At 40.1% G+C, this 144179-nt stretch overlaps 5 protein-coding genes across 7 annotated transcripts; 3 read left to right on the top strand and 2 right to left on the bottom strand.

Annotated features, from left to right (window-relative positions):
* Positions 1 to 41056: 41056 nt before the first annotated feature.
* Positions 41057 to 68012, top strand: jag1b (jagged canonical Notch ligand 1b). The gene is made up of 26 exons (XM_058651754.1): positions 41057 to 41475; positions 41674 to 41979; positions 47736 to 47787; positions 50669 to 50926; positions 51302 to 51362; positions 53715 to 53845; positions 53958 to 54077; positions 56164 to 56277; positions 56365 to 56478; positions 56565 to 56678; positions 57146 to 57192; positions 57679 to 57852; positions 58289 to 58439; positions 59364 to 59528; positions 59655 to 59768; positions 59906 to 60019; positions 60156 to 60269; positions 60722 to 60838; positions 61510 to 61537; positions 61962 to 62047; positions 62632 to 62745; positions 62839 to 62948; positions 64205 to 64438; positions 64991 to 65122; positions 65397 to 65538; positions 66084 to 68012. Exons 1-26 carry the CDS (start codon positions 41419 to 41421, stop codon positions 66557 to 66559), a joined length of 3645 nt encoding a protein of 1214 aa, XP_058507737.1. The 5' UTR covers positions 41057 to 41418; the 3' UTR covers positions 66560 to 68012.
* A 22787-nt stretch (positions 68013 to 90799) lies between these two features.
* slx4ip (SLX4 interacting protein) lies at positions 90800 to 123715 on the bottom strand. Of its 3 annotated transcripts, XM_058652440.1 has the most exons (9): positions 123414 to 123715; positions 122178 to 122234; positions 120036 to 120115; positions 115833 to 115922; positions 115427 to 115553; positions 102411 to 102488; positions 100930 to 101018; positions 92641 to 92747; positions 90800 to 92546 (listed from the first exon to the last, which is right to left on the bottom strand). In XM_058652440.1, the coding sequence occupies exons 3-9, from the start codon at positions 120072 to 120074 to the stop codon at positions 91751 to 91753; spliced, it is 1326 nt and encodes a 441-aa protein (XP_058508423.1). In that variant the 5' UTR covers positions 120075 to 120115; positions 122178 to 122234; positions 123414 to 123715; the 3' UTR covers positions 90800 to 91750. The 3 variants fall into 3 exon arrangements, with proteins under 3 accessions (XP_058508423.1, XP_058508424.1, XP_058508425.1); XM_058652441.1 differs by lacking the exon at positions 120036 to 120115 and having other exon boundaries at positions 90801 to 92546; positions 123414 to 123713; XM_058652442.1 differs by lacking the exons at positions 115833 to 115922; positions 120036 to 120115 and having other exon boundaries at positions 90801 to 92546; positions 123414 to 123714.
* A 209-nt stretch (positions 123716 to 123924) lies between these two features.
* On the top strand, positions 123925 to 128261 carry mkks (MKKS centrosomal shuttling protein). Its single transcript, XM_058651834.1, has 4 exons — positions 123925 to 125043; positions 125377 to 125558; positions 125716 to 125826; positions 125929 to 128261. Exons 1-4 carry the CDS (start codon positions 124059 to 124061, stop codon positions 126352 to 126354), a joined length of 1704 nt encoding a protein of 567 aa, XP_058507817.1. The 5' UTR covers positions 123925 to 124058; the 3' UTR covers positions 126355 to 128261.
* A 903-nt stretch (positions 128262 to 129164) lies between these two features.
* On the bottom strand, positions 129165 to 136568 carry memo1 (mediator of cell motility 1). Its single transcript, XM_058651771.1, has 9 exons — positions 136136 to 136568; positions 134538 to 134619; positions 134370 to 134438; positions 134085 to 134197; positions 133372 to 133483; positions 132900 to 133042; positions 132710 to 132786; positions 132254 to 132358; positions 129165 to 131611 (listed from the first exon to the last, which is right to left on the bottom strand). The coding sequence occupies exons 1-9, from the start codon at positions 136194 to 136196 to the stop codon at positions 131480 to 131482; spliced, it is 894 nt and encodes a 297-aa protein (XP_058507754.1). The 5' UTR covers positions 136197 to 136568; the 3' UTR covers positions 129165 to 131479.
* Positions 136569 to 137292: 724 nt separating this feature from the next.
* On the top strand, positions 137293 to 141710 carry spast (spastin). Its single transcript, XM_058651770.1, has 16 exons — positions 137293 to 137619; positions 137709 to 137792; positions 137881 to 137967; positions 138504 to 138661; positions 138966 to 139099; positions 139190 to 139283; positions 139360 to 139434; positions 139564 to 139635; positions 139733 to 139808; positions 139898 to 139989; positions 140074 to 140153; positions 140240 to 140282; positions 140376 to 140455; positions 140543 to 140613; positions 140727 to 140767; positions 140879 to 141710. Exons 1-16 carry the CDS (start codon positions 137514 to 137516, stop codon positions 141002 to 141004), a joined length of 1419 nt encoding a protein of 472 aa, XP_058507753.1. The 5' UTR covers positions 137293 to 137513; the 3' UTR covers positions 141005 to 141710.
* Positions 141711 to 144179: the final 2469 nt, after the last annotated feature.

The raw sequence follows: 144179 nt of genomic DNA, 5'->3' as shown, positions 1-144179 counted from the left end.
TCTGGGACTATGTTGCCCATGTTGCCATGACACTGTGTACTTTGTGTTTTGTAATGTGTTCCAGATGAATAGGTAAAGCCAAACATACTACATTACACCAGCGTCTGGTAGAATAATCCCCCACCACCTCTAAAATGCTTTCCTTGGACACAGAAAGGAAGTGATGATCACGATTTACAACAATCTGCTTTGATTTCTGGAAATCTAGACCACCACCTTCTCTTGGCTGGCTGTGACTTAGAAACTGGCAAGATGAGAGTCTATGGCTTAAAGCTAATAGGCTGAAGAACAGCCAAGCCCACCCACACCTGACAATTCAAAATAATACCCAAAAAGAAAGGCATTCAGTGAACAGCGTTTTGCGTTTTGATTTTTACATGCTGAAAAACCAGGATACCTATTCAACTTTCAACTTGCCACAGAATTGAAGGGATATTTTTGTTCAAACATCAGCTCGAACAACACTATTCAGCAGTCTGGCTCACAAAGGAAAGCAAAATGCTGATGGACAGATAGTTTCCAGGAGACTACATCCAACAAAGGCTTTGGGATGATTAATGTGGTTAAGTAAATAGAATAATCATCTTGCATACTTTTTCTGGGTTGGAACAAAACCTTGAATAAACTGTCTCCTAGACTGATTCTGTTTACCAGCGTTACAGTGGTGCACTTACTGTACACAAAGGGAACTGAAGCACAGGCTTTTTCTGCTTAGTTTTTCTCGTCTGACAAGGACTTTTTAGTAGATGCAGACAATTTGAAATGTATATTGTTGCGTAATGCACATGACATAGGCTTGAAGTTGTACTTCTCGTTTGTGTTTTATTTGTATTCGTACAGGGAGGACCAGACTTTGAAATTCAGCAACAGATGAGAGGTTTTTTTAAGGTATGGTGACTGACAATAAACTTAAATTTAAGACATTTTGTTGTTTTACCAAACTGTAGTGGGACTATAAAAAAGAGGAGTGAGTAAATCTCACGCTTCAAAATACATACATTCACCACTGTGTCTAATATGACTTTCATGTTTCTGATATGGATACTGCACTGTCTGCCTGAAATAGTGAATCACTCAGAAATTCTCCCCTGAAGAACATGGATCTTGGGTTAGTCAGCTGAATGTGAGGTCTTTCGGGTCTCTTGTTGCCTTTTCACGTTGGACCACACATGAGATAATTGAATGTGCAGACAGTGTCATGGGAGAACAATCATCCATTTTCATATACATGTTTTGGTCAAGACATATATGACAATGTTTCTATAAGCTCTGTGCTCCTTAAAATACAATCACTGTGTCACTGCCCGTTGCAACACAGCTTAAGGAATAACCACGAGAGGTGTATGACAGCCATTGATTAGAAGTGAGTTAAAGCTCTGCATCATGGTATGTGTCATCCACTGAGGACTTGGCATGGCAGTGTGTTGATGTAATATTTCTGCCATTATCTTCCACAGTGCCTGCCAAAGGAGGAATACCCCCTCACATGTCAAGTCAAGTCAGATCAGCTCTGTGGAAAACCACACTATGTACAGGAGCCAATTTGTCACATTGAGAGCATGTGGCACCACACACCACACCAGTAACTTTCATTATTGCCCCGATTGGATCTCCTTACAAGAGCAACACAATTGGCCTATTTCCTCTTCTCCTGCTGATCGCTCAGATATTGCTTTATTTTATTTTTATTGTCAAATTTGATTGTGGGCCAAAGGATTTATTCCAGTTTGGCCTCCACTGCAACGACTTCCACTTTCTGAACAGAGAAGTGAAAAATGGGCTTTAGTCAAACAGATTTGAGGATGTGTCATTTGTCATGGTAAGTTTACAGGATAAAAGTCCCTATGGTAGAGGTACATTGGCAGTTCATATAATAATGGAACATACCTTAAACAGGACCTTGTGTAATGTGTGCATAGATGCAGACTCACACGCCTCACTTCACAAATACTATGCACTGCTTTATAAACACAACATTTTCGTGGAATAAATCGCCTGCACTCAATTTGTTTTTAATTTGGAGGTTCCTTTGCGTGTACGGCCTCCTTCCATGTGTGTAACTGTCATAACCCCCTGCTAAGGAAAACATTCTGAACATTGTTTTCTCTCACATGAAGAAGGCATCCAGACACTGGATCAGAAAGAGAAAGGAAGGGAAAGACAAGAAAGAGAAGAATTAAATTCAATTTATTTTTTGCAAATTACACAAGAAGACGGCATCCCTTTATGTTTTTTTGGTTTTTTTTTATCACTTTGCAAACCGTAACTTCATATGAAATGCTATTTATTGCATAGGCATGTGTATTTTATTGTATCTGGTCTTCTATATCTGGAGGCAGGGATGGGATCACTCTTACAAGCATCCGGAACATACCTTTCTGTTGTGATTGGGCTGAGATTAAACTACTGAGGCTACAAACACAAATGTGGGCCACATATGAATTAATGCAAACTACAACCATATGAAGTTGATGGCAGACAAATGAAAGAAAGAAAACATAGACGATGACTGCAAGGTCTATTGTAATTAGAAGCAGTGGGCTTGCTGGAAATACCCCATTGAATTGATGAGATTGATTTTGTCTCCATCTGCAAACACACATCTATAAGTTCACAGATGTGCACGTGAGAATGTGCATGTGCACATTTATCTGTGCACATGCACACAATTTTAGAGGATTTACTTTTTACTGGCATGAATGCCACACTAATGCATTCATACACTGAAGTGAAAAAAAGAGCCTGTAGTCAGACTCTTTTGCCAATAGCTGTTGCAAAACTTCTCTCTTGCAGAGTGAACACTGGAGTGGGGAATACAAATCCACAGTGTTACAGATATACACCAAGGAGGTGAGCCAGAAACCTTTCTGCAAAACCGTCTCTACATTTTTCTTCCTACTTAACTCACAGAACAGCTTTAAGTGTTAATGCGTGTTTAGTGTAAATGTTTATGGAGCAGATATAACAGATAATGAACATTTCAAGAAGTGAGGAGACAATATTTTATTCAGTTGTGTCACCCCTGTGAATACCTTAAAAGCAAGCCATGTAAAGTTTTCTTAGACCAAACTTCCTGGAAAAACGTGTGTATGTGGGTGTTTTATAAAAGGTATGTGTTGAGGGAGAGCCCAACCTTGATTTACTCTCAGAAAATAATAAGCTATTTTTGCAAAGGACACACACTTGCACAGGTTTGTACATACAGCTAAGCTTTAAGAATTGTTCCACAGCAGCTGGCAAGCTACAACACACACCTGGGTAAACACACTATGCTCGAGCTCTTGTCCTGTTCGCTTTCTGTCTCTCAGTGCAGGGGCCTTTGTTGCCCTCGTTTGTCTTCATTGTTCATTCTGCTCACTGTCAGGCTCACATGGCTCAACTCCAACTGTAGATCAATCTCACTTCACCGGCTCTGTCCATCTAGACACTGGAGGGACGCCACAGTAAAAGGCCCACCCCAAATCCCTCCAAATCCTCCTGCTGCAGAGCAAGCAGGACTCACTGCACTGAGCATTACCTCAGGAGGCTGACATAGCTCAGCCCCTCCGGTCTGGATTCGTTTGCAACCAGAACTTTGATTGTATCAGCTCCGGTGATGTCAGCCTACTCTGGTGCTAATAGATTGCTGCCACTTTCTCCCAATTCTCCCGTCCTGGCAGCAGATTATTTCATGGCTTCCCAACACACACTCATCACTCTTCCAGCAACAGACCCCAACTCACACTGCCAAGAACGGAATATGCCCTATTAATGTCACACCTTACATTGTGTAAGCTGCCCCCACCCATTCCAATGTTACTTTTTGGTGCAGCGAATTATTAAAGGTATTAAAAAAGCCTGCTCCTGCGCTGACCTTACCTCTACTGCAGCATGAGCCTCCAGATGTTGGTGACTTAACCCCTTGCTTGTAAAACAAGAGTAGGAAAAACACCCTGGTTATGATGACTGTATTGGTGGCCCTGTCCTCTCAAGGGACAGAGGCTTGGCCGGGGCTCTGTGCAACTACAGAGGGCTGGTGGGTATTAGTGGTTACGGTAAAGTTTTTTTGACAGCCATTTAGTTTGGTATTTGACCAGCAATACCTTCACTTACCCTTTCCTCTCTGTTATTCTCCTTACACCCACCCCCCCCCCCATCATTACCCCTCAGAGCAAAAAACTCAACATTAGGGGTCCCTTACCGTTTTTTATTTATGATTTAAATGCCACAGCACCCTGGCAAGGACTTTAATGGAGGTGAGACACTCCCATGTCGCACTGCTCCCATCAGTAAAGTTTTACAGCGTCCCACCACACTCTCTATAGAGGCCAGGGGAAAGTGACGCCATGGCCTAGGAAAATACTCTGTACTCATGCCTGGGCTGACACACTGGTGCGGTAGAGTCAGGGGCCGTGTGGTATCTTGAAACACTCAAAGTATGTTTTTTCCCCATATTGCTTTCCTGTCAAACAACTCCAAATGTTGCTGTGGTCAAATATCACACCCCAAAAAGCAGAAGTAGGCTACGAGAATGCAGCCAAAGCAAAGGACTGTGCCCTATTGGAGAGCAATTATCATAATGTCCTGCATGTAATGGTGCCCTCTGGACTTGCGCTAATCAACCCACAAGCAGTTCTATCTGTCAGGCTTCACCACCACTGCAGCTAATGGATCCGTACTTTATCACATTGATTCTCCCTGTAACGCCAGCCCCCCTGTCAACCTACCCACCTTACTCCCTTCCCTCATATGGCCATGATGAGATCCAGACCCTGTGTGGAAGCATATTAAAGTGGCCCAACAGTGTCAGCAGGAGAGCTAAATGGGAGGTAGTGAAATCTTTTGAACCTCTGTTACATTATAACGGTTCTAAACACATCCAGCTGGGTCCAAAGTTCATGGAAGACATAAAAGCACAGTTGCATGTTACCTTGGAGGATGATAATAGCCGAGCTCCACTAAAACTACTAAGACAGTCCACAATCAAAGGGTGCAGAGGAAGGACTCCCTGCACTTCTTACTGGCTGCTAATGGCCTGTGTGTCAGAGACAACCTATCTGAGAGTCGTTACGTCTCCTATATTACACACTCCATGCATTGTAAAGAGAGGGAACTTTGTCAGTGTTAGTGATTAAACTCCATTAACTTTGGGTTAATTAAAATACAAAAGACTTAGAAGAGCAGTAATTACCATGTACCAGCCTGGTAGGTCAGCATTTAAGAGAGTTCCAGCACACTGATCTTGATGGGAGGCTGCTTGTATCAGGACTTAATAGCTGCATGACATCTCTCCCAATTAATTTTACAGGGGTAGGACTAATGACACTGGCAATATTGCCAATGGTGTCTATATTGTAGAAAGGAGAAGTTGGACAGACATTGCAGAACAAGGCTATACAGTGAGTGTGTGTGTTCCTCGAGCTATGTGTTGGCTATGGGCTCCTCTGTAGTGTTTCAACCACACACGATAAATATGATCTTGTGGTGAGGTCGTGGTGCCCCAGGAATGCTCACATGTGGTGGAGTGGCTCTCACCACCATTGACAAGAGAGTTAGATGGCTTTTGCTCATCAAGATTCCTGGTGGGGAAAGCTACATAGGAGGCCATTTGACTTCAAGACTCGAGGTTGTGGGTGCCGATGCCAGTTTCCTTTCTGGCTCAAGTCTCTTACTAAAGCGTGTTATTTGTTTACTTCAAACTCTGAAGAAGCAACCAATTACACCATTGTTTACTGGCTGACTGATCTTGGTTGGGGCAAAAATGCTCTAAATTATCAGTTACCAGCATCTGCAGCAAACAGAAGGACATGGCCGACAGCAGCATTTCCCAGATCAAGTAGGATTCAGTAAACATATTTCTGTATTTATTTATTCAACTCAGAAATTCTAAACTTTCTTTCCCTGAGGTGTGGGATTTTAGCTTAAATGAACACATAGGAATGTTTATTGATCAGAGTGTAGTCCCAAACAATATATGAGCCATGACAAGATCTATCTTAGCTTCCAATACCCTCATCTGTAAGACAGTTAAACCAAGAAGCAGCTAATTTAACCAGAAATCTGCACACAAACCTCTGAGGTTTGCTCTCTCCTGCAGGACATGACCCGTCCCTTCCAGGCCATAACAGATTTAAACATGTCCAAACTCATCTGCTCCACTGAATTGTCCAAGTCAGACAATACTAAAGAAATCTGTGATGTTAATTGATGCACACTGCAGAAACAGTTGCCTACAACCAAGAAAAAATATTGATTGATGTTACTGGGATTTCGTCATCTGTTGGGATAACATTATAAGGTATTAACCATATTTAGTCATTTTGGCCAAACTATTTGTGTGGATCCATTTTCATACTGTAAATGGTCCCTCTCAAAATGGTTCTTGTTCTTTAAATAGCTTTTTTGAATCAGAGCTGAGCTCGTTAAACACTGGCATAATAAATACACCAGCTGGATTGTGAAAATTGTTTCAGAAGCTACAAGGAAATAATAACCAAAGTGGCCTAATTGGGTCAGTTGTGCTGCAGTCAAGCTATTAAATCCACTTTAGGCACAAACATCAATAGTTTTGAGAGAAGAAAAGTCAATGTAAATCATGGGACTATGAAATGCCCTCTCCTTCCACACATCCGTCATCGGAGACCAATCTGTTGTCTCCCATAACTTCATGGCTGACAAGGGTCATTCGCCTGAGGCCCCAGCGGAGACTATATCCCCTCTCTGGACAGATGCTCTGGCATAAGGGGGGCCCGGATGCCCCCCTCTCCTAACGCTGACCTCTCCCTCTTCTCCAGACTCTGAGAACGGGTCCCAAGGTTGAGAAGGTCCTGGGGACTGGACACATTGCGGCATTAATTACACACTCAGTTACCATTGAGCCTAATGTTTGGCCTCCCCCCTGGGGTTAACTCCTTCCTGACAAGCAGAGAAAGTAATGGGGCCTCTGTGGCTCGTTTGCCAGCAGTCAGCCAAGACAGCTCCTCTATGTCCTCTTCTGCAGCGATGTTTTTGCTGACTGACAACAGTTAAATGCTTCAGTCCTTTGTCGCTGTGCATGGAGTTCACACGCAGGGAGAAGGACGCTGAAATAATGAGAGGTGTGAGGCGCTGGTAACAGGCAGGACACTTCTTCCCATCAAAGGCTTTTTGCAAGTCGCCTTGTGCAAACAAAGAGGCTTTTTTCGAGTATTATCTATCAGGCGCTTCTTCTACTTACATCCCCCATGCATCCATGGCTGTGATTGGCTAAGGAGACAGTGAAAGAAGAAAGAGAGTGTGTGCCGACAGGATATCCCCTGTGGTTCACAGCAAAGTAAACACACTAGAAAGAGAGAGAAAGGAAGTCTACCTCTATCACACAGAATCGAGGTGAGGTGCTTGCAGATGTCCTACGATGTATAAAAGATTAGTTCCTGAACTTCGGCAGATCTGGCCTTCTTCTCTAAAGCACTGCTGGCTACAGCTATAATCACAAGTGCCTCTGCCTATTGCTGAGGTAATCTGATTTCTCTCGACAGGCACTGTAGTAGGTAATCTGATAGGAGAGTACTTACAATATCAAGGCTAGTGTTTCGTTTGATTAATTCATAGCCTACAGGGTCTGTGAGATAGAGGGAGAGCACAGCATGAGATCATGACCCTGGAATTCTAAACAATAACCATCTGTGGTGAACCGTGTTGAGCTCGATCTGACTCTGGCTTTTCCTCCCTCACTTCCATTTTCTTGCTCTCCTTTCTCCTCCCCTTCTCTCTCTTTCAAGATAACACATTATGCACACCTGTTGCAGCAGTTTTCATGGAGAACCAAGCAGCCATGAGCTAAAAATATGTCACAAAATGCATGCACATATCACCTTAACATGTATGCAAAGACAGAGCCTCTGTGAAACACCTGTGCACAAAGTCCCAATTTTGAATTGTCTTACAAACCAAATCGAGGACAAAATTGGTACTGATTCTTTTTTTCTGTTATAGAATGTCATGTTTCTGAGACATAACTTGGACATCAATTTGTCTGACGAGCATTTCCCTAAGAGCTGTCAGTATTTACAGCAAAAGAGAATAAGAGAATTCGATTTCATGAGTTAGTCCTCAGCACTGTCCGGATGAAAATACTTGTTCTACATGCTTTGTGCATTTTAAAAGAGCTATGGTTTGCATTAAAGGTTTTTTTTAATGATTATCTTTTTCGTTGTTCCGCAAAAAGGAAACATCTCTTTAAATGTCAAAGCTCTTTCAGCATCTCCTTCGTTGTTGAGAAAAAGTGACATGGTTTGTTCTCTTTCAGCTGGCTGCCACAGGGCCAAGAATGATAGATGTAGTGTTACTTTGTGGACTATTTTTAGCTTTTCCAGACCAGTGTTCAGACGTCCCATCTGGACAGGGTTAGGGGCAAAGCAGCACAAGTTCTTTGCCATTAGTTACAGTAACAGACACCATGAGCTGTCCCCAGAGGTCAGAAAACAAACATTATACTTGTTTATGTGCCATGGAACAATGAGTATAGCTTAGTTAACAATAGTTCAAGAGGTGATGCGTGACAGTTCAATAACTTTGAACAAAGCTTTATTGAATTTATGGTTTAAAACAGCATTTAGTGTGCATTAAAAATGTAGCTGAGTTTCCACAACGCTGTCAGGTTTTACATTTCCAATAATATATGTTCACTATATAATGGAGCATGCCTTCAATATATTGTAAAGCCAGCAAATTACCCAAAATGGTTATCACCATGTTTATGCTACTGAAATATATAACTATATATGAACTATATGGGAATTTCAACAAGATATCATAATGCAAATTCAAAAAAACATACTTCAGAGGAAGGATTAGAGGCAAAGGCTCCATTTACACCAAGTATGTGCACAAAATACACATACTTGGTGCAGCAGATTTGCAAAATAGCTCTTTTTGACAATGTTAGTGACGGAATAGGGGACATTTCCTCACTGCATGAAACAGGGATTCACTCGTCATCTTTTTTATCTCAAGACTTCACTGCAGTGAACCCAGGAAAGACTTCATGTCAGCATGTAAACTGTCAACCTTGTGCGCTAAAAAATGTACATCTCCACATTTGTAAACTGCATTCTCAGTTACATTTCATGAGGGACATTTTCTGGGGGGAAAAAAATCTACTTTTATGTCTTCATGCATGTCAACATAATTGGTGTTTTAACTGCTTGTGGCACTTATGGTGTTTTCAGGAAATGAGGGTGATGATAACTATTTCCTAGTTGTAAATGTGTTTGGGTTTCGGCACAGTGTAGCCTGTGGTTAGATTAAGGCACAAAAACACCTGGTTATGGCTGAATATGTTATGTTTTATCCTCATAGAACATAGTGACAATTCTCTCTATGAAAAACACAGCATCATGTAAATGCAGTACAGGATGTCGTAATACCACCTTAACAGCCCACAACGAATGTTCCCACATTTAGGGCCTGTCCACACGGACACGAGTGTAGGTGTGTAGACAAGGAAAGCGATGATGTCTCGCATCTTTGTCGACATTGTCATCATCATACTGTGTGGCAGTGAAAAGTAACTAAAGTCAGCCTGAAAAGACAGTTAATATCACTGTAGAACACGTCCTGTCCTCAGCGAGTTCAGACACAGACACTGAAGAAAAAAGCAAGTGTTGAAGATTAACAGTGAAACGGAATCGTAAAATAAGGGGAAGAGAAAACAAGATTTATTTTCACAGACACTATTTTTACTTGAATGAACAACACATTTTTTTAGGGATAGTTTCGCACACGGGCAGCTGCACTGAACATCTGTAAAGTCGCAAAATAGAGCGACAAGTTGGCAGCACTGTTGTTTGGTTTGTTTAATGATAACTTTATTTTCTTTCTTTCCGTATTTGTGATTATATACATTGCGTTACACAGCGCCACTTATAGGCCTGGCATATATACTACAGTATTTTAAATCGTTTTTGGTGTTTGTGTGAATAGAGACATTTCCTGAAACTATGCCGTTTTTATGGGAAACATTTTAAAAACGATGTTTCCCATCCAACGCATACATTTTGTTTTCCGTGGATATGGCCTTAGTGTCAAACTGATCTCGAACTGTCCTTTGCTTTTTTCTGATGTCTTGCAACTTGTTGTTTTGTCACATAACTGTATGCAACTAAATGCACCACTTCCTGTGGATGTCACTAATAAGGTGGCTGGTGTGCATCATAGACTGAGGGAGACTATTCATTTTCGTGTTCATTCACAAACACATTATAAAAGTATTTAACTAAAAGGTATTAAATGCACTGTCGGGTGCATGTTTGTCTGCCTCATCAGATATTTCTAAAATGATATGCCCTACAACAGGCCTCCAAAGATTTTTGCTTCGACCTTTGACAAGATGAATGAACTGTGAAGGACGGCCTTTCCTGGATGGAGTGGAGAGCTATCAATCTGCAAGCTGTTAATGGTTACGCTGTAGGGGTGTGTCAGGATGAGGTTGTTGGCCTGAGATTCTTTGAAAGAAAGGCAGCTACACTCTGTCTCAGTGTACAGAACATTGATTCATTCATTCAATTTCTACCACTGTATCCTCCACATCAGGGTCGGGGGGGCTGGAGCCAATCCCAGCTGACATAGGGAGAAAGGCGAGGTACACCATTCACTTTCAAACTCACAGTCAATTTAGAGTGTCCAATTAGCCTTGTCTGCATGTTAGTGCACTGTGGGAGGAATTACCCTGTAAGGACTCACGGACACACAGGGTCCAACCTTGGTTGGAAACGGTGAGCTTCTTGCTGTGAGGCAACGATGCTAGCCATGGCAGCACTGTGTGGCCCATGCTGTAGAACAATGCAGCAATAATATCATGTCTACATTAAAATCTCCTCCTGTCTGCAGCTGGAGCACAAGTGGCCCCACAGAGCTCTTTAGTAGTCTATATTTCCATCTAGCTTTTTCCAACTAACCGCATGGGGCCACAAATGACTCTATACTGCACACAATGCATTTTTATCAGCAGAGAACTCTCACTTCATGACACTATTTTTGACTTCATAGTAAGAAAGGGTGTTCCCTTGATTGTGGTCGTATAGTGAAAACAATAACAGGAGTTAAGTTTCTCTCTGTGCCCTGTGAGTCTCAAATAGCACATCCGCCACCGAGAGAACCTCAGGTTTCACTGTTACTCTCAGAGAAGTCCCCGATCAACTCCCCCCCTCCCCGTCACAGGTGGTGGGATATACTGTATGTGGCGGGGCAAGACCTGGTGTTTAACTAAATATGCGTGGAAAACTCTCTCTGAGTCATATTTGTTTGGATTTTTTTTTTTTTCATGGCTACAGATGTGACTTGTGCTATACCAACATCACTCCAGACTAACACAGCCTCTGCTCTTCTAACCACTAATTACAGGAAAAGTGGGACTAATTAACACATGACATAACCAAAGAATGCAGTTGGCTGTCATTATACTGCACTTAACACATTTTCTTGTAAATATAGAACACAGTGATGCTAATTTTCATGATGTTTATAAGCGTTCCAAAAGTTAAAATACCTCTTATGTTGATTAGTCAGTGACTTCACCTGAACTGGAGCACGTTCGATGTCGGTCACCTTGCGATTTGTATTTTCTTGGGGTGGCTCCATTTGTCTTTAGGGGGTTGTCTTACGAGTGCACGCAGTTATATTACAAAGTCCCACCCACTTTTCTGTCTCCACACTCATCTGCATTACATGTGTTACTTGGGGGGGGGCAGTGAGCCACCAAAGTAGAACACAAACATCCCTCTCAAGGAACTTTGTCTTGGAGAATAACAGAGAAAAGGAGCAAGAGACACCGACAGCATATGAGAGAGAGAGAGAGCATTGTGTCTGAACTCCTAAACCAGAGAACCATGGTGTTCCACCAGAGGACTCTGAAGGGGAAGCCCACACAGCAGGAACAACAGTACAGTATGGTGTGATGGGAAAAATCCACAGATTGATTTTCATCAGTTATAACAGAGACCCAGGGAAAAAAAAGAAAAACACTGACATGCATATCACGGACAGCTTCCTTTGCAATATGTCATGTGTAAAGCTATATCCTGTGGTTCTGCCTGGTGGTCAGGCACGGTGTCTGCGGGGGCCCCCAAGTCCCTCATCGGGAGTTGGAGGCAAACTGCAAGCTTTATCTTAAACAAGCAAAGGTCGACGGACAGAGAGGCGATCATTCATTTTGACTTTGCACCTCAACTTTGAATAACTTATCAGCATACATCTGAAGAGATATAGATGTGCCATCTAGGATAATAGACTCAGCAATCGCCACATGTAAACAAGTCAAAACAAATATGAGTTTGTGAATTTTTTAATCTTGACTTCAGTATCTGTACATTTCTATGCACTTAGAGCTATTAATTTGACAACTGTCCTTGTCCCAGTTTACAAGCACTAACAGAGAATTGACGTTTTGGGGTTTAGCTGGTGGCTAATTATTAGCAGGTCGACCACCATTCCATGTCTTCCGTCCATCCATGAACTGAAATATTCAATTATTTTAGCTGGCAGAACACAAACTGTGTTTCTTAATTTTTGGATTGCCTACAGACAGTACGGAATCAGAGGAAATGGTCTCAGAAACTGACCTCTTAATAGGCTTCAGTGCCCTATGACCCCTTCCATCCTTCCTCACAGGAGCACATTTCTCGCTGCACACACAGGAACACTCTTCTTACTCTCATTAGCAATTAGGATTCATTTGAAATGGAAATTTAATTTCAAGGTTTTAGTTCGTCATCGGGTACCATTTCCTCTGTGTGCGAGCCAACCACATGGTCTAGTGTCCAGTGCCTGTTAAGAAGGAGTTTGGAATGAAAATGCTGTTACAGCCGACCTCCACACCCCTCAATCATTTGTCTTTACCTAACCCGCCCAGAAATGAAATGAATGAAATGCAAGGGGGATTTTCGATTGTCTTCTTTTCTTCCTTTCTTCCTTTCTCTCGTACACTCGGACACTTTTGCAAGTGGAAAAGCAGCACGCTTTGTGGAATTCAGTCACCCACGCACATTGTCAGGACACTTGATTCCAATTAGATATTTTTTCTTTGCTTTCTTGTTCTAGCCTGTCTGGGCCTCCTGCTTGTATCCCTCCCTCTGCCCTCCCTTCTCACTCCCTCACTGTTGAACTCTCCCCTCCTCTCTCCCACTTCCTCGCTCGTGTCCTCATTCTCTCAATCTCTATCACAGTATGTAGTTTTGTCGACCACAGTGCCCTGCTTTGCTTTCATGTATTCTCTCATATGCAGATTTCTCACAGTCCGACATCCTGTGACCGGTTTTAAACTTTTCACTGACACTGTGGTGTGCAACACATTGGGGCTGCGAGACACTGAGGCAAAACTATTACAACAAACAAAGCCGAACAGTTTCCATAATGATAAAGCGGGGAATTTTCAAGTGGCTTTGGAGGTTTGCAAGCCGCCCTTGTTTTGCTCTGAGGCAATGAATTTTTATTAACCTATGGATCCATTTGATTACAGTATGAGGTCAGCTCCGTGCTGTGAAGGTCCTCCCACACAGTCACTCATGATGGTCTCGCCATGGATCGCATACAATACATTTCACCCAGAGCACAGTAGCCACATGTAATTCTTCATCCAAATTACTGTAATTAAAACATTCCACGATCCTTTATGTGTTTTTTTTTCTCCTTCAAGTGTTGCTGTCTCTCGTCTCGGCTTTCTTTCAATTCAACATATCATAAAGAGGCCATTATTCCTATAGGAGGATGAAAATCGCTTGCTTTGGAAATACCGTGCAGCATCAAAAAAAATAATCCTGCTGACTCATGTAGACTACACACAGTGTTACTGATTACTGGAAAGAAAAATCTCACAGTTTTAACCCGAGAAAGAAAGTCAGATACATTACTCCAGAGACACGACAAGGAAGACGATCATTGCTAAGTCCATTTCTCATTTAAGAGTGCATCGCTTCATCTTAAATTGCTTCCAAGCAGGGGATACCTCTGCAGTGTCCGACATTTTCCAAGTGCCAAAGTATTGCATGTGTCAGCTACATTCATCATGGAGTTATACAACCCTGAAAAATTGGCTAACCAAACAATTATATAGAGTTTACCTTCTGGAGTTAGCTGTGTAGACAACGACAACAACAATATATAGCATATTTCATACATTACTTTCTAATTGTATCTTTAGAGATTGAAACATGTAAATTAATTTATTATTGAGCTGGTGAGGGTCTGTTTCATATTATACAATTGTCTGATGGTGGGCTAAATGAATTTTTAGTGGGAAAACTGACCTCCTGTGTCACATTTGCTCACCCACTTTCAATTAGTAGTGATTCTGGCTGGGATTATGTTACTGATTTGCCACCTGAGGTTGCAAGCTATATATAATTAGGCGTGATACTCAGGGGAGTGATTAGTGCTAAAATTGCATTAGGGCAGACCTGGATAAACATACTTTATACATCCTTCAGTTTCAGTTGAGCATACAGTCTGCGGAAGAGCTGGTGTTGAGCCATCACAGCTACATTGGACTTTATAGTAGGTCCTGTGCACTGCTTTCAGCAATGAAGAGTTTACTGCTCACTTGAGGCCGGACCACTCACCACATAGAAAAGAGAGATGTTTTGAAAACATACCTCCTGGTCAAGGAGAGAACACATTCAGTAAGTCAAAAAATCATCAGTTTGCTTTAAAACCAAAAACATATCCACCTCATCCGGAAGATAATATCTAATGTCGTGCATAGGCTGGATGTAGATAGCAGATGGACCTACAGATGGAACTCTATTATGTATTTTCCAGATGACGAGATTTACCCACAGATTCTCAAGTCTCAATTGCACTGTGAAGTAACCGATGTTGAGTAAAATTATATTTGAAAGATGACGGGCAAATTATATGAAACTAATTATTTTCACCTAAAAACACCAGGAGAATAATCTTCTAATTAGTTTTATGCTGAAAAATCTAACGTGCAGGACAAAGAAAAGAAAAAATCATAGTTTGAGTAATGCAATATTTTAAGCATTTTGCTTTCCTTTCAGCTTTCTGAAGGATAATTCAATTAATAACAAACTAAAGCTAGGAATAATTGAATAATTGTTCACCATCTAATATAAATGTCCTCATCCAGCCTTTTATGTTAATAAGTGCGGCTGAAAAAAAAAAGAAATGAAACGCTTTCCAAGGCCCTCTGAGATGTCTTTCAAGATTTCGGAAGTGCCACGAGGGGTTTTGACTATCACTGGATATCATCTGATCTAAATGAGGACCATGTTTCGTAGGCAACCATTAGATTGAAATTGTTTTAAGCTTTCCCCCCAAGAATCATGTTTAGATGCACTTGAAAGAACTTGAGGATTGAGGTTGCATTGACAGACATGTCATCGGGGGAAAGTTTGGACCACACAGAAAAAAATCCTTCATGGCTCTTCAAGGCCGGAACCATGCATGCATGAAAGATCTACAACTGCAAGAGAAGCTTAGCCTTGCACCCTGCCTTTTAAAAAGCACTCGCTCTCCTTGAGTGTCTCCTGAGTGGGACAGATGCAACAAGGCAAGGTGACCTCTTGAAAGGGTCAAGGAAAACCACGGGGATGCTTTAGGGGGTGGGGGAGTGTTGACCTTACTTGAGGTATCTATCATTCATTGAAGATGTTGGCACCTCGAGACAGAATATGCACAAAGAAGTAGCCCCCATACACACTTTTTCTGTCCTGTTTTCATGACAGGAGGTCTCTAACGAATGTGGCACTCAGAAGACCCTTGAGAGGAAGCAAGGCCACTCTCACTCCCACCACTTACTCTGCAGGGCACAGAGAGGCCCTTGCACGTCTGCATATCACTAGATAACCAGAATGAAAAGCTGACCCTAGACAAGCACGCTCTGTCAAGGGCTGCGGGCCGTTTTTATGTCTCCATGTCTCTGTCTGATGGACACATGGAAGGTCAGCTCTGAAGGAGCGCTTGTTCACTATTACAGTCACTAGTACAGTGATTGGGGCCCTTCGACTTGACAATACCCACATTATCCATCTTTCTCTGCCTCTTCTAATGTGCACCAGGCCCTTCCCTCTTGATATCCACACACACACTGTCGGCGTCTTATGGCCCCACTCAAGTAACTGTATAAATTGAGATTATGGAAGAATTATTCTGCCTGTCTGGCAATTAAAGACGCTCATGTGTGGCTTTCCAGGGCAGCTTGCCAGGCTCTCATCGGCACCAGTCCCAGGCTCATCTAACTCTACCTCCTTCTGTCTGTGGTAAAATATTTTTTATTTTATTTTAGGGGGAACGTGTCTCATTGGATTGAAATATCTCTCTCCACTCCTGCTTTCTAAAACCTCAACAGCGAATACATCAAGGACTTGCTTTGGTCTGTGTGGCTGTGTTGTCAAATGTGAACAAGATGACACTGCCTCACAGTCATCTTAACATAGTCAGTCAAGTATATCAGACTTTAATTGGTGTTCAATACTTACAGAGGCGTATCCCTCTCAGAGATAAAAGATTCAACACTCCATCTTGACTCCTCTGTTGTAGCAGACTGTCTGGGGAGTGTAATGCGTAGCTGGAGGAGGATAAAGGACAGTAGAAAATCTATTAAAGGGCCAAGTGGGTTATTTTCAGACATGGTGCAGGTTACCCGTGGACTGTGGGTGTGTAGAAGATATGTGTTTATTTTGGAGTTGAGTGACAGTGAACACGGCCCACAGGCTCAGACTTCAGAGACAGGAGACATCACGTCACAGCTCTGTTCACCACAGTGAGAGCCACTAAAGAAGGCTGGGCCTCACCTACATGCTTGTAATGCACACACTCTCACACCATCACGTTCAGAGAGGACCCACCACCCTGCAGCAGAGCCTGGCACCTCGCCAGCGGAGAGGGAAAAGTGGAGGTTTTAAGTGCAGCGCCTGGCCTGGCCTCATCCAAAACACAGAGACCACTTAAAACACATTCCTGCAGCTATTTAACACAGCGGCTTAACACAGCTCAACCGCTCTGAGAGCGGCTGAACTGTCGGGGTGCAGGGGGTTGATACAGTGTGGGGGGCTGTGGGATTAAGCTATTACCTTAACCGCAGGAAGTAGATGAAATATGAAACTTTGTAATCTTCTCCCAAACAACCTGTTCTGCTGTGTTTCTGCAAAGGAATCTTTTATCTGAATTTTTTTTTAGAAACCATTAGTTATCATTGTTAGACCACTGCAACTCCTTCAAAGAAACGTGGGGAAATAATTGTTGGGTAGGGCAGAAACTTTGATTACAAACAAAGAAAGCATACCTTTGACACGTTATGTCCTCGTGCTTAAAATTGCAGAGGTTAGCAAATGGAATTGTGACATAAACCTTGTGTGTCCAATACAAGTAGAAGCTTGTCACATTTGGCGCAATGTGTACTCAGCTTGCAGGTACAGTACTGACACACCTATAATAAAAACAGCAAACCTGTGCTTCACTCTTTAGTTCCATACATACAACAGGTAGGTTATGTAGAGCAATGTGGAGATTGTTCTTTATTTAAACAGTGAAGGGATAAAAAAAGTGATGCTACCATGGTAAAGGTAATATTTAGTTTTGCAGTTATTTGGTGAAATAACAACCTTGTGACAGTTTATTGGCAGAAATTGAATAGACTACCCAGTATGTTTGTACAAGGGTACATTTGCTTTAAAACATAAATCATTAGTTTATTTGTAGTCTTACAATAAGCATTTTTATATCTACTTGGTTCAAGGGCCTTTCTTTAGAGGCCACCATCTTACGCCACCATGTTTCTACAGCAGCCCAAACGGACAAACCTACAGAAGTGTACCACTGCCACAGGGGAGAAAAAAAATTGTCGTTTTTTTTAATGACTTGATTCACAGCATGCTTTTTGTCGCTCCTCAGTGTATCTGTACATTCCCCCTGCAGCTGGAATCCATGCAGAGCCTCTCCACTGGTGATGCTCAGGTTCCTCCTGCACTCTGGTGCGAGTGAGTTAATGACATCTGATGATTGTGGTCGCTCGCCGAACATGCTTGCAGTATAATTTCATTATGTTCATGGACTTCTCAGCAGTGATGACGTGCTGTAGCGCACAGCTGAAGGATAAGGTTCCGTTCTGACTACATCTGCCAGCGTTGAAAAACTCTTGATGCTTTAATAGGCTCTGTGCATCACCAGCGGTGACGCTTGTTATGCGTTTCAGCTGCAAAAGTGATTGACTGACAGAGTGAGGAGCGGCTAAGTTCCTGTTGCAGCTGTGTACCAGCATACAGAGCCTCTCCACCTTCAGACTCGTCCCTCCGTGATGTAAACATCCTACAACAATGAATCAGTAAAGCCGGTAGAAACCAATCTTAGCCCTTTTTGTTTTCTTTTTTTTTCCCTGTGGCAGTTCTGTGCTTCTGTTCAAACCACCCAGAGTCTTTGTTTCACATTTTGAAGCGGAAGCTTACTGCACAGATGAAGAACGATATTCTCTCTGGTGTGTGAAGGCCACTGTTGTTCCCTGATGCACTTGGGAAAGGGAGGGGTGAGTGGAGGAGTCCTCCGTCTGTTGCAGTCAGCAGTCTCATCATTAGAAGTCTCTAATTCTCATACACTGGTCTTTTACGGGATCACCAAGGTTATGACCATTCGTCTTGATGGGATTTAAGTCTGTCTTAAAAACACATCTTTTCTCTTTGGCATTTGTGCTGCTTAAGTCCGATGTTTTTGCCTCTCTTTTGATATGTGTTTGATTGGTTTGTATTTTATGTTTTTTTAAATGTTTGCTTTATTGATGTACAGCACTTTGGTCAACTATGTTGTTTTAAATAAGCTTTTTAAATAAACCAATGTCACTGGGATTTGTCATCTGAGGGACAATGTATGTCATGCCTATAGCTTGATCTCTAATGTTTGAAGGTGGGAGGATTTATTTTAGAGTGGTCACTTATGGAGGTAGTGATAATACACGTCTGGAGAGACAATATTACGATATAGAGCTATTACATACAATGATACAATGATCTGAACTGGTCTTACTGTTGCAAAACCTCCATCATTATTATAATTTTACTTCATAATAAAACATCTGCAGCTCATTTAGTGGTAGTGTCATGTCCGATTATTAAAGTTACACGACGACACGCCAAGAGGACAGTAGGGAACCATCTGATCTGAGATGTCCGTGGGGTATTAATATGCTCAATGAATGCTCAAATGATCTCAGTGCGTGAAAGACTCCTTTGGAGGAGAGCATAAGAAGCATCCAACCTTGATGTTAGGAAAAAGGAGTAACTAAGGTCACTGAGGGAAGAGAAAAAAAGAACCAGAGAAAGTCCCTCTGGTTAATCTGACAGAGGTGGTAGTTATTACGAGCCGGACAGATAACACATGAGACCATGTGGAAAGAATCACAATCACAGACTCAGACTCACGCAAGTGCAGGCTCACAAACTTCCTGTCACAAACACTTTGTCCTCACACACTTAAACACATGTAACATGAAGTTTAACCCATCCAGACAACCACACACGCACACACACACACACACATACAGCAGCCTTGGACACGGATGCTGCCAGCGGGGACACAAGGAAAAATAGATTTTAGCCACTTAGCAAAAACCTTATAAATCTCCACCCATTTAAGTCTATTATATCTCAAGAATATGTTCTTTCCTTTTCTGAATGGAAACTGAAGATTGAGTTGCTTCTTAAACTGTTCATTCTCCCTCAGCGAGAGAAAATCTATCATTTTAGCAGGAGCCGTTCATCCATGTCTGCCTCCATCACTTAAATCAAATACATTTTAATGTGTCAATATCTCATATCTCATTTTTACTCTCGATTAGAGTCCTTCATACGTAGTGCATGGTTGTTTGTGCTGAAACACACGCACAGATGTAGTGGCTAGTTTTTTTCCCCCACCGCACTGGAGCATGGACAGGCCAAAGCTCACTTTTCAAGAGGGGATGCTTTGAGTTCCAGAGGGGTGCACATGAAAGAGCAGCAGAATATAAAGGAGTGCCCAAGGATACACTGCAGCGCTCAATGTGAGGACAATTTAGCTCTGATGGAAAACCTGGATCAAAGGCCTGGCCTCCATAATTGCACATTCCCCAACAAACACTGTGCCATTTGAAGAGTGGGCCAGACCTCCGGACTCCTGAGACCTGTTCATGTGCACAGACACAGACAGCCCCATTGCTTTCACCTTGCTATGTTCTCTATCTCAATGTCTTGCTAAAAGATTAGTGAAATGCTTTCATTCCAAAAGTGCTCACGGTTTCTCTTTGAATGTCAAGATACTGACCAAGAGCGAGGCAAACCTGCCATCTGAGAATCCTTTCACTGTTGTTGATGGTCACTAAGTCATGGTTATTAACATCGTGGTCACAACTTGAGATGATAAAACTCACAGATTCTTCAGATTTGTAATATAAGGTATGGTTCCTTATAAGGTCAGCTCAGGTTGGAATGTGCCAGCATCCCCAGCATGGAGAAGGACATGTTCACAAATGAATGACTGCACTCTTTTCTGAGACTCCAAAATAAGCTCTTGCTTTCCTGACTAATTCCAATGACGTTGGTATGATCTGTTTTAATGTGGAGTTTATCTATATGAGAGAGTCCATTGTATGGAGAATTATTCTCTGGGCCCTTACATGTTGGAGGTGGTTGAGGAGGGTATTTGTTTTTAAACCAAAAGCTTTCCCCTCCCTTGAGCCCTTTCATCAGGTTTATTTTCCTTTATATGCAGGTTCAGCCACCAGCATGACGTATCAGAGCTTGTAAATCTAGCACTGATAGCGTCACAATGCTGCAGGTGAGAGACCTCAGGATATTATGGAATGTCTTGGCTCTGCTGTGAAGGAAACACCAGTTTATCAATCTCTTCCAGTTAGCACAACCCAGCTTGGGTAACCTTCAAATAATAGTTGAATGCCTCTGTGTTTGTAAGCTGAAGGATTGCCAGATTTAACATGTCCTTGTTTTGCTGTGTGCCAGTCACGGTGTAATTGTCAGCAGCATAACGTATTTCTGGCATAGCTGGTGCATTAGACAGTAAACCTTTTGTGTGCTTAAATTGTCTCCTAAATCTAAAGTGTGAAGTGGCTTCCTTCATACCTTTACAATCGATCCACTGATGTTTGCTCTAAATCTCTTTCTTAATCTCTCTATGGCTTTGATGTGTGGTTTGCATCTTCTGTGTGGGTTCTCTCCGGGTGTTCCGGCTTCCTCCCACAATCCAAAAACATGCAGATTGAGGATTCTGAGGTTGGTCATCAAGGTCTTCGTCAGGTGTTAAGGAACCACAGAAACCCGCTGAGAAGTGGGCTACTGGAACACACCACAGGTGGACAAAAGCAGATAATAAGAATCTGATGAAATGCTACCACGAGGGAGTGTGGCTTCTGCAGATTCCAGGAACATTTTAGATCTCTGTCCAGAAGAGTGCAGTCCTAGGAAGAGCTAAGATACTGCAGGACTCCCCATCTATCTGTACCTCCAATAAACAAATTTGTTTGCTTGTTTTGCTCTACCATTGTTCGCTCAGTAAAAGTAAATTCAAAATCTCTTCCTCATCAGTTATATCAATAACTTCATCAAAGATATGAATACAAATAAACAAGCTGAGAGTATTGACACTGTACAAAGCTGGTTGACAGCAGCACACAACCAGCGTGGTTGAACTGACACTGACTGCTGCGAGTGCTTACTCCAGAATGTCTGATGGTTTTATGTTGCGTCTAGACTTTAATAAGTGGTTGTGTTTTCCTGAAAGCACACTCCAAATCTCCCGTGAAAGACCTATGGCGATGCCTTAGTAATAAAATACTATATGCATGTGTTTTGGAGCTGGACTCGTATAAACATGCTCCTAATACAGAAAGATTGTGGTAAACCCACAGAAAGTGCCTTCTCATCAGAAAAATCACACACGCTGGTGTTGGGTGTTTTCTATCCTTTAAGTTACTTTGATGAGGTTTTTATTACATTTGCAAATAGTGTGATGCAAACATAATCAGATTTTTTTCAAAAATAAGTATGTTTTTGATGTCACTAAGGGAACCTGGTACTCCACTCATACAATATTTTTAGTATTAGGTATTAGTATAGGTATTGCAATTCACTTTTTCCTCTGCTCACTAAACTCACGGGTGCCTCTACAGCCACTTGGTCTGCTGTCACTGTTAGCTTTGTGTAGCTACTGTTGTGCTACAATTAATGTAGCATTATCCCCTTAGATACAGTAGTCACTGCTCTACAGCAAAAACTTCTCACTTATGAACCATTTCAGTGCAGCTTTGGAATAATTATACAGATTTTTATTGACTGGGGCAAAGCTTTTAGTAGTGTTTTTTTTGTTTTTTTTTTAAACTCACTCCTCCTGCACAAGTATGTCATAAAAATGATGGCAATCTTAAATGTGTGTGTGCACCGTGTGTAATAAAGCTACTTAGGTACAGGCCTCCTATAGTAGTGTAGTCATTAGGTCCATTAAGATCTTGACTGATACACCCAGTTTTTGTGGTTCACCTATAACTAATGGATCATTAGATAGCCTTTCTGTCAGAAATGACAGATTTTAATCCTTCATTTCCTGATTTATCATTAACCTGGGTGGATTTACTTCAGTTGTCAGTGAAAAGTGTTTGACTTAATTAAATTGGATTACTCTTTTTTCTGACACTCAAGTTCAAAGCAATCATGTGTAGGGTAGAAAGGTCCAAGAATAACATTTTTCAGTACAACCACAGCGGCGTTACAATGACTCATAATGATCCTTTTGGAGCCGCTGTAAGAGAAAAGGGGCAGAAAAGCACAGATGACTGAGTCTGTCTAAGTTTTATTCCTTCTTGGCTTTGGTTATCGGTTGAGGTGCGAATAACAAGATACAGACTGTCCACAGACTCAGTTTTGACAAGTCCGCAGTCTCCATTTCACACAGAGGGTAGATGACTACGCAGATGAAAGTGGATAGGAGAAAGGGGGAGGCCTTTGGTGTTAATCAGGTGCTGACTGGCAGCTTGGGAGCCTTAAAAATGTTTGTAAGCCTGTAGAGAAAAGGGTCGTTATCCCTGAACACCACTTAATTTCCTTCTTATTGTTATTGGTGAGTTTACTAAGGATCCATGTCCATTTCATGTATGCGACCAATATGCAACTTTGGGGAAACAATGATATCATAGTCCCACCTCTAACTGTAGACCTTGTTAGATGTCACCTAACAACAAGATTTATGGGCATGCTCCAAGTCTTCTTCCACATACATATATACTACAGTATTTTGTTGTTGTTTTTTTTATGTATGAAGACATTACTTGAAACAATGCCATGTTCATAAAAAACTAGGGAAAGTTCTGTTTCCATGTGGAGAGAGTATAAGGTCAAAGACGCATCTAAAGCATTAAAGCCTAAGTGAATATAATGGTGTAACTTGTATGGAGCTGAGGCTGAGTTGTCATTTTCGTGCCCGGTCCGGCTTTGTTGGTGCATTGCTATTTTGAGGCATTTGTTACGTCCAAAATACACCGATGAATAATTTAGACACTAAAATTTACAACCTCTTTGAACCATGCTCTTCACATTGTGCTGTATTTATGTGCCGGGTAACTAGCAAAATTGGTGTTGGACATGCCTGAACTTGCACCACATACTTTAGACCATGCACTCTAGATAATCCAAATAGGGCCCTGGGTGTGCAGGATAGTCTCATGATACACAAGGCATTGAAATAATGTGTACCAAAAGTGTAAGCAGTGTTAGCAATCTATGCTAATAAGATTCCACTTACCAAGACCGTGCTCACTAGTTGGCTTCCACTCATTAAGTGAAAGAACAAAACAGAGTTTGTAAAAGTTTAACACTATAAATGGACAAACTTTTTGAATTTCTAGCAGTTTATAGCTGACATTATGTGTGCTTGTTGGACATAGTGCTCTGTATCAGCATCATGGTAGTAAATGGTCTGTATTTGTACATTCACATTCATGCATCACATCTGCATTGCTTTTATACCATACATGATCACTGACATACATTCACAAACCAAAATCAAATTGGGGTTAAGCGTCTTGCCCAGGGACACATCAGCATGTTGCCTACAAGAGCCAGGAATTCAAACCCCCGACCCTTGGAAGAAGATCCACTCTACCCACTGACCCACAGCCAGTGATATATGAAGTAAAACGTGTCTCCTAACAAAACCAAACCCCAGACCTAACTCACCCAGAGGCATTGGGCTCACAAGCAAGCACAGTATGACCAAAAACTGTTTTGTACTGAAAAATTGGATGATACAATTGTATTTATGATTGCTTAAATTGTTTTACTCAAAAAGTAATGACAATTTAAGTGATGGTTAAACCTTTCAGTGCCTTTTTTGCTATATCTGCAACATATTTAAGGCAGCCTTTTTAACCAACCAAAACCCACAGACTTGAAATTGCTAAACCAAACCATCCAGCAAACGGCTGAAACAGGAATGAACAAGAACACATAAAGCCCCCGAATAAATATGCTCTCAAGATCTTTCATAAAATAGGACACAAGTTGGGGTTATTGAATGGGTGGCAGGGGTTAAACACTTCCCTCTGCATTTCAATCTTTCACTCCACACTGCTGCATGCTGGGACTAAAGCCTCGACCTAAATCTGGGAGTGAGTCTTTTCGAAGACACTAAACTGAAGACACCTCATGGAGACTGCCACTGCTGCCTCAAGAAGCATACAAGCCCCCTGTGCGCCACACACACCCAATCCATCACCTTGCCACAAAAAAAAAATAAAAACATGATTGCTTAATCAAAACACCTCTCAAAACTGGAACACCACAGACTGTTACCAACGCGTTGTCTCTATAATTATTGTTCCATTTTCATCTAAACTCGTGTCACTCATGAATCGGCTGCCAGCAGTCAATGCTCCTGTGTATCCTAATGGGGCCTCACAGTGATTGAAGTCTTGTTCATGTAGCTTAGGTTTGCCTGTTTAACCTGAGGCCCTCACAGGATATGGCATGAATTACATGCACACACCGCAGAGCTTAGATTGTAATCTTCTGATAACATACAGCCAATTTCCACCCAGTTACGTGCAGCTGAGTAGTTCATGCTACCTTTGTCAACCTACTCCACGAAAAATATGTGACAAGTCCCTGTAGTACAGCATAAACAATCAAATAAGGAGGCTTTTACCAAGACGATCTGCATAGTTTTCTCCTCCGCACTACTTCTTACAGACTAATCATTGTTTTCTTTTTAATTAGCAAACCCTGTTCTTTGTATAAACAATTGTGCCTCTTGTAAATTACAGCTTGATTAGTTTTCCATTGAGATTTTGCAAGCTAGCTATGGAAAGTGGGAGAGGGCTGTCACATATTTTGCCGTTGTCTTTCAACACTAATGAGGGGTGCTTTCTGTCTTTGGCAGTTGTTTTAACCACGTATATGATTGGATTGCTCATTAATTCTCATTCTGTCAAGTCCTAGCATTAATCATTTTTGAACTGTGCTTTTAAACTGCCACCCTTAACATCTGTCTAATGATTTAACGTTGACATTTTTACATAGCCAGTTGTTTTCCTGCCACTGATAAACTCTGATGCTTTGATGCGAAGAAGTGTTGTAATTCATTTGAGCCAAATTAGTGCTCCGTGTCATATTTTGATTTGATATGGTGACCCTCGAGCACATTCTGTGAGGAGTAGGTCTGTAAATCAGTTCACTAATATGCATAGGCATTTACTAGTTACATTAACTAGCGGTGGGTGGATTGTTTTTTTAATTACCAAACCATGTACAATACATTTGTATTGACATTACACTTAGTGATAAGCCACATTGCTTAGTAAGATAGAGGAATGTCCAATTGATCACTGTCAGTGAGATCGTTATCATTACCCCCAACCACAACCAACACAACCACCACTTTCCCACCTTTCCACCTCAACATCCCACTTATCTTGATTAGCTGTCAGCATCGAATCAGCATTCACCATGAAGCTGACCCCCCCCGCCCCCCTTTTGCTCTGCTTTCTTCATGTGTTATTTTGCTATGATTTCCACTACCCACAACAGCCACAGCCCATCTTTCTGCCGGTCACCACACCTATAGGAAATATAGCCACAGGACATGGTTTATACCTCAAAATACTGAAAGCATTATTCACATCTGTGTTGAGTAAATAAATATTTCACTGGCCAAAAGGCTGTTGCAACAAATATGCCAATGAGTGCTATTGACTTTCCTCTCTTACTCTCTCTCTTTAGTGAAATGCTTTAAAACTTTGGTTTTGTAACTTTTGTAACCATTTCCATCTACAACCCTTTTCTCGTGAGTAATGTACAAACTCACAAACCAAAATCTGGAATTATCTCCTTTTTGGTTTCGAAAATGTACTTTTCTATAGCATGCAGATTTTGTCCTCGCCAGATTTCCTAACACATCATTTATAATGCTCATAAAACAGGTGGAAACTTGTTCGTTTTAAAAAGCCATTTTGTGACCAACAAGGGGATTACAAATGTACACTCTGCATCACAGGGCACGAGCCAGTAATGTCAACCCTGTCCTTTTTTTTTTTTGTAAAGCTGCAATTGTTCCTTTGACCGGACAAACTCTTGGTGGTGCTGTTTATTTTATTTTACCTTTATTTTACCAGGATAATCCCATTGACGATGCAAAGCTCTTTCCCAACGCCGTCCTGGCCATGTTTCACCTGCATCAGAACAAAACAGAGCCAGTTCACATGAATTTGACGATGACTACACATTTGGCAAGCGTCACCAATGTATAGTAATGTAATGTATATAATTTTTTTTCATTTATAACTACACTTGAATGTTCCAGCTGTAACACAGTGGAAAGACATAGGCCAGCTGTGGTTCTGATCCAGACAGATCAGTGTGAGGGAGGGTTTGCTGCTGCAAGGCTGCTCCACCTAATCCCAGGCTGCATTACTCAGCCAGTCCAGTCAAACAGCACACAGACGAGGGGACTTCCCCCTCCCTTCAAAGACGTAGAGGAATACTGTATTGCCTCATATACCACTGAGGTAATGTCATTACTTCAGCCACATGCAAAAAACTAACCTGAATATTGTCTTATGTGTCCAAACCACAGCATGAGAGAGTTTATGCTAAGACCAATTTGTCCTAAGAAACCTTAAAGCAATAACAATGCCATAATTCTTGTATTATTGTTGCTTGTAAATACATCTCACGGCGCTATATAATAGAGTTCTCTCTGGTTGTAATATTAGTCTGCTGAGAGTTCTTCCACAGAGAGCATCTGCTTGTTTCTTGCCAAGAGGATCGAACAATGCTTTACTTACTTGTGCCCCCCCCCCCCACATTATAGATACCAATCAAACCGTCTTGGTGGGAACTCCATTACAAGGGTGTTCAATAGTTCCACAAGGTATTGTCTTTTGCACGCAACTCTAAAACTACTGCTATCCACTGTTACTGGCAGGACACTGTGGGCCACAATGCACACATGTTGTCAGACGATGGCTCATAAAACCCACCACATCTCATCATGTTCAGTTCACGGGAGAAGAAATGTGTTTTACTGAGATGCTTTTGCTCCTTGTTTGCTTTTTAAATTAGATAATGTGAAGAAGAGGTGGTAATACACTTGGCGTGCAGTGTTGGGCAGTAACACATTACTCACTATATAATATATCACTGTAACCTCATTACTGTACCCAGTAATGAGTATTACAAGGATTACAGTTTTCAAATCAGTAACAATGTTACTGCATTTCTAGAACACGATCCATTTTTGTCCCTGAGAGTCTAACATATGACAACGTGTACATACAGCAGGTTAAATTAGAAGGAAAATGCACAGAACAGTAAAAGAGAGACAGATTTTTGCAGATATTAAAGTGGATTCAGTTGCAAAAGGATTGTATTTGGAATTGTAGAGTTGTACGTGGATTCAGAAACAAAAGAAACACCACATGCACATCATTTGTTCAATCAGTTGTTGGCATGTGACACTTTTGGCAAAACATTCAAATGTAATCAGGACATGCAGATTAATTATTCTTCAGTAAGACAACGAAGGAAGAGGGAGAGTGTGTAAAAAGTCCAAACTGGATCTGTGCTGACATGTTTCCCTCAATAGATAAATATGAACTTCAAGCAAAGCGTTGGGTCTATCTCTGAAAACAAACAAGGCCATATATTTCACTTGGAATAACAGAGATCAGCTGTATCAACAGTGATCCTCCTACTGCAGCGAGCCACGTCAAGTGAGAAACCATCGAGTCTGAGAACCGTCCTCTGAGTGCATTTGAGCAGATATGAGGCAAAGCTGTTGTGATTCAGCTGGGAATACAATATTATGACCGTCCTCAATTCAATACAACCGTTAAGTTTTGAAAACAAGGTGAGAATTAATATTTAAAAAATCGAATTTAGCAACTCCCACATGTTTTCATCCGTTGTTTTTAACTTCATGTCCCCAGCCTTTCTGAAGAAGAAGATTTTTGAGACATTGAAAAGAAAAACAAATCAGAAACTCCTCCTGTTAAAAATAAATTTAATCTCAATGTTTGTTCATTCAACAGTCGAAACTGTGTTTTTCTTCATCATTTGAAGTCTCCATCTGGTTCTTTGTTTCTAATGCTTTGGGTCATTTTCTTGCTGTAGGATGAAACTCTGCTTTTCCTTGTTGCGGCTTTTCCCATTGTTGTGAAATACTAATAATTCCTGTAATGTAGTACTATCCTGATAATACATCAGGAGGGTGTTTCTAATCAGTTTGGTCACTACACTAATATTGAAGTCATTACTAAAGGTTTGGGCTGAAAATATAGTTTTAATCCCTGTAGTTTCTGGCAACCCTTTTTTTTTTCTTTTTTTCTTTTTTTAACCTTGAAGTTTACTGCGTACCTTTGTACCGCTGTTCACGGTCAGGACTGCTGAAGTTTCAGTAAAAACTGTAGTTGTTAATGTATCTGTTTTAAAAAACGTTGACTGGTAGTATTCCCACACAGCTGAAGAGCAAGATAATGGCTGCTGTGATTTGATTGCACTATTATGTTAGTGTGGCCTGCCTCACTCGCAAATAATCTGACTGTTGTTTGCACTGGCACAGCTGTTTGCATTGCCTTTGTTCAGCTGTCTGTGTACTCCCTCCCTTTTCCCAGTATCACACATAATACTCTGGGTATGTTTCAGAGGGGAAATAAAAATGAGACGGAGCCTCTCTCTTGCTCTTTGACTGAGCCACTGCGGATTTAGACACATCCGATGAACCTGGATCATTTTGCCATCCAATGTTTACTCTTTCTCACACACATCCTTGAGACATGAAGCACATAGTGATTGGATTTGTTGAGGCTTTGATGCTGAACATAGACTGCACCCATGACAAAGAGCCATATTTTAAAAAACAACTTCATGCATTATATCATGCTTTTTTTTTTGTTATCTTAAAGCTTTATAGTAAATCTATCTGCACTGGTTCTCTGGTTTCTTCCCAGACCAGTTTTTCCACCAACCTTTATCACAGGCAACTTTGTCCTTATCTTAAAATAGGCTTTCAGACTCGAATCTGTATAATTTATGCTTTCATTCCCACATTTGCTATTCTAGTAATGTGACAATAACCTTCACAAAGACTGGTCGGTGTAGTACTGTTGGAAGAAACATAATGAGACTATTCAGCATAAAAACAAAATGATTAAAGTTCTCACTATGAGTCAGCAAGATCCTTATCGTTATTTTCATTACCTCTACCACTCCCCATCGCACCACTTATGTTGAAAAGCTGTCAACTTTGAACCAGCATCCAACATGAGGCTGAGGTAAACACATGCTTAACTTTGCTTTTTGTTACTTTATTGTCTTAGGATTTCCCAACATTGTGGCCAGTGGCCACAAGAGCCACAACCAGCTAACTGCTGGTTGCCACACCTACAGGAAACACACCCACAGGACATGGTTAGTGCCTCAAAATATTGAAAACATTTTTCATTTTCAAGTGTTGGGTGAACAAAAATTCCAAATATTGAAAACATTGTTCATATTCATGTCTTGGGTAAACAAATGTTTTGCTGGCCAAAAAAATGCATCAACTATACTGTTAAATATGCAGAGGGAGTTGCAGCAAAATGACAAAAGAGCACAACCTCTCGCTGCTGCCACAGTGCTTAATGAAAAATAACTGACATTTTAGTACGTCATTCTGCCAGTACGGCATGTTCTTTGTCTTTAGCTCCGTGGCTTTGAGATGTTCACACCTAGCCTGCAAACTACATTTTGTTTGTTTCCTCAAATTAAGTTAAAATGATTAGGTTTGAACTTTGTTTAACAGTGAGCTAATATATTCAACACTAATTTGACTAATCACTATTCTTTTTATGAGCTTGCCCAAATTGAACAGCATGAGAAACACATAGTGCTGACCCCAGTCACCAGTCAGTACATTTCTATGGACTGCTGTCCTTGTCCCAGTATACATAGCACTTCCGTTTATTGACTGAAGTGTGTGTGCTTCGGCTACACTAGGTGGCCATATATCCCCTTTTAGCTGGTTGAGCCGCGTTTCCATCATGGTACATCAATGGTTTGTTCAGTTCAGTATGGTTTGTTCAGTTCAGTACAGTTTTGAACGGTAGAGCCCTCGTCAGGCTTGCATTTTGACTGAGAACAGTACCTTTGTACCACCTCTGTACTCTGTACTCCAGTACCCCAAGGGAAGGGTAGCGAAAAATGTAATGCTTGGGCCTGGTTATTTTGGTACTATTCCAAATGGAAACGCAAAAAAATACATACCGTACCGAACTGAGGAACAGGCACGACACTAGATGGTTCCTGATTTATCTTGCAGCTAGTTGTTAGTATGTGGAATGTAATTTTGAGTCTTCCTCCCATCCATGAACAAGGAATACTTGCGGGAGTAATTCGACTCCCAATTGCATTATCTGGGTGTGTAAGCCCAACATTGAAAAATTCAATTTAGTACAATTTCAGTCTGACTAACATGTTTACATGGTACGTGTTAAATGTCATATAGAGTAAACATCCCGAGTGTCATAGTTTCAGTTGGTTCTGATTCTGTTGGAATTCACAGGTGATAAAGAATGAATGGGGGATGATTGAAATGAATCATAAAAATAGCATTTTATTTCATACAAGGTCAAAAATTTGTGACCCACCAGGTTCACCGTCGGCCTCACGGAATCAGTCTCTGTCAACACTGTCTGGTCTTCTCCTCACCATCATGAGGCAACTGCAACAAACCTTGATTGATGAGATATGAGATATGAGGGACTTTCTTGTTTCTGGCTTTGAACATGAGGTGTTAATGTACACATATTTAGAATAAACAGCATACAGTCATAATACTTACACATATATTCAGACTTTGGGAGCTCTTGTGCAAGTTTGACAACCTGCTTAGTCCCAGACCTGCAGGCTGTAGTCTAGAGGGACTCTGTGTTTTGTTTCAGTCATCAAAGCTATTGGGTCTCCCCTCTCTCTCTTTCTCTCTCTCTCTCTCTCTCCCTCTCTCTCTCTCTCTCTCTGCCGATCACTCAGCAACACTCATGGCCACTCTGACTCTGAAATTTTACTCCGGGGCTGCTGAGAGGAGCGGGTGGTGGGGCTGAAGAAACGTCTCCCTGGCTTTGCTCCGCTCTGCCGGGGGTCAGTTTGCCATTCTTCTGTTACACAAAAGAGTTCTTCAAGTGCCTGTGTGACAATGGCCTTTAGATCACTGGAGCGTAATGATTGCTGGTTAACGTGAATGCACTCTGTATTAATTGAGCCAGAATTAATATGAAGTTTTCGGCGTTTTTTTATAGGTTGGCATGGAAACTCGCTTGTAGTGTCCTTTAACCATGACTATAATGTCCCTGCTGTCCTTGATATAAATATATTCATACATTAAGTGTTAGGACTGGACAAACCAGTGCCAGACTGGGTCTCAACCTGAGTCTGCTAATGAGCACCACCTCTCACTTTCAACTCTGAAAGCTAACATCATTTCACTCACAAGCTCCTCATAATGAATGTTCACAAACCACATGTCCACAATGGCGGTGAAGCATGATTTCACAAGACAAGCCTTTAACTTAGCACAAAGGAATGTCAGATGTGCTGACACAAAAGCTCTCTCTTTTTTTCTCCCCCCCCCCCCTCCTTGATTTACATAAAGCATAATGCACTGAGGGAGATGAGACATTCAGGCATCTGCACACCACATTAAAAACGCATTCAGGGATTCTGATCAGGCCAGCATGAAAAAACATTATCAAATAAAAATAATTAAAACAAGGTTGGGGAGTCTATCGTTTCCAGACTGTTTTTGTTTAGCCATCATCATAAACAGAATATGCTGTATCTGTCAGTGAATTAGGAAAACACTGGGCCCCTTCTGCTGGTCCGACCTTGATTCACAGACCCTGTGAGACTCGCCAGCAGTTCACTCTCTTTCAGCACAAGTCGACTTGACCAGTGACAGACGGGCGCCCTCATGTCAAAACACTCTCCGCTTCTTCCAGCCTATAGCCAGGTTCAGAAAGCACCGACACGCTTGACGTCGTCCAGGTATTCAACTGTACAAGTTACTGTATATAAACATATGTAAAAAAATAGCAATATGTCTCATCATTGCAAGGCAGCACAGCAGCAAAGCTCCTTTAAGAGTTATATATGTATTCATACACTGAAGCTCCTTCTATCTTTTATGTGATCTATAGCCCCCATCTTTGAACTTCTATTCCTCAAAACTGCTTTCAATTTAAAGTATAAACTGTGTTTAACGTGTGTAGCCTTATCACATTTTGCCTTTGTTGATTACCATCTTTGATCATCAACATTTTAGTGCAATTCTTCTCTCTTTACCATTTGCTGTCAATAGTTGCACCAAAGTTGCTTTGGAGATTTGGCTCATTTAGTGTGGAGTAGCCACAAAAGGACAGAACCAAACCGAGATGCCAGTTTGTTGCAAACTGACACCTCTTCAAAGGGCCGCGAGTCCACCAACCGTGCAGAGGTATCCACTTTCTTACCTTGGTTCAAAAAACAAGACTTGCCGTCACACTTCAAGCTGATTGGATGCTTAGCTGAACAGTGCTATGAATAAATAAATAAATAAATAAATAAATAACAGTGTTATTTATTTATTAAATGGTCACATTTCTAAACTTGGCTCAACACGAAAGAGCAGAAAACGAGCAAAAATAAACTACCTATACACACTGAAAGAAGCTACACTGATGCAGCTTTTTTCTGGGTGTCTATTCCCTCTTCAACCACAGGAATTCGTTGAGGCTCCGTAAAAGGAAATAATGAGCCTTTTTGAGCCATTCCCATTTTTTTTTTTCCTTTTTCACTTTTCATGATTTCTTGAATGCAATACTGTTGCGCACAGAAATACAGTACACAATGAGAACAGTTTAGATTTGCAAGAAAACTGCAGCAACGTACTGGTGTAAGTCTAACCAGATAGTTATTTTTAAAGATTTCTCCCACACCAAGAGTTTAATCCAATAAGCCACACTGATAATTAGAAAAAGCATTACACAGTATGGTGTCTGTATGACACCCATGCATACATTGCCTACAAGCTATTTGTCATCATGCTGTGTGGAAAATATCGCTCCCACTGACAGTTTTATGACAACTTCACACAACATATTGAAAACCGTGGCCAAGAAAGAAAGAGATGGCAATAAAAATGCTCCTGTTGCCTATTACACCAGAGTGAAATTTAACCATACTGAGGTTTACCATTGATCATGTGTCATTGCTCCTTTTGTACGGACTCAACAGAAGCATGACATTTTCTTTGTGTTCACCCAGCTGACTGAGAAATGTGTAATTTGTTCTAGAATACAGGATATGGTAAAGCCATATAAAGTTTAAGGTCTGTCAGCTCAAGTCAAAAGAATTAGCAGTCAGGTTTTAGTATTGCAGCCTCCAGAACTTGGCTGAGGCTGCGTATTATTCAGCTGCGAGTGTGTTTAATGGCTCACTCGTGTATGTGTGCAGGCACAAAAAAATAAAATGAAATATAAAAATAAAGAAATTTCCACTTTTTTTCCACCATTAGACTTGAGTGTGGTGATTTACATCGTGCGTCAAATTCTTCAACCTAGCAGCACATTCACAATGGGAATGAAAGTGGGCTCATTAGTTTAACATTAACAGGTAGTTGACATGCTCCAGTGAAGTGTACCTTTCCAATATTCAGCTGTGCCATGTGTCTTGTAAGTGATCTGTTCCCACAGATTTCCATGCTCTTTGTGGCTGTCGAGTGGAGCAGGGACACACACACACACACACACACACACACACACACCTACAAACACTGTAAATGATGCCCTTCCCTTAGTTAGTTGACACAGTATAATCTAATTGTCAGTATGTTGACTCACTTGATGTTGGCATCGCACTGAATATGGCTCGGGACAGGTTTATTGGGATATCAATTACCAGAGCGCACTTGGACTATGTTTTAATTCATAACGGTAAGGAAAAGTGTAAAGTAAACATCCTGACATGCTTCTTCTATTGAATTTAAATCTCAAAGTGGTCATTCTTTTTAAAGGTCCTACCTACAAATAATAGTACCAGTACAAATGTCACACCATGGACGCACTTCCAGTTTCTTGAAATAGCGCTGTGGCTTTCATTCTCCTAAAAAAAAAAAAAAACCTATAAAAACAACATTAATTCAAACTGCCCCGTTTAAGAGTGAGAAGATTGAACATGAAAACATATATCAACTCGCAAATGCCTGTTCTATCTCAAGACTCATTGCTGGTGTGTGATCATACATTCTGTATGTGTGGGAGAGCCCGTGGATTGTGTTTACTTTAGAGGAAAGCGAAATGCCAGGGTCACCTATATTAAAACTGACAGGCCCATTTGGAAGCAATCATCAAACATGTCATGGAAAAACTGTTATGTCATGGTGTGAGGGACGCCAAGACTTTGCCAGCATCAATATTTTCTTTCAAGGCTGGCAATGGAAGTCAGTTCAACATGGGCTTGTGGACTCAAACTCGTCCTTCAGATCATGTTTATAGTGAGAGTTTCTCTCCTCTGATCCGACGGGTTTTTGTGAGCGACAAAAAAGACAAAAGAGGGCAAAGAGGTTTATCAGTGTCACCTCCTCCAGATAGGAAGTTCAGGTAATTAGCCGCACTCACCTCAAGCGAGGGCCAATATCCTGTTTGGAGAGAGCACTGTTCTGACTCACTGCTTCCAAGGCCAACACACAGGCCCTCCAAACTTTGGGAGACCACCTTGGATGGTGTGAGAGGTAAAGGATCTAATCTTTCTCCCTGAGTAGTTTGCATCCTCCCACCTGAGACATTGTCTCATTGATCAATGATTTAAACTGTAAACATTCCTCTGCATTCCAGTTTATTCTTAGGCTGCGGGGGGGCAAATCTAATCAAAGTGACGCTCTATCTCTCTCTCTGCAGTGAAACAACCACGCTATGACACGTTATGTACTCACACACAAATCACCCAATCACATGATCACAAGGGGAAGCTCAGCAGTATGAGCTCTGGTATTGTTAACCAGGTGGAAATGTGATGCTGGTGAGTAGTAGGCTATGAGCCTAAGCGGTGATAATCTGATTTGTTTCACTGACTGCAGTCTTCTGGCCTCCCCTCCCTTCGGAGGATCAAACACCCTCTTGGCCATTACGGATATGCAAGGACACACACACACACACACACACACATAGTGGTGATTCTTTCACAGCTTCTTAATCGATCACATGTGCACTTGATCCGAGTGAGTCATGAAATATCTACTGTAGTTCTTCACAATCAATCAGCATGTGCTATGGTTGTAGCTCTATGCTAACTATGCCATGTAATTAGACTACTGTCCGTGTCCCAGTATACAAGCGCTAGTGAAGAATTTAGAGTTATTGACTGAATTCCCCTCCACTTCGACCAGCTTGTGATACATCCCCTTCCAGTCAGACCGTTCGCATGTCGATGCCATTCGTCAGTCCAAAGAAATGGCTTGAATTTGGGGATGTTTTTAACACTGTTGTGATATTCTTTGTGTACCGGCGGTGGGAACTGTGGCGTATGCACAGAGCGCCCAGGCCAATGTGAGTCCAACTCTGATCCAACTGAAGATATACATGCAATAGAAATTCCAAAAAGTCGGGTTCTAGTTGGACTGACATGATGTTTTTTTTTTTTTGTTTGTTTTTTTATGAAGTCATGTAACTGTACTGAATGACGGACAACTAGAATAAACTTGACATAAATGAGTCACCCACAGCATCACCACAGCCATTAAGCACAGTTTGAACCAATGAAAATCAAAACCCATGTCTTTAACCTAACCCTCTGTAATCCAATTTTTACTTAACCTCCGCATAGCAGCTGGACTACCCGTGCACTAACCGCAATGAAGTACTATACCACATACACACTCCGACATCAAAATACCATCACCTCACAGAGCAGGCTTTCATATAAATGTTAGAAATAACAAAGTGACCACCTTTAACAGTGGAAAATAATATTTATCTGAGTGACGGTCGCTGATACCATCTGTAAAATGCTCTGTAAAAGCCGCTCTCATAAACACACCACGTAAACACTGTAATGCTTTTAAATGGGCTGAACACTTAGATCTTCCCTTTTGGCTCTGTGGTTTCGAACACTCACATCCTGCCCGCGTGTGCTTTTTTTTCATCCTACACATCTTTCACTCTTATGCAGATAGTCAGATAGACTTTAGTAAATTCATTAACTTCTCTGGCACGTCTCTGGCTATTTTAGTTATTGATTGTCCGGGTGCAAACCACAGGTCCAGATAGTTTGTTTGGACAGCACAAGGCCATGTCCACTTACTGCCAAACCTGAAATGACCGTGTTTACATTATCTCAATTACTCTGTAACACATGTACGTCTGGTGGGAATTGACTTTCTCGCTGAAATCGCCCTCACCACAACACAAATGCACTGTATATCTGCTCTTGTATATCTGCTCTGCATCACTGCGCAAAAGATGCATAGTGCCATTGCAACGTGTTTAAAAATACACCATACCTATTAGTATTCATAAGAATTGAATTACATTATTTATGTTGATGCCTCATTCCAGTATTTATTTGCTGTAGTCAAGCTCTAGAGTACTGTTTACAATTAAATTGTTGTTGTGGTCCAGTGGCTCCCAACCACAGAGGACAGTCCTCTCTCAGGGTATGTACTCTGGAGACTTTGAGTTTTAAAGGTCCAGTGATCAACTCTGATGAAGCCGTATCAGCAGGAATTGGATATACTAGCCGTTATTATGTTTATTTATATAATCACTTAACAATACATTCTTTTGGTTTTCCTAGTTTTCCAACTTTGGGGCAAGCCTGAATGGACAAACCAGTGTTTTGAAGTAGAAGTTTACTGTGCACAAGACAAAGAAACTACATGCTCATATGCTCCAGTTACAGTTGAGTGGCTTGGTGACATATTATACATACAATACACTCGTACAAACTGTAAAGGAACAACATGTTTGTCTGCATAGTGATGGTCAAACAAGAAGATGGATCAACCACAAACAAATGGCATTTCTAAGTGCAGGTGGAAATTAAACCTGTCTCCAAATTAGAGACAAGAAGGGGGAATAGTTACTTCCAACTGCCCAATCACACCTCCTGTAGCTGGAGTAGCTCCCATGGCCCTGATATAGATTTCTAAAGGGGTGTAGCTGGTGTTTGAAGCGCATGCCACCTTTAACGTGCCCTGATGCAAAAGAGAAAATCCACCTGTACTCTGTCACATGGTGCATTCCTGTCTGCCACTGTTGACTGTCCACAATAAAAGTCCTTGTCGAAGCAACACATACACAAAACAAGAATGTGGGGGGAAATGATTAGATTCTTTGTCTTTGGAACCAGACTGTGATGACATTAAAATAAATGGGGTAAAACCTAAAATACACGGTTGGTAGTCATTTTTAGAAGAGAGTGCACCACATATTTTAGTCAAGGTAGGGGGGAAGGGAACACTCACTGAGCACCTAATCCACTAAATTCTTGTCAGGGGTCTGAGTTTGAATTCAGGCAAGCTCCAAGGCCATGGACTGTGATAGCAGGGGTTGCAAAAGGCTGAGGTAATTGGATTGGAATACGGCATTGGGTGTCAGACAACAAAAGATATTCATCTCTCTCATGGCTATTCAGCTCTATTGTTGCAGGTTGGAATTTATTTGGTCATTCATTCCACTCATCCAAGCCCAGCGAGGACAGAAGGAAAAAAAAAAACGGGAGCAGGCCATCAGGGCTGGTTTAGTCTGGTGGTCTCGAATGCGGGCCAGTCGAGTCAGAGTGCCTGTGCAGCTTGTGTGTGAGAATGTGTGAACCATGGATCCCCCAAGCCCAGGGGTCATTTGTGTGATCATTATCATAATCACATTAAAGCTGCAGGAGATTAGCACCATGGCCTCAGAGGAGAAACCCTGTCTGTACTCCATGACGACTATAGACCATGCTTATAGGCAACAGCGAACACGTTGCTGATACCTATTAGCTGTCTGATACGCAGCGAAGGTGGTGGAGCTGCACTCAGAAAATAGCATGTTTTCTGCATAATTATGCAAAATATTTTCTCCAAAGATATGGGGCGTCTCACTTTAAAAGCAATATTTTAAATGTGTGACATGAACAAGATGAATTAAAGAAATATTTCAATGTTGAAAAAAACAACAATGTCAAAATGATTTGCTTTCTTAATTAGATTAATCTAATGGGTTCACATGTCTCATGGTGCTTTTTCATTGAACTTTAGTACCACGTCTGCTCCCCCCACATCTCTACACAAGCAGCACCTCTGGGCAGGTCAACGGGGCACGGCAGATGGAAGCCTGTCACCCCACCACCACCACCACCACCAACACAAACCGTCCACAAGTAAAGTAATGTTCCCCGGGGTTAAATACGTCTCCAATTAACCCTAATTACATGGAGTGAGCATTTCAGTGAGGCCTGTAACCTGAGATGTCTATCAGTTCGGTGAATGCGGCGGGCAGGGAGGAAGCGCAACCTTTTTTATCTTGAAGTTCAACCACAGGAAATGTGACGTCTGAGAATTGACAGCAGTGATTTAAAACGGTGGATTAGCACTCAGAAATGTTCCAGTTTGATCGCACTAAAACAATACTGCACCTGATGTCTGCGACTTTCCCTTCAGGAGCTACAATCCACAGCCTTGCGTCACTCAGGCATCCAGCCTAAAGATAAGTTACGTTCACTGCTGCCTCAGTGAAGAAGGTGAAGTGGACTATACTTGGGAGATTTCAAACAAAAATAGTAAGAAAATGCCAGACCTTACTACTTATCAGGTACAAACATGTACAGGTGAGATGTGTGACACTCATAAATGGCTATAAAGTGTGATGGTGAAACGTTATGTAGTTACTGATTGATACACTCCTCTTTCTGCAATGCCGCAGTTCCCAACTGTGTCTCCTTGATCGTGACCCATTGAATGACCTGTGTAATTGGGCCACACAAATCACTAACCACAGGGGTGTGTGTTTGTGTTTGTGTTAGTGTGTGCGTGCACGCACACATTCATATATCCTCTTATATGAATGTGTGTGCAGTCACTGATCCACTTTGTGCAGCGATGCACCTGGTCACAGTTGTCTTCCACACCATAGGGATATTGGGGGACAATGTGTCTTTCAGCAATCCGTCCGTCTGGTCTGCAGCGGTTTCACTGGCACTATTATGTTTTACCATAAACTAGAGGTCGATTGTAGGAAACAGAATTTCGACTGCAAGACATTTAAAATGTGTGACATTCCTCAAGTAGGTATGAAACTTGCCAGTCTGCCTCTCTGGGGAACTGTTATGACACAAACTCACGTCATTAGCTTTCACCGCCAAGTATTCCTCTACATTTTAAACAATTTTAAGTATTTTATTCAGGGAAAAAAATATACTAAAAATGTGTTGGTATTTAATGTTCACTATGATGGAATGCAATACTCGTTCCCCAAGGTTTGCATTTCATGAAGAAAGATGACTCTCATACCATGCATTCAACCAGGTGCCCTTGACTCAGCTACTGGCCTTGATGCAGGCTCATTTTGTAACTTCAGATGTTTCAGAGTGTTACCCAGTGGCATGAATGTAGAGAGAAAACCCTGCGCTTGGCCTGCCCACCTTTTAAGCTTAAATAAATCTTTAGAAGTTTAAATAACATCATAAATTGTGGTGAGCAGAGTATGCTACTAATGCAGGATGCAGGACGATAAGGTCTCATAATGGAGGGGGAGAAGTGTAAATTGATGCTTGTCTGAAAATATAATTCATTTGTGTTTGGGTCTGTGGTTGCGATGACTTATGATTATCAATATGACTACAGGCCCCACTTTATTTCCACTCTTATTTTCCAACACATCACATCACTGCCAAAAGGTCCTTAGAAGCAATTGGTTGCTTTGTAGAAATCTGATTTGTTAACATTACCGGCCACGTTTCCATCTGACATTCATGTGAACGTGTTTTCACTTTGTTTAGCGCTTCTGGTGCAGGCCGATGACAACAACAACGTCAGATTTGAAAATCTGAATTGGCAATCTGAGTCACATCAACAGAAAAATGCAGATGCAAGTCATTTCTGCCTGGGAATCTGAGTGTAGGCTATATTCAGATTACCAAGGTGAAGTGAGCGTTGCCTTCGCTGTTCTGCATCAAAGCCAAACAACAAAGGAGAAGAATGCTGTCCTCTGGAGCTAAATCTTACCCACATATTTGCTGCAAACACTTCCATTTCAGACATTTATCCCACTTTGGTAGAAACGAATATGACATATTCTTTTGTCAGAGTTGCATTCACATAAAAGTCTGATGCAAGACACTTGTTATGGATGTGAACGATCAAATCTTAACTGTAATGACTCTGAATTTAACAACACGGCTGGCAATGTGAATGTAGTGGTTTGAATCTAATTTGGGGGATTTTTTTCTTTTCTTCTTTTTTTTCTTTTGCAGCCCAGACTTTCAAAACTCGATGTGGATGTGCATGACAGTGTGGACGAGGCATGAACATCAAACTTGAGCATATGAGTATGTTCATATGGGGAGAGGGGGCGGGCTCACTGAGCTCGGCTCATGAATATGGAGGCACATGGCTCCACGCACGGACACTCCCCTCCATGTTGAACTTGTGTAGCTAGCTCCAGCTCAGACCAGCAGTCAGTCAGTCAACAGTGGGTCCGGCTGCCGCATGGCTACTGTGTAAACTCTCCTCACCAACAAGTGGAAACTGGGGCAAAGAGGACGCGCGGAGAAGCCGAGGGACAACACTGGGAAGAGTCTTCCTATGTGTCGTGAACCTGTGCTTCGCTCACCAAAAGTGTTGTTCCCCCACTCGTGCATGTTCAAACCAGAGGAGAGCTCTGGTGCCGTGTGTCGGCCAGACAACTAGTACAAACGAGTGGCAACAGCAGGCATGATTTTGAGACGGGGCTCGGTGGTTGCTGCCTTTTTACTCTGCTTTCTTGTCAAGGTACGTGAGGGGGAACAGCGGGGAGCATGTGCATTCATTTGTCGAGTTATTACGTCCAGTCGTAACCATGTGTAGCCACAGCTGTTTGTGCAAATAACGTAGCGCAACCGAGAGATGAACGGCAAAGTTAACCGTTTGACGTTAACGTAAAAATAATGTGAAGTTTTCCGTGGCATTCACTCTCGTGTCTCCCAACAGGTGTCAGAGGGATCTGGACAATTCGAGTTGCAACTCTTATCTATGCACAATGTGAACGGAGAGCTGCTGAACGGCATGTGTTGCGACGGCACACGGAACACGGCGGATAGAAAGTGCACGCGGGACGAGTGCGATACGTTTTTTAAAGTTTGCCTGAAGGAATACCAGTCGAGAGTTTCCGCTGCAGGGCCCTGCAGCTTCGGAGTGGGATCTACGCCTGTCCTCGGAGGGAATACATTTTCTTTCAAGAGCTCTGTCAGGAATGACAAATCCAGGATAGTTTTGCCCTTCAGCTTTGCCTGGCCGGTGAGTTGGAGAATTAAAAACAAACAAACAAACAAAAAAAAAAAAACCTTCTATGCGCCCAGACTCGCTTTTCCACAAGGAAAATAAGAGAGAGACAGAGAATGTCTGTTTTCACGGCAATTTTGCGCAATTACTGTCTGTCAAGTCGTTTTCAGAAAGCACAACAAGCAAAGAACGGGCTTCTCTTTTGATTTTTTTTTTTTAGCCCCCCTTGAGAAAGGACCCCCTGGTCTCCTCATTATCTGCGCCAATTAACCAGCTGCAGGTCTTTTTCTCCATCAGGCCCAGAGTGACAGTCTATTCTGTCTAAATTATGTTTTTATGAGAATGTTTTGTTAATCATAAAACCTCGTTTTCAAGAGAGCCCCAGCAAATTTAAACCACCAAAAACAATCTCTATGGCTACAAATCAAATCATATTTCAGAAGAGATACTTGTGTACTCACCTACATATATATATATATATATATATATATATATATATATATATATATATATATATATATATATATATATATATATATATAGATAGATATGTATATATATATATATATATATATATATATATGTGTGTATATGTGTGTGTGTGTGTGTGTGTATATATATGTGTATATATATATACATATACATGTATGTGTATATATGTGTATATATATATATATACATATACATGTATGTGTATATATGTATGTATATATATATATATATATATATATATATATATGTATATGTATATGTGTATATATGTATAAAAAAACAAGCATGCTTTGGGTGCTACTTGATACAGTGTCCACTTGGAAAGTTCCTTCTAAGTATTTTTCTCCTGGCCTGAAAAAGTTGGATGAGTTGCATTCTCCTAGATTTCCTCCTCCTCTGTGTCTGCTCATGTTGCTCAGTGCAGTAACTCTGGGGTGAAAACCCACTTTCTGGTTTCCTCAAGTGTCAGCTCTTCTTCAGAGTGTAAATAAATGAGGCTGACAGGCCTGTGGAAGTGTTGTAGCTCTGTGAGAGATATGATTTGTCATGTCGGAGAACGTTTTCGATGCTTTGAAAAAAAAGCAGGAGGGCGCACAGACTGACTGGCCCCACAGTTTTGGCCCACAAACCCCTCCACTGTGCTTGATGCGCGAACGGCACAGTCTACTGGTATGTGTGTGTCCAATTACATCAAGGCTATTTTTACCTCAATCTTGTAGGAGTTTCTTATGCAGAGAAGGCATCAAACAGCCAGAATGAGCAGAAGAACTGGGAGTTCATGTGCAGTTTCCTGTCACGTTGTACCGTTTTTGCGTGATACCTTTAGGGCAGAGAAGATGATTTAGGTTTGTGTTTTTCCAATGACCTCAAAGCAATTTTCCCAGCAGGATAGCATGCAATATGATATGTGACTTTTATTTGCTATCCACTTAGACACTGGCACCTCACACCTTTTTAAAAAAAACAAAGGTTTCTGTTTATGCTACGCTATGGCAACACCAAACTGGCATGAAAGCTTGGAGCCAGATTAGTTTCATCTTACTGGTTGAAAATCAGTCTACTTGAGGGTTAAAAAACCGAACTTGTTGACAGTGAAATAAAAGCTGGTACCATTTCCAGTTCACTTGAACTGCTTTACTTCAGTACACATTTACAATTGTCAAGTTTGGTATGATATTACGTTGATTGGCTGTTGTGGACAGATGGCAGTGTGGTGCAACTGGGTTGTTGGGTACTCCCTCTGTTGAGTTCATAAAGCCCCCCCCCCCCATCCTCTCTTGTGAGCTGCATGAAGTTGGCCTCTTGTCCAGGCCAAGGGCTTTGTTTAAGTCACGCTCGGTTGGACCCCAGGCATTTCATCGCTTTAACCTTGCCACCCACAGTAACTGCTGCACTTAATGAGGCTACACACATGTGCTTAGATCAGGTGGGGCAAGAGGCGCCCAGCTGAACGCTGGCTGCTGGGCATCTTTAACATTTGCACATCTGTGTTTTTAGAGCCATGCATGGAGTCAACCGGTGTCTGTTGCGTGCATTTCTACAGAGAAGTGTGAGCCCAGCTGCCCAGGTCCTCGCAGTGTTTCACGCGGGGACAATGCCGTTGCCGTCAGTGACTACAGTGAGGATTACAGAGCATAATGGAGGCTGTGCAGCTGTATTTCAGTGTAGAGCAAGCAAAAGGAAACAGTTGTGGGCTCAGCAGTGATGAAGATAGCTCTCGGGCAAACTGTGTTCATTTTACACCTATAAAAGAAAAGAGGAAGACCTGTTTACCGGATTAGGCCAATATTTAATTTGTGAGACTTTATTACCACTTATCTGCTCAGCTTTCAATATTGGCCCTCTCTTTTGAGTTAAATATGCCTTTGATTATGAGTCTGAGAACTAATCCAGCTGATGGTTTCTGGAGTAATGCTGTCTTGTCTTGCATTGTCTGCGCTGATGCGGCAAATTTGAAAGTAGTCTAGTTTTTTGTTTCTTTCACTCATCAATCAATACTGTATTTAAGACCTTTCTCACACTTGGTGTGATTTGTTAGTGTGGTGCACGTTATATAATGGGTTCTAATCTTATGCTTCTTATCGATAGTTTGGGTAAGTGGCGTCATGCATTAGTAATACTGCTGATTAAGATCACCTGTGCTTTTGTTCTCTTTACTGGTAGGTGACCTTTTTGTAAATACACAAATTGTTCCATGCTTCATGCGTGTTTAATTCCTGTTCCCAGCCTCACAGGTTCATGTTTTGATCTTGTTTGCCCTCTCACAGTATGTGTTTACTGTGTCTTTTGTTTTTGTTTGCAAGGGGTGCGTGTCTCTAATCTGGGTGAGGTTCACTTGTATAATAGGCTGATAAATAAGTTTATAGTAAAATATTCAGTAAGCTGTTTAATTGTCTCTAAGTCTCATTGTGATGAAAATGCAAGGACAACTTTTGTCCAGCCCATCGGTGCACTCAGTGACTTGAAGGTGATTGTGCAAGTTTTCTTTTTTGTTGTCTTTTTATGCCTGAGTTTTGGATTAATGGCAAACTTCGCTGTCCCGATCATTGGGGGCATCCCAGTTTGATGCTTTTGAAGTGATTGATTCAGGAAAACTGATACATAAGGTCAACATCCCTTTGACTAGACTGTTTACATTTGCTCTGTGCTGAGTGGAGGCCAAGACTGGTCTAATCTGTTGTGCCGTGCCTTTATTTAGACCTTTGACTTTTGCCTGTTTGAATAGATGGCTCAGTTTTCCGTCAAGAGCTGTGCCTGTGTGTGTGTGTGTGTGTGTGTGTGTGTGTGTATTAGTAAAATTCCCCTACAGAGAGGATTCAGTAGTGTTCTTTGGCAAGTCGCTGTGATTCGAACTGGAATGATCTTTATCGCTTATGTTGCTTGTCTGTTGGACAGTGTAACTTGGCCAGGAAAGATAAGAAGACATATGGCCACACTTGTTGCTCTTGGAGGTGTGCGTGTGTGTGTATGTGCGAGTGTGTGTTTGTGCGTGTAGGGAGGGTGAGAGTGCTCTGTAGTTCAAAGAGAAGTTGTGAGTCAGCTGGGAGCCTGGGAAAAGTGAACCTGGCAGTGGCAGACGGTTACAAGCTGATAACCAGTGTGGAGTTATGGGCTGTTAGTGAATGAGGAGTCAGGCAGTATCTCACTTTCTGGGAGCAGTTATTTGGTCTGGAACTAAGCATCTAAATAATGGTCCAGCTACTTGTTGCATTGAGTAATTATGAGATTTTACTTCTTATGCTGTTGATACAGCGATAAAGCAAGTGTGCTAAAACAATCTTTGTTTTGGAAAACGGTGCATAATAGTACAGCATAGAGTGATTTAATACTAGTATGTTTTAAATCCCCCAGTCCTGGACACAGTGTAAAGATGTGTTGTTTCGCAGGTGTACCAGGCTTGGTGTTGTTTCTCCTAATGTAACCGATCCATTACCCACTGATAATTTCCAAAAATGTTTGGGTTGTTTTGAGACGTCACTGAAGGGTGATGAGACGATTACAAATTCTAATGCAAGACTATGTTGGTCACATTGACGTCAATCTGATGCTGCAGTGATGACTTAATCAAAATGTGAAGAAATAGATGTTGTATTAACTTCATGTATTCACTGTGATGTCGCATTTGAGTTCTTGTTTTTAGGATGAGGTCACCCCCGAAAATACTTTGTGTCATATGTATGTTTTTTTTGGGTGACCTTCCCAAACAAATTTGCACGAAAACCGCTCATTGCTTAAAGAGAAGCCAAAGGACAGTAGTTCTTGGAGTTAATGTTACTAGATATCGTTTGGATTGTAGTAAGACATGATTAGGGATCACATTACTACTGACTCATAGCCAAGTTCTATGTCAGTGATTGCAGACAATTGTGAATCCGAATACACTGTGTAGCTGATGAGCACTGCATTTCAAATAATAGCTGCCCTGATTGCAGTAAAATACTGGCACAGGATGAGACGGGTACCTCAAGGAAAGATGGAAAGTTGAATAGCTGAGAAAACAAGGTGAAGCCATGAAAAAAAAGACTTCAGCAGTGAGTCATACCCTTTTCATTCTTTCGGTGGGAAGTGAATAGGGGTTTTCCTTTTGAGCGGCTTTGTTTACCATGAAGTCATCACCACTAAGAGAAACATAGCAGCAATGCAGAATTACTGAAATGCCTCCAAGCAGCGCTGCTAGGAGCAAGCGTGTGTGAATATAACATGTAGCTGTTTCTAGTGGATGCTTGAACACTGTAAGTGGATTGGACTTTTCACAATTGTGTACTTTTTCTCTGACCCTGTCGTGCCTGCTGCCCGACACATTGTTTGCTCCCTCATGACTGTGGCACAGGGCACTGTGAATGTGTAAGCTGATATTGGTGTGAGTGCTAAAGACCCTGAATCAGACAAAGCATTTTTGGGAGTGCTGAAATCAAGAAGGGCCTTCCAGCCTTCCAAAGTGTAGCACTCATTCAGTAATATCCCCACTCATCCTCTTTCCTGTCCTACAAATTTGTTTTGCCTCAACATTCATTACATACGCTGGTTAGAGGTTTGAAGCATGAAATTGAAAATCCTATATACATTGCAAAACAAAACCTATTATGTGCCTTTTGAGAACACTGGAAATTGTCCACTGACTTAACTCACCACATTTTCTAAACATGTGGAAAACTGGTTTTGGAAAAAAAGCTGTTTCTATGGATCGCAAGGTTACCGTGGTTGAGATGAAGACATGTTGTTGGCATTGTATGATATAGTATCCCTTTCTAAGAACTTTTTTGATTTTGTAGTCATTACTTTGAGACTCTGCCCTTTGCAGGCCATCTCTTTTAGGCTTGTAGTTTGTGTGGCTCAGTCATCCTTCAGCTGGGTGGGTGTCCAGCTAGAATACACCACAGCCCAAGTTACTGTCATCCTAATTGCTGCCTCACCACAAGCTTGCCCTCTTATAGAGCGATCAACTGGACCATTATTATAAGTAACCAGCTGCTGTACTTGGTCTCGTTTGTAAACGAACTAGTTGAGCAAGAGATTCAACTTTCTCTGAGGTTTAAAACACATTTAATGATTCTTATTCATCATCAAACATGAGTTGTTTATGGTTGATAAAGTGTATCTCTGTGATCTTTTTAAGTGTAGACCTGTTCTAGATTCCCCTGTAGTTAATGTGCATGGTTGCTAACAAACAAAGGGCTATCAACCAAAACATTTATCACATGATCATTAAAAGGTTTTATGACTCTGTGATTGTTTACTCTTGGCTCACACTTCTTGTATCTCTGTCTTGTCTTCCACAGAGGTCCTACACGTTGATAGTGGAAGCCTTGGACTTAAACAATGAAACTAGTGGTGAGTATTGGATATAGCATGTCCTTTTTTTTTTCCCCCTTCTCCTCTTTTTTCTGTCTCTCCCCTTTTCCCTTAAGGCAGCATCTGGAAAAAGTTGTGTTGAGGGTCACAAAGGAAGTTTATTCTGCCTTCCGCTGGCGGTGTGTGTCTGCATTAAGAAAGTGTGTTGGCAGGTGCCTGTAAAACCCAGCTTCCACTGAGCAGTGGAGTTTGGTTCAGTTTGGTATGCTTTGCAATTATTTGCATTTCCATTGTCCAACGTTACCAGAATAACTGATCCACACTGTCACAATTTTGGGGATACCAATCACTGCGGTCCGGCTCCTAAAGGGGCGTAGCCAGAAACCCTGCAGGCCGTTGATTTGTCAAAAGAGAATCATCACTTATGTGTGCTGAACAGGCCAAACAGCAGTGTTCTTCCATGCAGCCTAAAACAAAGCCTGTCTTCTTCATGTGATAAACAGCCACATGCCAGGACTAAAGAACTCTTGCTGCTGGATGCCCTCCATTGTTGCTCTTTGTTTTCTGTGTCGTGTTCCTCTTCTTCGTGGAATTGGAACCGCGTCACGCTGGTATGACATTTTACTATTCACGTAGCTGTAGGATATTCTGTAAATAGCTACTTTATTGAACTGCACTGTTCGGTGGAAACGAGCCGTAAGTTTTGTAAATGCAAGGAAGCAAAAGGTAGGAGAAAGAAGTGGGGGCAGATGGGGGAGGTGGGGAGATGTGGGGGTCAGACGGGGAGAAGGAAATGTGGCGAGGTAAAGGACTATGAAAATGTTTTCATTTGGCCAATGACTGATGGCAGGTGCTGCCAGCAAGGGTCAGGGTCACACTGTCTCACTGTCACTGAGGCGTGAAACACAGAGTTCATCCGGCCGCCCAGCACTGCCCAGCACTGCTCAGCACTGCAACCAGCCTGCAGGCTAGAGTATGGGGGGCTGACGCCTCTGAGCTATGCTGCTCTGGAGATTAAACTTATCTGTGGCTCAGATGGGCTGGGCACTCTGAGCTCAGAGCATGTGCAGTACAACGTTTTTAGTTTTTTTTTGCCGTGCTTCTTTAAGACTTTGGCTGTTCTCACCCGGAATGTGGGAAGAACATGGTGGTTACATGCTGAAATGTAAATTTGGGCTGCCAGGTTTGGTTTATGCCAATAAATGTGCCAAGGGGTTCCTGCTGGCTGGCGCTATGATTGGCAACAGTGTGATGATATCGAGGGAGAGCTTGTTTATGCAGGTCTGTTCGACGTCAGCAAGGTTTCGGCCTTTTCTGCTGTATTTGCCGCTCCCCAGAGACCTATTAGGGCCCTGGTGTGAAAAGCCCCCTGAATGTACACAGTCCGTGCTGGTTAAGCCCCTCAGAGCTCCACCAGGCGAGTTCACAGCTCCGTTAGTTTCATATATTGTAACGATTTTCAAATGTATACATTTGAAAATGTTTTTTCTTAGACTCCTAATAAATTAAAATGTTTTGTTTAAATTACTACTATAGATATTTAAAAAAAATTTTGCTACAAAGTATTTTATCAGTGTTTATCCTGAGTTTAACAAAATGAATTCTGTTATACAGCTTATTAAGTCCAAATTTTTTCCTATCAAACTATTTTGATGGTCAACTGTGACCTTTTTAAGTTGTGTCAAGCTGGTCAGATTCATGTTTAACTGCGAGCCAGGCAGCAGGTAGTAAGAGGGTGTTACTCCTGACACTGCAGGCCAGCAGTCGGTAGAGAAATGCCACACAGCAAAGTCCTGGATCCCAGACCACTGAGAAATGTTACCAGGCACTGTGATTTCAGTACACCCCAATCCCCGTTACATACACCCACAGCACAGTAAATAAAGGGCAGCACGCCACCCCCCACTGAATTGATATTGCATCATACTACACAGAGGAGCAACTCACCCAACGGTCAACCACCTCTGCTCATGTGAGCGCAGTAAATAACCGCTGTGACACATTTTTCATTCTCTCCCAGGTGAAAGATTTAGATATCAAGTCGTGAGTGCTGCATGTGTGGGTGAATCATTGGTGTTAGTGTGTGTGGTTTTTGTATGTATGTGTACAGTTTAGTGTCTGGAGATTGAGCAGCGTATGTTTGCTAAGTGAGAGTGTGCTGGGAAGCGCCATGTGGCCCCTGGTTCTCAGGTCAGCCCTTGCTCATTTGACAGAGCCGTGACCTCTTCATGTTTGAGGTGAAAATAAGTTTGTTTTCTGTTTGCGAGTCTCCCTAAGCATTGCACAATCACAACATCAGCTAGGCCTTTGCTCCCCGTCTGACGCGTACATGGATACTTGTGTTTAAGTCTGTGTAAAAGAGTTGACTCAAGATTTTTTTTCGATTACTCGCAAGAATGTATGTGAGAAAAGCAGCCCGAAAGAAAGTGCTGATGGCACCCTGGCAGACTTCCCAGCAGTAACTGTGGCATTGGTGTCCTCAACTCTGTAATTTATGGTGACTGTGGTTCTGTCCTCGCCTGAGCAGATGCAAAAGGCTGCATCTAAGACCAGTTATATCCTCTAGCTGTAAACCTGAGAATCAGAAACTATCCGGGGAGCACTGGAGGAGCGTGAGAAAAAAAGCCGTTAAGCATGCTCATTACAGGCAGTCTATTGCTTTTTTCTGCATTTCCTCCTTGTACTTTTCTTCCTCCTCAGCACACATGGCTGCTTTTAATTATAAGTAATGTGCTGTCTCATAGCTCTTCTGCAATTTGAGTCAGAATTTTTGGAGCATTTTTGGGTTCCCGCTGTATGATCATGGAGAACACTGCAACTCCCAAATGCACAGTGCACTGTTTTTGTTTTGCTTTCTTTTGAAATGTGTTTTCCTCTTTTGCTGTCATGTGGCTAATTGTGTGAATCCTCGTGTTTTTAGGTGCAGATGGAAAATTAATAGAGAAAGCCTTACATTCTGGCATGATCAACCCCAGCCCACATTGGCAGAAGTTGACTCACAATGGCCCAGTGGCCCAGTTTGAGTACCAGATCCGGGTCACTTGTGACGAGCACTACTATGGATTCGGCTGCAACAAGTTTTGTCGGCCACGAGATGAGTTCTTTGGACATTACACATGTGACTACAATGGAAATAAGACCTGTCTGGAAGGCTGGTCTGGACCTGACTGCAACACAGGTGAGCCTTGCTGAGATCTGTGATCAGCTTGAGACAGTCTGATTAGTGTATATGAGTATGAATGACTCTGTCGGTCTGCAAGCTGTGAATCATGCTGACACGCCGTCTCTTGTGCGGTTTCCATCAAATTTAAGACTTTGTTTTCTGAGTTCCCAAAGCCTTTTCAAATAAAGCTTTTCATTGACTGTATGACTCTGAAAAACATGTATCGTCAGGAAAAAACAGCCCTGGCAGTTTTTCCAATATTTTACAAGGCCAACTTGTTCATTTGCTGTTAACTGTATTTTTTCTCAGACCCAAATATCAGAGTTTTTATTATTATTATTTGCCTCGATAGAATTGAGTTACCATGAAGAAAAATTCTTTGTCTTATAGCTATATGTCGACAAGGCTGCAGCACTGAACATGGATCATGTAAGGAACCAGGTGGATGCAAGTAAGTGACCGAGGCTGCTCTGTATATTTATGAGTCTGTTGTTAATAAGTTTACTGCATTTGTGTCATGGGAAATGCCAAACAAGCCTGTGGTGCGGATCATTGAGTTAGTATGTTCTGTCATGGCGTGGATGTTTGCTTATATGTGTTTGGTTTTCTGGTCAAGAGACTTATCGCTGTCCAGGCTCTAAGAGAAATGCTGCCCGAGCTACTTGTAAATCTCTCATGGAGCTTTTGACCGGAGCTGCGGAGATAGGAGAGGCTCAACTGCCAACGCTCCATGTTTGAAAAAATAGCCTATATGTTGCCCTGCAAGTGTTATCAGTAAAAATCGCCTGTTACATTCGCATGAGCCTTAAAGTGTATTGTTTGTGTAGCTAATGGCTTCCTAATGCTGTTTGTGCATACAGCCAGAGGAAAAGCCAGGCGCAGATGGATATCAGAGCTTGGGCATTGTGTGCAGTCACAGTTGAATATCAACCTCATCCTGGAGGAGGCCCTGCAGTACCCGTGTCTTCCCACAGCTCACGCATTGGTTGCTTTCTTGTCTGATTTGGCCGTGAATCAAGCACAGGGATGATCGGGCTTGTTCACTTTGTGCGCAATCTTTGTTGATTTTCCCAAGCTTTTGACATCATCAGGTTTCTTGAATGTGCTTGTGAGGCCACTGGCAGAACAAGAGGTTGAATTGCCTTTGTCTCTGCACAGGTGTGGCTATATTTGAAGATCTGGGTTGAAGTGTTTATATGCAGCCTGCCAACAAACTGTCCAGGCAAGCTCTACTTCTGTTGTAGTCAGTTTGTTGTTTCCCATCATTGAGGTGTTCAACAGTGTCAGTGCAACAGCAGTGCATTGCAATATTGGCTGCAGGCTGGAGCAGCCTCCTTTACACTAATTTTATGTTGGCAGAACCGCGACTAATGATGCTCTCTGCGATGTTCTTGTTGCCAGGGCTTTTTTAATGATACCATTACATTTCATTGTTTCAATGACTGTAATTATGAAGATCATAAAAATAGAAAACTGCTTTGAATCACAATCTACAGATTCTTAAAGAGGTTTGTTTTTAAGTCAAAGGTCACAAACTGCAGTGCATCAGCAGTGTTGCACAATGTAATGTCGCATTCTCTAACAATTTGGCCTTGTAATCACTGTAAACGTTTTGGGACCTTGCTGAGGAATCCTACTCCGCTTCTCATGGAGAGAATTAGCACACTTTTAAGAATAGCCTCTTTAATCATAGACTGAGGTTTACTTAACCACCGCGTTTATTTTTACAGTCCATCCGTTTCTTGGGGCTAATCAGTGCACAGCTCCCCCTGAGGGATACTTTGTTTCCTGTCACTTGGCTCCACAGCAGCAGCTCTATCACCACTTCACCACCTTTTAAAGAGCAGACTTATCAGTCGGGCTGGATTGCTGTCTTAATTACCAAGTCCGGGAAGAAAAGGGCAACATTATCAGTATAATTATGTACCTGGACATTTCAGTGGTCAGCAGGCAGTGTTCCCCACCTCGGCCTTGGGGCGCAGGCCTGACTCTTGACTCGTGGGAACGAGGATGAGCAGCAAAGTAACAGCAAAGAGGGCTGGAATCTCTGCAAAGATGTCACTACTGCCAAGCCACAGGCAGTGTTGTTAAAGAGAGCGTCTGGCCGCATGCTAATGTTAGCCATGCTAAAGGTCCCATTGGAACTGTAATTTAGTGTTTTGTTTTGTTTTTTCAGTTTGGTACAATGCTAAATACTGCTCAGTTTCCTTGTCCCCAAGTATTGTTGAAAAGGTCTTGCGTAAACTTCCTGCTTCAAGAGATTTATTAGTGGTCTTTTAAGACGCAGCTCAGTGTTGTGAGAGTGAGTAAGAATACTGCCTCTTTGTTTTTTTGTTTGTTTTATTTATTTATACTGTGTTATATATGCTGATTCGTACTTCATTAAATTCAAATTATCGAATATCGCTGTTCCTTTTAAGGATTTGGAAACTACATAATAAGCCATTTGCAACTCTCTGACCTCAATGTAATATTTGTTCTTTATGAATGTTCTCTGTGTGTGTGTGTGTTGGCTGATGTATATTATTCATATATGTAGGGCTGGACTATGTAGCCTAAAATATACGTAAACATTTTCAAATTAGTCGAAGACAGTTAAAGAAACCCAGAATTTTTTTTATGGGCAAATATGTCTGCTTGTGCAATGTATAAACATAATTATATACTGAACCTCTGCTCCATTACGATTAAAGAAAGCTAAATTGTGATATATATGTTGTTGAATGTTGCTAACCCACATTCTTTTTGAGAGTAAATGACCCACTTCTGAGGCTGATGGTGTGGCTCTCTGTGCGTCTTGCAGGTGCCTTTATGGCTGGCAGGGCCAGTATTGTGACAAATGCATCCCTCACCCAGGATGTGTGCACGGCACTTGTGTGGAGCCCTGGCAGTGCCTATGCGACACCAACTGGGGCGGTCATCTTTGTGATAAAGGTTAATATCTTTCTCTTCTTTCAGTTGCAGTCACTGTACATGCAGCCTTTGTGCCAAAACTAACTAAAGCTGTGTGGAACACTCCTTTTTTTTTTTTTCTTTTTTTTTCCAGATCTGAACTACTGTGGCACTCACCAGCCATGCTTGAACGGAGGAACGTGTATCAACACAGGGCCTGACAAGTACCAGTGTACGTGTGCTGAAGGTTACTCTGGTGCCAACTGTCAGAGAGGTGAGAGATATCTAAAAACTACAAACTTATGGTTTTGTTGAGTAGTGTACTTACATTAGACAAAATGTTTCCGACACTTTTAAAATCCATTGAATCACTATTTCTATCCAAGGAAACAAACCGTTTCATTTTGGTTGCCTTTAAAGACGTCACCTGCTTTGCCCGCATTATCTCTGCTAACCCTTACTTCTGGGTCAAACCCCCTATGAAGCATCAGCACTTAGCCAGTATGTTGTTTTTTTCTGTTTTCTCATTTTATTGTGCTTATTTATCACCAATTAATGACAACTTCCCATTGTCCTTTCCTTCATATTCTGCTGCCAAAGTTTCCCCTGTAAAGTACACATGCACAGAGGAACCAAACTAGACAACAAAACAATTCCCATGACCCCATGCTGCTTCAAAGCCTCATCAAACTAGGTCCTTTGTTATTGTTTTCATTGGGACACCCGGAGCATGAAAGTAAATAGCCTTGATGATGTCAATGGTGTATCTCTGACTTAAAATATTTACCAGTTATGTTATAGAGTTTGTAGTTTGAAAGGTACTTGCATTAACCATGTATTTAAGGTCTGGCATGGTGGCTATCATGTTATCATGTTATGGGATCCAATGAGCTTAACCCATCTCATCTGCTGCTTCCATTTTGACTGTTCTTTGTTCATTGTAAGGCCCCAAAGTTGTGCAAGTACAATATTAAACAAAGTAATATTGTTCTAGATATCCTTCTTTTTTATTTTGAATGTAAGATGCTCTGGTTTGCATAAAATATTTGATCCCAGGGGCTTAAAAATTTGTGCTTGCAGTTATAATAAGAGGGAAGGTTGTGGGCTCGCTGAGTTTCTAGACAAAAGGTCAGAGGTTCCCTCAGTTTGTAATCAGAGGAGGTGGTAACTTGGCAATAATTGGTCTCCACTCCAGCGTGAGTGGCCCCCAAGTCAGGTAATCCACCGGTTTGAACTTCAGTGGCTGGCCGTCCCCTTACTCTTCAGACACTCTAGACATATGGGTGTGGTGCTAAGGTTCAGCTGCTGCGAACACTTACCATGGAGATGATGGTTTCTTCCTCATTAAATCTGAGCCTCGCCGGGTGTTGACAGCTTAACTGCAGAGATGTCAGGAAACTGTGCCCTTCGTAACAGGAGGTCTGCAGACCAGTGGATACGTCAGAACATAGTAACACAGAGGCCTCAGCGCTGTAGCCTCTCCCCTCCCTCCTCCCAACAGCAAACCAAGAACCCTCCACTGATCATTTCCAATGGCTTACTTATTCCCAGAGTGAATTATTAATTTTTGATTTATTTGGGACTTACTCATCCTTAACTCGTCCATAGAGGAGGAACTCCAATGCTGAGCCTCACACCCCTACCCCCAAGCCACTCTCTCTCGCGCGCTCTCTCCCGCTCTCTCCCGCTCTCTCCCGCCACTCTCATCTTTTGCCTCCTCCTCAGAAGAATGGCGGGGAGTCAGAGGGAAGTCACGGTGCATTGGTCAGGTCAACTTAGCATGAAAGATGATTTCCTGGTGGTTTGGTCTGCTGGGCGGGCACTGCGAGTGAGATTGGGGAATTTTAAGCGGCCTTTGGGGGGCATTGGAGGGGGGGTTGGTGATGGATGAGGGAAGAAGTCCATGCCTGGGTGTCTTTTACTGACAAAGTGGACCTAGCAGGGGAGTGAGGTTTTCCAGGGATGAGTGAAGTAGGGCTTGGCAACATGGCCAAAATGTTATCATGGTAGAACGGTTTCAAATCGGCCAATATTGACTTTTATTGTGATTAAATGTCAGCTTAATAAAGATGATGAAGTTTTGCTCTTGAGTGAAATGTGAAGAAACAAGTTGTTTTAGTTGTGGTTTCAAAATTCTCCATGGACAGAAAATTGTAATGGCAATTATGTGTTTTGTCTGTTTGAACTGTGCATAAACAATGATATACATTGAACCTTTTTTGTTATATGGTAAAATCAGATTTTCTTTCGTATGGTAAACGTTACAAAGAATGTTTCATAAATGCAAAAACTTTTCCTTAATATTACTCACAGGGGTGTGTATGTATGACCTATTTTTAAAATTGTCTTTCTCTTCCCAGCGGAACATGCCTGTCTGTCCAATCCATGCTCTAATGGAGGGAGCTGTTCGGAAACCAGTCAAGGCTATGAATGTCAATGTGCGCTCGGCTGGAGTGGCCCCTCCTGCACTATTAGTAAGACTCGGCCTGCACCCATTTTAATGTCAGTACAGCCATCGGGATAATTGTTTTTGACAACCATAATTTGATTCTCTCACACAGATGTTGACGACTGCTCTCCAAACCCCTGTAACCATGGAGGTACCTGCCAGGACCTGGTCAATGGTTACAAATGCCACTGTCCCTCACAGTGGACAGGAAAGACTTGTTTGATAGGTGAGCCAACCTGAGCTCTTTCCAACACTTCACGTCTGTCAGCTGCACATGCAACTGCCACTAACCCACTCTCCCCCCCTCTCTAGATGCCAATGAATGTGATAGCAAGCCCTGTGTCAATGCCAACTCGTGTCGCAACCTGATTGGTGGATACTTCTGCGAATGTCTCCCTGGCTGGATGGGGCAGAACTGCGACATCAGTGAGTTGAAGGCTGTCGGCAGCAGCTGTGGAATGGGACACCTGTCCAGCTACTGCTTCGTTTTCTTTCTTTCTTTCTTTCTTTTTCTATCCTTTCGGAATAGCCTGAATTAAAGCTTTATGAAAAGCATAAAGCCAGCATTTGGACGAGCGCAGGCTTTCCCTGCTGTATGAAGCTGATGTATTATTATTACCTTTTGTGTGGCCAAGACTGTGGTGATTAAAAGTGGCTCAAAACAATCCCAGGACTAGTTTCAATTGGCAGCAGACAGGATTGCTCAATACTCCATGTTGCACTGATTCTGCAGCCACATTATCCCGCTCTTGCAGAGCACTCTGGCGCTCTTGCTCCAACAATGTTTTTAAAGGCCCCTAGCATGGGAAACATAAAGCACAGACTTGTTTTTAAAGACAGACTATTTAGTCAAGCTGTTCAGAATTAATCCGTAGATTTGTTTTCTTGTGCAGATATAAACGACTGCAAGGACCAGTGCCAGAATGGGGGAACTTGTAAGGTATGTATTGGGTCACAAAACGACTAGCTCTATCTAATGTCACAGTGTCATTTGCCAGCCTGTTTGTTTGTTTTAGGACATTTTTCTTTTTTCAACTTTTTTTGTTGAAGCCTGGGAAATTTTCAGTGGTTTTATAAATAGCTGCAGTTAACTGTTCTCTCCAAACAGTCGGAGGAATTATTGTGGAATTCCTCTCTCTCAAATCAAATCTGAGGGGAATAAGTTATAAGGGTTTCTAAGGGAGGGACACAAGTTCCTTGACCAAACTAGATTAGATTACTATAAACATTAATGTGTTGAGCCATTGCCAGGGAAATGTGTTGGAATAAATGCCAAGCCCCCCCCCCCCACACACACACACACCCCTTGGCCTCGCTCTTCTATTCTGTTCACTGGTTTGACAGTTATTGTTTCAGACCCCACCCTGTCAAAAGCGTTTTTATTAAATTCTTGGTTGCATGAGGTGAACTGATTTCTGTGTTGTAGGACTTGGTAAACGGGTATCGCTGTGTGTGCCCCCCTGGCTTTGCTGGCGAGCACTGCGAGAGAGACATCGATGAGTGCGCTAGCTCACCGTGTCTGAACGGCGGCCGTTGTCAGGACGAAGTGAATGGATTCCAGTGCCTATGTCTGGCTGGCTTCTCAGGAAATCTCTGCCAGGTGAGACATGACTCCCACCACCATCCCACACACAATTAAGCCCACATACATGCATCCTCCCAGCTATCATTTTATATCTTTAGCCCCCCCTCCCCCAAATTTCGGCCAACATTGCTGCATCTTCGGGTTCGTTGTAAAGGTTTCCTGCACCACCCTTTTAAATGGCTGTTGTTCCACAGTCCTTCTTAAAAGGGAGTGCTTTGTTGAAGCTGCTCCTGGCTACAGCGGGATACATTCCTCAGTGCTGAAGCCCAGACTCGGAGGACGGCTCCTATGTCTCTGCCTTGTTTTTCCCCTTCCTCAAAGCACAGTGCGTGTGTTATTTCCTGGCACAGCCTGTAGGGAGGATGCTGTGGGTTTAGACTCTGTTTAGTGTAGCAGAAACTATGTCAGCTATCAGGTTCATAGCTCTCTATTCAATATCTTTCTACCCTAGCTGGATATCGATTACTGCTTGCCCAACCCATGTCAGAACGGAGCGGCCTGCTTCAACCTGGCCACAGACTACTACTGTGCTTGCTCAGAGGACTACGAGGGCAAAAATTGTTCTCACCTTAAAGACCACTGTCGCACCACCACATGTAAAGGTACGTCTCCTGCAGGCAATAACCACCAGCTTTTTGCTCGTTGACTTTTTTTTTCCAGAATGTTTCTGAAAAGTGGTGCCTGCTGCACATTTCAGTAAATTGCTGAATAAAGCCAGGTCATCGTCATTTGTCTGAGCAGTGTGCCCATATTTTCCCCATGAGGACAGTACTTATGTTCAAGTTTTGCTCACTGAAGTTTCCTGGCCAAGGTGAGCAGTTTTTTGGAAGTAGATTCCTTGATGACTGCCCCCTCCATCTCAGTACAGCTTTTCCCATGATTCTCTGATTTCACTGAAAAACTGGCAAAATGCTGATAGCACTGTGTGTGTTCTTCATAACGACTTGGTGGGCTACCTCACTTTTTTTTCCCCCCTTTTCAGTGAATTTGCACTTTTTTTTTTTTTCTGTGTGTGTGCATATGTAATTGAGTGAGTGGACCAACCACAGAGTCAGATACCAGACGGGGAGATTCTCTGTGCCCTTGGCAAGAATTAATTGATTACAGGGCAGAAAACTCACCTGAGGCTCTGAATCTGATCAGGCACGGGGGAAAGGAAGGTATTTTGGTGCAGAGTGACAAAGATTAAGCTAAATTGTTTCTAAAAAAAAAAAAAGACTATTGCAGTTTTTCACATCATTTAATGTGTTTTCAAATCTCTCGTTGATATTTTCCTGAGGGAGTGTCAATTTTCTTGTACTGGCACTTGGTCATTTAACGTCAGTGTACTTCTTATTTAACATTGACCAGTTGATAGTTGTATCAATTACTTGAATGCCAGTGGTAAGCCTAAACCAAAAACAAAAAACATTTCTTCCATTTCACCTGGAAGGCACAAACAGCTTTTCTTTTATGATTAAGAACAAGTGGAGGTCAGAACAGGCTTTGCCAGTTGTTTCACTATCTAACAGAGTCTATATTTGCAGTGATCGACAGCTGCACAGTCGCAGTGGCATCCAACAGCACACCCGGAGGAGAGCGTTACATATCGTCAAATGTGTGCGGACCTCATGGCCGTTGCCGGAGCCAGGCCGGAGGACAGTTTAGCTGTGAATGCCAGGAGGGCTTCAGAGGCACCTACTGTCACGAGAGTATGTTTTCACACGCAGTAGACATCGTAATATATAAAAAAAAAAACAAAAAAAAAACAGCCATAATCTAAATATTTTCTTCTCTTCTCCACATTCTTTTTTTTTTTTTTTTTTTAACAATATCAGACATTAACGACTGTGAGAGTAACCCATGCCACAATGGAGGCACTTGCATTGACAAAGTCAGCGTGTACCAGTGCATCTGTGGCGACGGCTGGGAGGGCGACCACTGTGAAATCAGTGAGTAGGAGTGGTTGTTTTGTGGTGTCAAAGCAAACCTGAGTCTTCCTTTGGGACTGTTAAATCCATGTTTCGGCATAAACACGCCGTTTGATGTGCTGCGCATAAATCACACTCCTGTCCAATGTCTCCACTAGATATAGATGACTGCAGCACCAACCCCTGTCATAATGGAGGGACATGTCGAGACCTGGTGACTGACTTTTTTTGCGAGTGTAAGAATGGCTGGAAGGGAAAGACATGCCACTCCCGTAAGAGTCCTTTTTTGTTGCTTTTTTGTCTTTCCACACCCATGTAGTCTGTCTGTGCAGGCCGATGGTATGTGCTTATGGCTGTATATAATTGCCCAATCTTCTGTTTTCTAAGATTCAAATGCTCCCTTTTCAGGTGAGAGTCAGTGCGACGAAGCCACGTGCAACAACGGTGGCACCTGCCACGATGAGGGAGATACGTTCCAGTGCAAGTGCTCGCCAGGGTGGGAGGGTACTACGTGCAACATAGGTGAGTCATGTTTGGTTAAATGTTTCATCACACACTGGACACACACACACACACACACACACACAGAGGATGATTGCTTTGTGGGAGAGCTCCGTCTCGTCTCAGATATTAATCAGCTCTGTCAGATACGCAAGGTCAACAAACAGTTTTTATCCCTTCACTCTGTCAACACTCCTTTTCTTCCCATCTCCCTCCTCGCCCATTTCTCCTCCGCTGTGAGCGCTGACAGATATCTGCTTAAAATCCCAGATTGCACTGACAATACACTTCAAAGTCATGGAATGCATATTTCCTTAGAGAAAATAGGAAATCCAACTTTAAAAGGGCCAAAGCAGCAGCAGCAGCAGTCTGCTCCTTTTAAGGTTTATGATTGCACTGATAATCCCCTGTTAAGTTGGCAGGGACAATTCACTGACAACAGCTGTATTCTTCTTTCTTCTTTTGTGCCTCAGCCAAGAATTCAAGTTGTCTTCCAAACCCGTGTGAGAATGGAGGTACATGTGTCGTGACTGGGGAGTCCTTCACCTGCGTCTGCAAGGAAGGCTGGGAAGGTCCCACATGCACCCAGAGTAAGTGCTTCTAAACAGTGAATGGTGGAAGGGATAACTGTTGACATTTATTGCTATTAAATGATGATAAACCTCTTGCTACTCGGTGCAGAGGTGAAGTCCTGCATTTGATTAAATCTGACTCTCATCCTCCCTTGATCTGTACCTTTTTTTTTTTTTTTTTTTTTTGTCTTTTTCGTCTCCTTTGTTAGCCATGAGAAGAGAAAGGAGGAGGGAGAAAGGGGCTCAGTAAAGTGGAGACAGATGTGTCGTCCCCCCCCCCTCCTAATGCAACACACACCCACACTTTCTCGTCCTTGCATTCTTGTCCAAAGAGTGACATGTCTGCTTGTTCTACAGCCCTCCTCCATTTCCCTGGGATCCCTGCCTTGTATGCATGTTCTCCAAAACCTAAATTCCACAATTGCAGAGGGGAGGAAGCTGGGTGTGTGGGTGCTGTAGGTGGCAGCAATGGGGGCGAAGCTGAATCTCAGTTTTTAGAGTTGTTCATAAAGCAGTGTAGTCATTTGAGGCCTGACCAGCTAAAAATCCACGTGCACATGCAAGCTCAGATGTGCAGATCTTTGTCATCACATGCAACAGACATTCACTGCTGAAGAGGGAGTGAGCAAAAGAAAACAACACACTCACTATTTTCTGTCTTCTTCTCCATTTTTGTTTTCTTTTTTCAGATACCAACGACTGCAGTCCCCACCCATGGTAAGTGGATTTAGACTCTTAAACAGACTTATACTGTATGTGTCATAGTTTCTCACCTGCAGGCTTTTCTTTCTCACCGTCTCTTTGCTGAGAACCAAGCATACACCCTTTCTTGTCATTCCTGGGACGCAGTCAGCTAACCCTTTACTGTGTTCTCCCAGACGCAGCTCTGATTCAACCACACACACCATGGGAGTTCACTCCCAAGCGCATGCACACTTGTCCAATAAAACCACCCCATAAACCAGTTTGATTGCCTTAATTGTTTTGAGAAAGCTTATTATGTTTTGACTGGTGAGAAGACTCCTGTCTGAAACTGTTTTGATATGAAATAAAGCATGGATATAGATCGGTGTGGAAGCCTGGGGTTATCCTGAGATACAAACGTGGGAGTCTCACTGCACACCCCTTCTTCTTTTTGCAGCTACAACAGTGGAACCTGTGTGGACGGGGATAACTGGTACCGCTGTGAGTGCGCCCCAGGCTTCGCGGGTCCAGACTGTCGGATCAGTGAGTATTAACCCTGCCTCCCACTCCTCCCCGATCCCTGTTAGAGCAGGAGCCTGGGTTGTAAGATTGTTCCAGTCGCTCCAAATGGAAGGTCTTGTCGGCCAATTATGTGCGTGTTGGGCTGCAGGCCAGGCCAAGCTGTTTTGGTGTCACCTCTGCAGGCCCTGCTGCTTGTCCCCTGGGGGAAACCAGCTTAGCAGGCCAACGGCAAATCAGCCATGCTCTCTGACACTGATTACACAGATTGTTTTCCCTCTTAAAGGCTTTCAGATGGCCACATTCTTTCCCTTTGCAAACCCTTTGTTCTGCTATGTCCTGCCTTTAGTTCCCGAGTACCTGCTAATGATGCTGCTCTTATTAACACTGCATAGGGCAAAAATGTCCAGAGCTGATTTAAGGCATGTTTGCTTCTTTTTATTAATGGATGTGTATGTGGATGTGCTGTTCAAATGACACATGACCTTAGTGAATTTAGCATGGGAATTAGATTTGTGTGCCGACTGCTTAACTCAATATTTGTGTGCCGTCTGGCTGCGGTCTTTCGTGAAGGAGCCATTTCTTACCTCTTGCTTTCCTCCTGACAGATATAAATGAGTGCCAGTCATCCCCATGTGCCTTTGGCTCCACTTGTGTGGATGAGATCAACGGCTATCGCTGCTTGTGTTCAGCAGACAGGACTGGGCCCCACTGTCAAGAAAGTGAGTCCTCGTGCGATGATAAGCGACAAATCCTGTGTGACAAAGACATTATTTTGCTCCATATTTCTAACTCTGTCATTGTATTGAACACAGTCACAAGAAAACCTTGCTCTGTTAATGGACACATCACCCCAGATGGAGTCAAATGGGATGAAGACTGCAACACCTGCCACTGTTCCAATGGGAAAGTTGTGTGCACAAAGGTATGTCTTAAGCTCACTGTTGACGTTTTGATAAAGGAGTCGTGTAGCAGTAGAAACCTACGAACCAGAATTGCTGTGAAGAAGAAAATGTAATAAAGGGCTACGGGGTTGTTGTTTTTTTGCATCGTAGCCTCCACTATCTTCAGAAATCTCAGTCAGTTCCTCACAGAAACGATGTCATTTGTTTTGAAAAGAAACACAATGGCACGGTTAGAAACGAGTATCAGATGTCCAGCAGCTCAGAATCTCCCCGAGTCGTTTGTTGGTATACAGCAGAGGCCTGAAGTGGTGCTACGGCATGAGCAATGGTGTCTGGCACATGACTCCCCCAGGAAGAAAATGCATCATTGGGTGAAAATGATCTAGGCCTGTAAGGTTTAGGCTACAATGGTGAACAAAGTCTGATATGGAATATGATTACAGTACTGTGCAAAAGTCTCAGGACACCAGCCGTTTTGTTGTTTATATATTGGCAACATGTCAATGAGCTTAACTCGTACATCATTTGTATGTTATGCTCAAGCATGTCTTGAACAAATCTGGCATGATGGACCTTTTTCACAGCAGATCTTATTTGGCATGAACTAGTAGAACATTCGGGTTCCGCTCCAGTTTTAAGAGTTATAACTGCTATTTTGTAAGTGTAAGGGTAGGTCACATTACATATTTTTATTAATCTAAAATATATTTATTTATTTAAAATTGTATACATGTTTCCTGTATTTTCTGGATGGGTTCCAAGACAGTGATTAAGAAATAATTAAACAGTATAGTCATTGTGACATTGCTAAAACAATCTAATGGTGGCCTAGGACTTCTGCACACTGTTGTATGTGGGCTTTGCCTAGGTTGTGTGTTTCACATGGATTATACACACAAATTCCCTGACGTAGCATGGATAAACGATACAAATACAAAGCTGCTAAAAGCCTTGACTGGGAAAAACTGGTGTCACAGATTCCATTACAGTTTACAGCCTGTGTAAGGGCTGGGTATTGAATCCTTGGCATTCAGTGTTGCAGACACATTTCATATGGTGCCAGAGAAGTTTTAGGTTTTAAATACAGAAATGTGTCTCCAAATGTCCGGAAAACGAAGGTTAATGGAATGCATTTTGCCTCCGATCTTTATGGGTTTACAGACACAGAAGCTTCGATGTGTGCGCCATAGATTGATTACTGTATGGTTTAAATGTATTACTGTTGAGAAAAGTTTGTGAGATAAACTCAACGCATTGTCATGTTTTTTCTATCCAGATGTGGTGCGGCCCTTTGTCATGCACACTGGGTGCCAAAGGTCAAGGTAGCTGTCCCTTAGGTCAGAGCTGCATCCCCATCAGAGAGGGCCACTGCTTTGTGAAGCCCTGTCACGACATGGGAGAGTGCTCCAACCCTCCCCCACCTCCCATCAAATGCCACCCCAGCTCCAGTTACCCGGACAACAGCTGCGCCAACATCACCTTCACCTTCAACAAGGAGATCATGCCTCGAGTGAGTTACCTAGGCACCAGGGAAGGAGCCGTTAAATTAAAGGGTCATTTTTCATGCCTTTCTTCCGCCACCACACTGAAATGAATAGGAGCAGCAAACCATGAAAGATCAGGTTTTCAGAAGCGCCCGACCATCTCTTTTGGGCAGAAAATATTTTTATGCACATAACTCAATTTAGTCATGTATTAAAATGTTCTTCAGGGGAAAAAAAAAAAAATGTTATTCTCATCTCTGTCCAGTTGTCTACATCCAAGTTTTGGTGTTTGGTTCACGTAACCCCAACCACACTGCAAGATTCATTTAAGTATGTTATGGATTTGAGCTGAATAGGACCACTGGTGACTGTGTCATCACACAGGATTATTACTTGCCAGTGGTGTTAACAAGCATTGCAACAGATAGTAACAAGCGTTATAATCACGTGGGCTGATCCCAAGCAGATAGCAGAAAACTACTGCCAAATACAGGCCTGAGCTGTTTAGTGTTCCTTCGGATTGACTTCTGCTTTTTTCATGAGCGCTAAGGTTTGGTTCATTTCTTCTTCATATCTAGGGCTTGACTGTGGAGGCAGTGTGCAAGCAGCTGAGGCACTTGTATGTAGTGAAGAATTTCTCCTTGGAGCATTCTGTGTCCATAACTTGTGACCCCTCATTCTCAGCCAGCAATGAGATCCACGTCTGCATCGTAAGTACCCTCTCCCACTCCCACACTGCCACGTGTTTGCAGGCTGCTAATAACCCACTCAAAAAAAAAAAAAAAAAAAAAGATCTGGTTGAGTTATAGCCTACAGCGTGCTTTCTAGCAGCACTAAGACATGCGCTAATGAAGTGTGAATTTAGCTTTAATTGTTTTTATTTCATCAGTTTGACAACATGTAAACACAATCAGTGGCAGGCAAGATGGAATGTAGACGTAAGCCAACAGATTTCTAACCTCACTTTCTTCCTGGCACTTGCAGTCTACTGGAGACCATCGCTTGGACCGGAGCCCCATTAAAGAGATCACAGACAGGATAATCGACCTGGTTAGCAAACACAATGGGAACAACACCGTAATCTCTGCCATTGCAGAAGTGCGCATGCCAAGCCCCAGCAAAACTGGTATGAACCACATCCAAACTCTGCTTGTTGCTTTCGCAGGCTTGCACACACTTGCATGTGTAGAAATGGGTGGAGGATTGTTTTATTTTCTTATTTGAAAAGATCAGATGAGACGAAGCCAAGCCCTTAATATGACAACAATGCACCAAAGAAAAACATGTGCACGTGAGAAAAAGAATTCCCATCCCACACAACTGGGGCATCATATGGCAGTTGTAATGGAGCATATATAAAAAAAAAAAGAAAACGCAGCCAGGGTTCCAATGGAAAAGATTAGAGCTTTTTGGCGACATGGCTCGTACTTCGACTGGCTGAACTTGTAGTAAGACTCCCTCCTGCATGTGTCCACCATTTATCAACATGGTGACAGCAGACTGCCGCCACAGCCAAATAGGAGCAGCCCTCTCTTCTGTTCAGGGCTCAGATGTTAGTTTGCACTGGCGAAAGCATGCTAATGATCTAGTCAGTCTGATAGTAGCACTACAAGAAAGCATGTGGTGTAAATGCCTCATTTGACCTGTGATTTTCTTTGCCCCTTCCGCCAGATTACCTTGTGCCCCTCCTCAGCTCCATCTTCATTGTCATCTGGGTCCTTGTGCTGGTCTTCATTTTGCTGTGGTGCGTGCGCCGTCGGCGGAAGCAGAGCAACCACAACGGCGCCTCGTCCGCCGTCTCCGAGGACAACACGACCAATAACGTGCGGGAGCAGCTCAACCAAATCAAGAACCCGATAGAGAAGCACGTGGGCCTCCCGGTGGCCATCAAAGACTATGAAAACAAGAACTCCCTCATTGCCAAAATTAGGACAAACAATCCTGAGGGGGATGAGGATGACAAGGAGAGGCACTTGCAGAAGGGCCGCTTTGCCAAACAGCCAGCATACACACTGGTGGAGAGGGATGAGAAGACGCCCATTTCTAATCCCAATTCCACATGCAAACACCCTAATTGGACTAATAAACAGGACAACAGAGACTTGGAGACAGCTAACAGCATAAACAGGATGGACTACATTGTATAGCAGACAGCTGTGTTGCTGTGCAACCAAGCCTTATGCCTTCACACCCCAGTGGTGGGTGAAATGGGGGAGCTCTTTGGCATGATTACTTTGTAAACTTTCATGTCAGTCGTGACCCCACAGTATTTTCAGATATTCCCCGTGTTAATTTAAGTTTTGACAAGCTGGCTTACACTGGCAGTGACAGTTGCTTTGGTTGGCTGGAAACACAAGGCACTGGTATACATTTCATGGTAGAACTAGTTGCAAATGTATCTTCCTATGCATTTCATTTGTCTTTTTATTATTATTATTATTATTATTATTATTATTATTATTATTTTGTGGACACATGGAAGGGGCTCCTGGTGTAATTGTTGTACAATGACTAAAAACTACCCGACGTGTTCAACACTAGAGCAAATAATTTTTTTGTTTGTGTTTTAAATTCTTTCTAGTTCCATTTGGAGAAAGTGCCTTTTTCAGCTTTAGACTTCAGCAACTGTCAAATGAAAAAAAAATAAAAATCAACTTTATTATTTATTTTTATTTTTTGGGTGGGATGGGGAGGGAAAGGTTCAGTGTCAGCAGTTGCTGCCAATATGAAGAATTTATGTCGATTTAGAACGTGTAGATATGTACATTTTTTTTTTTATTAATCATTGTGTATATTTGATTTATTAACTTAATAATCAAGAGCCTTAAGATATCATTCCTTTTTATTTATGTCTAGTTCGAAGGTTTTGATAGCTACGGAAGCCTACCATTTCTTTCAGTGACTTAATGTTTTTTTTCCCAACAAATTCTATTAAAGCCGAATTTCAAAGACGACAAAAGATAGGCACTTTGGGCCTGAAAGAAATCCTTTTTTTGTGTGTTCTTCCACACGTTTGACATTTCACTATTTGTAGCCAGGACCTTGATTGAAGGCAAGTGAGGTTAGGACAACAAACTATCAGGGCTGCTGCGAAGGATGGCCATGGTGGCAGACATATTGCTTGCCATTAATGGACAAATATGTAAGGGAACAAAAGTCCTTCAGCAGCGTCATTTTAACCCATTGACATAATTCAAAGGCTGTCAAAATCCACCAACTTGCAATGCAAGTCACATCAATAGACATGCCAGAATTCCCATCTGCTTTAGTCAGCGTAATATCATAAGCTAGACCACGAGTACTTGAATAGTAAGGGGGGCGATGGGAACACTGTAGAATCAGATAAAATACACTGCCTTGCTCTGCAAGAGTCTGCTTTGTTTCTGTGCACATTTGTTTCTTTTTAAAATTGAGGCTCTGAAAGACAAACATGTTTTATCTCATTTGTTAACCCTTTGAGATCATGGCAACATTTTTGTCCTATTTTTGACTTTGTGTTTATGAACTTGAGAATTATGTGTTGATCTGGCAATATATTTTTGAAAGTCATATTTATTAAATATTTTGTATGAAAAGAGAATTAAAGTTGTCTTTTCTGGATCTTGAGTGATGAGTCTGTCTGTGACGCATCGAGACAAATATGTCTTAGCACATGAAAGCTTTCTCGTCGTGGGAACTGCTGCTGGATAGTCATCACAAACTTGAGCAAGGTCTATGTCCAAATGTGTTTACAGATAATTAGTGCCTGCTGCTGCAAGGCCTTCTAGTGAGAACTCCCGAGAGTTCTCACTAGAAGGCCTTGCAGCACAAGCATCTCTTGTCATTCTTCAGCCTGTTTATTCTTCTCAGATATTCCTCTTCCTCCCAAATTTTGGACCAAAACTAGTCCCACAGTTTTGAAAGAAGGGAAACGGTCAGAAAAGGATCAAGAACAAGCCCACATTTTGGACGACATACTAACCTATGACTTTTTTGTCACATTTTGGACGACATACTAACCTATGACTTTTTGGTCACATTTTGGACGACATACTATAGTATGACTTTTTGGTCACATTTTGGACGACATACTATAGTATGACTTTTTTGTCACATTTTGGACGACATACTATAGTATGACATTATTGTCACATTTTGGACGACATACTATAGTATGCCTTTTTTGTCAAATTTTGGATGACATACTAACCTATGACATTTTTGTCACATTTTGGATGACATACTAACCTATGACATTTTTGTCACATTTTGGACGACATACTAACCTATGACTTTTTGGTCACATTTTGGACGACATACTAACCTATGACATTATTGTCACATTTTGGACGACATACTATAGTATGACATTATTGTCACATTTTGGACGACATACTATAGTATGACTTTTTTGTCACATTTTGGACGACATACTAACCTATGACTTTTTTGTCACATTTTGGATGACATACTAACCTATGACTTTTTGGTCACATTTTGGACGACATACTATAGTATGACATTATTGTCACATTTTGGACAACATACTATAGTATGACTTTTTGGTCACATTTTGGACGACATACTATAGTATGACTTTTTTGTCACATTTTGGACGACATACTAACCTATGACTTTTTTGTCACATTTTGGACGACATACTATAGTATGACATTATTGTCACATTTTGGACGACATACTAACCTATGACATTTTTGTCACATTTTGGACGACATACTAACCTATGACATTTTTGTCACATTTTGGATGACACACTAACCTATGACTTTTTTGTCACATTTTGGACGACATACTAACCTATGACTTTTTTGTCACATTTTGGACGACATACTAACCTATGACTTTTTTGTCACATTTTGGACGACATACTAACCTATGACATTTTTGTCACATTTTGGACGACATACTATAGTATGACTTTTTTGTCACATTTTGGACGACATACTAACCTATGACTTTTTGGTCACATTTTGGACGACATACTAACCTATGACTTTTTTGTCACATTTTGGATGACATACTATAGTATGACATTTTTGGTCAAATTTTGGACGACATACTATAGTATGACATTTTTGTCACATTTTGGACGGCATACTAACCTATGACATTTTTGTCACATTTTGGATGACATACTAACCTATGACTTTTTTGTCACATTTTGGACGACATACTAACCTATGACTTTTTTGTCACATTTTGGACGACATACTAACCTATGACTTTTTTGTCACATTTTGGACGACATACTAACCTATGACTTTTTTGTCACATTTTGGATGACATACTAACCTATGACTTTTTGGTCACATTTTGGACGACATACTATAGTATGACATTATTGTCACATTTTGGACGACATACTATAGTATGCCTTTTTTGTCAAATTTTGGATGACATACTAACCTATGACATTTTTGTCACATTTTGGATGACATACTAACCTATGACTTTTTTGTCACATTTTGGACGACATACTTACCCATAACTTTTTGGTCACATTTTGGACGACATACTATAGTATGACTTTTTTGTCACATTTTGGACGACATACTATAGTATGACTTTTTTGTCACAATTTAGATGACATACTAACCTATGACTTTTTTGTCACATTTTGGATGACATACTTACCTATGACCTTTTTGTCACATTTTGGACGACATACTAACCTATGACTTTTTGGTCACATTTTGGACGACATACTAACCTATGACTTTTTTGTCACATTTTGGATGACATACTATAGTATGACATTTTTGTCACATTTTGGACGGCATACTAACCTATGACATTTTTGTCACATTTTGGATGACATACTAACCTATGACTTTTTTGTCACATTTTGGACGACATACTAACCTATGACTTTTTTGTCACATTTTGGACGACATACTAACCTATGACTTTTTTGTCACATTTTGGATGACATACTAACCTATGACTTTTTGGTCACATTTTGGACGACATACTATAGTATGACATTTTTGTCACATTTTGGACGACATACTAACCTATGACTTATTTGTCACATTTTGGACGACATACTAACCTATGACTTTTTTGTCACATTTTGGACGACATACTAACCTATGACTTTTTTGTCACATTTTGGATGACATACTAACCTATGACTTTTTTGTCACATTTTGGATGACATACTAACCTATGACTTTTTGGTCACATTTTGGACGACATACTAACCTATGACTTTTTGGTCACATTTTGGACGACATACAATAGTATGACATATTTGTCACATTTTGGACGACATACTAACCTATGACTTTTTTGTCATATTTTGGACGACATACTATCCTATGACTTTTTTGTCACATTTTGGACGACATACTAACCTATGACTTTTTTGTCACATTTTGGACGACATACTAACCTATGACTTTTTTGTCACATTTTGGATGACATACTAACCTATGACATTTTTGTCACATTTTGGATGACATACTAACCTATGACTTTTTTGTCACATTTTGGACGACATACTAACCTATGACTTTTTTGTCACATTTTGGACGACATACTAACCTATGACATTTTTGTCACATTTTGGACGACATACTAACCTATGACTTTTTTGTCACATTTTGGACGACATACTAACCTATGACTTTTTTGTCACATTTTGGACGACATACTAACCTATGACTTTTTTGTCACATTTTGGACGACATACTAACCTATGACTTTTTGGTCACATTTTGGACGACATACTAACCTATGAGTTTTTGGTCACATTTTGGACGACATACTAACCTATGACATTTTTGTCACATTTTGGATGACATACTAACCTATGACTTTTTTGTCACATTTTGGACGACATACTAACCTATGACTTTTTTGTCACATTTTGGACGACATACTAACCTATGACTTTTTTGTCATATTTTGGACGACATACTATCCTATGACTTTTTTGTCACATTTTGGACGACATACTAACCCATAACTTTTTGGTCACATTTTGGACGACATACTATAGTATGACTTTTTTGTCACATTTTGGACGACATACTATAGTATGACTTTTTTGTCACAATTTAGATGACATACTAACCTATGACTTTTTTGTCACATTTTGGATGACATACTAACCTATGACCTTTTTGTCACATTTTGGACGACATACTAACCTATGACTTTTTGGTCACATTTTGGACGACATACTATAGTATGACTTTTTTTGTCACATTTTGGACGACATACTAACCTATGACTTTTTTGTCACATTTTGGACGACATACTAACCTATGACTTTTTGGTCACATTTTGGACGACATACTAACCTATGACTTTTTTGTCACATTTTGGATGACATAATATAGTATGACATTTTTGGTCAAATTTTGGACGACATACTATAGGATGACATTTTTATCACATTTTGGACGACATACTAACCTATGACTTTTTTGTCACATTTTGGATGACATACTAACCTATGACTTTTTTGTCACATTTTGGACGACATACTAACCCATGACTTTTTTGTCACATTTTGGATGACATACTAACCTATGACTTTTTTGTCACATTTTGGATGACATACTAACCTATGACTTTTTGGTCACATTTTGGACGACATACAATAGTATGACATTTTTGTCACATTTTGGACGACATACTAACCTATGACTTTTTTGTCATATTTTGGACGACATACTATCCTATGACTTTTTTGTCACATTTTGGACGACATACTATAGTATGACTTTTTGGTCACATTTTGGACGACATACTATAGTATGACTTTTTTGTCACATTTTGGACGACATACTAACCTATGACTTTTTTGTCACATTTTGGACGACATACTATAGTATGACATTATTGTCACATTTTGGACGACATACTAACCTATGACATTTTTGTCACATTTTGGACGACATACTAACCTATGACATTTTTGTCACATTTTGGATGACATACTAACCTATGACTTTTTTGTCACATTTTGGACGACATACTAACCTATGACTTTTTTGTCACATTTTGGATGACATACTAACCTATGACTTTTTTGTCACATTTTGGATGACATACTAACCTATGACTTTTTGGTCACATTTTGGACGACATACTATATAATGACATTATTGTCACATTTTGGACGACAGACTATAGTATGCCTTTTTTGTCAAATTTTGGATGACATACTAACCTATGACATTTTTGTCACATTTTGGATGACATACTAACCTATGACTTTTTTGTCACATTTTGGACGACAAACTAACCTATGACTTTTTTGTCACATTTTGGACGACATACTAACCTATGACTTTTTTGTCACATTTTGGACGACATACTAACCTATGACTTTTTTGTCATATTTTGGACGACATACTATCCTATGACTTTTTTGTCACATTTTGGACGACATACTAACCTATGACTTTTTTGTCACATTTTGGACGACATACTAACCCATGACTTTTTGGTCACATTTTGGACGACATACTATAGTATGACTTTTTTGTCACATTTTGGACGACATACTATAGTATGACTTTTTTGTCACAATTTAGATGACATACTAACCTATGACTTTTTTGTCACATTTTGGATGACATACTAACCTATGACCTTTTTGTCACATTTTGGACGACATACTAACCTATGACTTTTTGGTCACATTTTGGACGACATACTATAGTATGACTTTTTTTGTCACATTTTGGACGACATACTAACCTATGACTTTTTTGTCACATTTTGGACGACATACTAACCTATGACTTTTTTGTCACATTTTGGACGACATACTAACCTATGACATTTTTGTCACATTTTGGACGACATACTATAGTATGACTTTTTTGTCACATTTTGGACGACATACTAACCTATGACTTTTTGGTCACATTTTGGACGACATACTAACCTATGACTTTTTTGTCACATTTTGGATGACATACTATAGTATGACATTTTTGGTCAAATTTTGGACGACATACTATAGTATGACATTTTTGTCACATTTTGGACGACATACTAACCTATGACTTTTTTGTCACATTTTGGACGACATACTAACCTATGACTTTTTTGTCACATTTTGGACGACATACTAACCTATGACTTTTTTGTCATATTTTGGACGACATACTATCCTATGACTTTTTTGTCACATTTTGGACGACATACTAACCTATGACTTTTTTGTCACATTTTGGACGACATACTAACCCATGACTTTTTGGTCACATTTTGGACGACATACTATAGTATGACTTTTTTGTCACATTTTGGACGACATACTATAGTATGACTTTTTTGTCACAATTTAGATGACATACTAACCTATGACTTTTTTGTCACATTTTGGATGACATACTAACCTATGACCTTTTTGTCACATTTTGGACGACATACTAACCTATGACTTTTTGGTCACATTTTGGACGACATACTATAGTATGACTTTTTTTGTCACATTTTGGACGACATACTAACCTATGACTTTTTTGTCACATTTTGGACGACATACTAACCTATGACTTTTTTGTCACATTTTGGACGACATACTAACCTATGACATTTTTGTCACATTTTGGACGACATACTATAGTATGACTTTTTTGTCACATTTTGGACGACATACTAACCTATGACTTTTTGGTCACATTTTGGACGACATACTAACCTATGACTTTTTTGTCACATTTTGGATGACATACTATAGTATGACATTTTTGGTCAAATTTTGGACGACATACTATAGTATGACATTTTTGTCACATTTTGGACGACATACTAACCTATGACTTATTTGTCACATTTTGGACGACATACTAACCTATGACTTTTTTGTCACATTTTGGACGACATACTAACCTATGACTTTTTTGTCACATTTTGGATGACATACTAACCTATGACTTTTTTGTCACATTTTGGACGACATACTAACCTATGACTTTTTGGTCACATTTTGGACGACATACAATAGTATGACATATTTGTCACATTTTGGACGACATACTAACCTATGACATTTTTGTCACATTTTGGACGACATACTAACCTATGACTTTTTTGTCACATTTTGGACGACATACTAACCTATGACTTTTTTGTCACATTTTGGACGACATACTAACCTATGACTTTTTTGTCACATTTTGGACGACATACTAACCTATGACTTTTTTGTCACATTTTGGACGACATACTAACCTATGACTTTTTTGTCACATTTTGGACGACATACTAACCTATGACTTTTTGGTCACATTTTGGACGACATACTAACCTATGACATTTTTGTCACATTTTGGACGACATACTAACCTATGACTTTTTTGTCACATTTTGGACGACATACTAACCTATGACTTTTTTGTCACATTTTGGACGACATACTAACCTATGACTTTTTTGTCATATTTTGGACGACATACTATCCTATGACTTTTTTGTCACATTTTGGACGACATACTAACCCATAACTTTTTGGTCACATTTTGGACGACATACTATAGTATGACTTTTTTGTCACATTTTGGACGACATACTATAGTATGACTTTTTTGTCACAATTTAGATGACATACTAACCTATGACTTTTTTGTCACATTTTGGACGACATACTAACCTATGACTTTTTGGTCACATTTTGGACGACATACTATAGTATGACTTTTTTTGTCACATTTTGGACGACATACTAACCTATGACTTTTTTGTCACATTTTGGACGACATACTAACCTATGACTTTTTTGTCACATTTTGGACGACATACTAACCTATGACTTTTTTGTCACATTTTGGACGACATACTATAGTATGACTTTTTGGTCACATTTTGGACGACATACTATAGTATGACTTTTTTGTCACATTTTGGACGACATACTAACCTATGACTTTTTTGTCACATTTTGGACGACATACTAACCTATGACTTTTTTGTCACATTTTGGACGACATACTATAGTATGACTTTTTTGTCACATTTTGGACGACATACTAACCTATGACTTTTTTGTCACATTTTGGACGACATACTAACCTATGACTTTTTTGTCACATTTTGGATGACATACTAACCTATGACTTTTTGGTCACATTTTGGACGACATACAATAGTATGACATTTTTGTCACATTTTGGACGACATACTAACCTATGACTTTTTTGTCATATTTTGGACGACATACTATCCTATGACTTTTTTGTCACATTTTGGACGACATACTAACCTATGACTTTTTTGTCACATTTTGGACGACATACTAACCTGTGACTTTTTTGTCACATTTTGGACGACATACTAACCTATGACTTTTTTGTCACATTTTGGACGACATACTATAGTATGACTTTTTTGTCACATTTTGGACGACATACTAACCTATGACTTTTTTGTCACATTTTGGACGACATACTATAGTATGACATTATTGTCACATTTTGGACGACATACTATAGTATGCCTTTTTTGTCACATTTTGGATGACATACTAACCTATGACATTTTTGTCACATTTTGGACGACATACTAACCTATGACTTTTTTGTCACATTTTGGACGACATACTATAGTATGACTTTTTTGTCACATTTTGGACGACATACTAACCTATGACTTTTTTGTCACATTTTGGACGACATACTAACCTATGACTTTTTTGTCACATTTTGGACGACATACTAACCTATGACTTTTTTGTCACATTTTGGACGACATACTAACCTATGACTTTTTTGTCACATTTTGGACGACATACTATAGTATGACTTTTTTGTCACATTTTGGACGACATACTAACCTATGACTTTTTTGTCACATTTTGGACGACATACTAACCTATGACTTTTTTGTCACATTTTGGATGACATACTAACCTATGACTTTTTGGTCACATTTTGGACGACATACAATAGTATGACATTTTTGTCACATTTTGGACGACATACTAACCTATGACTTTTTTGTCATATTTTGGACGACATACTATCCTATGACTTTTTTGTCACATTTTGGACGACATACTAACCTATGACTTTTTTGTCACATTTTGGACGACATACTAACCTGTGACTTTTTTGTCACATTTTGGACGACATACTAACCTATGACTTTTTTGTCACATTTTGGACGACATACTATAGTATGACTTTTTTGTCACATTTTGGACGACATACTAACCTATGACTTTTTTGTCACATTTTGGACGACATACTATAGTATGACATTATTGTCACATTTTGGACGACATACTATAGTATGCCTTTTTTGTCACATTTTGGATGACATACTAACCTATGACATTTTTGTCACATTTTGGACGACATACTAACCTATGACTTTTTTGTCACATTTTGGATGACATACTAACCTATGACTTTTTTGTCACATTTTGGATGACATACTAACCTATGACTTTTTGCTCACATTTTGGACGACATACAATAGTATGACATTTTTGTCACATTTTGGACGACATACTAACCTATGACTTTTTTGTCATATTTTGGACGACATACTATCCTATGACTTTTTTGTCACATTTTGGACGACATACTAACCTATGACTTTTGTGTCACATTTTGGACGACATACTATAGTATGACTTTTTGGTCAAATTTTGACGACATACTATAGTATGACATTATTGTCACATTTTGGACGACATACTAACCTATGACATTTTTGTCACATTTTGGATGACATACTAACCTATGACTTTTTTGTCACATTTTGGACGACATACTAACCTATGACTTTTTTGTCACATTTTGGACGACATACTATAGTATGACATTATTGTCACATTTTGGACGACATACTAACCTATGACATTTTTGTCACATTTTGGATGACATACTAACCTATGACTTTTTTGTCACATTTTGGACGACATACTAACCTATGACTTTTTTGTCACATTTTGGACGACATACTAACCTATGACTTTTTTGTCACATTTTGGACGACATACTAACCTATGACATTTTTGTCACATTTTGGATGACATACTAACCTATGACTTTTTTGTCACATTTTGGACGACATACTAACCTATGACTTTTTTGTCACATTTTGGACGACATACTAACCTATGACTTTTTTGTCACATTTTGGATGACATACTAACCTATGACTTTTTGGTCACATTTTGGACAACATACAATAGTATGACATTTTTGTCACATTTTGGACGACATACTAACCTATGACTTTTTTGTCACATTTTGGACGACATACTAACCTATGACTTTTTTGTCACATTTTGGACGACATACTAACCTATGACTTTTTTGTCACATTTTGGACGACATACTATAGTATGACTTTTTGGTCACATTTTGGACGACATACTAACCTATGACTTTTTTGTCATATTTTGGACGACATACTATCCTATGACTTTTTTGTCACATTTTGGACGACATACTATAGTATGACTTTTTGGTCACATTTTGGACGACATACTATAGTATGACTTTTTGGTCACATTTTGGACGACATACTATAGTATGACTTTTTGGTCACATTTTGGACGACATACTATAGTATGACTTTTTTGTCACATTTTGGACGACATACTAACCTATGACTTTTTTGTCACATTTTGGACGACATACTATAGTATGACATTATTGTCACATTTTGGACGACATACTAACCTATGACTTTTTTGTCATATTTTGGACGACATACTATCCTATGACTTTTTTGTCACATTTTGGACGACATACTAACCTATGACTTTTTTGTCACATTTTGGACGACATACTAACCTATGACATTTTTGTCACATTTTGGATGACATACTAACCTATGACTTTTTTGTCACATTTTGGACGACATACTAACCTATGACTTTTTTGTCACATTTTGGATGACATACTAACCTATGACTTTTTGGTCACATTTTGGACGACATACAATAGTATGACATTTTTGTCACATTTTGGACGACATACTAACCTATGACTTTTTTGTCATATTTTGGACGACATACTATCCTATGACTTTTTTGTCACATTTTGGACGACATACTAACCTAAGACTTTTTTGTCACATTTTGGACGACATACTAACCTATGACTTTTTTGTCACATTTTGGACGACATACTATAGTATGACTTTTTGGTCACATTTTGGACGACATACTATAGTATGCCTTTTTTGTCACATTTTGGACGACATACTAACCTATGACATTTTTGTCACATTTTGGACGACATACTATAGTATGACTTTTTTGTCACAATTTGGATGACATACTAAGCTATGACATTTTTGTCACATTTTGGACGACATACTAACCTATGACTTTTTTGTCACATTTTGGACGACATACTAACCTATGACTTTTTTGTCATATTTTGGACGACATACTATAGAATGACTTTTTTGTCACATTATGGACGACATACTAACCTATGACTTTTTGTCACATTTTGGACGACATACTAACCTATGACTTTTTTATCACATTTTGGACGACATACTAACCTATGACTTTTTTGTCACATTTTGGACGACATACTAACATATGACTTTTTTGTCACATTTTGGACGACATACTAACCTATGACATTTTTGTCACATTTTGGACGACATACTATAGTATGACTTTTTTGTCACATTTTGGACGACATACTATAGTATGACTTTTTTGTCACATTTTGGACGACATACTAACCTATGACTTTTTGGTCACATTTTGGACGACATACTAACCTATGACTTTTTGTCACATTTTGGACGACATACTAACCTATGACTTTTTGTCACATTTTGGACGACATACTAACCTATGACTTTTTTGTCATATTTTGGACAACATACTATAGTATGACTTTTTTGTCACATTTTGGACGACATACTATAGTATGACATTTTTGTCACATTTTGGACGACATACTAACCTATGACATTTTTGTCACATTTTGGACGACATACTAACCTATGACTTTTTTGTCACATTTTGGACGACATACTAACCTATGACTTTTTTGTCACATTTTGGACGACATACTAACCTATGACTTTTTTGTCACATTTTGGACGACATACTATAGTATGACTTTTTGGTCACATTTTGGACGACATACTAACCTATGACTTTTTTGTCACATTTTGGACGACATACTATAGTATGACTTTTTGGTCACATTTTGGACGACATACTAACCTATGACTTTTTTGTCATATTTTGGACGACATACTATCCTATGACTTTTTTGTCACATTTTGGACGACATACTATAGTATGACTTTTTGGTCACATTTTGGACGACATACTATAGTATGACTTTTTGGTCACATTTTGGACGACATACTATAGTATGACTTTTTGGTCACATTTTGGACGACATACTATAGTATGACTTTTTTGTCACATTTTGGACGACATACTAACCTATGACTTTTTTGTCACATTTTGGACGACATACTATAGTATGACATTATTGTCACATTTTGGACGACATACTAACCTATGACTTTTTTGTCATATTTTGGACGACATACTATCCTATGACTTTTTTGTCACATTTTGGACGACATACTAACCTATGACTTTTTTGTCACATTTTGGACGACATACTAACCTATGACTTTTTTGTCATATTTTGGACGACATACTATCCTATGACTTTTTTGTCACATTTTGGACGACATACTAACCTATGACTTTTTTGTCACATTTTGGACGACATACTAACCTATGACTTTTTTGTCACATTTTGGACGACATACTATAGTATGACTTTTTGGTCACATTTTGGACGACATACTATAGTATGCCTTTTTTGTCACATTTTGGACGACATACTAACCTATGACATTTTTGTCACATTTTGGACGACATACTATAGTATGACTTTTTTGTCACAATTTGGATGACATACTAAGCTATGACTTTTTGTCACATTTTGGACGACATACTAACCTATGACTTTTTTGTCACATTTTGGACAACATACTAACCTATGACTTTTTTGTCACAATTTGGATGACATACTAACCTATGACTTTTTTGTCACATTTTGGACGGCATATTAACCTATCACATTTTTGTCACATTTTGGACGGCATACTAACCTATGACATTTTTGTCACATTTTGGACGACATACTAACCTATGACTTTTTTGTCACATTTTGGACGACATACTAACCTATGACTTTTTTGTCATATTTTGGACGACATACTATAGAATGACTTTTTTGTCACATTATGGACGACATACTAACCTATGACTTTTTGTCACATTTTGGACGACATACTAACCTATGACTTTTTTATCACATTTTGGACGACATACTAACCTATGACTTTTTTGTCACATTTTGGACGACATACTAACATATGACTTTTTTGTCACATTTTGGACGACATACTAACCTATGACATTTTTGTCACATTTTGGACGACATACTATAGTATGACTTTTTTGTCACATTTTGGACGACATACTATAGTATGACTTTTTTGTCACATTTTGGACGACATACTAACCTATGACTTTTTGGTCACATTTTGGACGACATACTAACCTATGACTTTTTGTCACATTTTGGACGACATACTAACCTATGACTTTTTGTCACATTTTGGACGACATACTAACCTATGACTTTTTTGTCATATTTTGGACAACATACTATAGTATGACTTTTTTGTCACATTTTGGACGACATACTATAGTATGACATTTTTGTCACATTTTGGACGACATACTATAGTATGACTTTTTTGTCACATTTTGGACGACATACTATAGTATGCCTTTTTTGTCACATTTTGGACGACATACTATAGTATGCCTTTTTTGTCACATTTTGGACGACATACTATAGTATGCCTTTTTTGTCACATTTTGGACGACATACTATAGTATGCCTTTTTTGTCACATTTTGGACGACATACTAACCTATGACTTTTTGTCACATTTTGGACGACATACTAACCTATGACATTTTTGTCACATTTTGGACGACATACTATAGTATGACTTTTTTGTCACATTTTGGACGACATACTATAGTATGACTTTTTTGTCACATTTTGGACGACATACTAACCTATGACTTTTTGGTCACATTTTGGACGACATACTAACCTATGACTTTTTGTCACATTTTGGACGACATACTAACCTATGACTTTTTGTCACATTTTGGACGACATACTAACCTATGACTTTTTTGTCATATTTTGGACAACATACTATAGTATGACTTTTTTGTCACATTATGGACGACATACTAACCTATGACTTTTTGTCACATTTTGGACGACATACTAACCTATGACTTTTTTATCACATTTTGGACGACATACTAACCTATGACTTTTTTGTCACATTTTGGACGACATACTAACATATGACTTTTTTGTCACATTTTGGACGACATACTAACCTATGACATTTTTGTCACATTTTGGACGACATACTATAGTATGACTTTTTTGTCACATTTTGGACGACATACTATAGTATGACTTTTTTGTCACATTTTGGACGACATACTAACCTATGACTTTTTGGTCACATTTTGGACGACATACTAACCTATGACTTTTTGTCACATTTTGGACGACATACTAACCTATGACTTTTTGTCACATTTTGGACGACATACTAACCTATGACTTTTTTGTCATATTTTGGACAACATACTATAGTATGACTTTTTTGTCACATTTTGGACGACATACTATAGTATGACATTTTTGTCACATTTTGGACGACATACTATAGTATGACTTTTTTGTCACATTTTGGACGACATACTATAGTATGCCTTTTTTGTCACATTTTGGACGACATACTATAGTATGCCTTTTTTGTCACATTTTGGACGACATACTATAGTATGCCTTTTTTGTCACATTTTGGACGACATACTATAGTATGCCTTTTTTGTCACATTTTGGACGACATACTAACCTATGACTTTTTGTCACATTTTGGACGACATACTAACCTATGACATTTTTGTCACATTTTGGACGACATACTATAGTATGACTTTTTTGTCACATTTTGGACGACATACTATAGTATGACTTTTTTGTCACATTTTGGACGACATACTAACCTATGACTTTTTGGTCACATTTTGGACGACATACTAACCTATGACTTTTTGTCACATTTTGGACGACATACTAACCTATGACTTTTTGTCACATTTTGGACGACATACTAACCTATGACTTTTTTGTCATATTTTGGACAACATACTATAGTATGACTTTTTTGTCACATTTTGGACGACATACTATAGTATGACATTTTTGTCACATTTTGGACGACATACTATAGTATGACTTTTTTGTCACATTTTGGACGACATACTATAGTATGCCTTTTTTGTCACATTTTGGACGACATACTATAGTATGCCTTTTTTGTCACATTTTGGACGACATACTATAGTATGCCTTTTTTGTCACATTTTGGACGACATACTATAGTATGCCTTTTTTGTCACATTTTGGACGACATACTAACCTATGACTTTTTGTCACATTTTGGACGACATACTAACCTATGACATTTTTGTCACATTTTGGACGACATACTATAGTATGACTTTTTTGTCACATTTTGGACGACATACTATAGTATGACTTTTTTGTCACATTTTGGACGACATACTAACCTATGACTTTTTGGTCACATTTTGGACGACATACTAACCTATGACTTTTTGTCACATTTTGGACGACATACTAACCTATGACTTTTTGTCACATTTTGGACGACATACTAACCTATGACTTTTTTGTCATATTTTGGACAACATACTATAGTATGACTTTTTTGTCACATTATGGACGACATACTAACCTATGACTTTTTGTCACATTTTGGACGACATACTAACCTATGACTTTTTTATCACATTTTGGACGACATACTAACCTATGACTTTTTTGTCACATTTTGGACGACATACTAACATATGACTTTTTTGTCACATTTTGGACGACATACTAACCTATGACATTTTTGTCACATTTTGGACGACATACTATAGTATGACTTTTTTGTCACATTTTGGACGACATACTATAGTATGACTTTTTTGTCACATTTTGGACGACATACTAACCTATGACTTTTTGGTCACATTTTGGACGACATACTAACCTATGACTTTTTGTCACATTTTGGACGACATACTAACCTATGACTTTTTGTCACATTTTGGACGACATACTAACCTATGACTTTTTTGTCATATTTTGGACAACATACTATAGTATGACTTTTTTGTCACATTTTGGACGACATACTATAGTATGACATTTTTGTCACATTTTGGACGACATACTATAGTATGACTTTTTTGTCACATTTTGGACGACATACTATAGTATGCCTTTTTTGTCACATTTTGGACGACATACTATAGTATGCCTTTTTTGTCACATTTTGGACGACATACTATAGTATGCCTTTTTTGTCACATTTTGGACGACATACTATAGTATGCCTTTTTTGTCACATTTTGGACGACATACTAACCTATGACTTTTTGTCACATTTTGGACGACATACTAACCTATGACATTTTTGTCACATTTTGGACGACATACTATAGTATGACTTTTTTGTCACATTTTGGACGACATACTATAGTATGACTTTTTTGTCACATTTTGGACGACATACTAACCTATGACTTTTTGGTCACATTTTGGACGACATACTAACCTATGACTTTTTGTCACATTTTGGACGACATACTAACCTATGACTTTTTGTCACATTTTGGACGACATACTAACCTATGACTTTTTTGTCATATTTTGGACAACATACTATAGTATGACTTTTTTGTCACATTTTGGACGACATACTATAGTATGACATTTTTGTCACATTTTGGACGACATACTAACCTATGACATTTTTGTCACATTTTGGACGACATACTAACCTATGACTTTTTTGTCACATTTTGGACGACATACTAACCTATGACTTTTTTGTCACATTTTGGACGACATACTAACCTATGACTTTTTTGTCACATTTTGGACGACATACTATAGTATGACTTTTTGGTCACATTTTGGACGACATACTAACCTATGACTTTTTTGTCACATTTTGGACGACATACTATAGTATGACTTTTTGGTCACATTTTGGACGACATACTAACCTATGACTTTTTTGTCATATTTTGGACGACATACTATCCTATGACTTTTTTGTCACATTTTGGACGACATACTATAGTATGACTTTTTGGTCACATTTTGGACGACATACTATAGTATGACTTTTTGGTCACATTTTGGACGACATACTATAGTATGACTTTTTGGTCACATTTTGGACGACATACTATAGTATGACTTTTTTGTCACATTTTGGACGACATACTAACCTATGACTTTTTTGTCACATTTTGGACGACATACTATAGTATGACATTATTGTCACATTTTGGACGACATACTAACCTATGACTTTTTTGTCATATTTTGGACGACATACTATCCTATGACTTTTTTGTCACATTTTGGACGACATACTAACCTATGACTTTTTTGTCACATTTTGGACGACATACTAACCTATGACTTTTTTGTCATATTTTGGACGACATACTATCCTATGACTTTTTTGTCACATTTTGGACGACATACTAACCTATGACTTTTTTGTCACATTTTGGACGACATACTAACCTATGACTTTTTTGTCACATTTTGGACGACATACTATAGTATGACTTTTTGGTCACATTTTGGACGACATACTATAGTATGCCTTTTTTGTCACATTTTGGACGACATACTAACCTATGACATTTTTGTCACATTTTGGACGACATACTATAGTATGACTTTTTTGTCACAATTTGGATGACATACTAAGCTATGACTTTTTGTCACATTTTGGACGACATACTAACCTATGACTTTTTTGTCACATTTTGGACAACATACTAACCTATGACTTTTTTGTCACAATTTGGATGACATACTAACCTATGACTTTTTTGTCACATTTTGGACGGCATATTAACCTATGACATTTTTGTCACATTTTGGACGGCATACTAACCTATGACATTTTTGTCACATTTTGGACGACATACTAACCTATGACTTTTTTGTCACATTTTGGACGACATACTAACCTATGACTTTTTTGTCATATTTTGGACGACATACTATAGAATGACTTTTTTGTCACATTATGGACGACATACTAACCTATGACTTTTTGTCACATTTTGGACGACATACTAACCTATGACTTTTTTATCACATTTTGGACGACATACTAACCTATGACTTTTTTGTCACATTTTGGACGACATACTAACATATGACTTTTTTGTCACATTTTGGACGACATACTAACCTATGACATTTTTGTCACATTTTGGACGACATACTATAGTATGACTTTTTTGTCACATTTTGGACGACATACTATAGTATGACTTTTTTGTCACATTTTGGACGACATACTAACCTATGACTTTTTGGTCACATTTTGGACGACATACTAACCTATGACTTTTTGTCACATTTTGGACGACATACTAACCTATGACTTTTTGTCACATTTTGGACGACATACTAACCTATGACTTTTTTGTCATATTTTGGACAACATACTATAGTATGACTTTTTTGTCACATTTTGGACGACATACTATAGTATGACATTTTTGTCACATTTTGGACGACATACTATAGTATGACTTTTTTGTCACATTTTGGACGACATACTATAGTATGCCTTTTTTGTCACATTTTGGACGACATACTATAGTATGCCTTTTTTGTCACATTTTGGACGACATACTAACCTATGACATTTTTGTCACATTTTGGAAGACATACTAACCTATGACTTTTTTGTCACATTTTGGATGACATACTATAGTATGACATTTTAGTCACATTTTGGACGACATACTAACCTATGACTTTTTTGTCACATTTTGGACGACATACTAACCTATGACTTTTTTGTCACATTTTGGACGACATACTATAGTATGACATTTTTGTCACATTTTGGACGACATACTAACCTATGACTTTTTTGTCGCATTTTGGACAACATACTAACCTATGACTTTTTTGTCACATTTTGGACGGCATACTAACCTATGACTTTTTTGTCACATTTTGGACGGCATACTAACCTATGACATTTTTGTCACATTTTTGACGACATACTAACCTATGACTTTTTTGTCGCATTTTGGACGACATACTAACCTATGACATTTTGTCACATTTTGGACGACATACTAACCTATGACATTTTTGTCACATTTTGGACGACATACTAACCTATGACTTTTTTGTCACATTTTGGATAACATACTAACCTATGACTTTTTTGTCACATTTTGGACGACATACTATGTATGACATTTTTGTCACATTTTGGACGACATACTAACCTATGACTTTTTTGTCACATTTTGGACGACATACTAACCTATGACTTTTTTGTCACATTTTGGACGACATACTAACCTATGACTTTTTTGTCACATTTTGGACGACATACTATAGTATGACATTTTTGTCACATTTTGGACGACATACTATAGTATGCCTTTTTTGTCACATTTTGGACGACATACTAACCTATGACATTTTTGTCACATTTTGGAAGACATACTAACCTATGACTTTTTTGTCACATTTTGGATGACATACTATAGTATGACATTTCAGTCACATTTTGGACGACATACTAACCTATGACTTTTTTGTCACATTTTGGACGACATACTATAGTATGACATTTTTGTCACATTTTGGACGACATACTAACCTATGACTTTTTTGTCACATTTTGGACGACATACTAACCTATGACTTTTTTGTCACATTTTGGACGACATACTAACCTATGACTTTTTTGTCACAATTTGGATGACATACTAACCTATGACTTTTTTGTCACATTTTGGACGACATACTAACCTATGACTTTTTTGTCACATTTTGGACGACATACTAACCTATGACTTTTTTGTCACATTTTGGACGGCATACTAACCTATGACATTTTTGTCACATTTTGGACGACATACTAACCTCAGACTTTTTTGTCACATTTTGGACGACATACTAACCTATGACTTTTTTGTCACATTTTGGACGACATACTAACCTATGACTTTTTTGTCACATTTTGGACGACATACTAACCTATGACTTTTTTGTCACATTTTGGACGACATACTATAGTATGACATTATTGTCACATTTTGGACGACATACTATAGTATGCCTTTTTTGTCACATTTTGGACGACATACTATAGTATGCCTTTTTTGTCACATTTTGGACGACATACTAACCTATGACATTTTTGTCACATTTTGGAAGACATACTAACCTATGACTTTTTTGTCACATTTTGGATGACATACTATAGTAAGACATTTTAGTCACATTTTGGACGACATACTAACCTATGACTTTTTTGTCACATTTTGGACGACATACTAACCTATGACTTTTTTGTCACATTTTGGACGACATACTATAGTATGACATTTTTGTCACATTTTGGACGACATACTATAGTATGACTTTTTTGTCACATTTTGGACGACATACTATAGTATGACATTTTTGTCACATTTTGGACGACATACTAACCTATGACTTTTTTGTCACATTTTGGACGACATACTAACCTATGACTTTTTTGTCACATTTTGGACGACATACTAACCTATGACTTTTTTGTCACAATTTGGACGACATACTAACCTATGACTTTTTTGTCACATTTTGGACGACATACTAACCTATGACTTTTTTGTCACATTTTGGACGACATACTAACCTATGACTTTTTTGTCACATTTTGGACGGCATACTAACCTATGACATTTTTGTCACATTTTTGACGACATACTAACCTATGACTTTTTTGTCGCATTTTGGACGACATACTAACCTATGACATTTTTGTCACATTTTGGACGACATACTAACCTATGACATTTTTGTCACATTTTGGACGACATACTAACCTATGACTTTTTTGTCACATTTTGGATAACATACTAACCTATGACTTTTTTGTCACATTTTGGACGACATACTATGTATGACATTTTTGTCACATTTTGGACGACATACTAACCTATGACTTTTTTGTCACATTTTGGACGACATACTAACCTATAACTTTTTTGTCACATTTTGGACGACATACTAACCTATGACTTTTTTGTCACAGTTTGGATAACATACTAACCTATGACTTTTTTGTCACATTTTGGACGACATACTATGTATGACATTTTTGTCACATTTTGGACGACATACTAACCTATGACTTTTTTGTCACATTTTGGACGACATACTAACCTATGATTTTTTGTCACATTTTGGACGACATACTAACCTATGACTTTTTTGTCACATTTTGGACGACATACTAACCTATGACTTTTTTGTCACATTTTGGACGACATACTATAGTATGACATTTTTGTCACATTTTGGACGACATACTATAGTATGCCTTTTTTGTCACATTTTGGACGACATACTATAGTATGCCTTTTTTGTCACATTTTGGACGACATACTAACCTATGACATTTTTGTCACATTTTGGAAGACATACTAACCTATGACTTTTTTGTCACATTTTGGATGACATACTATAGTATGACATTTTAGTCACATTTTGGACGACATACTAACCTATGACTTTTTTGTCACATTTTGGACGACATACTAACCTATGACTTTTTTGTCACATTTTGGACGACATACTATAGTATGACATTTTTGTCACATTTTGGACGACATACTAACCTATGACTTTTTTGTCGCATTTTGGACAACATACTAACCTATGACTTTTTTGTCACATTTTGGACGACATACTAACCTATGACATTTTTGTCACATTTTGGACGACATACTATAGTATGACATTTTTGTCACATTTTGGACGACATACTATAGTATGCCTTTTTTATCACATTTTGGACGACATACTATAGTATGCCTTTTTTGTCACATTTTGGACGACATACTATAGTATGCCTTTTTTGTCACATTTTGGATGACATACTAACCTATGACATTTTTGTCACATTTTGGACGACATACAAACCTATGACTTTTTTGTCACATTTTGGACGACATACAAACCTATGACTTTTTTGTCACATTTTGGACGACATACAAACCTATGACTTTTTTGTCACATTTTGGACGACATACTAACCTATGACTTTTTTGTCACATTTTGGACGACATACTAACCTATGACTTTTTTGTCACATTTTGGACGACATACTAACCTATGACTTTTTTGTCACATTTTGGATGACATACTAACCTATGACTTTTTTGTCACATTTTGGACGACATACTATAGTATGACATTTTTGTCACATTTTGGACGACATACTAACCTATGACTTTTTTGTCACATTTTGGACGACATACTAACCTATGACTTTTTTGTCACATTTTGGACGACATACTAACCTATGACTTTTTTGTCACATTTTGGATGACATACTAACCTATGACTTTTTGGTCACATTTTGGACGACATACTAACCTATGACTTTTTTGTCACATTTTAGACGACATACTAGCCTATGACTTTTTTGTCACATTTTAGACGACATACTAACCTATGACTTTTTGTCACATTTTGGAAGACATACTAACCTATGACTTTTTGTCACATTTTGGAAGACATACTAACCTATGACTTTTTGGTCACATTTTGGACGACATACTATAGTATGATATTTTTGTCCCATTTTGGATGACATACTAACCTATGACTTTTTTATCACATTTTGGACGACATACTAACCTATGACTTTTTTGTCACATTTTGGACGACATACTAACCTATGACATTTTTGTCACATTTTGGACGACATACTAACCTATGACTTTTTTGTCGCATTTTGGACGACATACTATAGTATGACTTTTTTGTCACATTTTGGACGACATACTATAGTATGACTTTTTTTGTCACATTTTGGACGACATACTAACCTATGACTTTTTTGTCACATTTTGGACGACATACTATAGTATGCCTTTTTTGTCACATTTTGGATGACATACTAACCTATGACATTTTTGTCACATTTTGGACGACATACTAACCTATGACTCTCGGTCTGTCATAGAATCTGTATAAAAGGATTAGAGCCAAGGCAAGGGATTATCAACACTTTTTGAGAATCACTTAAAACACAAGGGTCTGTTAGTGATTTATTTCAGGTAACATCTGCCAATACTGCTGTTTTATTATTATTATTATTATTAGTGATCATCAAGACCATTCATTAGTCTGGACTGGGTATAAGTGCAACATTGCAAAAGAAAAGTATCATCCCGTTATATTGATCTCCACAAACATTCAGATTTTTCTCATAGGGGAAGGAAACATTTATTCATATGATTCAATTATAAATGCATTTCCAGTACAATAAAAACAAATCAAGAGTAATGTGTTCAGGCAACATTTTGTCATCATGAGTTGGCCCCGAGTTGCCCTATGCTCACTGCAGATCCTGTTGAATATCGGGCGGCGGCGGTGGCACAATTTCACTTTCTACACTTTAACCTTGGATACTGTAGCCATCACATACAAAACTACTAATAGTTTAATGTACCCCGTATAACCACAAATTTAATTCAAGTTCAGTATAAAAGCTGCATAAACCCTTCACATCTAAAGATAGATTTCAGGTACTTAGCAACTAAGCACTGAGCAAATTGTGTCGGAATGAAATCTAAATACAAAAGGACATTTTTGAGCACAGCGTGATGAAATAAAACTGGAAATAGCAATCAATCACAGCAGAGCTTCAGCGGGGAAACTGGACACTTTTCAGACACGTAGGAGCCAGCGTTTCAGACTGAAAGCCATGACGTACTGCATGGCTCCTGCCTGTCTGAAATCCCCAATCTTTAACACAAAACCAAATCTAAACTCCAATTAAAGGTTTTTGACTTTCATTTGCAAGCCTCTCTTGACCACCACTATTTATGGGTGGAGACAAAGTCTGTTTCAAGTATTTGACAAAGAGTAGCTCATGTATCAATTGCTATGATATGTTCAGCATTTGGTGTGTGTGTGTGTGTATGTGTGTGCGTGTGTGTGTGTACTGCCTGTCTGTAAAGCACATGTGAGAAGAAGAGACATTGTTGTAAACTGTGACATGTACAAATGCAAGTCATCTGAGGAGACTGCATGGGGTAAACATGTAGCCTGACACAATATCATCTTTATCTCTGTGGCGTCAGGCATCTTTACTGTAGCTTGTCTCGCTCCCTCAGGACTTCTTCACTCGTCGTAATCTAGAGGTTCTGGGCACATATTCATCCCCCTCCTCTCTGAGTGTGGATCTGGAACTAATAGAGGAGCCTGAGGATGCAGGCTTGACAGATAGGCCCCTCAGACTTGTGGCCAGCCTGTTTTGGTTTGTCTGTGCCGTGTTATTGCTTGTGAGGGGGAGCCTCTGGGCGCATTTCCCTGGCGTAAGCAGCTCTACTTCCAGTGTGGTTTTCATGCACTTGGAGACTGGGAAAGCCTTGGACTCTGCCTTGGCTTCGGCTAGAGGAAGGGGCGGCAGAGGAAGAAGGTCATGCTTGGATGTTTGTGTAGAGCACTCGGTGGAGTGCGTTAGCATTGTGGCTGGAGGTCTTCCAAAGCACGCCCTCTTGGCCTTTGGTGGGTGAGGGTCTACCCCAGCATCACTCAGCTTGCACCTCTTGCTCTTACTGGTCTCCTGACGGAGTTCTTGTTGGCAGAAAACTACTAAGGCTCCTGCTGGGTTTTTGCTGTTTGGAGAGTTGGTGTCAGTCTGCAGTTCCTGGGTCAGGCCTGGTTTTTGAATAGTCCCAATCTGAGCCATGGCTTCAGTTAAGGCACTGGGACAAGGCACCTGGTGCTTTGCCTCTGGGATTGTCTTCTGTTCAGAGCTGGACACAGTTTGTTTTTGGCTTAATTCAGACTCTCGCATTTGAAGTTCCCCTCTTTGTTCTTTGGGACAGGCTCTCTGGTCAGTTTGCTGCTCCTCCATACTGGAGGCATGGAGCTGCTGCTGCTGGACACTAGCTTGTTTGGCTCTGAAAAGTCAAAAGGATAAGAGGATATGAAGAGATATTTGAGTGTCCTCTCTGACTGGTGGGACTGGAAAGTTCTGAATTAGATCATACTTACATCTTTTGAAGCACTGTCTTCTTTGTTTTCGTGGGGCTGTTTAAAGGCTCTTGGGTTTCTCCTACTCTGGAAAAATATTCTGATCTGCTTTGTTCACTCAGCTCAGTCTAGAGAGGACAAAAAGAATTGGTGTAAACACAAAATATTATTCCTGGCACCCTGGAAAGGTTTGGATCAACAGTAGACTGCTGTCATCAGTCTGGCATTGTGGCACATTAAAAACAACCACTACTGCTGCTGCTGCAAAAATAAAAACTTAATGAATATAAGTAAATTAAGGCTGCAACTAGTAATTATTTTCACAATTGAGTCATCTGTCAATCATTTTCTCGATTCATTGATTAATTGTTTGGTCCATAAAATGATTGGTGTTTTCCATAGCTCAAAATGTCTTGTTTTATCCACAAACCAACACTCGTCATTTCTTTGTTTCCTTCATTTTCATGGAAGCACGGAGCAAATAAATCAGAAAATATTCACATTTAAATAACTTGTTTTAATTACAAAAGAAAACCACTCAAACCAATTAATGGATTATCAAAATAGTTGGCAATTAATTTAGTAATCCCTTAATTAAAACATTAACATTAAACACTGTCCAACCCTGAGTCTCATGAATTCAACATTGTGGTTCTGCTTTCTTATTTCAACTTGCCTACAGCACAGGAATGTTTTCTATAATGATTTCAGAGACACACAGAAACACCCCAGCTGGCACCAAGTGTTAGTCATCCACTTAATCATCATCCAAACTAACCAACTTAAAGACTAATGACTGACTTGTCAAAAAGTATGACGCGTGTTTCTTAGTTTCTGAGGCTTGACATGATGAATATGATGATCCAGCCTGAGGCAGGAATACGAAACAGTGAAACCTTGTTGACATTTTTAAACAGTGATTATAAAAAAAAACGTGCACCAATAAGATGACAGAGATGTTCCTCTGCTTTGCTTCCATTCCCAATTGAGGCTTGGGAATGGAAAACATGTGAAAACAGGATAAAAGCTCCTCAGAGGCGCATGGATAAAAAATATAAACAAGTTAGCGGAAGTAGCCTCATCATTTGCAGACTCAAGCTGCACTTTGAATTTCAGTTTCTCTGGTTTCAAAGCGTCATATTTGACACTTTTTGTTGTATTTGGTGTTTTAATAACGCACAATAACACACAGAGATGCTGTATATTTGTGGCCCTAAAGCAAAAAAAAAAAAACATTATATTCTTCTCTATGGAGCTTTAGCAGGAATGGATTGGTCTGATCAGAAGAAAAGATTTCCATTTTTAAAACTGCAACTATAGTCCGGCCTTATTACCAAATAAGACAAGGTAATCTCACTTTCTACATTTACATTGTTTCTGTTATCTTGATAGGAGGAAACCCTCATTTCCTTTGGACCTGGTGTGTTCTATACTGTATGCACACATGGGTTGGAATTTTAACATAGCCACACAGTGTTTCCAATATCATTATATAATTGTATTTTATATCTAGCACCAAATCACAGCAGGTTACTTAAGGTAGTTACTTACTTAAATGAACTACCTCTCCACCTGAAGCACAAGTCGAGTCATCACAGAATGACAGGTTTCTACCCAACTTGGCTGTGAAAAATGAGATACTCCTCCTGGCTGTACAAGACTGATGTTGGTAAGTAAATAATCAGAATCAGAATATAAATAAATACAATAGTATACTGTGCCTATAAATGAGAGCGATGACCATTTGATGCTGTGGCAATAAACATGGCATTACTGGATGATAAATAGCACGTGTAAACATAATATATGCACAGAAGCAGCTACATTGAAACAATAAATCAGTTTAAAATGTAATTTTGCAATCAAGCCCCAAGGTATATACAAGCATAATTATACACAGTAGCAGTCGCAGCAGATAATTACTGCACATGTATGTTGTTATTGCACAGTCTTTGACATTTTTTTAGGGATGAGTTAAACTGTTTTATGGACACTGGCAGTTGGAATTATTTCCTGTGACGCTCTGTGGAACAACATGGTGGGATCAGTCTGTGTTTGAGAGGCACGCCATTGAGAGACAGGGAGGTGTTGAGTCCGGTTAGTCTAGGGTTTCCCACAACAATAACCACAACCTAGCCTTTTTTGTAGGTAGGTAGGTAATAAGGAAAATGAATCGACTCAGTCTCTCCAGTGTGTGCCCTTATAAGACCAGAAATTTCTCTCTTGGATGAATTAGAACAGAACAGAATATGATGTTAATTTAGTAATTGATCACAATGAAACGTTAGTGATTACACACTCATATATAAAGAGCTTTTTGATTTAAACACTGGTACCAATTTTAATGGCAGTCAAAAAATACATTTCACTAAAAGACACTCCAATCAACCGCAAGGCACTGCTGGAGAAAAAGTGAAAGGTTCGCCAAAGTTTACAGGATGCTCTGGGGACTTGGCATGAGTGTATTAAAGCTTGTTCTAATCCATATTGTAGATGCTGAGATACGTCATTGACAAGGGAGAACTTGTCATGAAATATCACAGCAAGTGCTGGTGGTGTGTGATAAAAAGTTAGGACTTGACCAAAATCATTCAAACTCATCATCTGGCCATCAAACGGGACAGAATGACATTGCTGTTTCGTCAGAAAGGCTATAACCCCTGTTCGCATCTGCAGTGGGAAAATACAACCAGACAGATGTTAAATCTTGGAAAACTGAGGTTGTAGCCGCTGTGTATATTTAATATCGTTCAATTTTCAGATCATTACTACTGCATAAACTGGTTAGTCAAATGATCAATGTGCAATTTAAGATGGAGAAAGCCAATGCGGTAAGCTTTGGCATCCAACAGTTAATGTGATCACAGAGGAAAAAAAATCATTAATGTCCTCTCCCCTCTCCCACATGATACTAGTAACAATGTATGACCAGACACACAAAAGGGGGAAGCAGTAATTGTCCCAAGCTGCAAGAGCAAGCTGGGGCATTGTGGGTTTGTCCTGGGTGTTGAGACTTAGCAAATGCACTCTGGTCTGTGGTACAGTGGGTTGAATATAGAGGGCGGGGAGTGAATACGGAGGCTGGGCAGGAGGCGGAGACAACAGGAAACAAGGGACAAGGGAAACAAAGTACAAGATACTAAAGAATAAATAAATAAGCGAAAGACCGTGTTTAGAGAGGAGCACAACAAAAGAAAAAGGTAACCTCCCTGAGCCCAACAGTTTCCCCAACATGCCCACAAACAAAGGAGTCCTCACACAGGAAGTTCTCCACAAGCTAACCTTTGTGTAGAGATGGAGTCATTTCAGAGTGTGGGCAGAGCTTCAGTTTGTATGCTCTCTTACAACCAGAGCTACAACTAGCCTTGGATTTGAAACTGGGGCAGTTACACACATACAAACTTGCATTTGCCTACGCACTCACACACCCACGCCAACAACAACAATTCTGTGAAAGATGTGGGTGCCATCGTTTGCATTGTAATGACTGGATATGTATTCTCATCTGTTTAATATGAATAAATGCTGTTTGAAAATCAACTTGAAAGCAAAATCAACACAAGGCCAATGGGAGGCTCTCTGGGAAAGTTGAGTTACTTACTGTTCCTGTCGGCATGACTTCAAAAGAGCGAAAGAGAGGGTGAAAGAACAGAGGGGTTGATAGTTATGAACATGAAAAGAGGAAGAGTCTGGAAATACACACAGCTACTAGATGAAGAATGGTAGAAAGAGAGAGAGAGATGGCGTATGAATGATTATTTCCATTGTTGCCATGGGTCAAACGTTCTATAAACAGCAGCTGGAGGAGAACATAGAGGATAAAAGGGGAAGACAGAGAGATGGTGTTGAAACATTTTATGTGGTTAAACATTAGTACTGTGTGGGAACTGTTACCTAATCTTGTACATAATTTCAAAAAGGGAGAGATGGTGGTAAATAAGAACATCTACCCACTGTTGCTACCACCTCTCCCTCAGCTACAAGGATTTGATCTCACTACCACTACCGCCAGCCAGTCTGCTCGCCCACTCACAAAGCTACAAAACACTTCTCGTGATGCAACCCTAGACTAACAGTGCCCTCCCCAGCTCCAGAGTCTCCAAAACAACACGACTCCACAACAGGAGCTGCAACAATACTGCACATCTGGAAGTCAGATTATAAAGATAAGTCTGGCAAAGGGGCAAAGAGAGCAGGGAATGACTCACTTAGTTTTTAAAGGATACCAGCACAGCATCTCATCTCATACCCCAATCCTGGATGACTCCTGGAAATAACTTTAAAAAGATAACCAACTACATAAAATACAGTGAAGTAACAGTTGCCCTTCTGACATAAGATAAGGTAGGAACAGATAGGAAGATTATGTTGGTTATCTTTTAATGCAGCTGCACTTGAAAGTAATGCACTGCTACAGACAAACAGACTCTGAGTGGTTTAAAATACCTCACTGCTGTTACAAAATATCACTTAGTCTCTGAAGACATTAACTATTCCAAGTTGTTTTGCATATAGCAGACTTTGCATAAGACTGTGCATAAACGCACAAGTTATTAAAACAACTGAATTGTTATCTCAAATGGAAATCCTCTGAACAGCATTAGTGACTCTCCAACATGCACCAAGAAACAACAGCACCAGGCAGAAATGCCTCCTGCAGGGATGCTTATGAAATCCAGTTTCTCACCCTCACCCTCCACCCACCCCACACTCTCACAGAGGAATCATGCCCTGTTTTTTCCTAACGTACCACATCGTCCCTGTAACAAAGTCAACAAACATGCATGGGCTCATACTTGCCTAAAATAAAGGACAGTTCTTATCCCTGAACAATGATGAACGTTTTGGGATCCACCCACATGTAAGGAGCAAGGCAGGCTATTTGACTCAGTTTGTGCACATAAGAAAAAGCAGTTAAAGACAGGTTGGATTGAATGAGCAGGATTGTGAATGCTAAAAGACCATAGCCATGTTTTTGCCTCAGTGCAGAGGAGCTCAGCAGACACTGGACACTTGGGAACGTGCTGCTTCTAGCTGTTGCTGTGAAGACTAGAGGCGTGCTGAGGTCATGAGTAAACACACAGGCTTGTCCAGAGCTCAGACGAGAAGGGGGGCTGGAAACACATCTGCTCTGTCTTTGATCCAAACTTCTGCAGCCCAGCACGCCACTCACCCTTCAGCTGCCCACACTGTGCCTGACTAGAAAACAAGTGCCACAATCCTAAACACTGGTTCTTCCTTCCCATACTGCCCTCTGCTCTGTTGGTGCTAATTCACAATAGGAACTTTTTAAATGAACACAAATCTTCAAATGTCAAGAAGACAAATAATTTAGTATGTGAGACACTTTTGGTTTGTTGTCTTCTTACAGGCTCATGCAAATGTAGTTGTTTCAATGGTCCAGTCTTGGCAGACCTGCAGTTGGCTCTGAGATTAAGGAAACACCTTAAATTGAAATACTTGCTTCACTGTTATCAGCCAGTATATTCACAAAATTTATTTTTTTTGGGCCTGAAAACACCAAATAGCACAGCTTGTAGCATTTCAACACACGGGACACCAGCAGAGCCAGCAGAGAGCTGCTAAGTGTGGGAAATACTGAACAATACTAAAGCTAAAAAGCCTCACTATCCCTTTCAAAAATGTCTCAACTAGAAGAGAGGGAAAAACAAGGGTCTGCAGTGGGGAGGTGTTAAAATATCAACGCATGACAGTAGAGAAGAAGTTGAGTTTTAATTTTCCTGTCACCCAAACAGCTGACAACTGACCAAACAGTACCATTTTACTCTGGTACCCCAGGGTAGGGAAGCCAAAAATTGTACTATTCCTGACAGAAATGCAAAAAATATGTACTGCACCAAACCGAACGGTAACACTTGGTGGAAAAACAGCCTACTGTACTGCTGCCTGTTTTGGCCATGACACTCTCGCAAAACAGATTTCGTCTCTCTTTCATTCCTTCCCGTTTTTGTATTAAATAAAGGTTATTATTATAATAATAATAATAATAATAATAGCAGTGAGCCGCTAAGCTTATCTGTATGCAGTTGGGTGCTAAAGATACCTGAGCTGAATCAAAACAGTTAAGTTGTGGTCTTAAAACCAATCCAATCCAATGTTATTTGAAAAAGCACTTTAAACACAACCAGATTGCTGTACAGAATAATAAATAAAAGGCATTAAAGCTCACATGAGGCAACAAAATACATCTAAAACAACTAAGACAAAACCAAAACAATGTGCTGAAAGTATCCATTGTTGAAATAACATTGCTAGCCTTTGACTTTATGTTAGCATTACAAAATACATTTTCCATGTAGAAATGATAAAGTGGTTAAGCATCGTCAAACATCTGTCTATTCATATCACAATATCCAAGTCCATAGTGTGTATATTCTACTAACTGTATATAATGTACATTCTACATTCTATTTTAACTATTTTTGTATAGTGTAAGTGTTAGACTAGACTTTTATATTGTATTTTTTTCATTTTTGGTAATGCATATTTATTATTTATTATCTTAATCTTTACTGGCTTGCTGCTGTAACAATGTAAATTTCCCCACTGCGGGACAAATAAAGGACTATCTTATCTTATCTTATCGTATCTTACAAATATGTAGGTTTCTCACGAATTGACATTTACAGAAAATCCATAATAGTCATGCTCACTCCTTCTACATGCCTGGAAATGACTTAAATTTACCATCTCCTGCTCTAACAGAACCACAGCTGAAAAAATGACTAATAACAGCAGCACATCGCAGACAAGAAACACACAGCTCATGTGTGGGAGTGAGACACTGGCTTTCACATGACAAAAGGCCAAACATGATGTCACCTCAATTGCCTCACAACATAACCCCTTGACCTTAAGAGAAGTGTTAAATTGAACTGATGAGTCGACATTTCCACTGCGGTTACGGATTTTTGTTCGGCAAGTCACACAAACCGAAATCTCCCTAAATACAGGAAAACATGGCTTGTCTTGGGACAAGCATTGCGCTGTCAAGAGTTGTGGGATGAAAGACCTCTTCTTTAACATATGACCAAATTCGACAAAGAACTCCAAAAACCACATTATTTTTAGTCAGGAACATTATTAAGTCTTGCATCAGCTGTGACTCACTATATTAACTTTTCTTGGTCAGATTTCTGACATGGTAACAATAAAATGGCCAAAAAATCCCCATTTGACAAATCGGAGCAGGACAAGGGATATAAACAAATAATTGTTTTTGTCATGTGAAAAACTTCAGCCTTGCTGTCTGGTATCTTTCCCTTACAAACCACGCTCTAGGCTGGACTAGTGAGAGCTCCACCACAAGACTCCCACCCTCCAATTCCCAGTGCTTGTACTGTATGAGCCCAAAGAACCACATCCTGAGGAGAGGAACGCAATCGACAGCAATGCCTCCTTGAACTGGAAAATTGGTTACACAATATGAACTTTTCACTGACGACTATGTTGCTCCACTAAAAATATTACAATCGCTGCTTTCATTGGAAGCCAAACTGCGGAGAGTGCAGAGACATTTCAAAGGGAAACAATAGCAAAAAACCCATATAAAAACAGTGGGTCACTGATCATGGGATGTGATGGGAGAGTCCTGTGTCTGTCCTTGATGTGAGTGCCAAGGTGAGAGGCTCCACTATTATTTCCCAGAATGCTCGAGGGAGTTTGGGATTAAAAACCCCAAACAATATGCATATAACAGAATAATTTAAGTGCTGTTGCAGTTTTCTTGAACCCTTAAATATATGCTGTATAATGGAGAATAATGGTTAGTGGATGATATATTAAATTAAGGTTATACTCACTGTTAACACTTAAAGCAAAGTGGTTGGGGGTCATTTTTATACATGAATAATCTCCGAGTGTCCACGTCAACTGCATGGCCACAATCACTTTGGATAAAAGCAGGAAAACAAACAATTGCTCTTCCCTGCTACACATTGTTTCAGTGTGAGAAACTTCCAGAAGGATCAAGTCTTTCTCAAGAAGTATATTTGGCTATATTTTTGTCTACCTACTTACTTTGAGGTCTCTTGTTTGTGGTTGCCAAAATAAATTAATAAATAAAAGTGTAAAACTAGGATGACTTGGCATAATCTGGGAGCAGAGGGTTACACTGCGTATTTGGACACCCCAAATCAACACCCTGTCCCCCGACGTAAAGATCAGCATCAGCATATACACAGGAGGAGAATGATTTGGCAGCACTTTCCTATAATAATGCACAAACCCATGCAGGACTTTTTGCCAGGCGACTGGAAGACGAAATAGAGGAGTATAAACAGCACTCACCGCGGCCAGGCTCGGGTTTCCATGGTGTGCTGAGGCATTCTCTGGACAGCTCACACACACAACATATCGCTCAGGAAACACACGCAAATCTGAAGGCAGGCAAAGAAACAGCAAAGACCATGCTTGTTAATGATGTTGTTTCACTTCTAATTATGAATCAAACTCGGAGGAACTGTGGTGGAGGTTTGACTTTACATAATACAATCACCAAGTATTTACCGACCCTCAGACCAAGAAAAAAAAGGTAGATTACAGATGCTAATTGCTGACATTTATGAGCTGTGTGAAGAAGCATGAAATATGAGAACATTTTATAACCATGGACTCATTCTTCATGTTTAAATGCAAAGAGCACTTACATCAGTAATACAACATAATTATTATACTAAGCCTAATATTTAGTCTTCAAACAAGTGAGCTAAAAAGCATCACCTCGATTGGACAGCAACAATTTAACTGTGGCTTAAACATCATGCAAGTTTCATATGGCAAACCAACTCCTTAATGTATGTCCATTGTTTGTGCTGTGATGGTGACAGTGACGAAGAACGTAAAGTTACAGAGTAGGTTTAGATGCTGAATGGATGTTAAACAATCACTTGATAAATTCGAAAATATTTGCTGTGATCAACAGGTTAAGAGATACATTATTAAGCCACTATGAGGCCATCATTTTATTAACCCTTTTAAATCTAAATATTCCATAAAACGTAATATTCCTAGGCCTTGTACACCAACTGAAAGTGTGGGCCTTTTTAATTTTAGCAGTTTGTATTATAAGTTGATAAGAATCCTGTATTATGATTAAAATTAAATAAAAGCGTAAATAAGCTCCATTGTGTTTTAGCCAAATAGTAAGCTCTTAAATACACACACACACACAGAGACACACACATATACATATATATATATATATATATATATATATATATATGTATGTATGTATATATAACTTTGGTGGACCATGTCCATATGCACCTAACACAGTAGGCTGAATTACACAACCGCAGGAGGCAGGGATTAATATGATGTGTAGTAGACAGACAGGGAGAAGCCGACATCTCAGTCTGCTGCAAGTCAGCTATACTTTCACATCCCGGGCCCTTGGGGAGCAGATATTAACTTTACTGACAGGAAGAGAGACATGTTGGTCCCATGAAAAGGTGGCCAAGGGTCACAGGCACTAGATGGGCCATGGAGATAGATTGTGACTGCTATCTAAAGACAGCCCTCCTATCTTTCCCTCCCACTCAGTAGCTTCTCAAGGGAACCGCTTAATGGCTGCCTGTTTTTAACAACACCCCGAGCAGGTAGGGACAGGACATAAAACCAAGTGAGGGGGAGAAAAATCAACATGCAAACCACAGATGATTTGCTCCGTCTGTGGGAAATGTAGCTGCCTATGAGTCTTTAAAATGTCAATCACCGATTCATTTAACTTGGAAATGTCTCTTTGAAAGCATGAATATTACATACTGTACCTCCATAGAGTTGCTTGACGATACATCTCAGGTTGAAGTGCCGCTTCAAAAAATTGGCAACCAGGTTGAATGTTTTCCCTAAGGAAAATAAAAACAGAGAGTTACAGCTTACAGCAAGAGCTCACAGAGAGCAAAGACCTCCAAGCCTTAATCACTTTGTCACCTGCACTTTACATAGCAGCACTTTTCTGGATCTGTATAGGAATTTACCTGGTTGCTTAAAGCTTTTACCGTCTTACATAAACATTACAAAAACCATTCTGATCTGTGAAGATGTTGCTGAGATATATACACATCTGAACTTGTTAGATGCGGCTTTACTGTTAAATTTAAATAGCTGCTAAATCCGTAATCTGGATCAGATCCAAATGAGAGTGTCTGGCACTGCATACACATACCAAATTTGTTCAGACAGAATTTTTAGTTTTGCCCAGAGAGATAGGGATTTCTTTTTTTTTTTTTTAATCGATGATTTTTTCAGTGTTGAAAATGGTCTTTACAGCTCAATAACACATCTCAAAGCCATTTAAAAAAATAACAAACACAACACAATGACTTAAACAAGACAGAGGCGACTGCAAACTATAAACTACAACTCTCTCCTTGACACAAAACAACAGAAATAGGGATTTATTGAAAAAAGATTTTGTGACGTCATCAGTGCGTAGATTCTTACCACAATTTAATGGGAACATACTTAGGTGATCACATCTCCATGACAAAATAAATTATCATTTTGTCAAAAACTGTAGCCAGGAAGTTGCTAACAAAAGGACGAAATTATTGCTAAACCCACACAGGTAAAAACATAACCACCGAGGAGGAGGTGAAAAACGAATGATGCAAAACTACTGTTTTGTGACACCAGAAGAACAGTAGTTGTGGATGATGAGAGCTGGACTGTCGTCATTCACATTCACACTCACACTGACAATTAATTATTGAATTTGCTCTCATGGCATAATAATCACTATTATTACTCATTGACTTAAAACAAATTGAATTTATTGCACGTAAAAAAAGTGGCTTTAAACATGAAATTTTGAATGAACCTTCTGAATTTACCTTAAAACTATACATGAACTATAAATGATTGCATATTGCATATATCTTTACTGGCGCTGTGTGTTTAACCCAGGGAATCCACTGAATGCCTGTGTTCTATTTTTGCCGGATGACGAGCGGGACAGGAAGTCAAGCACCCTAACCCATTCCAACATTAAAAGCGTTAATTTCGGAATAAAAGCCCCCCCGTTTTGTAATAATCGCTTTGTTTCGGTTATTTAGTTTTTCTAATCATAATTGCACAGCCCTGACAGATATTTTATATAAATCTAAATCATACCGTTTAACTGTGAGGGGACCACGAGAAAAAATGCTGCATTTTGAGTTTGGCAAAAGCACATAAACCATGGCCCAAGCAAGCCTCTGCTTAATTTGTCATGGAATGTTTTTCATGATATGCAAGATGTGCTGGGCAGAAAATGTGGCCTGTTGCCTAATCTTGTAGGAATTTGTTTCCTGAAAGCAAGGGTCCAGCAAACACGCTATGCAGTTCCTTGGAAATACAGTAACTCAAGATGGCGCAGTGCTTCAGCAAAGTGGCTTTCAGGAACAGGAGGTGTACTTGCTCTCGTCTACATAATTGGGGACTGTGAAGAGAGAGTGCAGACCTTTAAATTCCTGAGTACTCCCATCTCCAAGGACTTCTCCGGGACAGTCAACACCACTGCACCGGTAAAGAAGGCACAGCAGCGGTTACACTTCCTGAAATTACTCTGGAAGAACAACTTGGATCAAGAACTGTTGTTAGCCTTTTACTGAGGTGTCACTGAGAACATCTTGACCTATGGCATATCAGTGTGGTAAGCAGTAAGCTCAAGTTGTAGACAGGAAGTCATTTTGCCTGCACAAAAAAATCATTGGCTGTCCCCTGCCCTCCCTGGATGACATTGCCAGTTGCAGCTACCTCCGGCGAGCTTTAAATATCACCACAGACACAAAAATTGTAACTATAAACTATGGGTGGGCGGTATACCGGTGTCATAGTCAGCACCGGTGTGACATTGCGCCATGATATGGATTTTGCAATACCGTCAATACCGTGATAAATCAATTGAGCGCCAATAATCTCCTAATTCTAAATAATAATGCATTACATTTTCTTCAAACGTTCAGTGGTCTGAATATCTGTCCTTATATACTGTATATCTTGTTGCAAATAAAAAAGTAAAACATATCCGGTGGTAAAAGGGGAGTGGCCATTAAATTAGCGTAACGAGCACTTGCCAGAGCTGTACACGGAGGTACGGGACAGAGTAATGAACGAAATTCGCCACGTTGACGCCTACTCGGCCACTACTGATTTATGGTCCAGCCGGACTACTGAGCCATACATTAGCCTCACCATCCACTTCATTGACAATGACTGGAAGTTGCGCAGCAGATGCCTCCAGACCGCCTTCTTCCCCGAAGACCACACCGGAGCAATAATTGCGTTAGGCCTGAAGGATGCACTTTCTGACTGGTGCTTGGATGAAGCGCGTCTGATGTGCATGACAACTGTAGGCGGTGCAAACATGGTGCACGCTCTGGAAATTAATAAATATACGAGACTCGCATGTTTTGGACACAGACTGCACAACGCTATTGGTAAGTTACACTATGTAAACCTAACATTTCATATTCAGAAAATGTGTCAAGTCCTTTGAGTAGTCCTTCCAATGAAGTGGATGTTTGTATTAAAAAAAGAAAACAAAAACAAATTTAAGGCCACCACATTAGTATTGTATTGTTCGTTGTTAGTATTGTTTAGCCGTGATTCCTCTGGGGACCGGATCAGAAAGGAAAAAAAACTACAAATATCAAATTAGAATATTATTAAAAAATATGTACTCCTCCCAAAACCTACCAAAAAAAGTAATACCGTTCAAAAGATGAAAAATACCGTGATATTAATTTTAGGTCATATCGCCCACCCCTACTATAAACTATAAGCACTTAGGACAATATTCTCACAAGGACAGTAAGAACTTAGGACAATATTCTCACAAGGACAGTAAGCACTTAGGACAATATTCTCACAAGGACAGTATACATTTCACACTGCAAATATTTATATTTTAATAACTTATTTTTTATTGAACAGAGATTTTATGGATTTATTATAAGATGACTGAATGGTCTGAAGTATGTGTGATTACTGATTATGATTAATGCACTACTAACCTACTAACTACTAGTACTAACCTCTGTCCACATGTGATCAGTTCTCTTAGGACAGATATTAATACCAGGTCTGAATAGGGCCTAATACTCCTGTTTGGGGCTCTCATACCGGCATTGCCATGTGAAAACCTAATTAGACCTAATTGTAACATAACTTCACTTTAAAGATTATGCTCTTCCATAGATTGAGCACCTTCTAACTCTTTCAGAACTCCCTGGTTAATGTCAAACAAACTTAAGCCAAAAATGAGACCATCACAGGAAAATGCCCCCCAGGGCAACAACTCTGACAGAAAACAGATACACAAGGCTCGAGAAAACGTTAACCTCCAATGAGACAAATACATTATAAGGGTGAACATGACAACACACAGAATGAAAAGCAATGGGGGTGCTTTCTTGCCCTTTCTCTATAAGCTGATGTCATCTAAGAACCAATTCAAAGCATCTAATTATCGTCTTCAGAAAGGTGCTGTCTTGTGATTCTACTGATAATGACATGGAATTACAGAGACAGCTTGCTACAAAACTGCCACAGGTATGCGGTTAAGTCCATTCGTCAGTGATTAATGGCACCACCCACCCCTGCTTTCTTTTTCTCTCTGCTTTGTTCAATACCTCAGTGAACTAAACAAAACAAAATAGTGCCAACATAGACAAATGAAGCAACACATGCATTAGTGAAACAGTCAATGTCTCCAAACCATCTGTCATGAAGGATAAAGCCTAAAATGCATTATTAAATCAAAGGGGCAAATGAAGTATTTAAAACTTGGATCAGCATGGCACTTACCACTTGGAATCAACATTGTACCCAGGTCATGTTACCCCTCTTAGTTTTGCACCTATGGGAAGGTGTCTGATCCTCAAACAGAAATTTAGCCTCCAGAAAAACTCATGAAAGCTTACTCAACATTTGCTGACATACATAAAAATCTCCCAGCGGGAGAACACCAAATATCTCATCTGTACAATTAAAGTGGGCACACAACTTGTTAATGAAACCTGCAATCAATTTAACAGCAGTTTGTGCACTTTTTATACCTGAACTACCAACTGAAAATGTCTGTGAAAGCAGAATGTGCACTGGGATTAGCCTGCCTTGCAACACATACATTTGATGGATGATTGATGGGGAACTGTTAATCATTTTACTACTTGTCAAGCATGACCCGAGGCAACATTGTTGCAAATCCATGAATGCAGAATATTATACTTTGAACATTATCAATGGACTCACAAGAAAGCAATGACTACGAGTAGCATTAAGTACATGTTTTTAGTATTCTGTTTTTTTTTTTTTTTTTTGTTTGTTTTTTTAATCATCTTCAGCCAGTATAGCCTGAGGGTTATTAGCCATGCACACTGGCTTGGTAAATTCCCCAGCTTCTAATAAACCAGTATTGAGTTTTGGGGTGTTTTGTGGGTGAGATGCATGCTGCAATGAGGTATGGTGATAGATATGGCCCGGCATAAACATTCCACTGTTAAGCTCTCAAATCCCCAGTGGTTGTCTGTACAATATCAAGATCAAGTTGGTACAACGATATGACCGGTGGCTTGATAGCGGTGTGCAAGAATTAAGAAGAAAGAAAATGATTAAACACAGCTTATCAAGAGGCATGGCTACAGTCCGTTACAGTGCAGGTCATCTAAGATTGAATGAAGAAGACCTTAAATTTACAGGTGCAAGTTGCCACTTTGAACTAATTTAGCATGAGACAAAAATGTGTCACTACACATTACAATGGACTTTCCATAGTGGCCATCATGCAACAAATGGGAGACACATCTTAATGTTGTATGTAATGTAATGGTTACATACACTACTAGAGGACCTACCTCAATGACCTGTCTTTAGAGCTGGGATCTTTGGATGCCTGTCTCTTTAATACTTGAGAACCTACAATGTTTGTCATAATAATAAAACAAGCTTCAAATAGAATGTTTCATTAATCCCAAAGAGACGTTTCAGAATGATACTGTATGGGTATGTGGAGGTTGGTTGTGGCCAACAACAGCAGAATTCCTTTATTGCTGGAAAAAAGCTGTCATTTTTAACTGCCATTCTTCAAATAGCAAAGCAGTGATCAGCTATCACCCACTCTGGATGTCTACCTTGAGAGGAATGCAGATCTGTATCGCTGTTGTGTTTTCTCTGCTCTTTTAGGGTCCAGGGATCAAGCCTCTTTCATTGCAGCCTCATGGCTTTCCATGTTGATAGAAGCTTTGATTTAGTCCAATGGACTCTACAACTATTCTCATTGCTTTCCCTTGGGGTTTGAGTCGCCAATTCCCAGGACAACTTTGACAGGGATGTCTGCACACAGAGATGGGAACTGGTCTAACACTACAGTCCGAGACATCAGCTGTTGCTCCAACTTTATAACGTCCTGCACAGTGCAGAGTTGCTCTTGGCCCTCTGCCCGGGTTCTCTCATGTTAAGCTTACATTCATGTTTCTCTCTAGCAAACAGGTTGCTGGTGCCTCCACTGAGAACGAGTGACCTCTTTCTGTGGCAACTGTGGCCCACAATGGTGTAATACCAAATCTGCAAAGTGGAGACTTAAAAGGGTTTCATTTGTACTTCCTGCAAGAGAAGATGGTATTGTGCATTGGATTTAATTGCTTTCAAACCCAATGCACAACAATATTATGACAGCTCAAATCAAAGAGTCAACAAGCTAGCACGCCATGTTTTTAGAAATGTGGTAGATAATATTGTAACCACTTGTATGAAGAGACTTCGACCATCTTGTAATATACCGCAGAAGAATTGCAGCAAAAAAACAGACACCACAAGGCTGGTGCCAAGGCTAGAATACTGCAATTTTGAGACACATTCACTCACACAGACACGCATATAATACATACACACACACACACAGACACATGCCTGCAGCTTTCACCACTTCCTGGAAAAACAATGAGAGGAAAGAAAAGTCAACAAACCAAAAGGCATCCAGAGTGACTACGATTGTAAAATGGAACAGGGATAAGAAGCGTTTAGACCAGGGTCAAAGGTAAGTCCCCAGAGAAAAGACTTTATTAACTACAGTTATATCCTGAGTTCATTAAAACAGCCTTAGAAAACAGTCTTGCCCTCCATACAATCTGCATTCCTGACAGCCCATGCTGTTGTGACTCACGCACCGATACACTGCAGAGATTTTCTAGTGGGTCCATGGCCTTTGATGAATACTTAAGTAGTGCATTTACATACTGTATATGCACTTCAGTAGTACTGCATTTAAAAAGCTGTTTAACACAGCTAGATTTATGCTGAAGTAAACCAACTTCCTTGCCAACCTTTGATTCCAACTAAATTTTTGTTAGAAGAGCAGATGTGTATTATAATACAGAGGATAAGGAAAGTGGTAACATAATGCAATAAATGCAGGGAAAGATTATTACTTACAGCACTGTATAATTGTATACAAAAATAGTTATATCCAAAGCTAGCCTACAACCAAAAGCGTTGTAAATAACACTAAACAAGACACAGATAAACAGATTATTTTTTTTAATTCAAACTTGAGCACACACAACTTTGAGTCCATTATTCCAGACGTTTCTACCAAAAATGCAAAAAGTCCCTTCAGGCTGCTGTATTGTATGTCATTACTACAGTTAAATTATGCCTGTGCTGGTTCTGAAACATGGCAAGAAAACAAGAGCAGAAATCTGATTACCCACCAGCTGCATTTAAATGCAGACTTTACTGTAACCTGGTTATTGCAGTGCGTGTAAAGCCACTCTCCAATTTCCTGCAGTAACCTGATTTCGCTCATTAACAGAGTTTGTAGTGTGCATGTAAATGTGGTGACTGTGTGTCAGAAGAACCGCAATTCCCATGAAAACCCCTTTATGAACAGGAGTTGAATCAGCAGGACAGTCAGACATCAGTGCCTAAGATCCCTGCTCTTTTGACATCTCTGCTTTGATGTGGACCCCCTCCCTCTGTCCTAAAGTGTGGGTGGAGAGATGGGGCTTAGAGAGAGAGAGAGAGAGAGAGAGAGAGGGGGGGGGGGGGGGGGGGGTGGAGAAGGATGAGAGCGCCTGAGGAAGTTACCCATATGTAAGTGGGGGCTTTCCTGGAAGGACATCACTCTCTGTGTGTAACTGTAACTACGGCCATAGCAGAGCAGTGTGCCTTATCATCCTGCACAACGTCCACCTGAAACAATATTTGTACATGAGTGTTCAATTTAACATTTGGGTGACCCCTTCATCACAGTTACAAAATACGCCGCAGCATGGTAGCTCAGGCCAACCCATAATGCAGCATGTGACTACAGTGGTGGGGAGCATTTTGGAGCGCAGAAATATTATCAAGGGGGAAAAAAATCTATTTCTCAGAAACATAATCTGAGGAGAGAAATTCAGTCACAATACAAAGTGTCAGATTTAATCATCATTATATCTTAATCATCCCAACCACACATCTCTCATAGTGCTGCCTCTGTTTATCAGAGTCCCTTCAGAATGAGGAAGATGCAAACTGCTTATAGTGCTCATATGGATTAGTCTTGTGCAGAGCAGCATCTGGGTTTACTGTAAATGATGTCCTTTAAAACTTGCATCTAATGAGAGAGGCAAGTATAACGATGTGGAAAAGAAGAAGATTTGTCTTAATTTTACTGATGCTTTCTTGTGTTGGCCTCATGTGCTTGGTTCCTTCCTAACAGCAAGGTAAAAATTGGCAGTCTGCACTACAATGACACCTTCCCTCAGGGAAAACCACAAAGGTCACAAGAGCATGTGACATGGGCTAATATCTATTGCAGTGAAGGTAAGAGCTGGGGAAAACAACGACATCCTCTAAAACATTTCACTAATTCCTGAAACAAGGCATTCTGGTCAAGCTGAACACTTAGTACGAGTTCAAGAGAGTGTGTGCCGTCTCCCAGACCAGATTGTGGTAAAGGGGAACAGTCACATGAATGTGATCCGTGCTCAGGCTCAGGCTCAGGCTCAGACCCTAATTATATGGGAACAGAGTGTGGTGTGACAGCTATGGTGGGGATTGCGGTTGTGTCCTAGGAGACTGCAGCTGACCCTGTGGAGAGGGAGAGTGAGAAAAAGTGGGAAAACATGAAGAGTCGACATGAGGCGAGCAGAGCAGACACGGAGGGTGCAAAAGAGGAGAGTGTGCATTAATGCCCAAATTAAGGAAAAGGAGAAAAGGAAAAGTGTGCAATAATAGGGGGAGAGGGTTAACGGTGGAGTCAGACTGTCCTATGCATTGCTGCTGAATAAGGCCAGGGGCTTCCAGGAAGGATTTCAAGACGCACAGCAATACCACAAAGCACCAGGGGGAAGGGGGTTGCCCAGGAGGGGCTAGGAGAGGGTGGGCGAGCTGGGAGAGGGACAGGCTGGCTGAAGCGGCTACTCTGATCAAGATCCATTTTCAGCCTGGGCCTTGGAATTCCTTTGTTCCTGTCACAGGTCTCCATTTTCCCCTAGCCTTAATCCCAGCCTGCCTCACGCCCAGTAACACAGAGCAGGGCAGGTAACACTGCCACAGACATGCCTCTCTATTTACAGACCAGTTTGCACATAACAGCTCCTCACATAAATAGTAATAGCCACAGTAGCACCAAGAGGAAACATGATGAGTAAATACAGGTTGTCAAACTGTGAACTTTCACAGCAGGAGGCTGAACATTTGCTATGAATTGATTCACGAAAAGACGAACATCTAAGACACTTGTTATGGTTTTTATATGTGTATAGTGTGTGTTTTGTACAGAGGAAGTCTAATTTCCTTTTTGACCGAACAGTTTGTTTGTTTTCAAACTTAATTAACTGTTTTAAACTGGGGCCGTAGGTCCTCTAAGAGCCAATTTAGCCTAACGGAGCTAAATCTATGACAAGGCAAAAACAAGCCATTTTCCCTTTTAGTCTCTACACACCCTCCACTTTGTTCTTAGGGAGGGAGATGGTCATTCGTAAACACATTCTCCAACAGTAAAGCTATCCAGCAACACTTGTGCTTTTCCTGCAATGGCCATGGCCAGGCTGCCTTAAGCCCCCTTCATGGGGCTGCCAAGAGGAGTCAGTGGTACACTGTGCAGCACTCGCAAAGCCCTCTCCCACGGCTATTAGTGACCATTCATCTGGGGAGCCTGGGAAAATGCCTCTCCAGCCTGCCGTGGCCATGGGGAAAGAGGCTGGCAGGTGTTCCCTCCTTCTAAGCCCTGGCACCTGTGCAGAGAGAGGAAGAAGGAACCAGCTCTGCCTAAAACGGACTCAAGGTACCACTTTGCCAGTGTTGCTCAAACTCCTCCGAGAAGGAGGACTCAAACACCATGCTTTAAAACGCCCAAGCTCTGCCTCACATGATCAATGAGGCTGTATCAATACTGATAGTAGACATAAGACATCTGGTAATGTGCTTTGGCAGTTTGAAATGGCATATTAAGTAAATCCGTGTAAAATGAGCCTTCTCAGTTTACGCTCTACACATACTCACAAACATATACCCCAACTAGAAAATGAATATCCCCTTGAGTTTAAGTGATACTAGAGCAAATGGAAATCAATATCGTGCCCAATCCACAGTGGAAGTGCACAGGATCCAATATAATCCTGTAAAAGAATACTATTATATCTGACAACATACAATACAATGCAATAAACCACCTTTTTTGTGGGGGGGGGGGGGGTTTGTCTGTGTTTAGCATGTAGTGTTGTCCAAGAGGACCATATCATGCATGAACAAGTTTTCTGAGGGGCAGTTGCATCTTCATGAAGATAACTGTGACATGCATAACCACCTGAGTATTGACTTAAGTATCATATTAAATGACAAAAAAGTATTTCTCTGTGCACTGAGACCCTATTATCCACTTATTTTCAATCTGTAATTACACTGAGAAATGTGGGTGTGTTCAGCACGGTCTACCAGGGAGAATGCAAGAGAGGCCTCTCCCAAGATCCCCTTCCCTGGGCTTCTAAAGTCTAGCATGTCCACTCTGCTTGTCTGGAGCCAAAATGTTTGGTGGGAAAAGTTCCCTCTGTTCATCTCTCTGAAAACATAAATAAATCACATCACTATGAGCTAATCAAGTTTCAAGTAGCATGGGTAAAAAATGAGAAGGGGGGGGCGGCTGTTGGAAGTTGGCCTGTGCAGCTGACATTTAAAGAAATGACTTGGATTTATGTTGGCAGGAGACATGGGATAAGCTGCTCTCTCCTCTCTGACATGTTCACTGGGTGCTTTACACACACTTTAGAGTAAATACATAAATACAATAACCCATAGAGATAACTCGGATACTAACACTTGCATTGAAGGGCCTTGGAATGGTAAAAGCTGTTGATGGCTCATTTGAAGTGCCAACAGCTGAGGCAGTTACGCTGTTCTTACGGCTGTCTAAAGCCCCTGTGATTTCACACTGGCACCAGCTCAAACACCAACTCATAGAAGACCCACGGTCCTCCTCCCCGCCCCTTCCCATACCCTTCCCATACCATCCCCACACATAGCGCCACACTCCATCCACCTATTATTGGCCCAGACACAAGTATTATCCCACCCAACACCTTTAGTTATATGCAATTACATGCATGTGCACGTGTTCCATCACATGCATGTCTCACTGCAGGATATCCAGCTTAATTCTGCTCTCAAATAACATAATGCTACACGCAGACATACACAGATGCAAATAGGTCTTCCGCTGAAATGGATACGCACAGAAAAGCGGCTTCTACTCCCTGCAATGGACAGTCTGAAAGTCCTGTGAGGATTAGGAGGTTAGCGTTTGACCTGCTTGTAGAACAGACGACCCCAATACTTAATACTCACCCTGAGGTTTCTTGGGCTTCCCTCCCAAAGCCTATAGTCTGCCCACCCCTTTTTATGGCTCCTGCCTGCCAGCTCACTTCTCACAGTCAGTCCCCTCCTTTACTGCTCGGCTGCCTCCCTCACTTGGGACAATGAAAAGACCAAGAATGTCATTACACTTACTTAAGACTTTTAATGGGACTACAGCACATGAACTGTGCAGGCCTGTTTGAGACACTGTACCTTTTCATGTTCTCAGAGGGGGTAATTCTCAGATATAGTATGGAGTCCCGTTCCTCTGGGTACATTATTTTTGGCAGAGTGGCAAGAAGCTTAATCATTTTTAACATGCATATTTGACTTGTGAAATGTTGATAGTGTTTATATAGCGTGTGAATATGTGCACGCAAATGTCTGTGAGGGGCTTCAGTCTGTAATCTCCATCATTAGAGATCTGTCTGTCTCTCCTCAGTCTGTCATGGGGAATATGAGTCAGGCTTTTCAGTAACTTTACACTGTCAGCCTGTTCACACCTAGCCCAAGGGGAGGCTAGATCTCTCCAACACACCAACACATCAGTCAGTACATTTACACAGTGACTAGAAAAAACAAATTGTTGTGTTAGCCTGACTAAAACCTGACTTTTAAAATACATGTTAACATGCTTGTCTGACCAAAATAGTACTAAATTGAATTTCTTAAAGTCTGATTGATATACCCACATAATGCAATAGGAAGTCGAATTACCACTGCATGAATACATTAAGTCAGATCAGAGTTGGCCTGGGGGCTCTGCACAAGCACCACAGTTCCCTGCCCAAGCTTAATCCTGGAAAAAAGAAATCGGTACACAGAAATTCAACAAGGTACATTTTTTGTACAGATTAGAGGATCAATTGTATGCCCTATAAAAATATTTATTTAATATTTTAATGTTTATGGATGGTAGGAAGACTCAGAGTGACACTCAACATGCTAACAACTAGCAGCCAGCTAAATCGTAAACTGCCAAAAACTATCAACACAGTTACTTGCATGTAAGCATGACAACAAATGCACACATAAATACACCACTTAAGTGGTTGAGAGGACCAAAATGGAGGGGAGTAGCGTGAGAGACAGAGATGCAGCCACAGGAGAAACTTTATGGGCCAACTGCCCTGTAATCCCACTCTCACAATCAGGCCTGCCCTGCTGAGAGAGCCCAGTTTAACTGCCCTTAACTGCTACCTGTGACAAACCTTTGTGCCTTGCAACACACAGCTGGGGGTTTCTCTGAAGCTACAGTGCTTCAAAGGCATGTGTGTGGGTGGTTTGGGGAATGTAACTGCAATGGATAAATAGTGATGAATTTAAGTGAATTATTTACACAAAAAATATTTTGATACTTCTCTGTTTATATGTGGCAACCATTTGTAGTGTCAAGTGCAGACAAACACAGTTGTGCCAACATCACTTAATCAAAGGGGTAACAAATATTATCCCTTTTCATGGACTTGGACATCTTGCATGAACAAAAGCATATGAGATGTGCCAAGTTAAACAATGCAACACAGTCAAAGCCACCATGTCCAAACTGGTACTGTTGTCTTTTCACCCATGCTCCCTTCCAAAAAGTAGCCTTGAAATGTTTTCTGACTGTTTTGTTACTCTATTCCAATTCTACAGAGTTCAGTAGCCCACAACAGCTGTCTCCACGGACATACAAAATAATTAATAATGGTTTAGAACTCACAGCCAAAATAAACCATCTTATTCAAGAGTGGATAACAGACACACCTATGACAAGGAAGGGGAAGGTAGAGATGACTTCATTCCATAAGAATGAGAAACAGTGACAACTTCTACTTAAGTTGTCACTTTTTTTTTTATTAAATTACTGATCTGAGTCAAGGCATTATGATGCAAATGTGTTCATCAATAGAACGTGAAGCAATAAATCATATCACAGTGAAAGCACAGAAAATTTGGCTCTGCTACAATGTTATTAGAGTACCTTTCACAAAACACGCTGAAGCAGGTGGCAGTTCTTTCTTCTGTTTTAGGTGTCTTCTACTGTGGAGGGACTCTGTGTACTGCTTGACCCTCTGGTCAACAGCATCTTGAACCAGGGCTGTTACCTCCTACAAATAAAACATACATTTCATCCATGTTTTAATATGCCTTTACAAGAAAGTGTTAGTTTTTGTTGCCTGTATAGCAACACACTCTGCAAGTGGATAGGTGGAGAGGTGGGAAGAGTTTTGCGACAATAAAAATTCCTGAAAAGAAAAGACAGAAAGCTGGAAGTCATTTTATATTCCACGCTAGTGCTCTCTTTTGAAAAGGCCCCCAGCAGAACAGAAGCCATATATTCAGTCACACACTTATTCACAGGCATGGCCCTCTCCTTGTGTCTGTACCTCAATGTGGCCCATAGTAAACCAGCTGGCGTCCTCTTGGCCGCCCAGGGGCAGAACATGGAGATCCACCAGCACAGCAAAATTCCCACACTGTAACAAAGAAGGACAGCCACAGGTTGCTGAGTGGCATTGAGCTCATAGGCTACAAAGGAAATCAGAGTGTGGGAGATTGACAGCGAGGCAAACCACAACGACCCCCTATGTCCTCAAACACCACCCCAGGCCTCTCACAGCAAGTCCCCTCCCTCCGGTTTCTCTGTCTAGCCATCTCTATACCCATCTCTTTAAAAAAGTAGTATGATCTTGACAGTCTCCTCATATTTCCCCTCCCTCAGCATAAAAAGTATCTTCTTGTTCTATAAGCCTTGCAGTCTAGTTGTTGCCTAAGATCACAGTGGTCTGCACCACATCTAAAGATGCACCACATATATGGGGACCACACTACTTTATACCAGAGAAGTGATAAAACTCTGCACTTCTTCACTACAACATTTGAGTGCCCTAGAAAGCTGAGTAACTGCAGAGCAAAATTCCTGAAGCACCACGTCAATGTGTCAACGACAATAAGCCATAAAGGACAGGGAGGCCAGAAATGCCGTGGCTGGTTAAGTTGCTGTTACATCTTTCTCAGGCTAGTCTGATTATGGTTTACACATGAGTGCAAAAGCTGCCTGCTGCAGGGAGCAAATGGATGTGGGTCTTGTGTGAACTTCGCCTATCCCTGGACAAGGAAGTAATGGATGGACTGAGACCACCCACACCATGACACAGCGGAGCAACAAGTATTGGCCTGAAAGACAAAATGAAAATGACAAAAATGGCATTTAAATCAAAGTAGTAGCAAAAACACAGTCATATAAAGAGAAATTATTAATTTAGGAAATACTTCTGCACACTAAAAGCTTTGTCTCCAGCTAAGCTTGTATGCTGAGCTTAGCTATTGCAGACATAATGACTAAATTCTCCAATGCAGACTTGGGGATCTTTCTATGAACAATGAGGCCCCTAATACTTAGTTCCTAGTTCTGGACATAAGTCTACAGTTACCAACCCCAAACTCTGTCCAGTTGCCTCCTCTTCTACAGAATAAAGTATTTTAGCTCCTAAGATTACACTGATATTAAACTGTACTGCTTGGTATAGTAGCACAAACTGCAGCGATGCAAAAAGATTAGGAGTCTCCATCACACCTGCCACTCCCATTATGAGCCAACTTGTACTAAGAAATGTCTTCACATCAGTATCACCAAGACAAATCCAAAATGTGCGCAAAAGTACAAAAGCCTAAACATAAAATTATGTTAACCAAAAAAATATAACATTTTGTAAATATTCTCTGCACAAAAGATAAGAGTGCTAGGCAGAAACTGTTGAAGAAAAGAGTTGCTATAAAAGACTCTTTTTACAAAAGCAAAAATGCCATGGACCAGAAATGCGTGCTTGTTGCCTGTCAGTATCAGGTTGTCCCTATAGATTGGTTCTCTCTCCATTCCCTGTCCTTTGTCAGTCCACGGATGACTGGTGGCCTCAGCTGACTGCCCCCAACAATTACCAGTGTGTGGGAGAACCTAGCAACAAAGGGTCAAGACCCTGTCAATCGAAAGAAAGAGGGATCAACTAGTGGACGAGCTCCATGGTGGGTTCTTTGCTCTGAATTGTAACCCATATGTTATGGTAACTTGACTAATAGATGATAAATAAATAAATCTACCACTATAGATGAGTTATCAGTTTATAACGGCACTGTGATTATTCCTTCAGTTGTAAAAGTTTCTTTTATTGACAGTGTGCCAGTGAAAGTGATAATTTACTCACTATGTTGATTCTTGTGATCATTGATAATTGGGGTGTGGCGATGTCTTTGTTTACAACAAGCAGGTTTTCTAATATTCTGCTCCCTACACGCATGATCAATCATCGTGGGTACTGTTGGCTCAATTACACAAGCAATTGCGAGCTCTGAGTAGCAACACACGGTTAATATGATCAATACCTTGGAAAGAAGGGGGCAGTATGAAGTTTAGAGTGGTCCTTATGGAGAAATGCAGCAGGGTGAATCCCCTAAAGTGGTTCCTGAGCTGCTGATTGAGTGTGTTTTGGGCTGAAAGCCAGACATCTAGCAAGCCTTGGACTAACTTCCTTTTATCACATTAGAGTAGCAGACAAGGCTCAACCAGGAACTTGACATTAATGATAAACATTGGTCTGCCCCTTGCACAAAACAGCATGTGATACCCTGAGCTTCTCAGGAATGGGGAATTTTGTAAGGAATGCAAACTAATGCAATCACACTAATGAGAAAACAATTAATTTGCCTGGCAGAACTTGTGGTTTTGCTGGAGGCACATATTTTCCCCTAAAGTGTCAGTCTTCGAGTCCCAGCTCTGTTGTTGAGGTGCAGCTTTTACAAAGGACACTTGTTTTGCATGTAACCAGGAATACAAAAATATCAGCAGAAAGGATACAAAGACTTCGACTACAATCACATTATGTGGTCTAAATTTGTCAACTCGCAGCACAAAGAGTGACCAGGGGATCTCTAAGCTGAACTCTGCCATGAACTATGACCTCCATATATCTCCCTTAAAGCCAAGCTATGGCCCCTCTTTAGTGAGATCTATACAAACAGCCAGATAATGTTTAGGTAAGTTTAGTAAAGCAGACTACAGGAGCCTTGCTTTTCTTGAGCAGTGTTTTTTTTATCTTGCACTTTATAATCAATAGTAGTTATTTTATCTTTCGTGTTTTTTATATTTATATACATTTTTAATACCTCTTTTGTTTTTATCTACTTACACATCCTGCTTTGGCACTGAGCTGCTAGAAACTTGAATTTCCCTAAGGGATTAAAATGTAAAATGTAAAATTATAAAAAATGCTTCTACACGTTTAAGGCAAGTATTTAAGGGCCAACTACTAGAGGAAGTTACCCTTTTCATGTATACTTAAGTCGGCCACCACTGCTTTGTTCTCTGTTTTGCACAGGCTTTTCAGAGTTATGAACACAATCTGAAGGCTGAAGAACAAGCAGCAAGGGCCGCTACTCAATACCAAATCCCATGTCCTGTCACACACTGAATGAATAGGACTGAGTCTTCTTGAAGGCTAAGCTCACTCACTCACTCACTGATCTTCTACCACTTTATCCTCCATGTGAGGTTCGCGGGGGGTGCTGGCGCCAATCTCAGCTGACATAGGACAAAAGGCGGGGTACACCTTGGACATGCTGTCAGTCCATCACAGGGCCACATATAGATACAACAACCATTCACTCTCAAACGTATGGTCAATTTAGTGTCCAAGTTACCTACTCCCCAAATCTGCATGTTTTTAGACTGTGGGAAGCTAAGCTCAACTTCTCTCAAATTCTCCCCATTGCTAATCTGTTAACTATTGTCTGTACAAAAATGGGTTAACAGAGGCATGAACATGAGAAACATTAGAGAACAAAGTTGCCTGCAATCCACATCAAAACATGAGAAAAATTCTCTTTACTTTATATTTCCTGTCTGTAAATAAACAACTCGACTCAGTCTCTCTGATGGCTCTTTTCCCCTTTTCTGGACTTCAGAGCTCTGGTCTATATCACTCTCAGTTCCCAAATCACTCTCTACCTTTTCTTATCTCTCTCCAAGACCCCGCTCTCCATCCTCCTGCCTGGGCTGCTCCAAGTTGGGCATGGGGCCCAAACTATGTGCAGCTTTACTCGCCTCCCCAACTCACTGCCCTTTGCCATTGCTATCGCACCATATAAGAACCAGACCTTCTCGGACTGCACTTAGCTCACAGGCTAACATTAACCAGTCACAGATGTTTATGTTGGGAGAGAAGGGGCAGCAGATGCAGTCTCACTCAATGAAACTTGCATTCTCTCACTCTCCCTTTGTCTCAGAGTCTCTCTCTTTCTCTCTGTTTTTCTGTGTTTCTCTCCTTTTTGCAAGTCTGCAAAAAACCCTAGGGAGCTCTTTAGATCTGTGGGTGGGACAACCCTTGTCTCAGTCCTCATTTGCCAGCTCTCTCTGTGCTGTGAGTCACCTGGGTTTCCCCCTTAACAACAAAAAAAAGGCATTTCTACATTACAATTTTTTAAACTGCCGTATAAGCTTGAGACTAGACTTTTGCTGAGGGGAATGTTATTTACAGAGAGTGAGTGGAAGTCATTTGTGTGCAAAGCTCCCTTAATTCTGGTGACGGTTAACACACCTGAGTCCTCTTTATTTGACGATAAAAAAAGAGACACATCCCAGGACTGGAATTCCAGCAGCAAGAACAGACAGGAATATCTGCAGGTAACATACATAGAGTTACATCTATTAGAAACTGGGGGACTGACAGAAACAGCGGGCTGAGAAGTGTTTGGCCTCATTAAGAAATGTGATTTTTGTATGGTCGTCGGGAGATAGAAGGGGGCTGTTCTTTGTTTTCTTTAACCACTGCAACCCTCATTTGTAAATGACTGCTTAGGCTGGAAAGTGGCTAAATGTTGCAAATCAGACTGCAAAGATTTTGTACCGAAGTATGATGTGTGGTCCGATATGAGCTCATCTGCACAGTGACAACAACACTAAACAGCACATGAACCTCTGACATTAAACTGCTCTGCGATACCTCAAACTTTCTATTCTTTAAAAAACCCACCATGTCTCTGTTTCAACCTGCTGCATAAGATGGTTTGAAAGTGAGTGGTGCATATTGCTAACAGAGAGCAGATTGAGGATTCTGCTGCAGTCCTGAAAGCAAATGCTTCAGTGGATCGGTGTTTTAGCCTGCAGGCCTCTTTTAGGAGGTATGAGCAGTGGCAGGTCACTATATAGTTTAAGCCTATTTAAGAAGGAGCATACCAACTCTTCCTGCAGTTCTACAGACTGGTGAGGGAGTTGCTTTAAAAGTATTTAAGGAAAAGGGATCACAAAACATGCTACTGTACATCCTAATAAACATGACACTATGAATGCAAGAGCATAACTTATAATTGTTTCAATAACCCTCACACCCTGATTGTGCAAGCTGGCAAGTAGAGTTCATGATAACAGTGTCCCTGTGCAGATGCCTGGTCTATAATGTTCTGAGACGTTAATTCACTCATTCAAAAACATGGGGGACAGCAGATTTGTTTTGCATAAAGAGAAGCCTCTGGTAGTGCCTTGAATGCTGTTCATTGGACTTATCCCTTATGATGTAATTGTTTGTGGTTAGTTGGTTAAGCACGGTAGAACCAGCCTGTGTGCATTTTCTCAGGCAGCATAACACAACAGTATCATTATGTGCCCAGTGGGAAGGAACCCTCCATGAACCTCCAGGGTTTTACTCTCCCACAACCAACACAGGGGGGTCGTTGGGTAGCCTGTATGCAGGCATGCATATGAAACAAATAAAGGGACTGAATGCAATATCTGGTCAACTAGGCACACATGGCATTATGGAGGATGTGAGAGATCAGTGCAAATGTCTGCAGCCCTCATCCAAAATTCTGAATAAATGAAACATCAACAAAAGAGAGACCAGTGGCTTTCTCTGCACTTAACAAAAACATCTGATGTGCATTATTCCTGACAGAGCATCAGACACTGGATGAACAGCTTGGCTTTCTCAAAGAATGAGTTTCCTCTGCTGTGTCGGCATCCACTGACAAGGTTAGATTTGCAAAGAAAATCACCAGAAACATCCTCTAAGGGATGAATAACAACATCAGAATAAGAATATAAAGGTGAGTCAGTTGACACATGTAGCTGTACCTCCCCCTAGGGGCCAAAGTTTGCAACTCTTTTTCTGAATAACTGAAGCCACTTGCTGGAACCAGTTCTAAAGTCTGCCAGTAGAACAAACAGAGTTGTAATGAATGTCAGCAAAAGAAACTAAAAAGCCTTAATCAACTGCAGATTTGTATTTTTTCTTTTCTTTAGCATTGTGTCTGCATTCTATGGGAACTGAAGTAATGATGAGGTTTTGTGGTCAGAGGAAAGCCCCCAAAACTTCCTTTTTTCAAATTAAGAATATGTTTACAAGATACTATTATGATTTTATCTTAATTTAATATGGTCCATCCTATCTTAATTTAATATGTTTAAAATATTAAGATGATAAATTTGGTAATGGACAATGGACAAACTTCCTTTGTTAAATGTGTCCATGCCAAATGAGACACACGTGCAATAAATAGGTTGCAAACTAGAAATTAGTTTTCTGGACCACATTCTGCATAAAAAATAATGTAGAAACTATATATACATTTAAATGTCATTCAGAAATTGTAAATGTCTAAAATACTTGCATCTATCTGACCTTCTATTTGTTGACAACCACTCATTCACTACAAATGTCTGTTAACTATTTGATTTCACCCACCTTAATGACAAATTTGTGAGGAGCCATTGCAGAAAATCAACAGTCAGCCTGTTTCACCTGAAACAAGTACACAGTCATGGATTACAAATGGTAGAACACATCAGGTTGTACAACTCAAGCCTGACTTCATGAACAGTTTAGACTCACATTTGCTTTAGACTGCAGGCTCAGGTGTCCTAAATCAGATTTCTTTTTTATTTGGCTCACCTGTGACTCACTTCTATTTTATTTTTACCTCAATGACAGCATGAATGGCACAAGTCAAATGGAATCTGAACCTTTTAAATTTTGATTCAGGCGTCAGGCAGTTTTTTTTTCTCAAATCAGATCTTTTCAGTCAAACTGTCTACACCATTAATTGCAAGTCAAATCAAATGTGTGTCCAGAAGGGTTGCAAAAATTCCCATTAAAAGTTTCCAATTTGTAATATTTCCAAATTCATGAACTAAAATTCCCAATCCCATGGAAAGTTTCTGGAAATTTACCAGGAATTGTCTGCCCCTTTGCAACCCTTGTCAAGACATAACCAACCTATCTGCATGGGCTGCTTTGATAACGACATAAGGGTACTCATATATGTAACAGATTTTAAATGCAGATACAGGAAAAGTTTGGTTGCATCACCTTGCTTTCCAAACAATCACCCTGTCAAGTCTCAGTAAAGTATTCCTCTGTTGCACAACGAAAAACTCAGTGATGAGGGAGACTGGTATTATGTATACTGCAACACTCATGCTGTTGTCACCGTCAGATATTTTTAAGGCTATGTGAACACAGAAACACAAAAGATAACAGATGTGTCTCACTTCAATATGTGGCCCTAGATCAGATATATCACCATGCAACATGGGTGACAAAGGACATTATCAATGAGAAGCCTCAAATCTAATTTTAATTCATCAGATCTGAACAATGTACAGTACACAGTTGTAGTAATCTGCATTTCAAACCACCTCCAAATGTGGTCTGAATCACATTTGTAAAAATTAGAATTTCAATCTGGATAAAAACCTGTATATACAAACAATTTAGCAGTCTTAACATAATCTAAGTACGTCAGTTAACAGTTAAAGTCTAACTGGATGTTGCAACGTGCCCCGGGCTCACACGAAGTAAGATCACTGCTAAGAAACACCAGTAGAGTCCAATGTTAAGTACACTGAAAGCGCTTTATTGACAAATTACTCTCGATAAAACGTTGTGTAACTACGTTAAAAATTGATAACGAGTACATACCGCCAATTCTTTTGAACGTCGAGCGACACTAGGGCCGTGTGAGATGACGTCACAACCCGTTTGTAGTCCAACTGCAAAGGGTCGGAGCGTCTGTCAAATATAAAAATGTCTCAGAAACACAGAGTAAGAAGGCTACGCTGCTTCCCATCTCGATTATAATACGGGGAATGAGAGTTATTGCGTTATAGGGTGGGTTTTTGTCTTTTTTCCCTTCAATTTCTAGAAAAGCAAAAGTGCGACTCTTAACAGAGTAGGTCCCTATTAGGACCCAACGCTTTAACTACTACCATGGAAACGAAAGGCGTCTTGAAAACAAACTATGTTAATATTGAAATTGAAAGCTACCAAACTGTACAGAAATTCGACTTTAAAATGTAATAAAATATGAGCACAACACTTTTGGTAAAAAAAATAAATAAATACCGTACTACTTAAAATTAGTAGGCAAAATTAGTGTGTTTTTTGGTCAGGCAAAGCTGCAAGTGCCATTTAGGGCTTAGGACGTGGGAACACTACTAGCTGACTTTGTATTTGATTTCATGAAATAGTGTGTAATCATTACGATACTCTCGGTGATATATGTCACGCCAAGTGGTTTAAAATGCCCAAAGGTGTAGTGTAGTGAGTAGTGTAGTGTAGTGTGCGATGTCTCGACTTGTCAAAAAATCTCCCTCTGTGTGTACGGATCTGCCACTGGACAACGCCGATATTCACAACAAGCTCAGTTTGCTGAGACAACTCCTCGCTTCTTGCTTTGGTCCGACGGGAAGACTAAAACAAGTGCATAACAACATCGGAGGACACGTTGTTACCACCTCCACCTCTTCTGTTCTACTTCCAGCCATTTCCTCCTCGCAGCCTTTGGTGAATCTGATCAAAACATCGATTCACAACCACGTCTCTCGTTTCAGTGACTGCGGTTTGTTCGCTGCCGCTCTTTGTTTAGGTCTCATTGAGCATGCACAGCAATCTGGCCTCGCAGCAAATGTGACCATCAGAATAAACAAGCACTTGTTGGGCCTGTGCGTCAGTTACCTGCAGGGAGAAGACTGTGGATGCAAAGTGAAGCTCGACTTCTGCAGCAGCCAGAGCCTGATCACATTAGCTCGCAGTGTTATCTCCAGTAAACCCGCATGTGTGCTGACAGAGCAGGAGATGCTGCACATCAGCAGGTTGGCTGTGCAAGCATTTTTGCTGACTCTTCCCTGTAACAACCCAGGTATTGTCATGCTGGGCAAGACAGTGAGTGCCTACGTTGAGGGCCATCCTGTGCTTAACTCTGCAGTGTTTCCAGGTTTACTGCTGGATGTTACTGGTGACTTTTGCCTCAACAAGGAAGACAACCTGAATCCAAGTCCACTGTCTGTGGTGGTGTTCAGTGCATCCCTTGCTGGAGACCTTTGTGAACTAGGAGAAGGGTTAATCGAGGTTCCCGCAGGTGTAGACTCAGATTTACAGATCCTAGAACAACTCCTGGAGCTCGGCAAACAGGTGGTTACAGATGAGGTAAAGCTCTTTGCATGCCAGAAGGTTATCCACCCAGTCCTCCAGCAATACCTGAGGAGTGAAGGCGTTATTGTCATAGAGAGACTAGGAGCTTATCTCATGGAACCACTTATTCAGCTGACAGGTAAGCCTCACGGGCCTGTTGGCAGATTTATAATTGCATATTTATGTAGTGCAGTAAAGTATGAGTTAAAAAAAAATTTCTACATCTGATACTTTACATCAGATATAGTAGTATATCTGATGTAATATAACAGCAATAACAATAGTTATTTTGTCTAATACATATGTGATGCACCGTAGATTCAGTGAAGATAACATTGGAATAAATAAATGTATAATGTAATGTACCAGAATAAAGCTTATCTAACTCTGAATCTAAATAAGGGGAAATACAGTATATGTTAAGGAAGAGTAGTATGTACTCTGCTCATCTTTCATGTGTTTTAACTAATAGGTGCTCAACCTGTGGCCACATTACATACCACACTCCCAGCCAAGGCCTATGGGGAGGTGAGGGAAATCAGTGTAAGGCAGTTTGGCTCTAAGACATTGCTGCATTTACGACCCTCAGGGGAGTCAGCAATCTGCACCATGGTCCTCTGCCACAGGAACGAGACAATGTTAAGTGAGCTGAAGGTAAGATAAAGTGACGAGTGTTTAACTCATAATATCCAAATGATCTTCCTTTGCTTTTAGGTGCCTAATGCACAGCAGCTTGGAATGTCCATTACAGGGGTGGAAGGAGGTGAAAGATGAACTCATGTTGTATTGTCTGTCTGCATGTCTGTCACAGGTGGTGTGTCAGAAGACAGAGCATGTGTTGAGACTCACCATTAGAGATCCAGCTGCTTTACTTGGAGGTGGATGTACTGAGACACACTTAGCTGCTTACATCAGACACAAGGTGAGAGCCAATATCTAGAAAATGTGCTGGTTAAATCTATTTTCAGAGCAATCTAATCTAAATCATTTGTTGTATTGTATTATGTTACATTTCCAATCGTAGAGCAGTGAAGTATCAGAGCCTGCAGCGGTACTGGGGTGTTCGCACTCTGAGTACCATCTTTGCATGGAGGGATTCTGTCGCTCCCTGGAGTCTGTGGCCAAAGCACTGGAGCACAGTGGAGGGAATTCTTTAATTGATCTGACTCACGCTCACCACTGGACCATCCCTGCAGATATGACGAAAGGAGGTATTGAGGATAGCTTGGGCTTCTGTGGCTGTGGACTTGTGGGAAGTAGCCCAAGTAGGAAGTGGACATACATAAACACTAAATACACAGCATTCTCACCAGCATCCCTGTCTGTGGATCCTGCTGTGCGACCACGTGTGCTGGACTCCTTCACAGCTAAACTCAACGCACTGCAAGTAGCAGTAGAAACTGCTAATCTTGCATTAGATGTGAGATATATAATTCAAGATGTGAATTAGTAGATTTTTTTTCTCATGTGTATGCTGTTTTTTTCTTTACAAAGGTACAATACAATATTTACTGTAAATATACTACCTATACCAGATTTATGTGGCCTTATTTTTCAATACAATTGTTAAAAAGTATTGATTATATTAATTATTCATTAATAAATAAGCAAAGTAAAAATCTCTAAGACGGACAGCAACAGCGTCATATATACAGTAATGTATGACAATGTTAACAACAATGAATAACATGATAATATAAATATAAATAATATAAAGAACATGGTATGGGGCAGTAATGTTAAGTTATGCATTTGTCAATCAATAAAAGCAACTGCGGCTAGCAGTGACGACCGTTTGGATTATTCCAGGAACAGGGACTTGAGTAGAAACAGCTCTAAGTGTCATATTCTACACAAACAGTCACTCAGTTTTCTCTCATCAGATGCTTAAGAATTTAAAACACATATAATTGATGTTTTAAAAAGTTTCTATCTATCAGCATTCACTGTGGAAATGTTCTACCTTTTTCAGAATTGTATTTACGGCATCCAAAATATTCCCAGTTTAAACCTATAACTGGTTAGATAGTCACTACATCACAGCTATGTCCACCAAGTTATGTTGTCAGTACTGTTTGCAAGTTCCTTTTGTGTTTGAAAGGATTAGAAAAAAATTAATTTGTTCTCTGGTGGCAAGACTGCAAGCAAAAATCATCCAAAACAGATTATGATGTAATCTCTGTTCTATTTTAAAGTATAACAGTAGGAGGGGAAATCATTGTGCAGTTTGCCCAGAGGAACAATGGAATTAAAGCCTTTCATGATTTGGGATAGTCGTTGAATTTCTCCTGGTAAAACCTGCGAAGAAGGGAAGATCATAGTAATTATAAAGATGATAATCCCTGGGGCAAGTGTCATTGTACTTGTGTTTTAGTCTTTTAGGCACCTATGATGGTAAACTGCTCTTGATCCAATATAACCCAGACTGGACACAGTGAAGGAGAAGGCTGGAATTGACAAGGTGACCAAAGCAAAGCCAAACCACTCCACAAGCTCTCTGAAGTAGTTAGCTGTGTAATGTGTAATCTCTGTTTTTGCTTGTACTTTGCATTAATATTTTCTTTTCATTACACATGAAACAGACTCCAGCATAGGCATAGGCCTCTGCATTTACCTTTGAAAATAGTGCATGCAAAAGGTTGCATGCAGCAGATACTTCTCCATACTGGAGGATCTATGTGAGGTAACCTTTAAGAGGAGGGGGTTCAGGAAAGCTGGTGTCTCCTGCAGGAAATAGGCAACTCTAACTGAGGAGGGGAGTACAATGTGGCGTCCATCGCAGCTTTGGGTCTTCCTGTGATGGAACATGTTGCAGAGTCCTACAAGAATGATCTCATAGCTGAGGCAGTTGACCAAATGCCAATAGCAGTGCATCTCACAGTACTGTGCTGTACTGAGACATTGAACGTTTCAGTCATATTTTATGCTTTAAAACTAGACTTTGGTGTCTATGAAAATGGATCTAAAAAAGCCTGTTTGACTCCTCCAAAATCAATGAGAGGTGTGTCAGTCTGCTGAAATATAATACTGCTCACCTTTTCACGGCATGGGTACAAACATTGCTAGAGGTGAGGTTATGATTATCCGTTTGTACTTAAGAATGCAAGCACAGTTGTTAAAATGCAGAATGTCCCACTGCCATGATTAGGAGTGAACACAATGAATGGATTGAATGGAAGGATCTGTCAACACCATACATTGCATACTAACAAATCACACCTGCCATGCAGTACATCTTGTTTACAGAGACAGCAATGTTTGCATCTCAAACCATGTGAATTTTGTACAGTGAACAATGACCTAGTGATGAGAAATCACATTTGTGCAAGGGATCACAACTAAACTCACTGCAATAAAGTCATTAAAGTCCAGATGTAGCCAGAAATACTGATAACATTCCTATCGGTTTTTTTTACAAGATAAACGTGAATATTTTTTTTTTTTTACTAATACAACAGTAGAACTAATGTGATCCTGAACAGTGAGCCACTATGTGGCCTCAAATTGCACACAGTAATTGAAAAATGATCAGTACACTACCATAGATCAATAAAATGAAAGTCTGTCCATTGTTCCTTGAATGACTCACTGGAAACATTACACCGCATCTGAGTATCGAACAATAGACAGTTACTTGTTACAAAGGTATGTGTCACAAGGGGATTCCATATTTTGAGAGCTGTAATTATGCATTACATGGAAAATTAACTAGTTCTGCAATCACCACAAATATCGTTAACATATTGTCAAATCAACATCAGCTTTTATGGCCTATGCTTATTTTGAAATATGAGGCATTACTGTACAGCATCATGCATGATGTTCCTTAATTCTAAGTCAGCTGCAGTACTTTCGTTTTTTTTACAGGACTGTTTAAATTAACTGTGTTTCTGCTATAGGCGTACATGCATTGTGTGGTCATGTGTTTATTTTGCAGTTTTCCTCCAACAACTGGCTCCCTCTGTTGGTGACATGAATAAATGCCTCCACTGTTAAACAAAGAAGATATTTATTCTAAGCTGATTCTGCCAGAACTCCAGAAAAGCATCCGTTTCACACTTTGTATGCTGGGTTGAAATACGCTCAGTTCACAACCAAACTCAACATGCTACAGTACAGAAATGATGCAGTGCTGGCACAGTGAAGGAGTAGATAGCATTTGCCAGACGCCAGTGCCTAGAAACAGTGATTTATAATATATGAACCAAGTCCATGTTGTATGAATGTAGCTACATGAAGAACAAGACACCAGAGCAGACAGGCTTTTCAGTATATTTTACTTGTTTGTAACATGAATCCACAGCCTTTATTGAAGGATTTTGGGATGCTTTGTCAGTGGAACCTGAGATCGAAACAACTCCATTCATGGAGCAGTTAAGTAGTATATTTTAGGTTTGTGTTGTGTAAGTTCCCATTCTCTAAGCAAGAGACAAATAATACAAAAATCATTTTCTAAGAGACAAACAAAGATCCATTAACAGAAAACGAACAGTGTTGAGGTTCAGCCTTTGCCTCTCTCTCTCTACAGGAATGAGGTGAGGTGGAGAGAACAGAATACCACTCCCTGCTGGAGAGAGGAGATAACAGTTGGTGCCATTTTGGGCCAACAGATACAAGGGACAGGTCACATACTCCTGGAGTGCTGGGTGACATGGAGGCATTGTCGGACACTATAGGCAAAGGAGGGATGATACATGTAGAAAAAAAACAATAACCGAAAGTACACATTTTACAACAAGACTAAAAAAGAGAAAAAGCTTTATATGTATATGTGCAACAGTGATAAAAGGCACAATAGCACACAGTGTGTCATGCTTTACTAGTTTCCCTTAAATTAACATCAGAAACATCAGTTTTCAGTCTCTGCTCACTTGGTTCAACCAGATATTGAAATGGTACTGAAAGAGGGAGACCAGTGTTAGTGGACTGCATCGTGTTGATGGGAATGTGGCAACATAAGTCAGCCACTGACAAAGATGTCATAATCTTACTGTAAGCCTAAAGTGGCACTATAAATCGTCACGTTTCTGTATTCATATTTTAAATGCAGTTTGAAAATACATGAAAATATTGCAGGCAGCAGGATTACACTGCAAATAACTGAAAAATACAGTATATTATACGTTTACATCCAACAGCATCTGTCACCCAAGGATAGAAGCATTACATTGTAACTCTGTGCTGAACTCCATTCATTCATGTTTGCTAATCTTGTCATAAAAATACTCTCATTGAATGGAGAGCAGCAAAACTGTAAATACAAACATTTGATTGAGGATAAAGACCGAAATCTTTCCAATAACATTTTGTATTCTTAAATCAAATCATACTGTATATAGAGAAAGAGCTGTAAATTACAACCTAACAAATAGATTTAGTAACAGTTCCTTCAGTTTATCAGACCATCTAAGCCTTAACCACCTCACTATGTTGTTCCAGGCAAAACAAAAGTGTTGCTGCTCTAACAGATCTGAATGTGCAACAAACCTAACCTCATTTACTGAACTATGACCTACTGTACATCTATAACTCTAATAGAGTCTTCTATTTGACAGTTCAATAACAACAGAGATTTAAGGTGGCAGTGTAAACAAAGACTAGAGATGTCAGTGTTGGAGTCTTTTGCACAATATATCCAAGTTTCATGACAGTTCTGTGGCAAACGTTTAACCACAGTCTGGACCCGGAAAAACATATCTATGATGCTACACATGTATGGAATCGGGGAGCAGTGTTGCACAGCTAATTTAAAAGGTAAACTATGTTGTTGACTTTGCAGCTTCACTGATCACACTGCTTTTGTTCAAATCTGAACACTAATTAAGTAAATACCATTGTGCCTAGTAATAGTACTAAAAAAAGGAATAAATGAAAAGGAATAACATGTGAATAAAAGATCATATTTGATGAACTAATATGAGGGTAATAATGTTTTTGGTTTTGTACAGGGAGTTAGTGAACTCTGTTGGGTGCAGCCCTTTATTAGCAACTACAATATAGGACGTTATGCATTAGTAGAAATTTCCCATGACACTGTTAAAGCAGTCAGTCAAAACACTCACTTCACTATTATCTGGTAACATTTCACTGTTCTCCATTTCGAGCTGCAGTTTTATTTTTTTATTCCTTTTCTGATGCAAATTACATGAGCACAAATTGCCAAGAGGCCAAATGTAAATATTGCATTACAACTCAAACCCACTGTTTTTCAGGAAAACAAAAATGGACTAAGAGGACAACTACAGTCCTTGCAAAAAAAAACTAATATTTATTTCCCTCCCAATGTGTACACTAAGCCAAATTAATATGCATTCTTCCCATCTCGTCAAACCATTTGCTCTAACATAATCTCAAAACCGCACTTCAAGGAAAAATGCATCAACCAAACTCTCTGAGACTCACTTCAAACTGAGAAGAGGGAGAGACAGAGGACTGTATTGGCTTCGAGTGTCTAGGTCCTTCCAGTAAATAGTGGGTGCAACTGGGGTCGGGGTGACAGGGAGGGTGTTGGGGTTATGGCGATAGATAGTAAGGACAGGGTGGCAGCGCTGCATTAGCCCCTGCGGAAGTCAACCTCAATGAACGATGAGCGCCCCGGCAGCATAACTCACGGAGCTGTCCTGCCTGTTCCTGCACTCACTTGACTGGGCGTAGTTCAGGAAAGAGAAGTCCATTTCTAAACCAGACTTCCTCAGCTCGGCCACAGCCTGAGAAAGAGAAGCACCACCATGAGGCACCCCAACACCAATAAGGACAGCAAGTGTCATTTCCACAAAGGGAGATACATTTACACTAACATCATACTTTTATTGATCTTTGCTGCTAATGCATTACTGTCTATCCAAACTTCGCAACTGTGCTGAACACAGGAGACGTGCAGTTAGATTGGCGCTACATTCTGATTGGTTCGACTGTCGGGTGCAAATAAACATCTCTATCTCTCTCTTTTCAGGAGTGGCTTGACTCCAATAATGTGATGTTTTTTATGAAAATATTTTTCACTCAGAAATGATATGCAAAGTTTAGAGGGTGTTTTGTAAAAAGCAAAAACAAGCTAGAGCGTCAAGCATAGATTTGACAGTCTGTCACATCTGTCTGCTATAACACATGCCGCAGTCATGATCACGTCTGGCTGTACCTGCAGACATAACTAAGCCTTAATTAAAACACTGTAATTTGACATGATGGCTTTCTTAATGTCGCATTGTATCAAAAATGAAAAGGAATTCTGGAAGGTTACTGTAATAACATTACCAATTCAAACTTCATCTTCACTGTGTGAGAACAGAAAGCTTTACATATTAGTTAAGAAACAATCAACTAAACCACTCTATTTCTATGGTACTTACATTTAACAGCACTCCAATTGGGTGACGTCCACATATGGTGTTGCGGTACTTCTTCAAGTAGTTGGTGAAAGACATGGGATCCAGCTGCTCTATAATGCCCATCCCCTTCACGGGCAAGAGGAAAAAAGGGGAAAGAGTCATAAAACATGAATGTACCCTTTTGAAAAGGCATAACTGTCCTAAAAGTATGGAACAACCATTCTTAAATGCAGTTTTTCTTTCAAAACAACTTTACACTGAAGTATATTGTGATCTCTAGAACCCAATAAAGTACATTTATAAGCTATTGTGAGCCATTCTGTAGTTTAAATTTCCTGGATCCGGATGTAATTATATAAACTGAAAGAGAGCTCATTAGAACCACATTCTTAGTATTGTTGGTGTCATTTTTATATTAATGTGTATGTGTATGTATTTATTTATTCCACAAGTGAGCTCACATTTACACTTCTTTACCATTTTATCAAGATGTTCAATAGACCTGTAGATCTCCCCTTGAGATTCATCGTAGTATGTATAGTGGAACCGATGACCTTCAAAGGAGAAAGGGACATCATCACAGAAATAATCCTGAGCTCAAACACTGTACTTTAAATGGACAGGATAGAGTTGTTACTTTCTATTGTTTTGATTGGTCAGTACTTACCCCAGTGGCAGAAATCAGATGAGATTACAAAAAGGTTGGAAGGGTCTGCCAGATACTTGCTGAGCACCTTTCCATATTCCTGTTCCTTAGACTCACTCAGGGCACCCACAAGCACAGGGATGATGCTAAACTCATCTTTGCGGCTAAAACATCGACAAAAACATCAACATTTTTATTTAACAATGTCCAATGGTCATATGTGGAAATAAAATTTGCTTCGGTGCAGTTCAAGTGTCCATCAGCCTGCGACACGATAACCTGACATCTTTATACAGTACATGCAACACCTACATTAATGTCTGACCACAGGCTTTAAATCAACACATTTGGACAATATGCTTGTACTAATAAGTTTGATTAATTTCATTGTATCTGATCCCTGCTTTTCTGAACCATTTTGAGGTTTCATCCTCTTTACAAATTGTTAGTGTCAATTAGTTACTTAAGTGAATGCCCCTCCAATGTGCATTACCTCTCCATGGCTTTAGCAATGTAAGGCAAGTGCATTTCAATACTGTGCTCGTCTTGATCCGTCTTCAGACTCATCCGCTCAAACAACCCAGTTTTCCAGAGGTCAGAATAAACTGTAAAAGAGAGGTGAGTTTCACTTTAATTTATGCACACTATCATGAGGTTGAGAGTTAGCTCATTTTTTGAACTATACAACTGTATGGTTCCTAATAAAAAGGTGAATCAATCCTTAAGACTGTGTAAGGTTTGCATGTTGGAGCTTTATTCAGGTTAAACTGTCAATTATAGCAATGGCTTTATTTTTGACTTGAAATGTTCCAAAATACACTGTGGTAGGTAGAGTACAGTGTGTAATTTGGAAGCATTTATTGGTAAAGTTGCATGTTGCAGCTGAATATCCCTCACCTCACCCCTCCCTGTCAAGTGTCTTCAGTTAGCATCAAAGCTCAAAAGATGTTTGAGTTTGTCCATTGTGGTATATTGTAAAAGCATGGTTGGCCTCAGTAGAGCTGACTTGGCTCCTGACCTAAAAATAAATGGCTCATTCTGGAGTACTGCAAAACAACCATTCATATTGTTGTGACATAACTGTGCTTATGTTACTCTCTCACATCACCCAATACCTTCAGACACAATTGACCAATTAGCATGTTTAAGCTTAACAAACAAACAAACCAAAGGTAGAAATAATGATGCACAAAATGTTTTACATACTCTTCTGGTCGACTCTCAGGTCATAGAGAGGTGTTCTATAGATGTGTGCAGGTGACAGGGCACAGCGGGAAAGGGCCACGTGGTGTGAAGGTCCCAGGATGAACACTCTACGACTGAAGGGCAATAGCAATTTATCTCACTACATTTAGAAAAGCACACCACTGGCTGGCACTACGTACTATCTTCTTAAATTAACTAAATATGTTCAGTTTTAGGGCAATCCAGCATAAGAAACAGTCATACAATGTAAATAAGGTTAAGAGATCTGAAATCTGAATCACTTACGTAATAGAGGGATCAACCTGCTTGTAGGCATGTGCTGCACAAGCTCCACAGTAGGTGTACCCAGCATGCCTGAAAACAAAAACATGTCATAATAGAGTGAAATCACATTACCGATATCATTTGAAATGCTCATATTACATTTTTCTTAAGTTGTCAAAATGTGCTTACGGCGCTATGATGGCTCGAGCAGGTCTGAATGTGGACTGCGCTTGGGACAGCCAGCCCTCTAGTTGTCCATTCAGCTGAGGACCTAAACAAAAGAAATTAACAAAAGAGGAGCCACAAACTCAGTCAGTTTTCTCAATGCCTACAAAATAAATAATCAGACATCGAGAGTGGATATAATCAGAATAGTTTGATCACTAAAAATAAGATAAGACAGACACAAGAAAACAGTATTTGAACAATACTGTTTAACCCACTGCCCTGTTTTAATGTAAAGACTACCAGTGTTATTTTTCATTACACATGTCAACAAAAGATAGCTAAACGATTCATGTAAGGAATGGCTAAATACCACTATTAAATGTCGGATACAGATATCATAACCCTGGGTATCTATTGATATTAATATAATCTTGATATACTTGTTTACTTACAACATCTTCTAAAGAACAAATCTGTTAATAACACATTTGTGCTGATGCATTTACGACTGAGCCATTAGCAGCTGTTTCAAATACTTAATGCTCCAACTGTGTTGCAAATATTCTCCTCCCTTAATGGACTAAGTAATTCACCACAACGTGAACATTTTGCTGCTATTTAGCTTAGTTCATTAACAAAATTAAACTTGGCTCCTTTTAGCTTTAAATAAGTCCACACAGCTGACTTGATACTGCAGCATGGCATCATTTGAAGCATTTGTGTGATTTTAAGGTTTTCCTGATCATGTCAGAGTATTTTATGCAGTGATTTTGACCAGTTTTGGACTGATATCAATATCGAGTATGGTGTTGTCTAATCCCATATTAATGTGGTTGAATATGCAGGATAAACCAACATGTATAACCTATTTTGCAAAAATGAACAAAAGACATGACGATTGACTGAGATTAACATAACTGCAGCCTTAAAATGAGATTGTTGTTTAACCATTGCATACAGTTTGTTGCGTTGAAAACGATTATTAACAGTGCAGTGTGCCTGGCATTCTTAAAGGGAATACAAAAAAGACCAGCTTTGAAATGGTGGAAGGGGTGCAACATGAAGCTTTAATTTTCTGCCCTGCCCAAACCAGTCTGTGAGTCGTGGTGCAACATCGAAAAGACGACTATTATACAACTAGTTTAAGTTGAAACAGTTGCCGGTCGCCTGTTTTGAGAAATATCTAATCTAGCCGAATAGTGGATAGGCCAGGAAGTTCTGCAATATTAGCCATGTTAGCTATTGTTAAATAAAGAGATTTGATTCCATGTCATAGAAAACGCTGACTGGCAGAATCCCATTTGTTCGACAACATTTCACCGCCCGAGGGTGAAGTGCTGAATTAGCTCAAACAAACCAGGCAACAATGGGATAGCGAAGATGAAGCGGTCACCGATAAATGCTAGCTAGTCGACTTTTTTAATCAATTGGATTAGCGCTGCAAACGCGACATTGCCTATCGCCATCGGTTGTGACAATCCATGATAATGACAATATTGGGGATCACGGTGGTGACACTAAATAAAAAGTCAACAAAACCGATTTAACACGCTATAAAAACAACAGCAACCAGCTAGCATGCAGTGTGCTAACGCAGGCGGATGTCTGTGAGCAGTTACCCGAAGCAGAGTACCAGCTCCCGGAATGAGTTGCTTCTCTGCACACCACTTGGTTCGACATCTTCGTTTCCAAGCCGCCTATCTTGGTCTGCTTCACGCTTGTCAGGCGAAGAAAAATAAATAAATAAATTAACTGGTCAAGCCGACGTGAGCGAGCCCGAGGAAGAAACTACGCCTGCTAGCTCACTTGATTGTAAAGACAAAGGGTAGCCAGACTACAGAGACAGCTGGGCTAACAAGCTCAGTGCTCCGTCAGCTGACCACTGTGTTTTTACCGGTTAGCAGCTGGTTTAGTTTGTTTGACTGCCTTGTGAAAATTTCAAGCAAAATTGGAAAGGCACAAATTAATTACAGAGTCTTTGTTCTGTGCTGATATTTAACAACAGGGACCTGTCACAGTCAGGCTTTGAGGATTACTGGTTTGTCTGTCGAGCCAGGTAAGGGGCGTTTCTGACAGGGCAATCACAATGACGTCAGAGCATTCTGATTGGTTGTTGGATTAGTAAATATAACTTGATTGGCGAAAAGATCCAGGAAGTGCAGCAGTGTGTGTGTGAATCGGATTTTGTATAGAATGACTAGAGACATTAAAATAACCCATATAGCAACATATACATTTTCCCAGAAAAGGCAGTTGGGAATGCTGAGTCATCATTGGAACGCACCAATCTGACTGTACTCATGCCGTTGCCTGTGATCTACCTTGCTTAGATCTGCCATCTGTCTCAGATTTTTTATTCTGGGAGAAAAGTATAGAACACGTTCAGTATTTCACTATAAAATAGGAGTGTTTTGTTGTATGAGTCCTCGAAAATAACTGAACATTTGAGGAGGAAAAATGCGGATATATAACAACAATGCAAAGAAAACACTGACTCAGCACCCACAACCAATAAAATTAATTCCATTAAATTAAATTAATCCAGTGATTCCTAAAGTATGCAATAATGGGCCACTGGTTGGTCTTGGAGGTGGGTCTGAGGGCTACCCGAAAAAAAATAATTTGAATTCTTATTTTTGTCATAAATTATTATCATTATTATTATTTGCCTTATTATTTTTCAACGTTTGTAGGTATTATTATATCGCCATAAAAGTCCATATTCGGATGCACTCCTGTTTTGACCACACATAGGTGGGGGACTGATATCGAGGGCGCACATTGAAACGGAAAACGGAAGTTAGAAGCGGAACGTCTGTGTATTGATGAGGAGCCATTATTACATATATATAGCTGTTGTTGTTGTATCATTTACGGTGAACCAACGCGTTAATAAATGCAGATTTTTAAAGAGCTGAATTTGAACGCATCCACTTTCGTATTTGGGCGAACTTTTTAGAAGCAAGAGACCGTGTCGTGGGAGTATTGTCGGCCAAAATGAATGCTAGTAAGAGCAAAGACAGCGGCGAAGTTATTAAAAACTACCACAAACAGGCGTTTGAGCACATTTCGAAGGCGTTGAGGATTGACGAAGATGATACAGGTTTGTTTGTCGTGTTTATGAGCTAACAACCGATGTGTGGTGTTGTGTGACAGCTACAGTGGTAAACACCACGTCCTCTCTGATGACAGGTGAGAAGGGGGAGGCTGCGCACTGGTACAAGAAAGGGATTGCTGAGCTTGAAAAGGGTATTGCAGTAGAGATCACGGCACCAGGTAATTTGCAAAGAAACCCTCAGATACACATGATGTGCTCTGTTGACATGATTAAGCCTAATATTCTATGTTTGTTTGTTTTTTTTAGCAGGTGACCAATATGACCGTGCAAAGCGACTACAGGATAAAATGATCAACAATCTCACCATGGCAAGAGACAGACTTGCTCTTTTAGGTAGTGTCATCTTGGTTGTCTGTCTTATAGAATAGAATAGAATAGAATAGAATAGAATAGAAATACTTTATTCATCCCCAAGGGGAAATTGTTTTAACATAGCAGCAATACAATACAAAATGTTTTCATTATTGTATGTAGGAAATGATTAATGTTTAATGTCAGGTGATATGAAAAATGCCGTCTAGCTCGTCAACATACAATTTATGATTTGCTGAAGTGCCACAAAGGGGCATTTAAAAATTTAAAATTCTTGTTTTTCCACTGAAAAATGTTCAGTAAAAGCATGTGTCCTATAGGACATATGTTTCTATTAATGTAAGTAACATATTTAACCCAAAAAAGAAACAATATTTTAAAGCATACTTTAGGCAATCATATTGTCACTGTTATTTTGGTCAGAATATCTGAGGAAAATATATTTTGATTTTGTCCCATGCCTATTGATGTCTTTCTCTGCTAACTGGTATTACTATGATATTATTATTCATGGTTTTTAAGCTGAAGATATTGATTTTTTTTTTTTGATCTTCTAGAGGCAACACTGGCATCTAAAAAGAAGAATGAACCCAAGAAGACTTTAAATCATGTCCATCCACAGCCAAAGCCTACTCCTAAAAGTCAGCCCACAGTTTCCACAAACATCAGGCCCCACACTGCTGTCAGACCCCCAACTAGAGCCTCTGATGCAAAGGTGAATTAAATGTGTTTGAAGAAGTTACAATGTTAATGACAGTTCTTGCCTTCCCACTTACACATATTACATAAAAATTAGTTCCTCCTTGACATTATAATTATGCAGAGACACAACTCACTGCATCCTTGGCTTGATTGAATAAAGAAATCCTAATGGAGCACTTATTTCCCTGTAACATAATGATAATGGGTGTAGCCACATCATTCCCTGGGGCTGATACAGTGTAGGGAGACTCGTGATGTCAAGATGTCTCCCTCTGATGAAGTGTTAATTCTCTCTGGATATTTTTTCCCCATCTAAGGTAACCCCAAGGGCTGGAAAAGATCAAAATGGAAAACTTGCATCATTGAAACAACCACAGAAGAGAAATATGAGAAACTTCAAGAATGTGGACAGCAAGTTGGCCAACTTGATTCTAAATGAAATCATTGACAGGTATGCAGAAGCAATACTGTAACAACTTCTGTCACTAACATTCAAATTAAAAAGTATGCAGTTAAAGTAGTTTGCTCTTGTTTGTTGTAGTGGACCAGCTGTATCCTTTGAAGACATTGCAGGACAGAATCTGGCCAAGCAAGCACTCCAAGAGATAGTTATCCTGCCTGCCTTAAGACCAGAGGTAATCACTTAACACATTATGTCTTTGCTCTCCATATGTATCCAAGGTTTTCATGTTCATGCCATTTGCCATTTAGCTCTTCACTGGCCTGAGAGCTCCTCCACGTGGTCTGCTTTTATTTGGCCCACCTGGAAATGGGAAAACCATGCTGGTATGTTCAACAACTATCTCTTAATTCAAGGAACACCTGTCTGTCGGTTAATTTACCTGTAGCTGTTGATACTGATTTCATCAGTGATGTTGATTAACTAACATTATTATTATTGTTTACTTTTCCAAGGCCAAAGCCGTTGCAGCTGAGTCAAATGCAACATTCTTCAACATCAGCGCAGCCAGTTTGACCTCAAAATATGTAAGAAAAACAATTAAAATGGTCTGCTTTGGTGGAGTAGGTCTGTGACATGAGGTTAAATTCAGTCCAATTATTTCTTCCATCATCTCCATCACAGGTGGGAGAAGGCGAGAAGCTTGTTAGAGCACTTTTTGCAGTTGCCAGAGAATTACAGCCCTCTGTCATCTTTATCGGTATGTATTACTTTGTTTATACAGTTGTATTCTCCTGATTTCAACTTATGAATAAACCTTTTAATTGTTTGTTTGCTTTCGACTCTCAGATGAAGTCGATAGTTTACTTTGTGAAAGGAGAGAGGGAGAACATGATGCCTCTCGTCGTTTAAAAACAGAGTTCCTCATTGAGTTTGATGGGGTAAGAGCAGCCACTGTAATCTGATCATGACCTGGGTGCGTCAGTCATTGGTGTCATTTTGACAGCAGTACCTCTTGGTTGTAGGTGCAGTCAGGAGGAGATGATAGAGTCCTTGTAATGGGAGCAACCAACAGGCCTCAAGAGCTTGATGAAGCTGTCCTCAGGTATATCATACAGTTACTATAACAATACAGTCACTATTGGATTTGTTGGTACAAGGTTACCACAATTTTCTTATGTTTATCAACAGGCGATTTGCAAAGAGGGTTTATGTGGCATTGCCAGATGAACAGGTATTTACTGTGGGATTTGTCATAAAGGTCATTTTGTTGGATTTTTAAAAAATCTTTTTAACGATTTAAACTTTGTTATATTCCGTGCTCCAGACAAGACTCACACTGCTGAAAAATCTTTTGGGAAGGCATGGGAATCCACTGAGCACAAGTGAGCTGTCCTATCTTGCAAAGTGAGTTTTAAATGATCCTGTCACACAGCTTTTACAAAGTTATTTTACTGTTACTGTACAATAATGCCTCGATATGTAATTTGACAGAGAGACTGCAGGATATTCAGGCAGCGATCTGACGTCATTAGCTAAAGATGCTGCACTTGGGCCTATAAGAGGTATTTCCTCATCATTACATTATTCTATTACTCACATTCTCAAGTTTATGCATATATATAATGGGCTTTTTTTTTTTTTTGCTTGGGTTTCATGTTAAATTTCTTCTACACAGAGTTGGGACCAGACCAGGTCCGAAGCATGGCTGCTAATGAGGTGAGATTGTATTTTTAAAGTACCAGGAATATGACACATTGGCTTCTTCAAACTCATTCATCACTGCGTTAGTATTTGTCTGTATAGTTGAGCTTGTTTGTGCATTCACAGATGCGTAACATCAGGAAGAAAGACTTTGAAGATTCCCTGAAGCGAATCAAGCCCAGTGTTAGCCCAACCACTCTTCATATGTACACCAAATGGAACAAGGATTTTGGTGACACAACAGCATTTTGAACTTTAGATAGACATTGTCACTTATTTAAAAAAAAACAAAAAAAAAAAACAGCAATTGAAAATAAAATAACTTGAGATTCCTTTTTGTTTTACTTTTACAGTTACAGATGACATTATTTCACCTAAAAACCTGAAAGAAACCCTTTTTTAGGTTGGTAAAGCCTTATAGGTATACTGTATAATAAATATTATGATGTTTGTAAGCTTTATGACTTTCCTATTTTTGGAAAGGTTTGATTATGAGTCTTTGGAGTTTCTTTTGTGTTATTATACTCTTTAAAACACTCTTGCTACTTGAAATGAATTTTATTTATTCTCAAGAATGTCCTGCAAAATTACAAATCAACATTCTCTTGCCATAACAGGGCAATACTTTCTGTAACCAATTTAGATTATTCTACACATCCATTACTGTAGCTACATGATGCAATGACTGAATGTTGATGGTATTGATCACCAAGTGCTCTCGGTACTTGTACGCATGGAGGAATGATTATAATTTGACCAACTTACCAAATTGTGCTTTTGTATTATACGTTTTTTCCATTGGTTCCTATTGTTTGCATATTTGTATTTGAAAGGAATCACTTGTGTTGCCTAACAAAGTAATGAATTCAATGACCTGTAGTTCAAAATGATGTAATGGAACAGCAGTGTAAGCACTCCCACTCACGACACTCTTCATTAAATACATTCATCAAAGTGACTCTGCCTTGATTCTTTCACTGGCAATAGATTTCTTCTTTTAAATCACAACTGTAGAATTATACAGATGCTTTGTACTAAATATGTGCCAAAAGGTTTGGGCCACCTTTAGACAATCAAATTATTTATCACTCACTCAGAACACACCCACAAAATACAGGAAATGTATGCAGTTTAAAAACTTTTTTTTTTCTGGGGGGTGGAAACAGCTCCTACAGAATAAAGTGTCAAGTAGTGAGTGTGACCTACCCTTACACTTGAACAATAGCACAACCCTGGCTCTCTTAAAACTTATTAATGGTATTTGTAGAGACTGTTTGTCCTACTATTTCATGTTGACAGATATCTGCTGTGAAATTGGTCTGTGATGCCAGATTTATTCAAGACATTTTTGAGAATTACATACACATGTTTGACTTTAACTCGTTGACAGCTTGCTAATTAATAAGACAAACTAAAGTATACTATACTGGTAGAGTTTGACGCTTTATTAAAGGGATATGTGGAATGATCCCTATAGGAGCCGAATGTGTGTTATGAGGTTTGGTGTAATTCACTCAATGTGTGTGTGGGGTCGCTGTGCTCTCAGAGGGGGGAGCTCAGGTGTATATAGGTGGCATTATCACTGTCATTGTCAGGTTTGTGAACCGGAAGGGCAAACGGTTTTCGACCGCTGTACCGCGGAGGCGCTACTCGTGAATGGTTTTGGATTGTTTGATGGAATTTCATTATGCAAAGAAAACGCACAGCAATAAAACCAATATATTGCAACGAAACGAACAGCGTGGACATTCAATCAGAGTACAAAAGAGCGATCGCCAAGGCAAAGCGCGTCAACCAGGTCATCCGGAGTCAGAAACCTCAGTAGCGGAAGTTTGAGGCTGAGCTGCTATAATAATCCCTATGAATATAGTCACTTGAGTTAGGTTTAGATAAATGTTTTCATGGCAGGCATTTTGTCTTGGTTGTACCTGCTTCTCTTCGGTCTTGTAGGTAGATGGTGCTGCAGTTCAGTTTTTCCATAACATGAGCAATTATGGTGGCTTCAGGTTAAGTATATTTTACACATAACCACGGATGTATGAAATGCATTAAATTACATTTGACAATGCTTTTACTATTAATAATGCTGAATGGGTTGAATTTACTTTGCAATTTTGGGTATGTCTGAATATCTTAAGGTTAAGGTGTGTGTGCATAAAAAGACATTACAATAATACAACTAATACCAATAATAACATCACAACTGGATATCATTCCTGCAGCCCAGGAATCGATACCTGTAGGGTGAGCACAGGGTGTCCCACCTCTCTCCCAAAGGCCCGTCCTGTAGTCAGCTGCTGGTGTTGCCTCTGGTTTGTGGTGCAGCAGCAGCAGCAGCAGCTGCATCATCTGCTCCAGCAGATGTTTACAGACTCTCCTATTTTTATGCTTTTCAAGCCTTCATTTAAAGTTGAAGAAAAAAAAAAAAGGTCTTGTTAGTGCAAAAATACTTACTCAGAGTTGCAACCACACCTAAAACTATTAGGACTACGCTTCCCCCCCCCCTGGCAGAGATGTTGGCGTGTATTTTTAGTGCCTGCAGCTGCAAGGCATTCTAGTGAGAACCCTAGGGTTCTCACTAGAATGCCTTGCGCTGCAAGGCATCTCTTGTAATCGTGCGCGTTTATTAGGTGCCTGCAGCCACAAGGCATACTAGTCAGAACTCCCTAGAGTTCTCACTAGAATGCATTGTGCTGCGAGCACATCTTGATATTCCAACGGCGTTTATTCCGCTTCTTCTTCTCGCGCCCCCCAAAAGTTTGCCGCGCTACTCCTCCCGCAGTTTTGAGAAACCCCCAACACAAGTTACATCAAAACGTGCGCCTCAACCGGGAATCGTGAGCTATGACTTTTCTAAGACTTTCGCGTAACCATGGCGACAGAAATCGCGAAAATGTAAAATAATTTCCACTCACACAATAATGGGAAACCGAAAAAAACCAAGCCCACTTTGAAACATCACAGTGTCGTCATACTTTAACGCAGAAACGTGGTTGGAACTTTAAACGGGTCACAAGACTTGGGACTTTTCTGACCTAAGTCGACATTGTGATCCATGTTACGGTTTTTAAACAATCGCAGTTTACGTTTTGTACTTTTTTTTTACGCTTTCAGATTTTATAATGATTGTGTGTGTGGTCTGGAAAGTGTGGGGGCGGATCGCTAGAGTGTGCCACTCTAGCGAGATCCAGCAAAATAATCACCAAAAATCTCTAAACAAACTCTTCTCCTGCCCACAATTTCCAACCTACACAGACAATTTTTACATCAAAATGTTGCCATGGCCGTCCTCTAACCCTGTATGTGTTTTCATGTTCATATGACTTGTAGTTTTTCTTTAAATCACCTCAAAGCGCAGAGAGTTATGGTCACACTCTCCATTCACTCCCATGTTAAAATGTCTGCTTTGGAGTTGTGGAAAAATCAA

This window comes from Solea solea, chromosome 15 (assembly GCF_958295425.1).
Source record: "Solea solea chromosome 15, fSolSol10.1, whole genome shotgun sequence".
Lineage (NCBI taxonomy): Eukaryota > Metazoa > Chordata > Actinopteri > Pleuronectiformes > Soleidae > Solea > Solea solea.
Note: the sequence above shows the minus strand (reverse complement) of the source record. Positions and strands in the feature narration are given on the sequence as shown.

Bases quoted from the DNA above. Each gene is read 5' to 3' on its own strand.
- jag1b (XM_058651754.1), top strand. From the start codon at position 41,419: ATGATTTTGAGACGGGGCTCGGTGGTTGCTGCCTTTTTACTCTGCTTT. The intron at 59,769-59,905 runs GTGAGTAGGAGT...TGTCTCCACTAG, and splicing joins GGGCGACCACTGTGAAATCA to ATATAGATGACTGCAGCACC. The intron at 65,539-66,083 runs GTATGAACCACA...CCCTTCCGCCAG, and splicing joins GCCAAGCCCCAGCAAAACTG to ATTACCTTGTGCCCCTCCTC.
- slx4ip (XM_058652440.1), bottom strand. From the start codon at position 120,074: ATGTGTCTCTTTTTTTATCGTCAAATAAAGAGGACTCAG. The intron at 115,554-115,832 runs GTACAGACACAA...TTTTATTTGTAG, and splicing joins TTACTATGGGCCACATTGAG to GAGGTAACAGCCCTGGTTCA. The intron at 92,547-92,640 runs GTAAGTATGATC...TTGACTTTTCAG, and splicing joins AAGACAGTGCTTCAAAAGAT to AGCCAAACAAGCTAGTGTCC.
- mkks (XM_058651834.1), top strand. From the start codon at position 124,059: ATGTCTCGACTTGTCAAAAAATCTCCCTCTGTGTGTACGGATCTGCCA. The intron at 125,044-125,376 runs GTAAGCCTCACG...TTTAACTAATAG, and splicing joins ACCACTTATTCAGCTGACAG to GTGCTCAACCTGTGGCCACA. The intron at 125,827-125,928 runs GTGAGAGCCAAT...TTCCAATCGTAG, and splicing joins CTGCTTACATCAGACACAAG to AGCAGTGAAGTATCAGAGCC.
- memo1 (XM_058651771.1), bottom strand. From the start codon at position 136,196: ATGTCGAACCAAGTGGTGTGCAGAGAAGCAACTCATTCCGGGAGCTGG. The intron at 134,620-136,135 runs GTAACTGCTCAC...TCTTTTGTTTAG, and splicing joins GAGCTGGTACTCTGCTTCGG to GTCCTCAGCTGAATGGACAA. The intron at 134,198-134,369 runs GTAAGTGATTCA...ATTGCCCTTCAG, and splicing joins CAGGTTGATCCCTCTATTAC to TCGTAGAGTGTTCATCCTGG.
- spast (XM_058651770.1), top strand. From the start codon at position 137,514: ATGAATGCTAGTAAGAGCAAAGACAGCGGCGAAGTTATTAAAAACTAC. The intron at 138,662-138,965 runs GTGAATTAAATG...TCCCCATCTAAG, and splicing joins CTAGAGCCTCTGATGCAAAG to GTAACCCCAAGGGCTGGAAA. The intron at 139,990-140,073 runs GTAAGAGCAGCC...TCTTGGTTGTAG, and splicing joins TCCTCATTGAGTTTGATGGG to GTGCAGTCAGGAGGAGATGA.